At 45.6% G+C, this 118,833-nt stretch overlaps 2 protein-coding genes across 3 annotated transcripts; one reads left to right on the forward strand and one right to left on the reverse strand.

Annotated features, from left to right (window-relative positions):
* Positions 1-20,623: 20,623 nt before the first annotated feature.
* On the reverse strand, positions 20,624-49,083 carry NSUN2 (NOP2/Sun RNA methyltransferase 2). Its single transcript, XM_076007925.1, has 19 exons — positions 48,895-49,083; positions 48,627-48,784; positions 47,949-48,053; positions 42,661-42,766; positions 40,156-40,227; positions 38,887-38,971; positions 38,090-38,282; positions 35,872-35,946; positions 34,645-34,775; positions 32,169-32,242; positions 31,413-31,543; positions 30,938-31,034; positions 28,989-29,173; positions 28,568-28,660; positions 27,608-27,743; positions 26,357-26,437; positions 25,978-26,116; positions 24,681-24,720; positions 20,624-21,720 (listed from the first exon to the last, which is right to left on the reverse strand). Exons 1-19 carry the CDS (start codon positions 48,988-48,990, stop codon positions 21,288-21,290), a joined length of 2,430 nt encoding a protein of 809 aa, XP_075864040.1. The 5' UTR covers positions 48,991-49,083; the 3' UTR covers positions 20,624-21,287.
* Positions 49,084-49,399: 316 nt separating this feature from the next.
* Positions 49,400-86,268, forward strand: SRD5A1 (steroid 5 alpha-reductase 1). 2 transcript variants are annotated; one of them, XM_076007926.1, is made up of 5 exons: positions 49,400-49,848; positions 66,118-66,284; positions 69,400-69,501; positions 75,234-75,384; positions 82,755-86,268. In XM_076007926.1, exons 1-5 carry the CDS (start codon positions 49,562-49,564, stop codon positions 82,819-82,821), a joined length of 774 nt encoding a protein of 257 aa, XP_075864041.1. In that variant the 5' UTR covers positions 49,400-49,561; the 3' UTR covers positions 82,822-86,268. The 2 variants fall into 2 exon arrangements, with proteins under 2 accessions (XP_075864041.1, XP_012599685.1); XM_012744231.3 differs by having other exon boundaries at positions 81,331-82,854.
* The last annotated feature ends 32,565 nt before the right edge of the window (positions 86,269-118,833 follow it).

The raw sequence follows: 118,833 nt of genomic DNA on the forward strand, positions 1-118,833 counted from the left end.
AGGTGCCAGATCACCATTGTTTCTTAAAGCTGAATAGTAAGTACTCCATGGTACACATATACCACATTTTATTAATCCACTCATGAATTGATGGGCACTTGGGTTGTTTCCACAGCTTTGCAATTGTGAATTGTGCGAGCAGGGGTTTTTATATGGAACTTTCATGGACATCAAAAATTTTCAAAGTCAAGTTGGTGTAGAATGGGGAACCAGAAATTCAGCTGTAGCCTCTCTGAGCTTCTCTCTTGGAGAGCCTGCTCCTCCCCAGTCTCCCGCTCAAGACTGTAACTCACCGGGGAGTGATTCAGACTTGCACCATGATCTTCTGAATACAGTGCCCATCCCTTTAGACGAATTGCTAAATCTCCCCAGCCTTAGTCAGGTATAAATAGGGACATAATAGAACAACCTCAGATATAGGTTTGAGGGTGAAATTTACAGCAAAGTACGTGCTTAGTTAAAAACTTTCAAGAAATGTTCACTATGAAATGTTTGTGTCCTACTTATTGGAGATGTGCAGCTAAACCCCAGGGTATGAGCAGCGTGGAGCGGCGGGCTCCTTGGACGTCAGATGCGGGAGTTGGGGCTGGATGCGGGGAGACCAGGACCCGCCAGCGCATGAGCAATGCCGGTGAGCTTGCAGAGTCGGTCTGGTGTTGAGGGCAGGATGGCTGGAGCAGGCCCCAGACTGTAGGCGGGGGGCTGTCCCGGCTCCAGCCTGGGGGCTGAAGGCCACCCCTTGTGGCACTGGCACCAGAGGTTTCAGGGAGGTCCTCTTACCAAGAGCCTCACCAAGGCCTGTGGTTATTTTCTACAACATCATTGTTACTTATTTTAATTTTTAAAATGGGAATGGGGAATGAATGCAAACCCTCAATTGCAATAGCTTAGCTTGAAATCAAATTCCTCATTCTAACCCCTCCTGTGACCATGCCAGCTCCCTGCCCACGAATGGGCTTAGTTCACTGAACCCAAGTTCTCCCCACCTCTCCGTGATAGACATAGTGTGCCCATGCCACATAGCATGACTCAGATGGCATCTCTGGCCTGGCCCAGCCCCCCTCTGCACCTCACCTTGGTCCTGTCCCACATTCAGAATTCTATCCAAGCCACTATTACGAGCACCCTAAACTCCAACCCTGTAGAGAGCTGACTTGGTGTGTACCCATCCTTGGTCTGTCCAGGCTCACAGCCTGAGTGGGCTCCAGCTGATTTTTAGTTGGCCAATTAATTTCTTTCTATTTTTAGTAGAGACCAGGTCTCGCTCTTTCTCAGGCTGATTTCAAACTCCTGAGCTCAAATCCCCCGTGCATGGCCAGGGCAAACACCCAATACCTTGTAAGCTACTCCGATTCAACAGCGCTCGAGAGAGACTTTGTCTAATGCGAAATCAATATTCATGCCTTCTACCCTTGCCCTTATTTTGGTCTGGGCAGCAATTTCATAAACAAAACCATGCAATTAAAAATGTCTCCATTCTCATGGATTTGAACTCCATAGAATGATCTTTAGCCTAAGCTAAAACGCACGGATACACCCAAATTCATTCTGAAAACAATGCCTGCTCTCAGAGCCACTGTCCTGCATGTTGGGCATGCACTGTGGAAATATTTCCTAGGTGCAAGCTCTCCGTTTGATTTTAAAATACATGCTATGTTTATCCTCGGCTATTTCCAAGTGGTTCAGAAGAACAATTTTCAAAAATGTGTGATCACAATCACTCTGAGAAATGAAGGACCAGTGCTTTCACGTCCATGTTTTGTTTTGGGTTTTTTTCATTCTTTATTTTTTTTTTTTTTTTGAGACAGAGTCTCACTCTGTTACCTGGGCTAGAGTGTCGTGGCATCAGCCCAGCTCACAGCAACCTCAAACTCCTGGGCTCAAGCGATCCTCCTGCCTCAGCCTCCTGAGTATCTGGGACTACAGGCATGTGCCACCATGCCCGGCTAATTTTTTCTATATATTTTTAGTTGGCCAATTAATTTCTTTCTATTTTTAGTAGAGACAGGGTCTCCCTCTTGCTCAGGCTGGTTTCAAACTCCTGAGCTCAAATGATCTGCCCACCTCGGCCTCCCAGAGTGCTGGGATGACAGGCGTGAGCCACCACACCCGGCCTCATGTCCATGTTTATGATCAGAACATTCCCCCAAAGAGGGAGACAGCCATCACCAGTCACCTCCAGGTCTCCTGGGCCCACCCTGGGGAGCGCACGACCCTTTCACGGCAGCTTCCTGCTAACACTGGAGCCCACTCAGGCCGTGAGCCTGGACAGACCAAGGATGGGGACACACCAAGTCAGGCTGTCCCCAGCGTGAGACTCTGGGTGTGGGGGTCTGGAGGAGGCTGGAGGAAGGGGAACTGGGGTGCCCTTTGTGTGAGGTCCCTTCTGAAGTTCTGTTTGTCAGAACGGGCACTGGCCACTTTAGTTCTGTCGTCCTCACCCTGGGCTACTGTGACAGTAGCAAGACAAATGCATGAAAGCACTACGATCTGCAAAGGTTATACAGCACATTAAATGAAGACTTCCTTTTGGACTGTGGTTTCCCTACGTTAGTTTTCCGTTGCTGCATAACAAAGTTACAGAAAAACTTAGCAGCTTAGGGACTTGACAGATACTGCACCGATCGTTCATAGCAGCATTATTGACAATAGTCGAAAGGTGGAAACAACCCAGTAGATAAATGGATAAACGACATGTGGTATAGCCGTACAATAGAATATTGTTCAGCCATTAAACAATGAAATTCTTATGAATGACTTCTCTTCTAGCTAACTGGAAAAGAAAAAAAAATGATAAAAATTAATAAAATAAAGTAAAAAAATTTAAAAAAAGAAAAAAAAAATGAAATCCTGACACACTCGACAACATGAATGAACCTTGAGCACATTATGCTAAGTGGAATAAACCACTCACACACACAAAGAAACAAATACCGGATGATTCCACTTACACGAGACACCTAGAATAGGCAGACTCACAGAGACAGAAAGTAGAATAAAGGGCACCAGGGCTGGGGAGAGGGAGGGGTGGGGGGTTGTTGCTTAATAGGCAGAAAGTTTCAATCTATGATGATAAAAAGTTTCTGGAAATAGATACTAATGGTAGTTGCACAACATCATGAATGCATTTAATGTCCCTGAATTGTTCCCTTAAAAATGATTGACATGATAAATCTTATATCACATATATTTTACTACAATAAAAAAAAAAAAACTAAACAAACCCAAAAGCCCACAGATCTTTTTAACCTCAGTTTCCATAGAGCGGGACGCAGGGCTCCCCAGCTGAAATCAGGGTGTCAGTAAACCCTGTTTCCTCATCAGCAAGCCTCACTCGGGAGGACCCTTCCACTCGCCTTCAGTTGCCGGTGGAGTTTGGTGGGACAGAGGCCCCCGTCGCCTTGCTGGCTGCCAGCAGGGGACCACGCTCAGCTCCCAGAGGCCGCCCTCGGGTCCTGGCCCCGCACATTTCCACTCTCACTCCCCGTGAGGACCCACCTGATTAGGTCAGGCCCACCAGGACGCTCTCCTGTCCTTTTGATGAACTCAAAGTCAAGTGACAAGTAGCCTCATCATGGGAGTGATGCCCATCACATCCCAAGGTTCTGCCCACCATCCAGGGCAGGGGGTTGCACAGGACACACAGGAACGAGAACGCCGGGGCCGCCTGAGAACTCTGCCCTCACGCCTTTCCACGCACGTGGGGAACCCCACTGAACCCGATTCGCCCTAGAGCAACCAGGCAGGGACGAGCGCACAGCGAAGCTCTCCCCTTGGCTTGCGGAGCCCTGTGGGGAAGAAAACTTTACTGTGGGATGTAGACGGAATAAAAAACGAGCCTTGAGTTTGCTGAAGGGCCCGCCTGTTCCTGGGGCGTCGTTTACAGGCCGCAGGCGTTTGGAAGGGCCAGTGCGGCCTCTCAGCTCTCTGGAACCTGGGGCCCTTGTGGTTTTCCACGAGGCTGTGCCTACTGGCTTGCTGGTCGGGCTGCAGCTGTCGGCTGGGCTTGAAATAAAAAGAACAGGATGAGTGTGCCCATCAGCCTGTCTGTCCTCAGCAGGGTGGGCTGAGCCGGGCTTTCTCCAGCGTGGCCGCCCGGCAGGACACTGGGGACCCAGCCACCCAGACCCAGCACCAGCTTCTCCAGGTGGGCTCAGGGGTGTCTCAGAGCTTCTCGGTGGTTCTAACGGGCAGCCGGGGTGGAGAACCACCAGGTTGGATAATCATTGGGGAAACAACTTCTAATGAGATAAAAATTAAAACACAAGGTGGCTTCATTAAAGGGTATTCAGTATATTAGAGTGAGAAGTGGAGCCCTGCAGGGAGTGGAAATGCATTTGGGAAAGAAATTGGTTTACTGCAAAAGATCGAGGCGGGGGGAGGGGATGGCTTGTTTCGGGACACCCAGATTCGCTCTGTATTTACTGATGCTTCTGAGTGCAGGGCGCTGAGATACAGCCTAGTGCTCGCAAGATCAATGGGCGCCCTGCCTCCCGGAGCTCGTGTCTCCTGGACACATACAGCAGCAGCATAATGTGTGCTTAAAGCTGTTTTTTTTTCTTTTGAGACAGAGTCTCACTCTGTTGCCCGGGCTAGAGTACCGTGGCGTCAGCCTAGCTCACACCATCCTCAAACTCCTAGGCTCAAGCGATCCTCCTGCGTCAGCCTCCCGAGTAGCTGGGACTACAGGCATGCGCCACCATGCCCGGCTAATTTTTTCTATACATTTTTTAGTTGGCCAATTAATTTTTTTCTATTTTTAGTAGAAACGGGGTCTTGTTCTTGCTCAGGCTGGTTTCAAACTCCTGACCTTGAGCTATCCGCCCGCCTCAGCCTCCTAGAGAACTAGGATTACAGGCGTGAGCCACCGCGCCCAGCCTTGATTTTTTTCTTTTTAACTGAATTCAACTCTGCTGTCTTTCACTTTGTTTTAGGTGAGAAAATTGTATCACGCTTGTGTTAAGAGAAAACACATCCTGATCTCTTTTTCTCCTGAAAATCTATGAATGAAATGATAGTCTCCTGTGTGCGTGTGTGTGTGTGTGTGTGTGTGTGTGTGTGTGTGTGTGCTGGGTGTCGGGGGACCAGTCTGCATAGACATAACAAGATTAGACCAAAGGTTGCTGCTTATTGGAGCTGGGGAGCAGCTACATGAGGAAACCTCATTGCACCATTCTCCCCACTTTTGTATGTTTCAAGGTTTCCATAACAAAAACTTAACAAAATTAAATTAAATTGATGAATCAAGAAATTCAAGATGAATTAAAAACTTAAATGTAAGACATGAAACCATAAGCATTCTAGAATAAAATGTAGGAAAAAACTCTTTTGGACATCAGCCTAGGCAGAGAATTTATGACTAAGACCCCCAAAGGCAAATATAGCAACAACAAAAATAAATAAATAGGACTTAATTAAATTAAAATGCTTCTGCACAGCAAAGGAAATAATCCATAGAGTGAACAGACAACCTACAGAATGGGAGAAAATATTCACCTATACATCCAATAAAGGACTGATATCTAGATCTACACAGAACTTAAACAAATCATCAGGGGAATAAAACAAAAACAAAAAGCAAGCAAATGACTTAAACAGAAGTTTTTCAAAAGAAGATAGACAAATAGCCAACAAACATATGGAAAAATGCTCAACATCACTAATCATTAAGGAAATGAAAATTAAAACTACAATGAGATACCATCTTACCCCTGTCATAGTAGCTATTATTAAAAAGTCAGAAAAACAATAGACGCTGGCATGGATGAAGAGAGAAAGGAGTGCTTATACACTGTTGATGAGACTGCAAATTAGCGCAACCTCTATGGAAAACAGTATGGAGTTTCCTCAAAGAAATAAATGTAAACCTCTCCTTTGATCCAGCAAGCCCACTGCTGGGTATCTTCCCAAAGGAAATGAAGCCATTTAATGCTCAAAGAGCACCTGCAGTCAAATGTTTATCGCAGCATAAATCACGATTGCAAAGATGTGCTTAAGACTCACATCATCACACAAGGCTCATGAATCAGATGCTCATAACTATATTGTGTGGCCACAGTGTCCCATGTTTCACTTGGGGAAACTGAGGTGGCACAGCAGGGCAGGCCCCATGCTCTTGCCACATTGTCTGTTTGGTTCTCCCCTGTGTGGCAGACTGAGGGAATCACAGACAGCAAACACTCTCCCCTCCCGTCCTGATGCGGCAAGGGCTGCTTGCTGAGAAGGCGTGAAGCAGGGGGGACCTGCCGAGAAGAACGACTAGAAGCTTGGACATGCCGGAGCATCATTCAACACACCTGCCAAAGGTGGCCTTTTGTGCTCGGGGAATGCTTTGATTTGAGTACAGCCCACATTCTGCGATGCCAGCTATTAACTTGATAAACTGCAAATGACATTTGTCCAGTAGAGAGGATGACCCCAGAGACCATGTCATTACTGCCCTGCAGGTGATGGCCCAATTTCACTCCTCCATGACAAACACGGTCCGGCATCTCTTTTCCAGCCTGCTGTACGGACCTGTTCCTCAAGCGCCCATTCCAGCAGCTTCGCCAGCCTGCTTCCCCCTCCTCGCTGAGTTAAGTGAATCCTCAACGGCTCACTGACCTGCACTCACCATGTGCTCACGCTCGCTCCTGTCCGAGCGTCAGGTTTGAATTTTTTAAATTATCCTCGGGTCCCGCGACGGCATGCTTGTGTGTACCAAGTTTCATAAACACTGCAGAGCACGCCATGTTTAACAACAACAGCCACATTCAGCCAAGGTCTGACATTATGATTCATCTATAGACTAATATTTGTCTTGCCCTCAAATACCAACAGTGGTTTTTTTTTCTTTAAAGAAAAGACAAGGCCTGTTGCAGCGGACGCCTTGGCGCTGGCACTCCAGCAGAGGGTGGTCGTGCACTTGGGCTTCCAGCGGCGTCAGCGGCGGGCTGATGAGGGGTCTGCCCATCTGGTGACCTGCCATTCCCATATCTATCTCACTCAGGGGAGTCAGGGCTATTCCGGGGAGTGGTCACCGCAGAAGGTCCGCTCAGGTAACCGAATGTGAAAGGGGACAGATGTGGCCCCCAGGAGCGTCTCCAGCAAGGACCCATTGTGGGGGGAAGCGAGGTGGCTGCCTGCAGTGACAGGGAACGTGCAGAAGCAGTGGACTCAGGAGACCCGGCTCAGGCCCCACCCGGACCTCCCGAACAGCTCAGCAGGCCGACAGGGGAGCTCCAAGACCAGCTGTGAAGGAGAGTCTATTGCAAAATCCCTCGGAGGAAACTTATCCCTCAAATCTACTAGAGCCCAACAGCCTTCCACGAAAGCCCTGGTTTGTCCCAGATCTTAGCCGCTCGACATTAAAAGTATAGTTTCTTCTCGAAGCTTCGCCATCCCTCCATCGCTTCAACCCCTGGCTTCCTTCAAAGGCCGGGACATTCCCTGAGATGTTTCTCTGTCCGTCTCTCCAGTCACCTCCACCTCGAGCAAATTTTTTCTGAGTCACCTCAAGAAAAAAAGGAAAACACCTTTCCCTTTCCTGTACCTCTCTCCTCCTAAGTGATTCCAAGCACTGCGTAGAGTGGAAAATCATATCAGAAATAAATAGGGGCCTGGTGCGGCGGCTCGCTCCTGTAATCCTAGCACTCTGGGAGGCCGAGGCAGGAGGATTGCTTCAGCTCAGGAGTTTGAGACCAGCTTGAGTAAGAGCAAGACCCCGTCTCTACCAAAAATAGAAAAACTTAGCCCAGCATGGTGCTGCACACCTGTAGTCCCAGCTACTCAGGAGGCTGAGGCAGGAGGATTGCTTGAGCCCAGGAGTTGAGGTTGCTGTGAGCTACGATGATGCCACTGCACTCTAGCCCAGAGTGACAGAGTGAGATTTTGTCTCAGAAAAAAAGGAAAGAAAGAAAGAAATAGGATGAACCTTGACTTACAGGTGAAAACTGAAGGCTCACTCATTAGGGAGCACTCTATGCCCCAGGGTTCCAGCAGAGGAACAGAAGAGGGAGCCTGCAGGATACACACAGAAAGAGAGAGGCAGAGAGACAGAGCAAGGCACCTAGATTTTTATTTAAAGGCTTATCAATTATCAAGGCTGGCAAGTTCCAAATCCGTGGTCAGACTATCCAGAAGGCAGGCTGGAAACTCTGGGGAAGGAGCTGATGCCACGGTCTTGAGGAAGAATCTCTTCTTTCTCAAGGAAACCTCAGTTTTGCTCTTAACGTCTTCGACTGATTAGACAAGGCCCACCTGCACTATGGAGGGTAACCACCTCGACTTAAAGTCGCCTGATTGTAGGTGTTGACCACAACTACAAAACACCTGCACAGCAGCACCTGGACTTGTGATGGATCAAATCACTGCAAATGACAGCTTAGCCAAAGCAACACCTACAAATGACAGTCACAAACGCTATAGAATTAGCCTCCCAACTGCTTGAGCCCTGGAGTTTGAGATTGCAGTGAGCTATTATGACACCACTGCACTCTAGCTTGGGCAACAGAGCAAGATCTTGTCTCAAAAAAAAATAAAATAAAATCCAAAAAAATAAAAAAAAAATTAACCTCCTGAGTTGAGTGGCTGCCCAGGCTGGTGATGTTAACTGGCACCTGGAGAGGCACAGGACGCTGCTGTTCAAGTTGTCCCCAGACAGCAGGAAACACAGTGTCAGCCACCCACAGGGCCCCTCTGAGTGTGCAGCTCTTCTAGTCCCCTGCCCCCGCCGTGCCCAACCCCATGCGTAGTGGAGAGATGGCGGCAGAGGGAGCCATGACTCTGCCAGGCGGTGGCCGATGCAGGACTAGCTATTGGCCCACGTGACGCCTTTTATTGGAAACACTGGGGCGTATACTACTACATACACAGCATGTACCAAGCCATCAGTTCCTCTTTATCCTGGTTAAATTTGAAGATATTCGGATTATCCAAATAATTCTCCAAGTCCTTCTGCCTCAAAACCCCTCCACACCCAAATGCAAGCAAAACGATCAATTAAAGTGATAGTGTCAACAAAAAAATCCCGAGGTTCATAAATTTGGAGAGGAGACTGCTTCTTATAAAGAGTTGCAGGCCGCACGGTGGCCGTCCTGCAGGCCGGGAAGCAGAGCCTCTGGCAGGGCCGGAGCAGGCTCTTCAAAGGAGGAAAGATGAGGCAGGAATTTACGCTGATCAGGTTGGCCAAGCATACATATTCAACAGGTTACGGGGAGAAGCTACGAATATTCATGAAGGGGAGCCGTGCACATGCATACCAAGCAAACATGCATGTTACATGCATCCCATGTTCACTTGAGGGTGAAAGCTGAACATTTAAATGCATTAAAATTAGGTCCTGTACATCAAAAGGTGAAGCAGGGACACTGAGGCACTCAGTGCCCAGCCTCGGTCAGCTGGCCAGAACTAGTCCATGGTCGGTGGTGGTCAGCTGGCCAGAACTAGTCCATGGTCGGTGGTCCCTCTTCTCAGGAGAAAGTTACTGAACTCACACTCACGTCCCATCAAAGCCGCAGTTACGGCTTGCGGGATGCGGGGTCAGTAGTCAGTGCCTGGCGGTTGGTGGGTTCCAGTTGTTTCCACCGTGCTCATCCCGAGGCCAGTGCTGGTTTAGCTGCTGGAGGAAAAGAAAAAACCCTGTGGCACTCAGAACATCGTTTATTCGTTAAGCATAGAGGTGTGTGACCTCCCCCTTGCCTGGCACGGCCTTCGGTTTCGTTTATAACTTGGTATCTTACCGCCACATAGAGTGCCTTCCGTCAGTCCCATGCTCCCCGCCTTAGCAAGGGCACGGATTTCAGGCAAGTGGGGCTTCGTGATGCTCAGGAGCCGCGTTGCCGTGGGCGCGTGCAGGCGCGCAGGGGCAGGCCACGCGGCCCACTGCCCTTCCGTGCCCTCCCCGGTCCCTCGGAAGCCTCTCGTCTCGGGAGGAGCAGCCCCGCACGCTGGCTCCCGCCTGCAGCCCAGCTCTGTGACTCGGGACGGGCGCCGTCCTCTACCCGGAATGCCGTTCCCCACCTCCAGCGTGAGCAGGGGCGGCCAGCTGAGCCCTAAAATCCTCTGTCTTCGTGGATAACGGCATCGCCTCCTGTGATCGCGGGAGTTTACGGCTGCTGTATTTTCCTTTCCGTGGCATCTCTTTGGTTTTGGCCGTGACTTATTTGCTGCCGCGTCCTCCGTGCGGCCGGCCGGCCCCAGTCATTCCGACCATCTCTTGTTCCCGTCGTTCCTCTGGGAGAGTGCTGCCTGCTTTCCAAAGCAGTTTCTAGGAAGGCATTACAGCAGAGCGCCTGTGGTGTCTGTGCCCCCACCTGTCCTTGTCACCTGGGCAAGAGAGCTTCTGCCACCGTCAGGAGGGCCCGTCCGTGAGTGCCCTGCCGCCCGGGCTCCCCGCGGCAACGTTCTGCAGGTGCAGAGGGGAGAAGGGCTGGAGGAAGAAAGGCCTCAGAGTCACTCCCCCTCCAAGTCACCTCTGTCACCACAGTCACGATCCAGAGGTGGGGTGACCGAGGGCAGCGTTCCAAAGGCTTGCAGGCACTTCTCAATGCCACCCCCACACACGTCCGAAGAAATCGGCCCTCTGGGGAGTCCGCACGGGCCTGGGAAGCTTGTGGAATGTCAGCGTCTCTACATCCCTAGAAGGAGCACAGATCTCAGCAAAACCCGAATGGAGGTCCCTTGTGCGTGCTGGCACAAGTATGTGCGAGAGCTGGTGGCGATAGCCGCCGTGAGGTCTGCGGGCACTGCTGAAGCAGGAGGGGCCCGGCGGGCGGGCGGGGAGAGTGTGACCTGGGGCCTGGGGTCCGCAGCTTCCGGCGCCTCCAAGCATGTTCTGCTCTCCCGGGCTGTCTGTTACCAGTCTGCAGTCTCCGCGGGCAGGGGCCACCTCTGCTTTAGTGGGACAACACCTCCAGCTGGGGCTGTGTGGGGGCCACAGACGGGCCCCGAGCGAGGCCTGAGGTTGCCCAGGCAACCCCGCTGCAGGCCCGGCCCGGCGGCTGGGACGCGCACTCCTCAGGCAAGCTTGGTGAGGCGCAGATGGCATCACAGGTGCGTGGGACACAGATCTGCCGTGAACGCGCAATGTCCCTCCGACAAGCACAGAGAGCAGGCGGGCAGGGCAGGCAACTTGGCCCGTCACAGGACTTGTGAGCAGGCGTGGCGTGGCGTGGGCTGCAGCCGCGGGCAGTCTCGGTTCCCACCGAGAGTTTGGAGACGCGTTTCCTTAACCGCAAGCCGCCCCTTCCCCTGAGCTCGGGTGGAAACGCGAGATCTGCTCCCGGGCGGGCGCTGAAGCCCTGGCCGTCGTTTTGGCCGCACGGTGCGTTTTGCCGTGAGTTAGCTTTATTGTCCCTTAAATGTCCTATGATGCTTGATACAGGATTTCTGGTACATATGCTTCATGAGGCTAAATAACTGTCCTTCTGTCCTTAGCTTGTTTTTTTTTAAATAAGGAATTCGTCTTGAATCTTAAATCAATAATTTAAGATTTAATAATTTAATAATTCGTCTTAAATCAATAATTATATTTTAGTCTTTCTTCTTTAACCTCCTAATATTCCTCATATAATATATAATTCCTTATGTCATTAAACATATAAATTCATATGTAATTTATTTTATTATGTAAATATAAATTATTCATAAATTTATGAATATATTACTATAGTTATATAAAGAATATAATTCCCTGTATTTTATGAATACGTCGTGATGGGTTCAAGTTTTAACCAGTGCTCAATCTGCGTCCCTGTGTTTTATGGGGTCCGTCTGCATCGGTGACGGGAATCCTGTCAGTGTTCCCCTCGTGTGCATCCTCATCCAGTTTGAGTCCCCTGGGTACACCAGCCTTGTACAACGATCGGGGAGACTCTCCAACTTTTTTTATAAAATGGGTTTAGCATAGGAAAAGATGTTTCCTGAAAATTTGGTGAAACTTGGCTGCAAACCTCCCTGGGCCTACTGGTTCCCTTTTCCTTCCTCCCTACGGTTGTTACTCCTACTCAGGTTTTCCTCTTCCTGGAATAACTCTGGTACCTTGCACCTACCTGGGTACTTTCATTTCTCCTATGCCTTCAAATCCATTTGTGTGAGAGTAGGCTTAGCATACTCTTGCAAGCTTAAGAGTCTCTTCAGTGGGTAACAACCTTCCTTCGTTCTCTCTTTTCCTTGAGCAGTTACCGATGATTGGTCTATTTTATTGGTCTTTTCAAAAGAATAAGCTTTTGAATTACTGATCACCCCTACTGAGTATGTGTTCCATCTCCCTACTGTGCGTTTGCTCAAGCTAGTTAGCTGATGCTCAGATCCCTGTATTCTATAGTACTTGTCAATTTCTGTTAGAGGCTATTATTGCAATTTCTCAATATAATCACATATTTGTCCGTTTCTTCTTATATTGGTAATGTTTTTTTTTTCTTTTTAAAGCATTCTGTGTAAGACGCTTTAAGGTTAAAGGCTGCTACGTGTTCTTGGTGGGTTATTCCTTTTATAAATATAAAACGTGTAGGGTTTCTCTATTTTTCTCGGTTTACCGTGTCTTGTCATGAATTCCGCTTTATGTGATATTGATATCAAAACACCTAATACCTATCATAATTGAAAATGCACGTACTCCTTGACCAATACATCTTATGTATGGAATTTATTCTGGCGGCATGTGCGAAGGTTTGAAACGGAAGGCACGACACTGTTCAGGGGGCCTCTGGGCGGCGGCGAGGGGTGGAGGCGGCCCAGACGTCTGCCCGCTCGCCGGGTCTGGTCCAGAAAGAACGACACTCTCCTGTCACCAACAGGAAATGATCGCTGAGACCTGTTATTAAACAAAAGCAAATTCTAGGAACAGAACGACCCGTGTGGACGTCAATATTTGCATAGCAGGGGACTCGTATCTCCCGGTCCTGTGTCTGCGTGGAGCGTCTCCGGAAGGGCAGACAGGAAATTGTTCCCGCGCCCGCCGCCGCCGCCGTGGACCGTGGTGTCTGGGGCCAAGGGCGGGAGTGAGGCGTTTCACTGATTCGAATCTTTCAAATATTGAACTCCTTGAGTGTTTGTTCAAAACACAATTAAAATGGAATATCCACACCTGCATCTTGTATTAGCATTTGCCTATTATCAGTCTTGTTTCCAGTTTTTGAAGCTGGTTTACATTTTCTATTTGCTATGTTTTCTAGCTTTTTCTTTCTTTCTTTTTTTTTTTTTGTTTTCCTTTCTTGCTCTCCTTAGATTGAGGCCATTGTGTGACAGTTTTTCCTCTAGTGGCTTGGAGGTTATACTTCCTATTTCTCTCTATCTGATCGTCATTCTGCCAGGCGAACAGACATCACGCAGTGGTGGCGCGCATGCAGAGGCGCCCGGGTCTGACGCCGTCCTGTCCCCCCAGCAGCAGCGGCGGGGAGTCCTGCAGCTGCTGTCTGTCAGCTGATGCGCTCTGGGGGGGGCTGCCCCGGCTGGAGAACGTCTCCTTGCCCGCGGCCCCACTCCGTCTGCAGGGCAGCCCACGCGTGGCCTCTAACGACTGCGTGAAGAGTGGCGGTGTGTGAAGGCCGGGCCCCCGCACCCCAGCTCTGCCAAGCCGTCCAGCTCCAGAGCCCCTGAGGGTGCCTTCTCATGCCTTGGACACAGCCCACGCCTCCCCGCGTCCTCCCCGCGACCTTCACGTCCTGCGTGCACGTCTCCAGCGCAGAGTCTGTCCCCCACCCAGGAACGTGGCTTCCAAAGACCGATGCATGTGACGAGGTCTCACACGCACCGCAGTGTGCAAGCGGACGGTCCGATCGCGAAAGGGCATCAGTCGTGAAGACGCATCTCCGCGTGCTGGTCTAGACGGCCGCACCCTCCCAGTACCCTCTCCGGTCCCTTCGCATTGCTTGTATAACAGTTGTCGTTCTTTAAAACGGGTGGAAATTTTTGGAGACCTTGATTTTGGGAAATGATATTTGTCACGACCCAAACCCACCTGGATAAACAAACGACAGATTATTTGCTTTTATTGTGAAAAGCAAAGTCGTTCCCCTAACGCCAGCAACGACCTTATAAATAACCTCATTGGAACATACAAATTCGTGTCAGTTCCCAGGTACTTGGACGGTTTTAATGCAGGGCCGATGCTGTCCAGTTTTTATTAGTTTTCCGTTCACTAGTTTAGAATAATCTCCCACACTAAAGTTTGACTTTTTGAGGAGGGGAGAGGCAGGCGGCAAAAAATTAGTGTTTGAAATGGAAGAGGGGTCCGGGACACAGTTCTACGTTCCCCGCCGCGACTGTCCCCGGGCCCCCGTGCGGCTGCCAGCCCAGCAGAGGTGCAGGAGTCCTCTCCTTCCCAGACCCACACAAAGAAAGCAGAGCGAGAATGCATGAGCCCTGTGACGCTGCTTCTTTCTCGGGGCTTCGATTCGATGGCGGGCTGCACCAGTCCCTGCGGCGTCACAGACTTGGCAGCAGCGGAGCACGTGAGCAATGACGACGACTAAGTCTCCAGGCACTTCACCCACTTCCTCTTCGGTTTCCCCCGATCAAAAGGTTTTATTCACTAGCAAAAGGAGAAAGCAGTGCTTATCAGTAAATGTACGGTCTTGGCACTCCCTGCCCACAATCAGCCGTGGCCGTGAAACCCTGGCTCCGAGACGCTGTTCTCGGTGCGGTGATACATTCGCTGACGCAGCCCTCGGCACAGCCTGTCATCAGGAGGCTGCCACCGCTGTGCCCATTCTGCAGATGAGGAAAGGGAGGCCCAGAGATGTTAAGAAACTTGCCCAGGGTCGCACAGTCAGGAAGTAAGCAACGGTGTCAGTTATCGATGGCTCTGTGACAAATTACCCCAGATTTGGGGGCTTGAAACAGCATCTAACATCTCGGTTTCTGAAGGTCAGGAGTGCTGGCCTGGCGTAGCTGGGTCTTCTGCTTCACGGTCTTTCAAGAGGGTCGTCGTCTCAAGCTCAGCCAGGGAAGGATCCGCTTCCAAGCCCACTCTCAGGGCTGTGGGCAGGACTCAGTGCCAAGTGAGTCGCTGGCCTCAGGGCCCCACTTCCTTGCTTCTGCGAGTGTCCCCTCGGGGAGGCAGGCAGGCGTGCAGGAGTGCGTGCACAGCAGGCCCGATGCAGGGCTCCCTTGGCTGGCGTCTGGACGCTTGGGTCTCGGGAGTGCTGCCAGCACCCCAACCGATGCGAGCGGTTCGCTGTGCCTAAGTTGTTTATGCGAACGACGTGCTGCACACCTGCTTCCCCGTGGGAATGTTGGGCGTGCCAGACACAGGTGCCGCGTGACCCCAGCAGGAGCCCTGGGCACTGAGTCTCCCGTGAGCTGCCCTAGTAGACGACACTGTGCGCGGGCTGTCATGACCCACCGGATGGACTATGTCCTGTGTGCCTCCCCTGGGGGAGGACTCTTGGAAGCCCCCGCCTGGTTTCTTCTGGGTGTCACCCGTGTGCCTTTTCCCTCTGCTGCGTTTACGAGCCTCTCCCTATAACAGATCACGGCCGCCGCTGAGTCCTGGGAGCCCTCCTAGTAGACCATCTGACCTAGAGGTGGTCTTGGGGACCCCAGCACTGCACGAGAGAGAGTGCCACCAGCAAGATGGAAGTCACAGTCTCCTCTCGCCTCATTTGGAAGCGACACCCCATCACTGTTGTCATCCTGTGCATTAGAAGCAAGCCGCTGGGTGCAGCCCACACCCCTAGAGAAATGCACAAGGGCAGAGTCCTGGAGGCGGGGGACTCGGGGCCACCCCAGAGGCACACAGGCCACCAGAGCAGGGCAGGAGTCGAGGCTCTGGCCCTCCACGCCAGGCCGATCAGCGCTCGCCAAAGTGAGTGACACACACAGCCCGGTGTCCTGTTTCCTGAGAAGTGCTCTGAGAATGGAGTTCCATCTGCTAATGTGAAACACATATATAAACACATATAGGCCGGGCACAGTGGCTCACGCCTGTAACCCTAGCACTCTGGGAGGCCGAGGTGGGCAGATTGCTCAAAGTCAGGAGTTCAAAACCAGCCTGAGCAAGAGCAAGATCCCATCTCTACTATAAATAGAAAGAAATTAATTGGCCAACTAATATATATATATATATATATATATATATATATAAAATTAGCCAGGCATGGTGGCACATGCCTGTTGTCCCAGCTACTCGGGAGGCTGAGACAGGAGGATCACTGGAGCCCAGGAGTTTGAGGTTGCTGTGAGCTAGGCTGACGCCACGGCACTCTAGCCCAGGCAACAAAGTGAGACTATGTCTCAAAAACAAAAACAAAACACATATAAATGTTTTATTAATGTGAAAATATATATATATAAATATATATAGAGAGAGGCCATGGATGTCCACTAAGAACTCTGCCCTCTGGACTCACATATGCACAAATATCTCTTACATCACTTATTCATTTATTCATCATTCACTTATTTATTACATAGGTCTAAGATTCCCATGGTTCAACATAAATGGTCCCCAACTTATGATGGTTTGACTTATGATTTTTCAACTTTGTGATGGTCCAAAAGCGTGTGCATTCAATAGAAACTGACTTGGAATTTTGATCTTTTCTTGGGCTAATGATGCGCTGTAGATACTCTCTCGTGACACTGGCAGCAGCCACGAGCTGCAGCCCCTGGTCATCCATGTGACCACAAGGCTACAGCAGACTGAGTTGCCAGGTATTTTCCCAACGGCAGGCTGATGAAAGTGTTCTGAGCACGTTTAAGCTAGGACAGGCTAGCTATGACGTCCGGTAGGTGAGGTGTATTAAATCCATTTTCAACTCAGGACATAACCGGTCATTAGGTTGAGGAGCATCTGTATTTAAAATCTCTTTCCTAACCTGGGCCTGGGGCCACAGTGGATCCCCTGCCCAGAGCCAAACAATATTGTCAACTTCTGTATCTTTCATTTTATGAAACTTCAGAAGTCTGATTGTCTGTCTAGAAGCCTGTGTATCTCTGCCTTTTACCCCAATGGCAACAGAGTAAACACTCTTGACTGCACTTGCCTTCCTCTTTCTCGGTGGTTATTAGACTCCAGGACACAGAAAGCCGCTTCAACCCCCTTGGTGGCTGCAGCATTCCAGCAGGTGGCGCTGTACCACTTATGTCCCAGGGCCCTGGTCACCAGGGGGCTTCCTGGTCTTCTGCTGTAAATCACCTTGCATCGAATGACACTGCAGACACACTTACACATCTGTAGGTGTGTGAAGCTAGCTCGTTGGGTCAATGTCACGTTTGTCATTCTTTTTTAGGAAATTTATTTTATTCACCTTCTTAATAAGTATTTCAAAGTTCAGAGGTTCGGAACAAAGGGTTTTAAGTAGAAAGTTTGTCTCCCGTTTATACTCCACCCACCAGATCCATGGGGTGACTTCAGAGACCCTGGTCACAGACAAGCCTGTCTAGGTAGGGCTGAGAAATCCTGCTTCAGCCAGTGTCTTTTCTTCTGCAATGCACTCTTTGTGGATCGGCACCCTGCCAAAGTGTTGATTAAAATCAGAGAAAGAGCCCAGCATGGTGGCTCACACCTGTAATCCTAGCACTCAGGGAGGCTGAGGTGGGAGGATCACTTGAGCCCAGGAGTTCGAGGCTGCAGTGAGCTACGATGACACCACTGCACTCCGGCCTAGGCAACAGAGGAGACCTTGTCTTCAAAAAAAGAAAAAAGAAAGAAAACACTTCCGTGTAACCATTCGTGTTAGGAATATCCTTTCCTTGTTCTTTAAATAGTCTCATCAGGCTTAGCCATGCCCCGTCATCACTGTCCACTTTACCGATGAACAGGATTTTAAGCAAGTATTTTTCACCCTGTGTAGTCTGTGCTTCTTGCTGGTGGCTTCTCTGTTTGCTTCGATCCCTATATTCAAAGCTGGAGGCTGTTCTCAGATGTCCGGTGACCCCGGGTTGTCTGCTCTCAATTAAGCGAGGGGCTCACGGCACTTTGGCAGCAACGAGCCTTGGAACCACCGCATCTCTGAGTGTCGCCACAGGGTGACAGGAGTGGGCCATTCCTTGGGAGCCCTGAAGCCACTATCTTTAGGGCTTCTCTGGAGCTGGACAGGTTCACCAGAGAAGCGTTCTGCAGTAACCCCCTTCTGGAGAACAAGGTCTGGCTGCCCCAAACATTCTGGGAGCTGAGGTGGGGGATGCAGTCACTAAACCCCTCCGCACCTGTGGGCAACCAGGCCCCCTCCCCTCCCTGCCCAGCACCTCCAGTCCAGGGACTGGGACAGCGAGTGTCACTAGACAGGGCGTGGAGGAAGGGTGCTGAAGTTTTTTTGGCCCTGGCACAGCCGGTGAGTTTTTGGAGAGCCATGGTCTGATGGTCCAGCCCCAGCAAAAAACAGGTAATTAGTATATGCAAGGGTCAAACAATGTTGTAAATGCAGTGAGGAAATCGGGGCATGCAGCCTGCCACCAGAGAGGGAGCTGTAAGCACAGAAGAGGCACCAGCAGGAAAACCCAGCGTGCTGTGCTGGGATCGGACGCACTGGCGTGACGTGGCTTTTAACAACGTAGGTAGACCAGGTGTATGAACAGCCGGCCCTCCGCATCCAAGGTTTCTGCTTTCATGGATTCAACCAGTCGCAGATCAAAATCACATATACATCTAAACATGGATGGCTGCGTCTGCATTGAACATGTAGACGTTTTTCTTTGTCATTATTCCCTAAACAATACACTGTACCTACTGTTTACATAGCACTCACACTGTATTAGGCATTTTAAGTAATCTAGAGATGATCTAAAACATACAAGATGTGCATACATTATATGCAAATACTGTTATCATTTTATATCAGGGATTTGAACATCTATGGATTTGGGTATTCACAGGGGGTCATGGATATCAAGGGACAACTATATATACACGTGTGTGTGTGTGTGTACACACAGATATATTTGTTTCCTAGTTAATGTCTGCTGAGGGTGAGAAATGATACCCCAGTAGCAATGAACACACCTACCGCCAGATCTTGGGGGTCTAACTAACAAGCCTCACAAAAGGAGCCAGGGATCTCCCATTGTGCCAAAAGAGATGATAGGGCCATGCAGGACACTGGAAGCAACTAGAAGCAGCTCCCACTGGCCATTCAGGAGCACTTTGAGCATCAAAATAAATGACAGTTAACAGATTAGAACTGACTGAATAAAGTGGAATCCTTGAATCCATACTAATATCAATAAATGAATAAACAAACAAATAGGGGATAGAGCACTTAGTATAGAATGAAAAGTAATAATGGAGAAGGGATTCTATGCCTTAGGTGTAAGCTACTCAGGAAAATAAAAATAAAAAAGAAATTTAAAATTAAAAAAAAAGAGAAGGGATAATAAAGCAGAAAATCATCATTTTACAGCTACCATGGTAAAAATCAGTTAAGAGAAAAATTATCAAGAGATGCTAAAGTTGACAGTTAAAAGTGTGAATATATAGCCTTGAAATATCTCCCTGCAAAATACTAACTCTCCATGTGGAGAGACATGGCGGGCAGACACCACCCTAAGTGAAACTTAACATCAATACGAGGAGAAAAACCAACATCGTGAGCCTCCTGACAGGCTGCCGTGCAAAGAACTGTGCTACTCTTGCCAAAAATGCATCGACTGTGGGGACACATTAGACCAAAAGACATTCTACAGAGAACTGACCTGGACCCCGCAAGCTGTCTGGATCGCAGCCGTGAGGCTGGGAATTATTCCGGATGGGAGTGGACTCGGGAGACAAGATGGCAAAGACAAGTCGCGGAGACACTGCTGGGCCCACGGCACTTTTAGCGAGCTCGCAGGTCAGCTGGCGACTTGCATCAAGCGCTCCTGCTGATGCTCGTGCTGGGAGCAGTGAAGAGGGCCTTCTCCTTAGGGAAGACACGCTAAGTAGCAAGGCGCACTGGAACATGTGTGCAACTGGCTGTCAAATGGCTCAGAAAAAACTGAGTTATGTACACACAGAGATGCTCGTGCACATGTGGAAAATGTTAACTAGAGAATTCAAGTGAGGGGCAAACAGGAGCTCCACATACCAGTGAGTTACAGTTTTTCAAAACACACTCAGGAGACGAATCGACCCCACGCAATGTGCGGTCTGGGTTTGCGCAGCCCGACGCCCTAACGCTGTGCTGGCGACCGCTGAGGCCAGGCGCCGGCCTGAGGCCCACCCACCGCCCTGCTGCAGGGTGGCGAAGGTTTGAAATTGTCTGGATAAGGTGTCACCGGCCCCAGAACCCGTCAGTGAGTGTGACGGACTGAGGTGCCAGGCAGTTCCTGCCCATGAGCCTCACGGACAGGTCCGCCAGCCCGGGCATGAGGGAACCACCCCGGGCCTGGATCCCACCCCCCCCACCCCGGGCCTGGAGCCCATCCCCCCCCACCCGGGGCCCCCAGTCTGCACCCTCCAGGCAGGAGAGGCCTGGAGCCCATCCCCCCCACACCCGGGGCCCCCAGTCTGCACCCTCCAGGCAGGAGAGGCCGACCACGGGAAAGCGCCTCAGTGCGGTGCTTCTCGCGGGACAGCCGACTTCACTCGGGACCAGCCTTTGAGGTGCAGCTGCTCTCACTAGATAAAGAAAGAGGGCTGCAATTCTAACATTTCCATTTAGCCAAAAAGGAAGAAACTTGTTCTTTCTGCCTCAGGAGAACAAAAACAAGAATCATATGAATATACACATTATCATTAATAATTTTATTTAAATATTCCAAGGATCCCAAGCCCCATTTAAAAATAAAAATTGCAAAGCACTTCATTCCATAAAAGCACATAAAATTCCCCCATAATTAGTATCACAATTCACGATACAGCTCTTACTTTGAGAAACATCTTATTTTATCCTTTATTACAAAAGGCACGGAAGTCATCTGAGGCCTCAGATATTAACCCCACTGCATAATAAGGTCACACTGCTAATGTGAAACTCAATTATTAAAGCTTATAGTACAGTTTCCCAACAATTCATAGAGTTGTAGGTTCTTTCTATAAATAATAATTAAAAAAATACTGGACCTTAAGACCAATATAGGCTTCACGAAAGGGACCTCAAATTCTGCAAGGGTAGTTTTATTTCTCGACAGAAGTACGACTTTAACAGCGAAAGTCTAAGACCAGCAGCAGAGCAGCACACACACTAGACCCAGCTCGGGCAAAGAAACAAAGCAAAGCGAGCAACTCCGGGATGCCCCAAGAATAGCTTTTGTAAGAACAGGAAAGCAGAGCTGATCACTCGGACCTCGCCTATCACCGTCAGCCTGCATCTTTAGAAATGGTCGGAATCAGTTCTGGATTTGGTTTCAGATGACCATGACCAAGGCGGGGGCTGGCCTGGGGCTGCTCACCGGGCCGGCTCGGCCCCGGCCGGGTCACAGCCTGCTGCCACGTTGGAGTCGCAGCCCGCATCTGTTTCCGGGTCACAGCCTGTTGCCACGTTGGAGTCGCAGCCCGCATCTGTGTCCGGGTCAGAGCCTGCTGCCGCGTTGGAGTTGCAGCCCGCGTCTGTGTCCGGGTGACAGCCTGCTGCCGCGTTGCAGTCACAGCCGTCCTCCTCTGCTCTCCGCTCCTCGCTCGCCTGGTCCTCCGGCTGCCCGGCACCGCCTGCACTCTCCTCGCCTGCTAGCACAGCCCCCTCGCTCTTCTTCTCTGCCGACACCTCCAGCCCCATCATCCTGAGATAATGAAGCCGTTCGTTCTTGGGCACGAACGTTCGGATGGAGGCCTTGCCCCGCCACCCGCACATCACGATGGGACACTGCAGGGCATCTGGGTTCCTACGAATAAAAATGGCTTCGTGTAAATGTTAAACCTTCTCACAATTGCGTCTAAAGAGATATTAATATGCAGCCTCTCAAAAAACAAAACAAAAAGAATACCCACAAAACCGCCAAAACTACTAGAAGGACATCTTAACCTGTGACCCTAGGATCCTTCTTCATGTCCCAAATAAGATCAACACCCTTGGGCTGGCCTTTCCTTCTGAGAGTTCACAATGGAACAGCCCCCAAATCTGCAGACTTCACACATGCTTTCAATGCCAGAATTTCTACCTACTTCAAGTTTGAAGTCCTGTGCATGCTACCCACCCACCCAACGAATGAGAGGCACGTCTCCCGGTGCTCCTCACAGCTGCCCTCACATATCCAACCGAATGAACCGAGGCTCCTTAGGATCTGGGTGACTTTGCCCAAAGTAACGAGAAGCACGTGTGGGACTGAGGACCATCTTTTCGACACTCAGTGCGTTGCCTAACACTGTGTCTAGTGACCCCGTCGCAAACTGAGCCCTGCCGGGCACGTGCCACTTTGCTCCCAGCGTGCAGCACTCTGTGCTGAGGCGTTGTCTCTAGCTCTCCAGCCCCGAGGCTGCTCAGCGCGCCCTTAGCAGAGCCACGGTGGGCGTGCACCACGAGGCCGCCCCTTCCCAAGTGCTTTGTGCACTGTTATTCAACTTGCTTCATACCGCCTCTGCTCTAGTTTTTAGGCGCCTAAAAGCCCTACTTAATTATCTTTCCACTTTCCTAGGGTAAAGCATGGGCACTGAGTGAGAGGAAAATACGAAAAATTCCCAAACTGCCACCTTTTAAAAAAAATAAAATCTAATAATTATTTCTGAAGCTGTCTTTTCACCTGTGTATTTCAACTAGTAAAAACTGGTGTTTACATGTGGAAAAGTGAGTCCATATCTTAAGATAGCCCTGTATTTTCTATATGGGCCGCATGGTTTGAAAAACCATTTCTGGGCCCTTATTCAAACTGCTTTGTAAAAGCACCGTGCATTTGTGATACAGCAGACAAGCGACCCCCTCCCCCCGTCTCCTCCTGAAACCTTCTCGTCACCCACTGCCCTCACCCCACAAAGCCCCGCCAATGGCACTCACAGCCAACCCTCGGGAGCCCGCCACGCCAGCTCCACACTGCTCTGCCCTCTCCCATCGGCTCCCACTCCACACGCTGCCCACGCCACCCGCCTTCACCACCTCTGCGTGGGGCACTGCCCCTATCCCCAGCACCCGTTTCCCCCCAGCTTCTGCACGTCCACGCGTTGTTCTGCTCCAGCCTCCCCGGCCACTCCCGCTTCTACCGCCTTTGCCCCTTCTAATGACGGCATACCCCAGGCAGACCGACACCTGTGTCCCCGACACCGTCTTCCTAAGTTATCTCATGAGCCTCATAGCTTCACACTGGATCTAGATGCTCATAAATCCCAAATGTCCACAGCTGGGCCTTTCTTTCCTCTGAATTCCTAATACTTCTATCAGCTGCCCACCCTAATGTCTACTTTCATGTCTACTCAAGCATTTCAAACTTAGTGTGTTGGTTCTTTCCTATTCTTCACATTTTGGGAGATGACATTTGCTCAACTCAAACCCAGAAGCCTATGTCGGGTGCTCCTCCGTCACCACCCACAACCCACCTGGGACACATCCTCACGGCCTTGCTCGACCCCACCAAGCCGCCCCCCAACTGGTCTGTTTATCATTCTCACCTGCCTCTCACCCTCCCCTGCCCACCCACTCTCTACAGTCCACTCCTGAGGACACACGAGACCCTTGGCCATGCAGGGGTGCAGGTCTTACCCCTCCGTTCTCCCCCCTCCTAGGCTGAGCCTTAGCCCCACCCCAGCGCCCTCTGGCCCACCCCTGCCTCAGGATGTGTCCCGGGCAGTTCCTTCTCTTCCCTCAGACCGGGGTCAAATGCTAACTTCCCAAAGAAACATACACTGTGGCTCTACCTAACCACCCTGCAAATCCCACTCAGCCCTGCACCCCGTTTTATTTCCTCCTCTTCAAAATGGTGCTTTAGGCTGGGCACGGTGGCTCATGCCTGTAATCCTAGCACTCTGGGAGGCCTAGGCAGGGTGATCACCTCAAGGTCAGGAGTTCAAAACCAGCCTGAGCAAGAGCAAGACCCCGTCTCTACTAAAAATAGAAAGAAATTAATTGGCCAACTAAAAATATAGAAAAAAATTAGCTAGGCATGGTGGCACATGCCTGTAGTCCCAGCTATTTTGGAGGCTGGGGCAGAAGGATCACTTGAGCCCAGGAGTTTGAGGTTGCTGTGAGCTAGGCTGACGCCACGGCACTCTAGCCCGGCAACAGAGTGAGACTATATCTCAAAGAAAAAGACAAAAATTGGTGCTTTACTTTACAAAGAGGCAGCTGTCATAGGTGAGACTCTGATCCTGCCACTCGAGCTGAGACACTCAGGCAAGCCACCTAACTCTGCGTCCTGCTGTCCTCATCTGACAAGTGCTGCCGACACCAGGGCCTGCTGCTCCGAGGGCTCCATGAGGCTCGGGGGACACCAGGCCTGTGACAGGAGCACCACGCACCCCACGCCCCACCCCTGCTGCATACAGTGACCAACACTCATCGTCTGAGCCAACGATGAAGACGCAGGAACTCAACCTCATCTACCTGTTACATTTATTCTGCATTAGACATAAAATTGACTCAATTTCTAATGCTTGAAGAGTAAGTACTACATATTTTATTCTCTATAAATAAAAATGCATTTATTTGGCCTGAGTGCTCTATAAAAAAGAATCCTCCTGATGACTTAACAAGAATATTTCAGTTCTGAAGTTCTCACGATACTACCTTTAGGGGAACAATCATAAAAGGCTTCTGAGTCATGAAGGTCCCACCCTCCCGTAACGCTTCCCTCACCACCGGGATCACTACACAGCTACGAGGCGAGTGCATCTACTGACAAGGTGTGGACCCACTTACGCAGAATCTGGCTCGTACTTCAGCACGATGCTTCCCTTTGCTGCAAGAGAAACAGACACATGTTTGCCAAGTTTTCCAGGTAGTGTGCACATGCAACAAGCATGTTTAGGTGCCTAGTGCTGTGGGAACAATTTCGAAGAAAGTGAACAAACATTAATTATACACACTCTTGGTCTCAAAGATCTAGGTGAAAAAAGAGGCCTCCAAACCTGAAGCCAAGTTCGAGCAAGGCAGTAAGGACAATCCGGACGAGGATTGAAGCAAAGGATTTAAAGTAAGGTAACTTGACCAGTCACTCAAAGAAGCAGGGAGGCTGGAGAGTAACTACTGGTTAATCCTCAAAATCCAAGATTAAATAAATTATAGCACCAACTCCTAGAAACAGCATGAAATACACCAAGAATTGCAAAAAATGATACTGCAATCACCTAAACATAGGATTAAAAGAAAAAAGAAACAAGTATAAACAGTTCTCTTATTCTTTAAAATAATCTCTACTTTATATCGAGGTTTTCACCTGAGGAGACAACAGCAGGAACAGACTCCACACAGCTTGGCTGTGTTGTGTAGGAACACGTGAGCAGGTTTTAACAGGTAAGAACTGTAGTAGCTGATTTGTGTGGTTTTCATCAAATCGAGTCAGAAATATTGAACAGGTTATAAAAAATAAGAATGAAAACAAAAGAAGGACAAAATTAGAATGGCTTGGTGAAATTATTTTCATGCTTAGGGGAAAATGTCACTAGAGTGATTTGAAGTGGAAGTTTATGAAATATGAAAACAATAATGCCACCAATAATCTATCCTGCCTGGCCAGCATAACAGTAGGAACTGCTGGCGAGACTGTATTATTCTGCTTTAACAAGGGCAGTTAAAACATCAAACAAACCAGATGCCTCATGTTAACTGGTCTCGTCTACCTGTGTTCCTTGCATTAGGAACAGATGAACCCAAGCACCAGGAACCTGCCGACAGGCAGCTGGGCAGGAGCTCTGGCTGGGGCTACTCACACAGGCTCACTGTGGGCTTCTGGGCAACACCAGGGGCTCTCCCAGGGCCGGGGAAGTAGAGCAACCCCCAAGAGATGCCTTTGATCCATGTCAATTAGGCTTCCACAAAAAAAAAAAAAAAAAAAAACCTCTGAAAATTGATATAATCAGTAAAAAGAAAGCTATGATGTATGATTATCCCAGAAAATATATATCCCAGATATCCCAGAAAAACAGAAACACTTGTATTTTCACTGCCCTTATAAAGATAATACAAATTAAGCCTCCATGCAATTCAAACTGCTTACCCAGGTCCTTGGCTTGACTGTATGTGTCACAGCTGAGTCTTTTAAAAAATGGATTTTCCTGGGTCAATAGTGTCTTGACATCTTCCATTGACACAGTAATAATTCTTGAATTAATAAATGGATACAATGTATATATTCCCTGTGGAAATAAGACAGAGCACCATAATGCCATTCCTGAACGACAGCAATCACGGGCTCTGAGGGACGTTCTGTGCCCAGTGTCCAGGACTCACTATGGCCCCACCTCCCAGAGGGGGGAGCTGAATGACCTGCAGGAGTGGCCACGCCCAGCGTCCTGCCGACTGGAAAGCCTAGTGTCCCCCCAGCTGCTTCCCAGGGATTCAGGACTCTTGTTAGTCAAGTCTTGTTCTAAAATTACCTCCTGTGCCAGCCGGAAAGCACAACCAAACTCTTCACCACTGTTATTTCGACACCAGACTTTTATGCCTGTGTTAATAACCTATAAGTAAAAAAAAAATTGGCTGAAATACACACATAGATAAAGTCAGAATAATCAATTCAACATCCCCTCTGCTGAAAGGAGGCAAGGCTGTATAGAAGCAGCTGCTGAAGGGGAGAGGGAAGGAGAAACAGAAAACCACGGAGAAGCCACCTGCCTCTAACACAGTTCTCACTCAAGAACCAGCTAACGACTTCTGTGTACGTGGGCTCAAGGGCACAAATAACTGCCACCGTAGAAATTAAAACTGGAGGCCAGGCACGGTGGCTCACGCCTGTAATCCTAGCACTCTGGGAGGCCGAAGCAGGCAGACTGCTCAAAGTCAGGAGTTCAAAACCAGCCTGAGTAAGAGCGAGACCCCATCTCTACTATAAATAGAAATTAATTGGCCAACTAATATATATATATGTGTATATATATATATATATAAAATTAGCTGGGCATGGTGACGCATGCCTGTAGTCCCAGCTACTTGGGAGGCTGAGGCAGGAGGATTGCTTGAGCCCAGGAGTCTGAGGTTGCTGTGAGTTAGGCTGACGACACAGCACTCTAACCCAGGCAACAAAGTGAGACTCTGTCTCAAAAAAAAAAAAAAAAAAAAATTAAAACTGGGAAACTTTGAAAACATAAGAATATGTCAACACACATTTCAGTGGCCACTAAGAGCAAGAATGCTGTCAGAGGCCACCTGGCCTAGCAACCCGAGACAGGAGTGAAAAAGCAGATCTTGTGTCCGTATTGTTACGGAAATAGTTCAATCTTTCTGACTCCGTGGATGCCCTCAGAGAGTAGTAATGCAAGTGAAAGGGGGACCTAAAACTGGCAAAGTTCCAAGGAAAATGTCTGTAAGGACAAATCAAAGGGCCACAGGAGCAGCAACAGTCGCAGCCCCCAAAACCTCTGTGCTCTATCTCCCAGGAGGCCAAGCCATGAGGCCCACACCAAGGCTTGTCCAGGTACAAGGACAGTGGCACAGAAGGACACAGGCCACAGAGTCAGGGACCACTCAGCCCTGTGCTGGCCAACAGCTCTGAAACCACAGGGCAGGCTCAGGGCCCCTCAGCCAACGCTGCAGGCAGAGAAGGCAGGTGCCGGGATTTGCTCCCCCCATCAAACCTGCCCTCAGAAAGGAAGTGGAAAGCCACACCCTTCTGCGCCCGGCGGTGATACCTTCATCCTCTCGCTGTTATTCAGCAGCACGTTTCGCAGCTCCTTGGAAACCATGTAGAGCTGCCTTTTCTTCCCTTCTGTGGTCCGAGTTAACAAGTTCATCTTGGGGAAGGAAGGATCCAAAGCATAAAATTTCCTGGAAACAAAAAAGTGCTGTTTTTTACAAGTTTAGATCAAGTTCCGGTAGACTGTCTCTGAACACCTCTCTCTTCTGCCACAGACTTGAATTTCTAAAGCTGCAGTGTGGGGTGAGGGCACCGGGCTCTGCTCTGCACCCCACCGTCTCGGCTCCGTCGCCTTCCACCTGAAACCTCCAGGCAGTGTTTATGTGGGGCACAACTGAATCAGAGACCTGCATTAACAAGAGCAGCTTCCCGTCAGCTGCTACTCCAGTGACAAGGACCTGAGAACACTACTTCTGAAACTTAATTTCGAAGAAAGATTTTTACAAATGTATGCAAAGGACCAGTTATAAAGAAAACAAGTGCCCACTCTAGCACACATACACTAAAATTTAATGAGTAAGAAACACATGAGTCTGAGATTGTTGTCCTAAGCGCTTTTCCTCCACGCTCTGCCTACACTGCCAGTTAGCACCCACGCCACCCTCTTCCTCCTTTCTGCAGCAGGAACTGATTGTGCAGCCTCGGCCACGGGACTCCCAACTGAACTGAGTAGTGCGCGCTCAGGATCACGACTGAGCAATTCGCTTTCAGAATCACGGTCCAGTTTTCTCATCCATCATCTTTATACACTCTTAGTGCACAAGGCTTTCTCTTTTGACTTAAATTGAAAAGCTGAGTAAACAACCTCTAAAGTGTCATCCCGCTCTAACACGCAGTTAAAAAAAACCATACAGAACTAAATACAAAACAATGGCTAAGTGTGGTTAGTGTGCATTTACTACTCTATAATAAATTTCCTTAAATGAAGAATTAAAAAATTAAAATTAACCCTTACTCAATAGGGGGAAGGAGCGGGTCATCCTCAGGAATAAACACAAATGGATCTTCTTTAAATCCAAATAACTTCATTTTCTTTGAAGGAGGAGGACTAGAAAAGGAATTAGGATGAGACGAATAAATCTGTGGTCTTCGAGATGAGTGAAGCACCTAAAGCACATCCTTTCTCTCCCACCAGCACGCACCCGGCTCTGTGCAGCATGGGGTTTTCTGCACGTGTCCCGTATTAGGCAGCAGATGCCACCTTCTAACCTCCACCTGTGGAGCGCAGCACCCACACGCGTGTGTCAATACCATGCATGTGCTGTGTTCTCAAACCCACCCATGCGACCCCCAACAGGTGCAGCTGTGGGATCCCATTCAATCCAAGAGGGCTGAGAAATGCTAGATCAATATCAAGACAGAACCCTTTCTCTTACCCACACACGCCATCTTTCTTATTGCCATTATTCTCTGAATTCTCAGTTGTTTGAATTATTTCTGTGTCACCAGTTCCTGTGACGGACTGGCTCTCCAGCTTGGCAAGGTCGGCGGGTTTCCCTTCTGTGGGATCTGCTGGGCTCAACTGTGTGGTTTCTCTGCTCGCTGCAGACTTACCCTGCAGCTGTCCAAGGGGAAAAGTTCATTTACACACAAAGAGCAGCATACTCAGCAATGCTACGAGAAAACTAAAAATATCAAGTTCACTAAATCAATTACATTTTTGTATAGCATTATATGCAGAAAAACAGAGAATTTTATTAAACCGTCATTTTAAATGTTTGCTATCATAAATGAAATTCATGGACATCATTTCTTTGGTGTTAAAGCTGACTGACTACACCTTACTCCCACAAAGAGCATACCCAGCCTTTCCCTTAGGAGAGGCCCATCGCACCAGCTTGTTTCCATCTAAAAATGCTTACCATGCATCTGCTCTGTGTAAGCCACAATGAAGGACACAAAGAATGAGTAAACATGACTCCTAAAATATCAGGCAAGGACATAAAGTACATGTATAACAATAAGAAAAAAAAGTGAGAACTGTTCCAGGGCATATGGACAAACCGCTGTGGAAATCAGGAAAAAGGGGACATCTCCTGGCACTAAGGAAATACGTGCTTGAAAATAAACTTATGAATTAGAGCAATAATATAATTTACATTTGGCTTTGAGGATGAGCAAAATGTTTTACTTGTATCAAAAAATCTTTTAAAAATACATGTAGTGTTCTAACAAATCATAAGACTGGTAAAAGTAGGAATTCCTAGTCCCAATGAAGTTTACAAATTAAGATGCTTCTAAATAGGCAAGTTCCACATTTTCTCCAAGGTCACAAAGGTATTCAGTGTAGGAGCTGGAGTCTGAGATTCTGTGCTCTTAACATGATACAACACTGCCTCCCAGAGTGCCTCTTATTTTCATGTAGAAAACAAACAGACAAACTCCAAGCCTCGGAACAAGGTGAATGACAGTGCTCTGTCCCTGCTGGCAATGGCGCCTTGCTTAGAGGCTGGCTTAAATGGCCCCTTCTCCACCACACCCTCTGTTCTACCTCCACGACCGAATGCCGTGGCCTGTGTCCCGGCTGTGTTCACACGCCCCATCACCTCAACTGGACTAGGGCATGCTGCCCACTGACGCTCTGCAGGCGCCGCCCGCAGCCCCCCGGCAGCGCACGCTATGCGAGCATACAGGGCAGACAACCAAATCACATGAGTTGAACTAAATGAATAAGAAACCGACATAACAGAAAGGGGAGAAGTATTAATATGTAAATGAGCAAATCACACCAAGTTGCTCTAAAAAATAAGACGATGTATCAGAGGCAAAATGAAGGAAGACTCCAAACCCGTTTACATGGGTAGCAACATGACAAAAAAACCAATACACACCAACAACGCGTGGAGCGCTGTGCCAAGACAAGGCAGGCCATGTTTTCCTCACCTCTCGGCTTCCTGACCTGCCTCAGAAAGGGACCAGCAGGTCGGTTTAGATTCATCACAACAGGTCAGGCCGTACGTTTTTTTAGCCAGGCCTAGACCAAGTCTTTCATCATTCCATATAGCCATGCTGAAGCTGGCCTGCCTGAGGTCAGCCTGAGGTCAGCAGGGGCTCTGCACCCACCTGGCCCGGAACAGAAGCTGGGAGGCTTCCAACTCGAGCCACAGAGCATTATACTCTCTTTCCACTTACCTATTCCCTAAGAGATGTCTGTATCAGAAAACTTGAGATTTAAATGAATCTCCCCTGGTTCATGCTCCGCCCTCTGCCCCAGCCCATCCAACTCCTCTTTGTCTCTGCACGTCTTCCACTAAACTCCTAGGAGGTTTTGTTTTAAAAGCACTTGATAAAATATTATTATTTTGGGAAAAGAAAAAAAAATTACCTTTTGTTGACGTTTATTCCATGGCATTGAGGATTTTTTCACTAACACTGCCACAAAGAACCCTCCAGTATTCTGATGATGTGGTAATATCCTAAGGCTAAAAATAAAGGTAATTCATGCTTTTTAACGGATCCAAAATGTGTTGTGTTAAGACAAATACTATAAAGATGATGTGAGAGAAGTCATGTCTTACTGCAGATACTGAGGCAGCCCTCACTCATAGAATGGCCAATACATAATGTGTAAAGGTTCAGGAAGTATTCAAAATATTACCGTCTAGGTTCTAACCAATTTCACTATTTATAAATGCCTACTGCCAGTAACTGAGTCATTGAGAATGTCCTACCTGCTGGGAAGTTCACACCTGTGAGGTTGTCACCCTGCTGCCTCTAACTCATCCCAACAAAGCCTATCAGTCCCCGGAGGACTGGACCTTCCTCACCCTCCCCAAACCTGGAGGGCCTCGCACACTTACCACCGCTCCAGGTGCATTGCTTGTAACTTTTCTGGGTCCTTTGGTGGGAACATGGTGGGTCGAATCTGGGTATGTCTGCTGTGAGGGACGTCATCCCAATCTGTAAACCACTGCCCATCTTTTGTCATTACCTGCAACACGGGAAGGCACATTTCTGGATTATTGGCACTATGTAAGACAATAAGAAAAATCACAGAGTAACAGAGTAAATGCTCTCAAACATGACAAATGGTGGATCTCACTGTCTCCAAGATAGGAAGACTATCTGCCAAGATAAAAAACAAACCAATCTTTACAGAAAATCCCCAAATTACATAAAATCTATTAAAAACAAAGATGAAACACTTTCATTCCAAAAAACCAGGGCAATCATAATAAGAGAACATTTTCCATGTAGTTTTTTGGTGGTGGTTGTTGTTTAAAGCCCCAAAATTGATTCTGGCCTAAAACTGTAAAGTGAATTGTTTCATGTTGGAAGCCAAGCTTGAATCCCAGACCATTAAAAAAGCAAAGTTGCCTCATGGGGAGAAGAGCAACAAAGCTGATTCCTACACATGAAATAAGGGCAAGAAAGCTTTTCCACATTTGTATAATCATAACATTTGTCACTAAATATAATTTTGACATCAATAAACTGCATAACTTGACGTAGTATTTATTCAAGTTACCTAAAAACACATACTTGAAACTTTTATAACTCTAAGTCTGTTAAGCTGAACCTACTCTTTTGAACTGAAGTCTTTAAAGAAAGATTACCTTCCACTGCGTGATTCCAGGCATCCACTTCAGCCCTGGTAATTCAGAATACACATCAGCCAGCTCCAAAGCCCCTAGGTAGCAAAAAATAATATATATATATATATGTATCTTTTAGAAAGGCATGGTACATTATGCCCAGTGAAAGAAACCAGACACACAAGAAACCCACACTGTATGACTCCACTTATAGGAAATGTCCAGGAAAGGCCATTCCATTGATGAACAGTAGATCAGTGGCTGCCCGAGCTAGGGTAGGAATGGGAAGTGAGTGCTAATGGCATGAGAGATCTTTTGGGGGTGAAAGAAATGTCTAAAACTGGACTCTGGTATCAGGTATTGAACTCAGTAAAATTATTACAAATCGTTGAACTGTACACTTAAAATGAATGTTACAATATATAAATTATAGTGCAATAAAGCTGTTCAAACGAAAAGGCATCACAGAGCCCCACCATGAATGCAAGACTAACTCTGCTTAGAAGGCAGCCTGGCATGTGATACGAGGCTGGGATTCGGAGTGCCTGGTCCATCTCTCTGTTCTGGATACACACCAGTTAGAAGATTTGGGTTTTCACGGCTTTATGTCTAACAAACATCCCAGAACCGAAAAGCAACATTTAAAATGAACTGTGGAAATTTTTAAACATTCAGTTTTATGCCACCCACCACGAGGGAAGGCCAGCTTAACAAAGACAAGGGCCTGTTCTCTCCTAAATCAGCAAGAGACCTGGCTTCTGGTCCCAGCTACAAGTTTAAAACAGGAAAAGGAGCTAAAAGAAATACATGGAGTTCTTAATCAGGCAACAGAGATTCAGCAGAGGTAATCGGATGAACACTTAGCGATCTGCAAAAACCTTACCATGCAGCACAAGATGGGGCTACGACTACTGCTCCAAGTCAAGAAAACCCCTCACAAAGAAACCAGAGGAAGTCAGTTTTAAGAAAGCAGTTTGAGAACCCACAAATACTGGAACTTTCCTTCAGGTTTGAACAATAAATAGCAACTGGACATGCAAATAATAAATGTCGATTTTCTGCTTCTCCAAGATCTAAGACCAGACTGTGGCAAGGGGCATATACGAGGCGTTTGTGTTGTTCAAGCTACATGGAATAATATTTTTCTAAAATTCCTAGCTAATGCAGACACATCTGAGCAGGACTCAACAGTTCTCACAACTGACTCAAAGTCATACTTGTAAGTATGATTTTACTACGGTTAAACTAACTAGGAAATTATATCTGCCACTGTCCTCCTTACACACCTTCTGAAATAAAGTACCACCAAAATCACAGAGATTATGACCGTGCAAGAAGGATCACTCAGAAATCACATTTCTATGTAGGTCTATGTAAGTACAGGAAAACAAAATAAACACATTAAATTCTAGTATAAAGGTCTCTAACGGCATCACCGCCCAGCCCGGTCACTGATAAGAACCCAGCTAAAAGGACACATGGGCACAGTGAATTCAATAGTGTTCTACTCTGGAAACATGGTATAAGTTTGAAATTTCTCATTATTTGCTTTAAGGAGAATATGATAGGAAAAGTTAAGATTTCAGCAAAACAAAAACAGAAATATTTTAGATCAAAACATTAAGAAAACTGCTTTTTCAGAATGTTTTACACTACACGTCTATAGTAGAAAATGGTGTGATAACATCTCACACCCATTAGGATTGGCTGCTATCAACAATAAAAACCCCAAAAAGAAAGAAGTGTTGGTAAAGATGTACAGAAACTGGAACCCCTGTGCAGTATGGGCAGGTATATAAAATGATGCAGCTGATATAGAAAACAGTACGGGGAGGATCCTCAAAAAGCTAAAAACAGAATTACCGTACGATCCAGCAATTCCACTTTCAGGTATGTATTTAAAAGAATTACAAGTAGGGTCTTGAAGATTTTTGTACACTACGTTCACAGCAGCACTATTCACAACAGCCAAAAGATGGAAGAAACCCTACTGTCCATTGAAAGATTAATGCATAAACAAAAATGTGTTTTACATGTACAATGGAATATTATTTAGCCTTAAAAAAGAATCACTCCGACACATGCTACAACTTGATGAACTTTGAGGACACAATACTAAGTAAAATAAACCAACCACAGAAAGACAAATACTATATGATTTCACTTACATGAGGTACCTAGAGTAGTCAAAATCAGGGAACAGTGGTTACTGAGAAAGGGGGACATGGGAAGCTACTGTTTATAGATCCAAGAGTTTCAGTTTTGCAAGATGAAGAGTTCTAGAGACAGATGTTGGTGGAGGTGGTTGCACAACAATGTGAATATACCAAATACTGCCAAACTGCAGACTTAAAAATGATTAAGAAGGTAAACTTTATATTATATATCTTATAAGCACATGCTCAGGAAAAGGCCCATAGGAATATACACCATTCCTTAGCAAAAAAATTTTTTTAAAGCATACACTTTTCCTAAAAGATGCATCCAGTGTGCTCACCTTCACTCTTTTCCAGCAAAGACGCTATGACTGCTTCGTCCTCAATGGGGTTTAGTGAACACGTGGAATACACCATCCTCCCACCTTCTGCCAGCTGTTCAGCACCTCGAGTTGCAATACGTAGCTGTAAGCTAAGGGTTGGCGTTAGGTCACAGAAGACTGAACTAGTCCATAAAGCACACATGTTAGAAGCACCTGTTTACTAATTATGTCACTCATTTATTTCAAGTTTTTATGATACTTATCACAAAAAAGCTTAAGGCTCTAAGTGAAATTAGAGTAAACTTTATATTATAAAGTGTTTTGTGTTAATAAAAAAGCATCTATTTAAACAACTGTCTTTACTATTCGGTTAACCTTTCCCAATATGTCACAGAGCAAAGCAGAAAGTTGATTAACAGATTAACTGCTGAATTCAACGTATTAGATGAATTTCACTATTAAAAAAATCTCCATACTTGTACAAATATGTGATTTTTCTATGAAAAATTTGTATCCCTTCATATATTCTAATCCTATCTTTTGCCTCTGTTTCACAAAAACGGGATTTTTGTTATAAAAAAGCCAAATCCCCTGCTGGTGCTATTTGTGGTGGATGTCCATCAACACACTTTATATCACTCACGGTCCTGCTGCAAGAACAGGCAACTTTTCATGTCAAATGAAAGCAAGAATACAAAACTCTACAGACAGAACAATCAAATCTATTTGAAACAAGTATTTTAAAAATCCCTATACACAGAAAAACACCACAATACACCAAACATTAATAGAAGTTATCACCACTTTGAGATTTTCATTTAAGAATTTTCCAAAATTTATTGCAAAGTTTTCCCCATCATAAAAAAAAAAATCAAAAAATATTTATAAGAGACTAAAATGTTAAGCAAAATAATAAAAGGACAAAAACGGAGAGGAAAAAGAATAAGACATTAAGAGGAGTTATTTCATGAAAAAACATTTGAAATGTTATAAGAAATTTTCACGAAAAGTATTTTTAATAAATGTGTTTCTGAAGTAAATAAAATTTGCAGTTACTACACTCATGAAAAGTTTTAAAAACAACTTCCCATATATAAGCAAATTCTTGAAGGTGGCCATTTACTATCATTCTCTGATATTCACAGCCTTACAATTAAAGATCTGGATGCTCATTACATAATTTAACAATAAATCTTTACTAATCTACTTATCATGCAGTGTTACCAGTCACAAAGTTCTACTCACCCATGGAGCTGCAAGCTATTTAAGGTGGTCCACTTCTTCCAAACATCAATGTTTTTTCTCATAGTGCCATCTCCACTAGAAAGTAAGTATTCAAGAACTTAAAATTCTATACAGGTAGACAATTAAATTTTAATAGATGTGTCATATTCAAGCTAAATTACAAAATAGATATTATAAATATCAATTAGAAAACAATCTAAATTTTCACAAACCACAATCAACTTTCTATTTTAGGAACAATCTAACACCTTATACTTTTTAATTACATTTCAATTTTCAGTCAAAAAGAAAACAATGGCTTTGAACAGGAAACCTCATTCAACACCTAAAGAGATATTAATCTGCTTCCACTTGGGAAAAATACTTACAAAACTTATTTGCAGATTTAGGGCACAGAACCTTGAATACTATTTAGAAATTCAGATCATCACCAAAGACATTTTAATCAGAACTATGTGAATAATGATAAATTTACACTCAAAGAATTTTCCACAGCAAATTCAGTTAAGCTCATTTAATTTCTTTACTAAAGTTTTCCTATAATCATACATTTCTGACTCTCTACTTTTATTTAATGAAAGTTATTCTCATGTTTTTATTTTTTATTTTTTTTTTCCTGTCCTGAAATAATGCAATTCTCATGTTTTTATTAATGGAAACTATTTCCTTATACATTTTATAATAAAGATTAAACTTGTTAATCTTCTGTCCTTGTCTAATTTTATCTTCCTAGTTTTTCCAGGGGTAACGCCTGTCTTTCTCTATATTTTAATTTTCTTTGGTGGTCTAGTCACCTCTGCTTAAGGTACAAGCTCAGCAATATGGAAATGTTCTGAGATGTGATACCTGCTTTTAAATGATGTCCCTGGCTGTATGCCACAGGCTTATATGGTGGGAAATTACACCATAATTTCAGAAATTTCCTCAGCTTGCAACCAACTGCTCACAAGGTCATTTTGTTCTCAGGCGTGAGAAATGAGTTATCTTTCTGATCACAAGAAAACAGGAGTGGAAAAACATGGGTCCTTAGGGAAAATTAGAAAATTGCAACCTACAGCCTGAGCCTGAGCCTGAGCACAAGAGAGATCCTATCTCTACAAAAAATAGAAAAATTAGCTGGCAGCAGCGGCTCAAGTCTGTAGTTCCAGCAATTTGGAAGGCTAAGGCAGGAGGATCACTTGAGCCCAGGATTTTGAGGTTGCAGCAAACTATGATGATGCCACTGAAGACTAGCCCTGGCCCTGGGCAATAGAGAGAGACCCCACCTCAAAAGAGAAAAGGAAATTGCAACCTAAGGGGAAAAAATAACTTAGTTCCCTGGCCTATTTTAAATTTTACTTTAAAGAGGAATTCTTGCAGGTATTTTAAACAAAGACATATTCAGTGCAACCAGCTGAAATTTTCAACCTGAGCCCTGTCACAAGCAGTAAATCTGCCTGCCACTTGTTTTTAAAAAATGGAATTCTTCCATGATGAGGTATCACATTTAAACCTTGTGTTTATTGCTACCAAGTTTTGTGGCAGTTTTTGAACTCTGGTCTCAACAAACTTACACAATTCAAAAAGTATTAACACCTGAGATCATCATCATCCACATGATGCCTTTAGTTACGTTTTTTTTCTTTTCTAGTTGGAAAAACTGTTACTCAGTTATATCATGGAATTCTTTCATATATAAATATCTAAAACTTCAAATGTAAAATTTGAAGAAAGGTATAAAAATACAGGTAAAGTAAGTTTCTCAAAGGTCTGAACTCTGAATTTCATTCATTGTACTATAAACAATGTGAAGCCCAACGTGTTTATGTATTATACTATGACAAAGTCTTTTACATACTGTACTTATTAGAAGAACAAATAGAAATTCTTGGGATGCACATATTGTTCCAACCAATGATATCCTGAAATACACCACAATGGGAGGAGTTTATCATTCTATCTTCCTCTCAGGAGGAATCTTATCTTTCTTATCTTATCTTTCATAAGGCTATCAAAACCATCCATTTTTTAAAATCTTTGTTCTGTATCCAAGGTCTGCTGATCTGTTTATTACTAAAACTTTGAGCATGTATCCTGTGGTTTAGGCTTCAGTACCTTTCTCCATCAGACTCATATGTACAATTGCATGTGTTTTCATAGGCAGTTCCATTTTAGTCTATGTTTGATTTGATTTCCTTAGTGGATTTTGGGCTTTCTGGACCCTTAAAAATATAAATACCTGCAAGGGACATCACATAAAATTCGATCATAGAAGAGAATCTCTTTCCTTCCGTCCACATCTATCAGGAGTCTAGGTATACTGGATGCGTCATGGTTTACTACCATGATGCAGGGACTGCTTAACCGTTTGGCTTGATGAACGAGCAGGTAACAGCGCTTGTTGTCCACATCATTAGCGATAACAAATCCCTCTGGGAACATAAAATCGGACTGTCAGGTGAAATGTAGCATAAGTAGAATCATTTCCTGAAATACAACCTCTAAGTCAGCAGGTGAGAAACAGAAACCCTCTAAAGTTAAGACCCAACGTTGAGATTTGCTAGAAATACATTAAGTGGTTCAAAAAAGGAACTAGGTAGCTCTTCATAGATTTTATGGACACTTAAATTTCAAAACCTCAAAATTCATTTGTTCAACAATTATTCATATTGTGCCAAAAATGTCTTCTATTATTAGTAACTCTTCATTACAAAGGAGGGCAAGGAGAGAAAGGCAAGGAGAGAAATCTATCTTCTGTAAGCATGCTTGATAAAGAAACACTATTTGCCTTTATAGAAAATATAAAATACCGCTTTCACCCCCCCTCCCCCCACAAGTATGAATGTGTTGGTTTGAGAATTATTGATGATGGTGTACAAAAATGTCCAGTTCTACTAGTGGTAGATAGAAAAGCCATCTGCTTGTCATAGGAGACTTCGGGGCCCAATTAGCAGGCAATGTTAGGATCTTCCCCTTGTCCACAACCCACCAAAGTAGTAATATTCCTACCCTTCTAAAAACAAGTCCAATGCATACCTGGAAAAGGGACATTCATGTCGGCATGTAGCATTTCAATTAACTGTGTGGTCTTTGAGCCAGGTGCTGCACACATATCTAGGATCTATTCATAAAGCAAGAAAATGTTTAATGTTGTTTTAAAATCTAATATTCTACATTTAAACATTTTATGAGTCATTCTAATCTTTTGATTTCTAGTCTAAGACCTAAATACATTTCTTTATAGAATACATCCATACTGTATGACATATTTTACTTTTAGGGATTCCATAATATAATGCCCCTGAAATCACAGAATGATAAAAGTACAGTCTCCAAAGAAGATGGGAACAGAATAGCACTAGAAGCCAGTGAAAACAATAAACTTAGAGATGAATAAGAATTGTTATAATGCTATGGGACAGAGCTATCTGGGCCAAAACCTCAGCCCCTTCTTAGCTCTGAAACCTTGGGCCAGTTACTTCACTTCTCTTTGCTCCCTTTTCCTCATCTGGAGAAATGGAGACAGTGACAGTATCTCCCCTAAGGGGGGGGGGGGTTGGTAAAATGAATTAATTCACATAAAGGACACAGAACAATGCTTGGAATACAATAAGCTCTCAGCAGATGTTCACTATGATTATCATGCTAATTTAGCCAATCAAGACCATCTAAAATAATCTGTAAAGCAAATAAATAGCCTTTAAGAAGGGACAAAATAGGCCTGGCACTGTGGCTCACACCTGTCATCCTAATACTCTGGGAGGTTGAGGTGGATCATTTGAGCTCAGGAGTTCAAGACCAGCCTGAGCAGAAGCGAGACACTGACTCTACCAAAAATAGTAAGAAGTTAACTGGACAGCTAAAATTATATAGAAAAAAATTAGCCGGGTATGGTGGCACATGCCTGTAGTCCTAGCTACTCGGGAGGCTGAGGCAGAAGGATCATTTGAGCCCAGGAGTTTAAGGTTGATGTGAGATAGGCTGACGCCACGGCACTCTAGCCCAGGCAACAAAGTGAGACTCTGTCTCAAAAAATAGGAAGGGACAAAGTATTGCAGACAGTGGAAGTATGACCAAAAAAAAGGGACAAAATAGTTATCTAAACTAAAAATTAAGTAGAACAAAAATGCAAAGAACCTAAAACATAAATCATTCTTCATCCAAAGTTAAAAAGGAAAAAAAGGATTAACTATATTAAGAAAAAATGGTTTCAACAAAAATTGATTAACAATCTATCCACCCCCATGTTTCTTTTTCTTGTGGACCCTGCTTGATGTACCCCATGTTTCTAGTTAAGTTTGCTACCTTGTGATGAGGCTGGACATTGAGCAGCAGCGGTGGGATCATGCTAACCGCTTCTTGACGGCTGATATTTCCCTTGGGGGAAAAAAATTAACAATTAAAAAAATAGAAAATTTTAATAGTGGGCATTGTTTCAAATGCAACAGAAAAAGATCATATAATCTTACACAGAACGAAAGAATCCCTACTATATTAAATGAGGATAGATTCTGTACTGATGGATAAAGTAGTCTAAAGGCTAAATAGGCATAACCATTAATACCAAAACTTACTGCAGGCACTGACTTTTATAAAAGAAAAGGGATTGTACACGTGCACTGTCCCAGGTCCCCATCGTGAGAGCACAGACGCTTGGTGAGCACCTCTCCGAGGCAGACTGCTGTGTAAATACCTTCAGCAACAGGGAGCATCAGCTTAGCACAGGACAGAAAGTTACTGCCAGGTGGTTTTTCCCTCCTTACTAAAATTCTAGCATCTATTTCTTAATCATCCTCTGTTTTCAGAAACAGCCCACGTCCACTTTCTATTCCTTATAACTGCCTCTTCAAAAAGACAAAGACATCAACGAATGCCCCCATCTTTCCTTCTTCGGATCATCATTGTCTAGAATTCCTCACCAATCAAGCATCCTCTACATCTTCTCTAGCGGGCCAGGGCATCAGTTAAAAGGTACAACTGTTCAGAGGTAGACAAAATTCTCCTGCTGTGGCCCAGCACTTGCCAGGATCACAGCTCTATTCTAACAGCCTCACGGCCTGAGGCTTCTGCTCCATTAGGACCCTACAACCCTGGCCTTTTGTACTTGAGCAGCTGTCACTCACCTTAAACTTAGGCAACTAACGGTCAGACTTTTACATTTATCCCTGCTAATTCTCACCTCACGGGTTTCTGGCCAGCAATGAGTCTACAGTGACATCTGAATCTTGAGTCACTCACCAGGCACACTGACTCTAAGCTTTTGCATTATAATGTGATTCTGACATGCTTGCCTTCTGTTTCCATGCAAGTTTTCAATTAAAGCATTAAGCAGGATGGGAAGTCAGGCCCTAGACATCCCAGCAATTAGTCACTTGATTATAAACACTCTCGAAGAGAATTTGCAGCCAGCTTTGAATAATCCAGAGGGTGTCACCATTAATCTTGAGAGCTCTCAGCATGCTGACTCCTAACCAAAAATCTAGATTGGTTTCCTACAACAGATGCTATCCACACTAAACTCCCATCACCTCCACCTTTCCAAGGTGCCAAACCTGGCTCTTCAAACCTATCCAACTGTGTATCACACTATTCCTCATAAACCCTCTACTCTATTCAAAGTGCAAACCTGAACTGTTCTCTAACGGCTTGCTTATCCTTACTTGACCTTCCATTTAGATTAAAAGCTGAGGGAGAGAATCTCTGCCTGTACTGGCCACAAGTACAGAGTATGTGGCAGCACTTAGTTTGTGGTTCTTATTACTGTTCAGGGAGGAAAAGCTAGGCAAAGAGAAGCCCAGTTTAAAAGGCTACTGAAACACACAGAAAGCCACAGCGATAAGAAATAGCTATAGGTTGGGAAGAGATCAGAAATGAGGTGAAGGGCTTCCAAATTGGTTAAAGGCTTCAGTGAAAAAACATGGGAAGTACAATATTTCTGTAAGTTCAGAGTGAAAAGGAAAAAAAACCATAAACTGGTGACACAGAGGTTTACTTGCCTAGAAAGTATTAATAGATAAGAAAGTAGGAAGGAGGAAACCTCTGATTTAAATGTGAGGTTAAGAACTCCAAAGAAAAAGCTTACAATATCTAAACTTTATGGGCATTCATTTAAATATTCATTACATGAGCAAACAGTTATTTTGTTAGAGATGACTTGATGTTAAAGGTAAGAAGTTCAGCACCTGAACTGCCTGAAGAAATGTGGGGTGACAAAGAAACCGAGAGGGTGACAACAGATGTCTTATGAGACTCAAGTTGTGCCTGGGAGTTTTGTTTTTTTGGCAAAGTACAGGTCCAACACATGGCAAGAAAAAAATAGAGATGATAAAAAGTAAAATCACAAGTCTCACTTTTAAAAAAAATATTAAGAAAAAACAAACAAAAATCCCATACCCCACCAACATGGCCTTAAAAACATAAATACTTTATCTGCGGGGCAGGCACCTGGGAGGTGCACCTGAGGAGGAAATGAAAGTGGACTAAGCAGCTGTCCTGAAAGACATCCCGTCAACAAAGTGCAGTGCTCACCCCACTTTACAGCCACCCAAATCCACGGGTAGGAGAAAACAATAGATCAGACAGACAACTGTGACTGATACCCTTAATAAATTGCATGATTGGACAAGCCAAACAAGACAGCAGATACATAATACAAATGATCAAAAATTACAGGTGGTGCACACACTCATCTTTTCTATGTGTCCTGTCTACCTATCACTTCCAGTGACAAGTAGGATAAAAAGACAACCACGATACATCTGTGCCTAAAAAGCTTTAAGGAAATCAACAAATCCAAAGAAATCTACTTACAGATTCAGTTTCGCTCACTAGAAACTGATGAAACTTTTCCAACTGTGGAGATTTTCTTAAGATTTTTCGACTTAAATTTGTGTGCCAGGCAAGTTCTTCAGGATACCTGACCAATAAGAAAGTAAAACATGTATGGATTATATACAAAGTGATCTCTTGACAATTTCTTGCATATGCAGGTCATACACCAAATGAGACACTCAATTTTATTCTCCTCACTCATATTCACAATCCTCAAGTATAGTCAGCAACACTCGGTGATGTCCTTGGGGAAAAATAAGCTTGGTTCTAACTGCACTGGGGCCCGGGCAGAGACAGGAGAGCCACAGCGGTTATAAGAGACACATGCACACAGTATTACTGCAGAATTATAATGATTCAAGATGAAATGAAATAGTAGAGACCCTGCTACTCTTCACTATGGTAAGTTAACAGTGGTATAGAGGTCATCACACACACACAAAAAAAGATATAAAATAATGAGTTATTTAAATGTTAAGGAAATGTAGATTGCACAGAATCAACATAATGCAGGAGAACAGTTGTCAGGGTGCTTGACAAACATTTGATTAGTTTTTAAAGACATATTTTTCACTATTGTTAAAAACACACCAGTTCAATAATGTACTAAAAGGTTTTATATACCAAAACAAATAAACAAACAAAAAAACAACCTTGGAAACCACTAACTCATTAATTTGAGCTCCTAGGATAATTGTTACCTACATATACCTAAGAATGAAGTATCTCCTGCCATTTCTGTGAATATATTAATATTTGAACTTTCTATAAATGATGATGTCATTGATTGGGAAGAATGTGTTTTCAAACTTAGCCTGCATTATCAACTAATCTGCACCTGCACAAGTGAATACAGTGACGAGACACACAGCACCATGCTCAATTAACTCAATGACAAGCTAAGTATAACACATCACTTGGCCATAAACCTTACTGCAGTTTTAGCACTTACTAAGTCTGAGGTATAAAAATAAGCTCAATTTAACAAAGCAAGGTTACAATGTTTCCATGTACTAAATTGTAGCTAGAGTGGGACAGATGAAAATTAAACTGGAATGTTTGGGAAATACAAACACATTTGACTGCTCTGAAACTTTGATTACTTGACAGAAACAAACTCAGGGCTTAAGAACTGAAGACACTGCTCAAGAGTCATAATACTGTAAGATACATTTCAAAAGTATTTTCTACCAAATAATGGAGATTAAACTGGCTGAATCTGTTCATGGTCACTCTTCAAATGTCCCAGTTTTTTGATGCTATTTCCTACTCCTGGTTCTCTCTTCAGTGTTTAACTTGTTTGAAAAATATAAAGCCAAAAGAAAATCGTATAAAAAAGAATTTAGTTTTAAATACCCTTTTGGCCTCACTGGGGCCAAATAGTAGGATGTACTCAAATTTGGCTTTCACTATAGTATTGAGCAAAATCTGCTGTGCCACTGCAACCTCTATTTGTGAATAGCCAAATGCTTGCTCTTACTTCTCTGTGATCAATGACAGTAGGATGTCACATAAGTTACCAACTTATCCTATCACCAAAAACATTATCAATATGAACATGCCATATAGACTTATTGTGAATTTTCATAAGCAGTCCAGATATAACAAATATCTCTGTATGTGCCTTACAGACTGAATTTCTAATAGTTAAAATGTAAATTCACTACTATGGGATTAAAATGCTACTGTATTTATAATTGTGACAGATGTTAATCTTATGAATAAAAACACTTAATAACTTTCAAGTAGTTAACTACAGAGACTAACAGTTAAAATAAAGTATGTTCCTTATATAGCTTTAGGAACAGCTTCATCTTTTTTGAGCCAATAAATGTTTAGTAAAATCTTCATAGATTTTAACAACAAATAAAGCAATCTTCAAGAATTGTATTTAATTTTTTGGTATTTAATTCAAATTTAGCTCATGAGTCTTAAGAAAAAGTCCTATGTGGAGTTTCTTGATGATAAATTAAAAGCACCACTGTCACCTTTGCATATCAAAAATTCTCAAGGGGATAAAAACTTTGTAAACATATACAAGATCTATGAAAAATCATCTTCAACCAAGACATTAAAAAACACATGAACAGAATGACAGTTAGATGTGTTCTGACCAACTGATTTGTCAAATCAATAAAAGTACTTTAGGATAATAGCTTGCTGTTCTGAGTAGATGGAAAGTAAGAAAAAATTACATCGGCCCAAGCTATAGTCCTACACTATAACATTCCTTCTAACATGCAGTTCCAAAACACACTTTCCCAAATTATGTTCTACTATATACAAAAGGATTAGGAAGAATGTTACATGATTTATTTGTGTATTGTGAACAATACAGAAAACCACTAGAAGTCTTGGAAAGTTTCTGCTTTCCTTGCTTGCTGAGAGATTTATGAGTATCCCACAACTGACAAGTGAATTTGAATGAATCAATGTTTACAGAATAAAGCTGTCAAGAAACTGTCATTGATAACAGTAAAAGCTGAGTATCAGCACCCAAATCACACATTTTTGTTCATACCCTTCAGCTGTGTGTTCAGAAAATTAAAGCAAAAAAATAGCATAAAAGTTGCCGGCTGCTGGCAGAGAATGATTCACTTTCATTCTTCAATTCAGACAACCTGCAGAGCCTTTCTAAGAGGCTTAAGAATTTCGCCTCCTCATGTACCATACATAATGTTCAACAAACAAGATGGAAAAAGCAGCTGTTAAATGTTAAAAAGGGCTAACCAAATAAAAGTTTAACCATGGTATGCAGAACAAAAAAATAGCAAGACTTATTAACAACCCATGGTTTCTCACAGTTTGCTGGAACATGCAGAAGAAAATGATCTCAATGACAGGCCTTGAGAGTACACCTCCGCCCTACAGGTGTGTGCTAAAATGCTCCTACTGGCTGAGACCAGAGGAAAAAGACATCCTCATTTTGAAAGTCTTTCTTATTTCTTACCCCATCACTGCACAGACACAAGGTTTTAGGAAAAAATGTTTTCAGGTGATTGTGTGAAGCAGCAAATACATGCAAAACTACAAAATGGAAGTTGCCCAAGGACAACTACAACCCTGTTGTGGGCAATGCCAGACGGCCTCTACTCTAAGCAGCACACAAGCATCAGCACAATCAACAAAATCTCCAAAGTCTATAATCTAGTTACTATTCAGAAGAAAAGCTTGATCCTGTGAAGGTCACTTCACCTCAGCAACGCCATAGCCAAAGGCTGAACATCTTCCTTTCCCACTGACCTCACTACCGCAGACACACAATTAGTAACCACCAACAGCAACCCAGCACCTGAATCACTTTCCTGTACTGTACCCTTCAAGCTTTTAAAATCTGACGAAAATATATCATTAAAAAACCACCACTGAATTTTTTGGAAGAAAATTGCAAATTTAACCTAGAAACACATTCAACAATGGTACATTTGACTATGATAATGGCTGAATATCAATTTAGTTTGGCCAGTCAGCACTCATTCAAATGTGTATGCTGTGCCTGTCTGTGACATGGAAACTGAAGTCCATACGTCAATGAAAGAAAAGCAAGCAAATCTGTAACCCATGATTAATGAAAATCTGACCTTGGTTTGTAATCACTAAAGGCTACCTAAAAAGGTAATACAACAGGCTAGGTGTCATGGCTCACGCCTGTAATTGTAGCACCCCAGGAGGCTGAGGCAGGAGGATAGCTTGAGCCCAGGAGCTTGAGACCAGCCTGAGCAAGAGTGTGACCCCCATCTCTACTAAAAATAGCAAAATTAGCTGGGCATGGTGGCCAGTGCCTGTAGTCCCAGCTGCTCAGGAGGGCTTGAGCTTGAGTATTTTGAGGTTGCAGAAAGAAATTAGAAAGAATTTAATAGAAAATAGAAAGAAATTAATTGGACAACTAAAAATATATATAAAAAAAAAATTAGCCAGCCGTGGTGGTGCATGCCTGTAATCCCAGCTACTCTGGAGGCTGAGACAGGAGGACTGCTCGTGCCCAGGAGTTTGAGGTTGCTGTGAGCTAGGCTAACACCATGGCACTCTAGCCGGGGCAACAAGAGTGAGACTCTGTCTCCAAAAAAAAAAACAAACCTCAAGGGTTGACATAAAATGCTTAATTGATCTTTTTATAAAAATTATTTAAAACATTTCTTTTTTACTCTGAAAACTCAATAATTTGAAATATGAAACCATAACATTTTTCCTTTAATAACTTCTACATGTATAAATTAACCAGGGCTTGGCACCTCCAGAGTATTCCAGGCACTTTACAAGACACCTGTGCTGCCAGCACAAGGGATCACCTTCACACAACCCAGATGTGAACTGGGCCAGGAGGAACAGGTAGTCCAGATCCTCCAGGACAAGTAAGGAAAGGGCAACACTGAAAGCAGCAATGTGCTTGGATGCTGAGGCGGTGGGAGACTGCATGGACCAGCCCCAGTCTACACTGAGAACTACCAGGAGACTACCTGACAGCAGACTGTGGTGACCTTTCCTCAGGTTACATCTGTCCTTTTTCTGAAGGTAGAGAACATACTCTGCAAAAGTTTTGAGGTGAGAAAACAAAGGCCGTAACATGGAGATGGTAGAAGTGGTAATATCAAGGAAAGAAAGAGGCTGGATCTACTAAGAAGAGTTAACTGAACTTAGTGTCTCAAATAGACAGCTGTAAAATATCTATGAAAATCTGCATAACATCATAATGTCAATGAAAGCATTGGGTAAAAGAACATTAGGATATCTGGAAATACATTCAGGTTATTTTGTGTTAATAGCAAATGCAGTACCAAGACATACATTCAAGTGACAGACATTAACATCCCAAAGAAATACCCAACATGTCTGTCAGCATCTACTCACGAAATAAATTAAAAAATTAAAAAAAATAAATTTTAAAAAACGGAAAGGCCAGGCACGGTGTTTCACGCCTGTTATCTAGCACTCTGAGAGGCCGAGGTGGGAAGATTGCTTGAGCTCAGGAGTTTGAGACCAGCCTTAACGAGAGCAAGACCCTGTCTCTACTATAAATAGAAAGAAAATTAAGCCAAACAACTAAAACAGAAAAAAATTAGCCCAGCACAGCAGCCTGTAGTCCCAGCTACTCAGGAGGCTGAGGCAGGAGGATCGCTTAAGCCCAAGAGTTTGAGGTTGCTGTGAGCTAGACTGACGCCACAGCACTCTCTAGCCTAGGCAAGAAAGTGAGACTCTGTCAATTCTGTCTCAAAAAAAAAGGAAAAAAGGAAATACTCAACAACATGATTAAGTGTGACGATACCTACCAACTCAGTGGCTGTGGAACTTCAACTTTCTGACCATCCACCTCCAAGTCCTCCAATTCCTTGAAATACTTGTTTTTTAAGCAATGGAGAATCTCTTTTGCATGGCTATTAAAACATAACAAAGTTTCAAATTAGTCTAAAAAGCTAATTTAATACATTGTATCTTTTTAAAACTGCAGGTGTTTTAAAACTAGATCCAACTTTGCATAGAGGGAAGACATTCTTTAGTCATCGTCTTTTTCCTGTATCCTATCCCTTCAAAATTTAAAGAATCTTCATTGTTTGATCCCGAAAAACAAAACTGTGTTTATTCCAAATATACCTATGGTTTCATTCTCACTTGCAACTTATTTGCAGAAATTTAACTATAAAGACTGAAAAAAAAGACCAGATGATTTCATCCATATTTGATGTCATAAATTCTCTTGTAGGATCCTCAGTTCACCAATAATCAGAATCCAAACCTTTCTCTGATTATATTTCCATTTCTTATTCTAACCATTCACCTGCAATACGTCTCTATGTCATCAGACCCTTGTGCTCCCTCTTCAATGATCCCCGAGTCTACATGGCTGATATGCAACGTTCGCTGGCACTATAAAATTTGGGAGAAAACCGCCTCGCTTTTAACATCGGGCATCCTAGCCCCAATTCCCAAGAAAATGAACAGCCCCTCACCTTTTGTAACCGGTAATTCTTAAAGTGGCCGGGAGAGGCTCCCGGAGCGCGCCCATGAACTGGTCCCACTCGCCCTCGGGCACGATCTTGAGCTCCTGGTAGTAGTGCTCGAACAGCTTGTTCTCCTTGACGATCTCGGGGTACCCGCCTTCCCAGCCCTGCGGAAGGAAAAGGCGTCGTACCCCGAGGCCCGAGGAGCCGCCCCGCAGGCCCGGGGTCCGGGAGGCACACGCGGGGCCCCAGCCCGCCCGCCGCCCCCGGCTCCTACCGCCTCGCCGCGCTTCCCGCCGCCCTCGGCGCCATCCTCCGCGCCCTCGGGCCGCTGCTGCTGCTGGAGCCGCCGGGCCCGCGACCGCCGCCCCATGGCCCACGCGGCCGCGCAGGCCGCTCGCAGACACCTGCCCGCCACTGCCCCGGCTGCGCGCCGCACTTCCGGTCCGAACGCGAGGACCCCACGCGTCTGGGCCCGGTCCCTTCCGGAGCCTGCAGGGACCCTCGAGAACTGAGCCCAAAGCGGCGCAGTCCGCCCTCCCGGAAGACAACGTGCGACAGAAAATTGCAGACAGCCGTGAGGGGGAGAAAGGCTCCGGGGAACAGCCCCAAGGGCGTCCCCGCGCGGAACGGCCGGGTCTCGCACGCGGGCTCAGGCAGCTCCGCGGGCAGCCCGAGGGCGGCGCGTGCGCAGAGCGGCGTGGGGGCGGGGCTCCGGCGGCCGGGCGGGGGCGGGCCCGCGGCAGGCCCCGCCCACGCAGGTGCCAGTCCCCGCCCCGCCCGGCGCGACAGCGGGGCCGGCCGGCGGGGTCTGGGCGCGGCCCCGGTGCGAGGGCGTCGCAGGCTCGCGGGCATCAGAGAGCCGCGCCTCCGCCCCTCGCCGGCGCCCTATATGTGGGCCGCCGCGGGCGCCGGGGCATGGGGCGAGCCGTTCCTCCGCGGCGATGGCGCTGGCGCTGGCGCAGGAGCCCCCGCTGGACGCGCTCGCCTACCTGGAGTGCCTGCTGGCGCTGCTGGGCTTCGCGGCGCTCTCGCTCGTGGGCCCGCCCTACGGCCGCTACTCCTCGGCCAGCTCCGGGCCCCGGGTGCCGGCCAGGGCCGCCTGGGCCGTGCAGGAGCTGCCCTCGCTGGCCGTGCCGCTGTACCAGTGCGCCCGCGCGTCGCCCGAGCGCCTCCGCTGCGCGCCCAACCGCGTCCTGCTGGCCATGTTCCTCGCCCACTACACGCAGCGGTAACGTCGCGGGCCCCGGCCTGCGCCTCCCCCGGGCTCTCCTCCTGCCCTGCGCCCCTGCCCGCCCCCCCCCCGGGCGTCCTCTCCGCGCTGGTCCCTTCCCCCGCCGGCCGCGGGTGCTGTCCCGTGCCCCTGGCTCCGGAATCCAGTTGAGACACAAGTAGGGATTAGTCTGGGGAAAGCGGGAGACGGTTAGAAAGGATTGAAAGGTGAAAGGGAGTGATAGAAAAGTTGTGCAGCTTTGATCTGGAAAGTGTTAGCTGTACAATAATCCTTGGTTTTGTTCCCTCAGATCCAGACTTCGGGGCCCAAAGTATTAGGGGTCCAAAGTAGAGTGCTGGTGGTCTCACGTCGCCTTGTCCGTCGTGTATTATTGCTCTTTTTCTGCCGTTGCTCCTTTCGGCATCTTTGGTGGTGAAACTGGTGGTGGAGCTGTTTTCTCCTAGCCGAATGATCCAGCTGCAGCTTGGAAGCCTGGTCTCCTAAACTCACTTTGTGATTTCCCCACTGCAAGCTTGGTCTCTTTCAGGGTCCTTCACCTCCACAAAATGCAGGGGGCCCCAGGGCTTGCATAATGGCTTTCCATGCAGCAACCTCAAACCTTAACAGGTGGAGTCCTAAAGATGACTTCTAAATCTTTTGTTTTCTGTTTTCGAAAGGATCTCTCTGCAGCAGAGAAAGTTGAACCACCTTAAAATACCCACTTCCTGGAGATAGAGGAAGAATTCATTAGGTGTTTATAAGCCTCTCTACTTTCTCCTTGTATCTTACATTCCAGTAAGGAGGAAGGCCAGGCTTCCCAGCTCCAATGCTAGAACAAGTGTCTGACACCTACTACCGTTCTCAGTACATAAGTTAACCCGGATACGGGCACCTTATACCTACCTGATGTAGTCGGTGTCCCCATTCTGCTTTTATGTGGGCACTTTACAAAGGCTTAGTGAATGCTGTGTACCTGAAGCTCTTTACCATTAAGGAATAGTCAGGCTGCTGGATTTTTTTTTTTTTTTGGTAAGATGATCAAACATTGCTGAAATTCAAATATTCAGACTTTCCTATCTGTGTATACTTTTCCATAAATACTCCAGAAGCGGTGTCTGTCTGTTTTTCTAATGGCTAGAAGCAAGCTCTGGGGTCAGACTGTTAGGTGCCATCCCAACCCCATCACTGTCAACCTCAGTGATCACTGCTGCTCTGCACCAGCTGTTGCCCACCTGTAAAATGGGCATGGTGATGGTACCACCCTGTGGGGCTGGCATGCATTTTAAGCAAAGGCAGCTCCCTAAAATGCTTGCATGGTGCCGGCACATCTGCAGGCTCAATAAATAACGCACTGTTTTGCATTGCTGTGCATGCATATCTATGCCTGTACTTTGTGGGTCATTCCTGCACACTGTGGCCAGCCTTCCTTGCCAATGAACATGTGGCATTGGAAACAATGTTGCATCTGAAAGCCTGAGTTGAAACTTTCAGACTTAACACATCATGTTTAATTGTACCCGGGCTCACTTGTGGGAGAACGAATGCAGCCTCCCACGGGGCAAAGGCACCACAGAACTTGAGTAGATCATTCCGCAAAGGTGAGAGCACTGAGACACAGCTGGCGAGTGTTCTACCCGAGGCTGTTGGCCGGGGCATTGCTGGGCCTAGACTGATTCCCAGACTAGTGGTCTCAAAAACTGCTCCAGAATGCTTTGCCAGGTCAGGCATAGTTTTTAAAACTGGTGGTCTTTTTATTTTTTTTTATTTTTATTTTTTTTGAGACAGAGTCTCACTTTGTTGTCCAGGCTAGAGTGAGTGCCGTGGCGTCAGCCTAGCTCACAGCAACCTCAATCTCCTGGGCTTGAGTGATCCTTCTGCCTCAGCCTCCCGAGTAGCTGGGACTACAGGCATGCGCCACCATGCCCGGCTAATTTTTTTATATATATATCAGTTAGCCAATTAATTTCTTTCTATTTATAGTAGAGACGGGGTCTCGCTCTTGCTCAGGCTGGTTTTGAACTCCTGACCTTGAGCAATCCACCCGCCTCGGCCTCCCAAGAGCTAGGATTACAGGCGTGAGCCACAGCGCCCGGCCTGGTGGTCTTTTTAAATTGTACATTTTCCTGTCTACATAGTCTGTGTGGTTTGGGGACATTTAGGTTTTCTAAATAGAAAAGATAAACATTTTCCATTCTACTCAAGCAACTTATTTATTAAACAGTCATTTGACCTAAGTCGGTGAGCACTTGGAGGAGAAGCAGGGTGGAAACAGCATTTAGCACTGGCGATAGACCATCCCAGCGGGGCCGGTGACCGGTGTGGGGAACTGCAGATGATACGAGACCCAGCGAGAGACGAGGCTGCAGGAACACAAGCCCGAGCTGTGCTGTGCGGAGGCGGGAGAAAGCTGAGCCTGGGGAGGTGCTTCGGCCAACTGGGCAGCACCTTGCAGAACTTGAGAGGAGTCCACAGGGCCCCTGCCGCGTGGGGAGGGATGGGGTTGAGGAGGAGTTAGGCGGGGCCTGCCCTGAGGAGTGTGAGCCCCTCCTGGCAGCAGTGAGGGCCTGGCCAGGCCCAGGGGCTTGCCAGAGACAGTGAGGCCCAAAGGCAGCAGGACTGCAGCTATTCCCAGAGCGACTGACAGTTCAGGGGACGATGAGGATGGAACAGTCAGCTCAGGGAGGAAGGAAAAGGAAAGGAAGGCTGTGTTTACCTGTGAGATAGAGGCGACCTCACGTTTCTGTGTATTTGTCCAGCAGACGTTCACTGAGGACTGATGTTTGGCCCTGCTGTAGTACCGGGCAGGCAGAGACACGATATTCCCTATCAGGCGAGGAGCACAAGGCTATGGGGGCTCTGCAGGACTTTTTGGGCAAAAGTGCCAGGGAGGGGAGGGCAGCCTCACCGCGAGGGGAACGGGGCAAAGCTGTGATACAGAGCAAGCTCCCGCCTGGCCTGTTTCCCCCAAGGACATCTTCAAGAATGTCTTCAGGGCCCAGAGTAGGGACAGGAGTTGCCTGCCTTCTTTCTGCGCTGAAGCCTCTTGCTTTTAGCCCCGGGTGTGTGGGGTCTTGAGGGCAGAGGCAGTGTCTTCTCACTCAGTTCCTAGCCTTCCTGAGCGTGGAGAGCGTCTGGCTTGGTGCCAGCTACCTGAGGCAGGTGCGTTCTCCTGCCTCTTACCAGGCCTCCTGCCTTCTCACCCAAGGGCCCTCCCAAACCTGTGCTTTACTCTGTCCTACGACCTTCACCCTCTGCTCTCCTTGTTACCCAGGTCTGACACTCTGTGGTCACAGTGCTGCTCCCTCCTCTGCCTCCCCCGTTCTCATCCTGTTCCCTGGCCCTCCGTTCCATCTCCCTGGGCTGGTGCCCTAATCCAGGTCCTAGTCACCAGTTTGGGTTCTTGCTGAGCTTCCTCACCCTTCCCCCGCCCCCTACGCTCTTTCCCTACCCTCAACTTTAGATCTTGCTTTGCTAGATGGCAGCAGGCTCCTGTTGTCACCAGCATCAGCTCAGGACAGCATATGTATGCCAGAGGCCACCAGAGCCAGGTGCCATCCATCTGCCCTCATGCCCTGCTTTCTCTGTGGCCAAGCAGGCTTGTCCAGTATTTCCTGGACTGCCTCTGCTCACAGATCATCCCTTCCTGCTCACAGCAGTGACTTCCTTAGTCAGGGGGTTATTTCTTCATCACTCGTCCATTAACGCTGTAGTCCTCAACCCCTGGGCTGCAGACTGGTGCCAGTCCATGGCTGGCCTGTTAGGAACCGGACCGCACAGCAGGAGGTGAGTGGCAGAGCGAAGCTTCATCTGTATTTACAGCCAGTCCCCTTCGCTGGCATTGCCGCCTGTCTCCGCCTCCTGTCAGATCAGTGGTGGCATTAGATTCTCATAGGAGCGCAACTCCTGCTGTAAACTGCCCAAGTGAGGGGTCTAGGCTGCGTGCTCCCTATGGGAATCTAATGCCCGATGGTCTGAGAGGGGGCTGAGGTGGTGATGCTAGCGCTGGGGAGCAGCTGCAAAAACAGATGACCATTAGCATAGAGGTTAACAATGTAATAATAATAGAAATAAAGTGCACAGTAAATGCAATGCGTTTGAATCATCCCGAAACCACCACACCCCTCAGTCTGGAAAAATTACCTTCCATGAAGCCAGTCCCTGGTGCCAAAAAGGTTGGGACCACTGATTTAACAGACAAAGGGCCAGAGCCCCAGGCGCTGCTTGCCCTGGGAGCCTTCAGTGGTCGTTTTGTCATGTCCAGTTGCCAGGTGGCCCCAGAGTGCTGCCACCAGATGCCTGCAAGGCCCCCTCTTCCTAACACCTGCCCTGAGGTGTGTGCTCAGCCAGAGCCGTGGCCTGCGCGCTTTTGCTTCTGTGGTGAACTCAGATTCTGAGGCCTCGGAGAACCTCACCTACTTCTGATTCATCATTCCTCTTGCATAATTCTATCAATGGGCTCTTGGGGGAGGCCTGGCCCAGCCTCACTTTTAAATGAGTCATGTGACATGTTAAAACAGTAGCGGGGAACTGAGAGGATGAAGGATGTTAAAAGATAAAATTAGCCACATTAAAATTTTAGGGAGTTTACTTAAGCAAACAGATTCATGAATCAGTGCCAAACCACAAAGGTTTAGGCTCCCTCAAGGGGGCTGCTTATTTTGTAAGGTGTTTGCACAAGCAAGACACATTTGATTGGTTAGAGTAGAAGTCCCCAGATGGAGGTTAATTCATGGCTTCTGATTGGTAAGTGTCTAGTTGGAGGTTAGTTGGCAGTTTCTGATTGGTAACGTCTCCAGTTGGAGGTGAATTGGTGGTTTCTGATTGATCACGCCTAAGTTTCCTTTTACTATTTATACTGAGTTGGGTTTTGTTTTCCTTATGTAGGACCCAAAGCACCATCTCAACCTAATGGCCTTCCAATTAATTTGTTTTCAAGGAGAGTGCACTGTATCTTTGGCCCTTGCTGAGTGGATTTGAATAATCTGAGAAGAGAAAAACTATGCAAAAGTATAGAATGATGAAAAGTGAAATATTCATTGTGACCATAGTGTTGCTTTGAAAAAGCAAGGTATTTATTTAAGCATGCAGCTTTGTTGGCATCTGTGTGATTAAGTCATCATTGCAAAAGAGTCTTCTACAGAAGGAAAGACAAGCAAGAGGAACAGATCCAAATCTAAGAAGTGCTATAGATTTCAGTGGTCTCAAATTGTTGAGAAAAAGTAATAAAGTTAATTATTTAAATTAACTACTCTCCAGGCTGGTCGCAGTGGCTCATATCTGTAATCCTAGCACTTTGAGAGGCCAAGGCAGGAAGATCACTTGAGTCCAGGAGTTCAAGACAAGCCTGGGCAACATAGTGATACCCCATCTCTACAAAAAATAAAAATATTAGCCAGGCCTAGTCACACATGCCTGCAGTCTCAGCTACTTGGGAGGCTAAGGCAGGAGGATCACTTGAGCTCCAGGAGTTAGAGGTTGCAGTGAGTTATGATGACAACACTGCACTCCAGCCTGGGCTGGAGTGAGACCTCAAAACAAAAAAAGACAAAACTCTCAGTTTTAAGCATTTAATAGTAATTAAGTCTCCCATGGCCTAAATTACTCCCAAATTACCAAATTAGATATTTAATTGTTCCCTAACTTAGGGGTGCACCACTGCAGATGGTCCTGAGAGATGACATCCAATTGCTTGTATTTTCAAGTCAAGTCATTTGCTGAATGATCGCCTTATTTGCCATGGCAAGAAAACCGAGGCATTATTATTCCAGTTTGTTGGTAAGGTATTTCAAGAGATAATTTTTTAGTTTACTATATGAATTAAATCTTGCCTCCAAAATCATAAAACCCAAAAATCTTACTTTAAATGTTTAAAAAGTGGTCATTTCGGTATATGTATACCATGGAGTGCTATTCAGCTCTAAGAAACAATGGTGATATAGCACATCTTATATTTTCCTGGTTAGAGCTGGAACCCATACTACTAAGTGAAGTATCCCAAGAATGGAAAAACAAGCACCAGATATATTCTCCAGCAAACTGGTATTAACCGAGTAGCACCTAAGTGGACACATAGGTGCTACAGTAATAGGGTATTGGGGAGGAGGGAGGGGGGAGGGGGGCGGATATATACATACATAATGAGTGAGATGTGCACCATCTGGGGGATGGTCATGATGGAGACTCAGACTTTTGGGGGGAGGGGGGGAAATGGGCATTTATTGAAACCTTAAAATCTGTACCCCCATAATATGCCAAAATAAAAAAAGGAGAAAAAAAAAAAAGTGGTCATTCCAAGTGATTGCATTTTGATTCTCTGTGATGAACACTTTACCTCGAGTCTTTCCTCTTCTGAGCAGATCACATCCAGCAGATGGACATGAGCAGTAATTCACCAATTAATTGTGTTTAGTACTGTGTCAGCAGTTGTCCTGCTGGTTTGAAATCACAAGTGCTGCCTAGGAGTCTGGAAAGCTCAGAGCTCCACGTGGCTTTCTGCTGGTGCCGCCCCAAAGCCTTCATGGAAAGTGACAGCAGACGTGTAGGCTAGCGCTGGTGATTTTGTTCTTCTTGGTAATCCATCTCTCTTTTTTCAGGGGGGCAGGGATTAAGTGGTTATGATTTAATGCATTACAAGGTCAATAACATGCGTTTAGTTCAGATTTCTTTCTTTTTATGACATGCTTTTTTTTTTAATTTCAGAATATTACCGAGGTACAAATGTTTCGGTTACATAAGTTGCTTTTGTACCATTTGAGTCAAAGTTATAAGTGTGTCTATCACTCAGATGGTGTGCATTGTACCCATTAGGTGTGAATTTGCCCATCCCCCTTCCCCGTCCCACCTGCTGGATTTCCGATGAATGTTACTTCCACGTGTGCGCGTTAAGTGTTGATTGATTAGTTCCAATTTAATGGTAAATACATGTGGTGCCAGTTTTTCGTTCTTGTGATCCTTCACTTAGAAGAATGGTCTCCAGTTCCATCCAGGTTAATACAAGAGGTGCTAGTTCACCATTTTTTTTTAATGGCTGAGTAGTAATTCATGGTATACATATACCACATTTTATCAATCCATTCATGTATTGATGGGCACTTGGGTTGTTTCCACAGCCTTGCAATTGTGAATTGTGCTGCTATAAACATTCACGTGCAGATGTCTTTTTTATAGAATGTCTTTTGTTCCTTTGGGTAAATACTAAGTAGTGGGATTGCTGGGTCAAATGGTAGATCTACCTGTAGCTCTTTGAGGTATCTCCATACTACTATCACAGAGGTTGTACTAGTTTGCAGTCCCACCAGCAGTGTAGGAGTGTTCCTATCTCTCCGTATCCATGCCAGCATTTGTCGTTTTGGGACTTTTTGATAAAAGCCATTGTCACTGGAGTTAAGTGATATCTCATTGTGGTTTTTATTTGCATTTCCCTGATGATTAGAGATGTTGAGCATTTTTTCATGTTTGTTGGCCATTCTTCTGTCTTTTTTTGAAAAGTTTCTGCTGTACATGTCTTTTGCCCACGTTTTAATGAGGGACCAGCCTGCTTACCTCCCAGGCCCTGGGGATGGGCCCAGTGGCCAGATCCTATACCCCCAGGTCTCAATTGCATTGCCCGGAAGCACACAGGGAATATTTGTGCATTAGTCTGGGGAGGTATGTGTGCCTTCAGGGGCCGATCAGTGTGGCTCCCAGCTGTCGTGTGCTCTAGGACACCCCTCCTCCCACGGGAGAGCAGCACTCCCCTCTCAGGAAGGAATCCTGGCAGGGAACCTTTGGCCTGTATCACAGTGGGGGTGGGAGGGGCCCAGTTGGCTTGAGGTCCTGACTGCCTAGCAAAGGCCCAGGAGAAACCTAGGCATAGGGGAGGGTGGAAAGGACCGAGGCCTGCTCCAGACTGCCAGACTGTAGTCTCAGGCAGCCATACCTCCACACTGCAGACTTTCTGGTTGAGTGGGGCCACTTCAGCCCTTCTCTGGCAGCTTTGCCCGGAGGTGGAGAACAGACCTTTGACCCCTGCTAGAGCTAGGAGTTTGGGGACAGGCTCACCCAACCCTGCCGCACCCACTGCCCCACCCACCCCTGCTGAGGTGGAGCATAAGGACGCACCTGGAAGTTCCAGGGTGCCACCCGCCACCTGGGGCACTGGAGTGCTTCTTCCGAGGAACTGGAGCTGGTCACAGGACCCAAAACCAACGTCGTTGCAGCTCGTTCCTTCCCGGCAAGAACCACCTACTGACTGGGAGGTCAGTACCCACACCCTTTTACTGCATTTACTGACTCATCACACAGGGTGTGGCCAAGCCCCACCCACAGGTACCACCTACTGTCCCAGAGATTAAACTGGCCTGTCATTATCTAAACAAAAGAAAATCCCCAAATCCGAAGCAACAGCTCCTCCAGTAACCCATTTTTCTTCCTGTGTGCTTCAGGGTGCTTTCTTTTTCCTTAGAGGGATGACCTGTGTTTGCCTGTTTATTAATTTTGCCCGGTTGTCTCTGAGCCTTTTTGATCAGCAGTGACAGGTCATCAACCCAGGAACTCTGATTCCTCCATGTCACTCTTCCAGTCTGCTGTGAATATGTTAGCTGCCAAGACTTAAGATCCATGTCAGAATGGCATGCAAACGAACTTAGGTCTGAAATGCATGCTCATGCTCCTTGTAGAAAATTTGGAAAACACAGAGGAACTCAAGGAAGAAAATAAAAATTGCCTGTAATTCCATCACTTAGAGATAATGTTGAAACTATTTTGGTATATCTTTTCCCCATCTCTTTCATTGTTTTTAATAAGTTTTTGATAACTTTTTCTAGGCGTAAAGATACACAAAAGCACAATATCTTGTAACTTACTTTGGCACTTAGCATGATAGCATGAGTATGTTTCTGATTTAATAGAAACACCTAATAAAAATGACTTCCAACAATGATTTAATATGCCATGGACCAGGCCTTCCCACTTCTCCCTGGGTCCCTGTGGTGTGGCGGGTGGAGCACCTAGGAAGGTGGCATTGACTCCCTGCCACTGCCTCATCTGTGCTCTCTCCACCTGCCACGTCACGCCCTGAGCCTCCATGCTCTGATCTGTAAAATAGGGATAATGGCAACAGTTTTGAAGTATAAAAAAAGGCATTTAGCATAGGACTATGAGAAACACTTTTATCAGGCACTATATCAGAAGCACTTTTCTTTCTTTTTTTTTTTTTTTTTTTTCCCCTGAGACAGGCTCTCCCTTTGTTGCCTGGACCAGAGTGCCATGGTGTCAGCCTAGCTCACAGTAACCTCCAACTCCTAGGCTCAAGCAATCCTTCTGCTTCAGGCTCCCTAGTAGCTGGGACTCCAGGCATGCACCACCATGCCCAGCTTATTTTTTCTATATATTTTTAGCTGTCCAAGTAATTTCTTTCTATTTTTAGTAGAGATGGGGTCTCACTCTTGCTCAGGCTGATCTTGAACTCCAGAGCTCAAACGATCTGCCTGCCTCGGCCTCCCAGAGTGCTAGGATTACAGGCGAGAGCCACCACGCCCAGCCCAGAAGCACTTTTATGTTATGTCTGTGCTTGTAAGCTCAACCAGAAGGAGATAGCCAACTGCCTTGGCTGTCTAAGGACCAAAGAAACTGGCTCCTTAACACTCTTGGTTCAGCTCCGTCATCAAACAGGTCCCACATTCCAGGTTACCTTACAGACACCAAGGTTTGCAGTTTCAATGGACAGTAAAAACAACTTGATGAAATTCAAGTCTTGTTTCTTTACATGGAATGGAAAGAAGATAGGAAAATTGTAACGCAACAGAACAAAGTGCCAATTTCAGTTTTACACTTCGTCTGATTAGTTGGCAACTAGAATTCCCGTGTAGCTAGCTCCCTGGGCCCCAACTGTTTTGTGTCCCTTAGCTCATTATCAGAACAGAAATAGATTTTGTGACACATTACCTGGTAAAGTACTGTTTGGTCCCAGTGTTTCCTAGTTTCTCTTAAAAATGGTTTCCTTCTTGAGCAATTTTCAACTTCTGGTCCTATACCTTTTGTCAAAGAGGGTTAATAGTCATTTCCAACAGTTGCCATATGGAAGGGTGACTTTGAGTGTGACTGAGACAATGTAGGAGAAAAGGCTTGTGCACACCGTGTCCGTAAGTGAGGTGGCGAGGGCCCTGGGCTGTGTAGCCTTGAGTGGTCTGTGTCCAGGCAGGTGTGCCCACCTCCTTTTCTGTTGAGACTGTCCCCGTGTCCTGAGTGAGACCCCATTGGTTTGCTCTCATAAACTGCCTGGGCTCCACTGTGGTCTGTAAAGTGCTGTTGTCCCTCTAGAGTCTTGAAAGAACCATCTCCCTAAGGGGCTAACAAAAAAATAAATTTATAGCTGGCAGCCACTTAGAGTAGCATAAATCCTGCCTCTAAGGTCAGTAACATAAATATCTCTCCTGCAGAGATGTCATTTAATTGCTACAAAGACAGCAATTAAAAGAAAGCCGAACAGGCAAAAGAAGATATGAATCTTCATTAACATTCCAAAAGGAAAGAAAGTTTCTGGAAGAGGGGAGGAAAGGATAGACTATCTGATGGACCATCATCAGAAATTCCTTGCATATAAAAAGGTTTTTTGAGTATTGTTTAAGCAGCCTTCAGAAAGTTCTGAGCGGACTGTAGGAGTGCGAACTTCCCCTGCCTCCCCAGGAAGAGACAGTACCGGATGCCTCCCGCTATCAAGAAGAAAGAAGAAACTAATTTCTGCTGTGAATCTGCTCCGTGAGAAACAGAGAAACCCAACCCAGCGGCTTCACGGCCGCTTCCTCCGTCCTTGGTCTGCTGGAGCAGAGGGAAAAAGCCATTTCTTACCCTTTGAAAGCACCAAGCACCTTCCCTCCCTCTGCGTCGTGGCCTCTCTTTCTCTCTCTTTCTCAGGAAAATAAATAAACATTTACTCCCAAATATCCTCATTCCTGAGACTTCTTTCTGGGCTTCACACCCTAACAAGTCTAGACGAAAACTCCAACAAAAGCCATTCCTAGAAACTGCCCTCACCACCCGCATTCTGGTTCTAGTTGGCCCGAGACAAAGGAAAGCCTGTGCTGACCACAGTTACCTGGATTTCCAAGGAAGGAGAAGAATTGACGCTAGAGGGAATGACCCAGAAGAAGAAAGACGATCTGAAAGGTGCCAAAAGGGAGCAGAGCACCCGCCACTGGGAGGCCAGTGTGTCCTGAGAGCCCATGGCAGGCTAGGTCCAAGTCGGAGCCCTCAGGAAGGAGGGAGGCGGAGGAGGATCTTATTGTCCCCCTGAGGTCTGCCAGCACAGGCAGCACCACTGTGTTCTCCTGCTGACTTCAGTGGTTTTACAGCGGGCCTGTGGGCATTGGGTCACTGCTGCCCGCGTCAAGGCAGGGATCAGTCTTGGTAAGGCCCAGCTTCCAGCCTCGCCACTTTGCTAGCATTCACGTGAGACCCCAGACAGGGACCAGACCTTCTCCCAGGGTCCTTTGGGAACACCTTCCAGTTTCCCCCGTGGCTTGTGCAGAAGCAGGCGTGGTCCTGTAACTGGACACACAGAAGCACGTCCTTCACCCCAAAGCACAGCCAAGCCCCGTCTGCGGCAGCTGCCCGCCATCGAGTGCCAGCGCCTTACGCAAGAACACGCTCCGAGGAAGTCAGAGAGATGCCTCCAGAATCAACATGCCTGTCTGAACCCAGACCAGACGTCAGCAAACCTTTCCCGGAAAGAGCCAGATAGTGCATGTCTTAAGCTTTGTGAGCCAAGACACACTGTGTAGGTATTTATAAGGAGAGAACACATTTTCACAAAAATTTCAGTCACTAAATTCAAAATATAATTGTTAGTGCAAGTTTGTAATACAGGTCTAATGAGAATAGAATTTTTTTTTTTTTTTTTTGGTGAGGAATAATAACACTTTACTCATTGGGATTCAAAGTTAGTGTTCTCTATTATCAAAATCTGTTGTAAATGCTCATCTGTTAGTGCTTCTCTGTAATGAGATTTTATGTATTTTTTACTTTGAAAATGCAAATGTTGATATCAGTGCACAAGTATATGGTTTTCATTGAGCACATGCACCCCTCACACAGAAGGCAACCTTGGGATTCTGTGAGATTCTTCTCTGGGTATTTGCTTTCCAGTATGTCATTACATTGCAGATTAACATATTTCTGTTACTCTTAGGTGACAACTTCTCAATTACACAGTTAAATGGATTTTGAAGTATGGAAATCCAGGTTCACCAACACTATTAGGGCTTTAGTTTGAGCTTAGAAATTGTGTCCACTGCAAATGTATGGTGAGAATGGAGAGCTCATTTTTAAAAAATTTTAACAGCATGGAAAGTGCTTAAAGCAATTTAACATGACTTGTGATTCAAACAGTGTTGTCATTGAAATGACTTTAACACAGAAGTTTTGCACATAAGTGGTGTTTTGCCTTCTAATTTTAGGTTGAATTTATTAGGCTGCATTATCAAGTCTGTGACAAAAGCTATATTCCAAAGCCCTTCAGAACTCAGTAGTAGTGGTTGAGGGCAGGTCTTGTTCAGAAGAGTTTAAATCTCAGCTCTGAGCTCAAAATAATGCAAGAAGACTTTACCAGGCCATCAAACTGCTGTGTGGTAGGACAAATCAGGACAGTCAGCTTATTTCTGACAAAAAGTTGCAGAACTGATAATAGTTAAGTCCATGAGAGGGATTGTCACATTCACTGTTGATACCGCTGGCCCAATCACACACGGTAGATTTTCTAGAAAGGACTTTCTGATGCAAGAATTAGCTTTTAACACCTTACAATTCCACAAGTCTTGTAAAGTTGTAATTTTTTGGTTTTTCTGTTCCATCCATTTTTACCACTATCAATTGTAACATCTTAGTAGGTTCCACTTTGGAAGTCTACTAAATTAGTGTTTTCTCAACTTCTTTGAAAACATTCTCACCAGTAGTTGTTCCACACAGACTATTGAGAGAGCCTAATTTCTTCAGTCACTTCATCCTTACACTGACTGCTTGAATAAACAACAACCAACGTGCCTACACTTGTGGAGGAGGACTGGTTTGCAAGGCAAAATTTGCCTTGTTTCGTAATTGACTGTTGATATTGCTCCCAGCACCTTTAACTCCTCAAGCACCTGTTATCGCGGAAAGGCTAATCATCTTAATTTTATATCCTCTGGACATGCCTCTTAGGCTGCTGCAATTAATTAACTCACTATTAATACACAACTTTCCTTACTTGATCACTTACTTGGATTGCAGCCTCATTTTCATTTCTTTTGTGAAGGAATGCTGCCATGATAAGCTTCTGTTTTAAATTTTCTACTTTTTCTTACCATCACTTTCCTGTGAGTTGGGAGTATTGTGATAGGCGCTGAGTCTCTTGTCAGGAGACTAGGTCCACTTGTTTTGATGTGATGGGTATGCACCGATAATAAAATTAAGACGTGTGGTACAGTGATGCATATGGCACGTGACACTCACAACTCTGTCAAGTTAAAACTGTGTCCCAGATCTGCAGCCTGCTGAGCAGCAGGGCACAGTCACCAGATTGCCCCGTGCAAACTCCACTGTCAGAACACGAGAGCAGCTGCAGACAATACGTAAAGAAATGGCCTCCGCTGTGTTCCAATAAGACTTTATTTGTGCCTGGCACTCTGGGAGGCCGAGGCGGGAGGATTGCTCAAGGTCAGGGTTTCAAAACCAGCCTGAGCAAGAAGAGCAAGACCCCATCTCTACTAAAAATAGAAATTAATTGGCCAACTGAAAATATACAAAAAAATTAGCCGGGCATGGTAGCGCATGCCTATAGTCCCAGCTACTCGGGAGGCTGAGGCAGGAGGATCGCTTGAGCCCAGGAGTTTGAGGTTGCTGTGAGCTAGGCTGACACCACAGCACTCTAGCCTGGGCAACAGAGCGAGACTCTGTCTCAGAAAAAAAAAAAAAGACTTTATTTGTGGACACTGAAATTTGATTTCATATTCTTTTCATGTGTCATAATGTATATTATTTTGTTTGTTTTTCAAATATTTAAAAATGTAAAAACTATTCTTAGCTCACCTAAAAACAGGTGGTAAACTGGGTTTGGCCCATGGGCCATAGTTTGCCAACAGGCGATCTAGATTCACATTGCCATCGCAGACCCAGAACATTAGTGACAGACAAGGAAAAGGAATGTGAAGACAAAGTGAGAGGCCGGGCGCGGTGGCTCATGCCTGTAATCCTAGCACTCTAGGAGGCTGAGGCAGGAGAATTGCCTGAGCTCAGGTATTGGAGACCAGCTAGCAAAAGGGCAAGACCCTGTCTCTACTAAAAATAGAAAAAATTAGCTGGACATGGTATATGCCTATAGTCCCAGCTATTTGGAAGGCTGAGGCAGGAGGATCACTTGAGCCCAGGAGTTTGAGGTTGCTGTGAGCTAGACTGCTTTGCTCTACACCTGTACAAAGTAATCTTTGGGGACCTGGCTTGAATGCAATGAGAACCTTGAAGACTTCTTTTGATTCGTGTGAATGTTTTCCAAGGAGTTGAGTGATACTATTGATGAGAAAATACATTGAGGATATATAGCCAACATTGTATTACTATTATCATGCTATTATTATTACTGTTACAGTAATAACTAATGACTGATATGGTTTGAACCTGGAGTAGATGACTAGAATGAAAACAAATAAGCTTTTAAATTTTTTCTGTGGTATTGAAGTATAATTTACAAATAATAAAATTAACTCATTTTAAGTCTGTGGTTTGATGAATTTTGGTGGTTACATACAGTAGTTGTGTAATCATTGCCAGACTCAAGATATAGAGCAGTTAGTTGTATTACTCTAAAAAGTTCTCTTGTGGCTCTTTGTGGCTAGTCCCCTCTCCTGACTCTACTTTTGCTTTTTTTTGGATTTCATAAGTCTAAGTCCAGTTTTGGTTTTTTGCTTTTGTTTTTGTTTGTTTGTTTGTTTTTTGGAGACAAGGTCTTGCTCTGTTGCCTGAGCTGGAGTGCAGTGGTGTCATCATAGCTCACTGCAACCTCAAACTCCTGTGCTCCAGGGATCCTCTTGCCTCAGCCTCCTGAATGGCTGGGACTATAGGTGTGTACCACTGTACCCGGCTAATCTTCTTCAGTGTTTTATAGACATGAAATCTTGTTATGTTGCTCAGTCTGGTCTCAAACTCTTGGCTTTAAGCATTCCTCCTACCTCAACTTCCGAAAGTGCTAGGATTACAGGTGTGAGCCACCATGCCTGGCCTTCAACTTTGCAAACAAAATATAGAATAGTAATATTCCACTAAAAGGTTCCTTCTTGCCTCTCTGCAGTTAATCCCCTCCTCTGAGTCTAGTTTTGCCTTTTCTAGATTTTGTAAGTCTGAATTCAATTTCTTTCATTGATATGGTGCTACTCAAGTTGTCTGTTTCTTCTTGGGTCAGTTTTGTTCATCTGTATCTTTCAAGGACTTTGCCTATTTCATCAGGTTGTCAAATTTATTGGCATAAAGTTATTCATAATGGTTCCCTATTATCCTCTTATGGGTTGTAGAATTTATAGTCTCTTTCAATGTATTTCACATGGAAATTTAAAAAAAAATTCAAATAAAATAAAATTTTGCATTCCTTTTTCTTTATAAGTTTCTAATTTCTTTTTTTTATTTTTTATTCCCAGTAATCCAGTGCATATAAGTTTCTAATTTCTTGTCCTTTTATTTCCTCTCTTTAGGCCTTTTGTAGGGCACATCTAAGCCAGTGGGGAATAAGGAAAGAACATGGTCTTTGTATGACCCAGAGTTACGTTTAAACTCAGCCCTGTGAGCTGGAGTGGCTTACTCAACCACTCGGATGGAGCCTTAATTTCATCCTCTGTCTGACTTGGGCGGCAGGGCCTCCTGCCCAGGCAGCGGGGAGGCCTCGCAGGTGACGAGTGCTCAGGGAGTGGGAGCCGTTGCCGTGGTGACGGATGGTGCGATGGTGTGCCCCGAATCCCAGTGCTCCGACTGGGACGAGTTCCTGGTTTTAGGGCAGTAGAAGCTGTGAGAGCCTCCTGAAGCCCCCAGCTCCCTGCAGCTCAGTGTGCTGTTTCATACTCTGCGTGAATAGAACCGCGAGTCTGTGCGGCGCGGTGTGAGTTACAGAGACGTGGTTAGTTCTTCATCTAGAAATCCGCGTTTAGCATAGATACAGTAAATCAGCGTGAGTGTTACTGAGGACAGCGTCTGTATAAGAAAGCAAGACTAAGAACCCAAGGCATTTAAAATAGAATTACAGAAATGATAGTCTTTTTCTTTGAAATTCGTTTCTGTTTCTTGTTTCCCAAGGTCGTTGATTTTCCCATTTCTGATTCGGGGAGGAAAACCGACGCCGCTGTACTCCTGTGTGATAGCATTTTTTTTCTGCACCTACAACGGCTACTTGCAAAGCAGATACTTGAGCCAATATGCAGTGTACACCGATGACTGGGTGTCAGACCCCCGTTTTCTAATAGGTGAGTGTCCACGGCTACAAACGCCACCACATTCAAGTGATCGCTTTTGTCTTCACGTCCCAGGAGTTTCTAGGTGGATAGCTCAAACTTCTGGAGAAAACAGTCTGCGTGATATGGTCCACGAGCTCTCCCCAGAGGAGAGAGCAGCAGGAGGCTGGAGCCAACCCGAGGGACAGTCAGGCTGTCCCCGCCCCACGGCAGGGCACGGCCCGGGGCAGGGAGGTGATGCAGGTGCAGGACACCTTCGCCCACTCTGGCCTGAAGCACAGATGCCTATTCAGACTAAAAGCCTAAAAATAGCAACAAGCTGCAGTGACTCTTAATAAAACCAAGGAGACCTGGGCCTCATTGGCCACATGACCTAAGACTGGCCCTAAACCTCCTGCAGCTTCTTCTGTGACATGAGAAAAAGCCAGACTGGGTGATCTTCCAACAATGCAATTAGATTTCTGTACTTATATGAACTTGAATAGACTTTTCTGAAGATTTTCAATTCTTTTACTTGCATCAGTTAACGTGAATTAATGTACATTTTCAACTAGTAATTATAACCGTATAAGTTCTGAGCAAAATTGAAAATATTGTCATCGAAAATATTTGCAAGAGTGTTAAAAATTCATAACCCGAGGAAATCTTATACAGAAGGTAGGCTCGTCTGTATCTATTTAGTCCTTCCAGCATTTAGAAATGAGCGTATTCAGGTGGCGCTCATGCCCATGGTAGTAGCATTTCTAAGAGTCTGAAATTGGTCTGTCAAATTTTCAAACTAACCTGCAATGCTTCACCTTAAGCTACATACATTTTTTTTTTGAGACAGAGTCTCACTTTGTTGCCCAGGCTAGAGTGCCTTGGCGTCAGCCTAGCTCACAGCAACCTCAATCTCCTGGGCTCAAGCAATCCTCCTGCCTCAGCCTCCCAAGTAGCTGGGACTACAGGCACGTGCCACCATGCCTGGCTAATTCTTTTATATATTTTTAGTTGTTCAATTAATTTCTTTCTATTTTTAGTAGAGACATGGTCTCACTCTTGCTCAGGCTGGTCTCACACTCCTGACCTTGAGCGATCCACCTGCCTCTGTAATCCCAGAGTGCTGGGATTACAGGCGTGAGCCACCTCGCCCGGCCCTTAAGCTATGTAAATTGACCTTACATTTCATTTTGCTTTTTCTCTATGTGTACGAATTTATAAGCTTTCACATTTCTCAGTCATAATTTTTTCAGTGAATTAAAATTTTATTCCAGGCGGGGCGCAGTGGCTCACGCCTGTAATCCTAGCACTCTGGGAGGCTGAGGCAGGAGGATCGCTCAAGGTCAGGAGTTCGAAACTAGCCTGAGCAAGAGCGACCCCATCTCTACTATAAATAGAAAGAAATTAATTGGCCAACTAATATATATAGAAAAAATTATCCGGGCATGGTGGCACATGCCTGTAGTCCCAGCTACTCGGGAGGCTGAGGCAGGAGGATTGTTTGAGCCCAGAGTTTGAGGTTGATGTGAGCTAGACTGACGCTACGGCATTCACTTTAGCCTGGGTAAAAAAGTGAGACCCTGTCTCAAAAAAAAAAGAAACTGGTCTAAAATTTAAGACACCAACAAATTTTATACCCACCTCTTGGCTTCTCTGCAATTAAACAGGAGGATTCGAAAATGAAAAATATGCCAATCGGGAAATAAACTAGGTTACCTTTTGTGTTAAATTTATTTCGTAGAGTTTATTGTTTTTGTGACAAACATGCAATCACATGAGTAATTAATTTATATTTACATAGTTACCACGAAGAGCTAAGCAAATAATAATAAAATTCTAACAAAAGATTTTTATAATAGTAAAAGTGGTTAATCTGAAAGATTTTATATAAGTATTTTAAGATCCCTACAAATGGAATTAAATGTTTAGCTTAGATAAACACAAATACTGATTTTCCTCCAATCCAATCAATAAAGGGAACTTGTCTCCTAGAAGAAAAATAAAGTAAGCACGTTGTTTAGACATGATTCTTTCTAGACCTACATATTGGAAACAAAATCACCTAAAGGCGACATACTGAAATCCAAAAAAGGTAGCAAATTGATGATAAATTTATGGACACAATAAATGACTTATGAAATTTGATATGAACTGCTTAGCAAAAAAAAGCTGCTTACAGTGATGAAATCAGGAAAACAAAAAATCTTGAAACCCTGTCTGCAGAAGGCTTTCCATGTCCTTGTCCCTTGTTCTAACTGAAAAATTATTCAATGTCACTGAGATAAGTGATGAATAATTAATAATAATGATACCCCAAAAGTACATTTCTTTGATATTGAATCGAATGCCACCATTAAGCACCATCTGCCTTTCACGAACGATCAAATCAACCTCTTTTATAAAACACTGTGTTGGCATTTTGCCTTCTCTTGTTGGAATTAATTGATGTAATACCTAGAAGTCTCCTTTAAGCGATGAAAAGCCCCTGAATATTCGTGAGGGTGGGAGAGAAACCACTGGGGCACTGTGGGGCTGGGAGAGGCCTGCAGCCGGCAGTGGAAGATTCTTGTCAGGAGCTGGGAAGGAAGAACTGACCGAGGAATGCTGATCGGTGAAATCCCAGGAGATCCGTCGTGGGGAAGGCATGGACATGCATTAATTTGTTCAGGCGCGCTTGGAATGAAAGAAGGGGACCAGCTCAAGGGGCCTGTGTGCAGCTAGTACTAGTACCTCGCCTCTCCTTGCCTGGAAGGTGGAGATGGTAGCACTGCCTCGAGCAGCTGTTGTGAGATGGCCCTGCCTGGTGGGCTGACTCCCGGAGGCTGCCGACACCTCTCCCGGAAAGGAGCCCTGTGCCAGTCGTCAGTCACATTTCTGTTCATACCTGTCATCCTAAAAACATAGACTGTGGCTATCAAGTTAAAGTATTTTGAATGGATTAGATACTTTGTTAGTATTATTAGAAAAACAAAGCCCTATTTGGCACACCTGACAATAGTGCTTAATGATTTTTACTACCAGTCATGGCTAATATGTGGTACTAATAATTAGAATGTGAAGGATTACAATAATACTGTTCCATCAGCCTTGGGCTCTTAAAATTTTGTAACTCATTAAGCATAACATTCTTGTATTTTTTTTTCTTTAGGTTTTGTCTTGTGGTTAATAGGCATGCTGATAAACATCCATTCAGATCATATCCTAAGGAATCTCAGAAAACCAGGGGAGACTGGATACAAAATACCCAAGGGTATGTACTGAAATCAAACAATTTATTTTGAAGTTGCATTGCATGGTGCCTTGCTGTTTTAGTTTTGCCACCTCTAATAAATAGCATTATAGTATTGGTTTATTGCCAATTTTAAATATGAGTCACTGTTATTTTTTCAACTTTTAATTTTTTAATGTACTCATAATAGTTGTATATATTTATGGGGTACATGTTATGTTTTGATACAGGTATACAATGTATAATAATCAAGTCAGGATAATTGAGGTATCTATCACTTCCAGTATTTATCATTCCTCTGTGTTAGGAACATTCGCATTCTACTCTTTTATTTATTTTAAGGTATACCATAACTTATTATAGTTGTGCTATCAAATACTAGATCTTAATCTATCTAACTATATCTTTGCACCCATTACCCATCCCCTTCTTATCCCCCCTCCCCAATACCCTTCCCAGCCCCTGAAAACCATCATTCTACTCTCTGTCTCCATGACATCAATTGTTTTAATTTTTAGTGCCCACATTTGAGTGAGAACATGCCAAATTTGTCATTCTGTTCTTAACTTATTTCATTCTTTTTTATGTGTATATGTATCACAATTTCATCATCTGTTCATCCATTAATGGATACTTAAGTTGATTCCAAGTCTTGGCTATTGTGAATAGTGCTGCAAATAAATATGGGAGTACAGATATTTGTTCGATATACTGATTTCCTTTCTTTTGGATATATGCCTAGCGGCAGGATTGGTCTATCACATGGTAGTTCTATTTTTAGTTTTCTGAGGACCCTCCATACCGTGGTCCATAGTGACTGTACCAATCTACATTCCCACCAACAGTGTAGGAGGGTTCCCCTTTCTCCACATCCTCACCAGCATTCATTATTACCAGTCTTTTGGATAAAAGCCATTTTAGGTAGGATGAAATGATATCTCATTGTAGTTTTGATTTGCATTTCTCTGGTGATTGATGGTGTTGGACATTTTTCCATGTATGTATTGGCCATTTGTGCGTCTTCTTTTGTGAAATATCTGTTCAGATCTTTTGCCCATTTTTAAATCAGATTATTTGACTTTTTCCTATTGAGTTGTTTGAGCTCCTTATACATTCTAGTTATGAATCTCTTGTCAGATGGATGGTTTGCAAATATTTTCTCCCATTCTGTGGGATGTCTCTTCAGTTTGTTTCATTGCTGTGCAGAAGCTTTTTAGCTTGATGTGGTCCCTTTTGTCCATCTTTGCTTTGGCTGCCTGTGCTGTGTAGATATTACTCAAGAAATCTTTGCCCAGACCAATGTCCTGAAGCATTTTCTCAATGTTTTCTTTTCATAGTTTCATACTTAGATTTAAATATTTAATCCATTTTGATTTGATTTTTATACAGTGAGAGAGAAGGGTCGGGTTTCATTCTTTTTGCATGTGGATATCCAGTTTTCCCAGCACCATTTATTGAGGAGACTGTCCTTTTCCCAGTGTGTGTTCTTGGCACCAGTGTTGAAAATGAGTGTACTCTAGATATGTGGATTTATTTCTGGGGTCTATATCCTATTCCATTGGTCTGTGTGTCTGTTTTTTATGCCAGTAACATCCTGTTTGGTTCCTACAGCTCTGTTGTATAATTTAAAGTCATATAATGTGATTCTTCCATTTTATTCTTTTTGCTCAAGACAGCTTTGGCTATTCTGGGTCTTTTGTGGTTCTGAATAAATTTTAGGATTATTTTTTTCTATTTCTGTGAAGAATATCATTGATATTTTGTTGAGGATTGCATAGAATCTGTAGATTGCTTTGGGTAGTATGGACATTTTAACAGTATTAATTTCTTCCAATCCATGAGTATGGAATAGCTTTCCATTTCTTTGGTGTCCTCTTCTATTTCTTTCAGCAATGTTTTATAGTTTTCATCATAGAGATCTTTCACTTCTTTTATTAAGTTTATTCCTAGGTATTTTATTTGTAGCTATTTAAGTGGGATTACGTTCTTGGTTTCTTTTTCATGTTGTTCACTGTTGGCATATAGAAGATTTTTGTATGTTGGATTTGTATCCTGCAACCTTACTGAGTTTAATCCATTCTATTATTTTTTTTGGTGGAGTCTTTAGGTTTCTCCAAATACACGATCATATCACCTGCAAACAAAGATAATTTGACTTCTTCCTTTCCAATTTGGATGCCCTTTTTTTCCTTCTCATGTCTGATTGCTCTAGCTAGCACTTCCAGTACCATGTTGAATAACAATGATGAACGTGGACATCTTTGTCTTATTCTACATCTTAGAGGAAAGGCTTTCCATTTTTCTCCATTCAGTATGATACTAGCTGTGGGTCTGTTGTATATGGCTGTTACCATGTTGAAGCATATTCCTTCTATATCCAGTTGTTTGAGTTTTTCTCATGAAGCAATATTGAATTTTATTGAATGCTTTTTCAGCATCAGTTGAAATGATCATTCTGTTGATATGATCTATCACACTGATTCACATATCATGACTCATCGTTGCATCCCTGGGATGAATCCCACTTGATCATAATGAATTATCTTTTTAATGTATTGTTCAGTTCAATTTGCTGTATTTTGTTGAGGATTTCTGCATATATGTTCATCAGAGATATTGGCTTGTAGCTTTCTATCCCTTTATTTTTAGTCTATGTGTCTCTTTATAGGTGAAATGAATTTCTTGTGGGCAGCATATAATTAGGTCTGGGTTTTTTATCCACTGAGCCACTCTGTATCTTTTTACTGGAGAGTTTAGTTCATTTACATTCAATGTCATTGGCAATAGGCAAGGACTTATGACTGCCCTGTTGTTACTTGATTGGGCAAGGAGTGACACAAGTTCCATGGTCCCCACCGCTGGGACTTCTCCAGGTCACACCTAAAGACGGCACAATCCTAGGTCTTGCCCAAAGCTAGTGGCAACCAGTACCTGGCTACTGCTGGTGTTTATTCAGGGCCCAAGGGCTCTTCACTCAGCACGTGGTTAATCCAGGACTGGGTCCTTCCCTTCAGGACAGCAGGTTCCCTTCTGGCCCAGCGTGGGTCTAGAAATGTCATCCGGGAGCTAAGGCCTGCAATCAGGGGCTTCTGGAGTCTGCTTGGTCCTTTATTTTACTGTGGTTGAGCTGGTACCCCAGTTGCAAGACAGTATTCTCTATATTCTTCCCTTTCGTTTCCCCAAGCGGGAGGAGTCTCTCCCCAAGCCATACTGCCTGGACTTGGGGGAACAGTGACACCGGCACTCACTTGGCTGCCACAGCTGGTGTCTCACTATGGTTGCACCCCAAATCCACTGGCCCCCAGCCCAGCACAGCAGTAGGACTTGCCTAGGACTTCAGTCCTTGTGGCCTAACTATCTTTCAGATTTATTCTGGGCCCCTGGCCACTTCAGTCAGCCAGTGTTAGAGCTAGCGGGAACTCAGATTCCTACCACTAGGGTGGAAGATTCCCCTCTGGCCAGAGATGGGCAGTTAAGATGCCCGATTGTCAGGACACACAGGCAGAACTAGGGTACAGGACAAGTGCCGAGGGCTGTGTATGGCAACTATGCCTTATTGTTTTGTAACATGCTGTCCTTAAACCAACTATGCATTAAGGGGACATCTTTTAGCAGATTGGCATCTACCGTGTTTCCCCTGAAAACAAGACCTACCCATAAAAGAAGCCCTAGCAGGATTTCTAAGCATTTGCAAAATAGAAGCCCCACCCTGAAAATCAGACCTAGTGACGGGCGTGGCTGTGCAGCGCATCTGCACAACCCATGCATTCCGTCCCGGAACAGTAAAGAAGACGAGCAGCCCTTCTCATCTGCCCCATGAGAGCTCTATTGCTCGACATGACAGTTTGGGGGCCAATGGTTCTAGAGGAAATAGAGTCGCAAAAAATTCAGGATGGAGTTCAGGGTTTGGAGAGTTATGATGATGTTCCAGAAGAAGACAACTTAACTGTATTTGAATCAATGTAGATTAAAAAAAATAACACATCCCCTGAAAATAAGCCCTAGGGTGTCGTCTTGAGTAAAAATAAATATAAGACCCTGTCTTATTTTCTGGGAAACACGGTACAGGTTTTCTTAACTAATTACTCATTCCCCAGACCACCCATGTGGTTCCACCAAATAGCGTGCTTTCCATGCTGGGCACCCGGAGGGCAGGGTCACTGTTCATGATGCAGCCAGGCATCGCTGTCCCAACCCCGCCCCCAGCCGTCTGTCTTTGGGGTAAGGTGACATTTGCATGGCAGAGTGCAAAGGTCTTCCCACTTCTGGGATTCAGCTGCCCAGGGCCCTGATGAGATGCAGATGACGAAGACATAATTCTGTAGAATATTGAGACAGGTACAGAAACGAGTAAATCACAAAGTGCGACTGATTAAATCCCACACTCAGAAGGAACGCTGGGTTACCTGCTCTGGGGCACGTCCTGGTGGATGTTTCTGCAGCTGCACGTGAGCCCACACCTTCTACATGAATGGTGTTATCTTTATTTGGCATTAAGTTTTATATTTTTACATTTTATTTTATCATAAAAAAAGTTTACTTACCAGTGAATGCTGGCATTATTTCACAACTATGAATCACTTCAAGCTTACATAAAAGTAGAGAACTCGATTATCACAAACATCCACGCACCGTACCTTCCTCAAACGAAAAAAAAAAAAGTACTTTGCTGTCTTGGGCTCGGCAAAACCATTTTCTCTGTTTCTAAGAAGGAGACCAGCTCAGCCGCAGCCGGAGCCCTCCGGCACATCGTGCTGTGTGTTTAGAGATGCAGTCTCCATGCTGTGCTGCAGTATTTGTTGAAATTGGTTTTGTGTAATCAGTTTTAAAAAAAATGTTCTGCCCTTATATGCCTACGGAATATTCTCAGCTTGGCTAACAGAGAGGCACACTAGGACCCAGAGCAGGTCACGCCAGGCTTCTCTAGAACACCCTTGAGCAGTCCCCTTCACCAGCAAAGCCGCAGCCTGAGTGCGACCCCCAAGGAGGGGCCTCCTGTCCCCTCCCTCTCTGCCAGCGGCCCCCTCCCCGCCCCTCCTCTGGTCCTTGGAGTGTCCTGGCCTTTGCTGCAGCCCTTCCCCTGCCTGGAGCGCCCCTGCCCCCAACACCTGCTGGCCTTGGATCCTCCCTCACCTCACCTGCCCAGTGAGGCCCGTTCCCAGCCTCTCTGTCTGTGACAGTGACCCCTCCACCCCCACCCCGCCCTTCCCTCCCCCTTGTTCATGGCGCTGGAGTTGCTGGTTCTAGATGTGGGGAGGGGTCTGTCCAGGTGCCTAGCCTATAATGCAGACTCAGTGCATTTGTGAAGATTTAATGAATGAACAAGTGAATCTGTGCTTGCAAATTAGCATTTTCTTAAGTCGTTGCTCTAGGGTTCTACGTAGCTCCGTTTTATCGAGCTGGCTCCTCGTTAGTTGTGGTTCTGTGTTCTGCGTGCTCGCTTAGGTTTTGTCAGCACGATCTGTTAACTGGTGAAGTGGCGTGTTAAAGCCCTCCCCTGTAACTGCAGGGTTGCATATTCAGATAAATAGGCAGCAACATAAATATATAATGGGCTGTCGGAAGTTTTCATGTGGAGTAGTAAAACTCGTAATGTTGAATATGTCTCCTTGACCAATACTCTATACAGGCTATGTTTTTCCATAGCTGAATTTATGTTCTCCAAGTAAGTGTTCACTAGCATCTGTTAAGTCATTGTCTCACTAGGTATCATTTTGTAGTGATGCACCACTTTGGTCTATGTTTCCTTCCAGGGGGATTATTTGAATACGTAACTGCAGCCAACTATTTTGGAGAAATCGTGGAGTGGGGCGGCTACGCGCTCGCCAGCTGGTCTCTGCCCGGGGGGGCCTTCGCTCTGTTCACATTCTGCATTTTACTGCCCATAGCAAAGCAGCATCACCGGTAAGTTTTAAAAATACTTTTGATGTTTTTCATCTGTTCTTTGACTTTGTGATAACAATTGCCAGGTTGGATGTTTGAAATGTCAATATTAATTTAAACTTCTGAGTCCCGCTCAGAGGTGGGAAACCTGTGGCCTCGGGGTCACACATGGCCCCCTCAACCGAATCCAAACTTCACAGAGCCAATCCCTCTGTTCAAAGGATTTGTTCCGTGGAATTTGAACCTGGTCAAAAGGCCACCCTCGGGGATCCGGGAGGCCACCTGCGGCCCCAAGGCTGCAGGTTCCCCACCCCACACCCCCAACAAGGACGACACCCAGCAAATGTCTGCAGAATAACCCAGCCGTAGGGAACCTTCCGATCCACATCAGCGCAGGCGTTTTTCTCCGCCACATCCTCAACCTCTCTGAATTTATGCTGCTGGAGCCAGTGGTCAAGTTAAATACCACGTGGGGGATCTGGGTTGGAAATCGCCGGCTAAAACTGAGAACACAGAGCGAGCGAGCCGGGATCGTGCGTGCTGCGGCTAGAGGAGTCCCGCAGCGGGAGGCAGGTCCCAGCGCCAGGTGGCCCGCGCCACTCACGCGTGCAAGAGATCCTGGCCGTGTGGCGGCCTGGGCACAGCTCTGGAGCTGGGGTCTCTGGTGGGCTACAGAGGCTTTCTGTACCCCCCAAAATAACACAGTTTTCTAGAAAGGGGGTACTCAGCTTTTTCATATGATCCCCAAAAGAGCTTGTGATCCATTTGACCAGTAAACTCATAAAATAAATCAAGGCATGCCGGGGCTGGACTAGATGTACAGAACATCTTTCCAATCCAGTCGATGAGGAAACTGAGGCGTGGGAACAGAGTGAGACCACTCGGGAGGCACATCCTATGGAGAAGGGAGAGAGCTCGGTCCCTCAGCCGCCCTGACGCTGGCACGTGCCTGTGATGCCGAACGGTGGAAGTTTGACTTAGCAAGCGGGTTGACCTCAGGTGCTCTCTTTTTTTTTTTTTTGAGACAGAGTCTCTCGCTTTGTTGCCCAGGCTAGAGTGAGTGCCGTGGCGTCAGCCTAGCTCACAGCAACCTCAAACTCCTGGGCTCAAGCGATCTTCCTGCCTCAGCCTCCCGAGTAGCTGGGACTACAGGCATGAGCCACCATGCCCGGCTAATTTTTTCTATATATATTAGTCGGCCAATTAATTTCTTTCTATTTATAGTAGAGACGGGGTCTCGCTCTTGCTCAGGCTGGTTTTGAACTCCTGACCTCGAGCAATCCACCCGCCTCGGCCTCCCGGAGTGCTAGGATGACAGGCGTGAGCCACCGCACCCGGCCTGGAGTGCACACTTTTCACTTCTGTCCTCTGAACCGGAGGGCACCGCACCGCTTCCTGGGATCGTCCACTCCAGGCGCTTCGCCGCACTCTCCAATGCCGCTGGCGCCGGAGCTGTGGGTAAACGTGCAGCACTGTCCTACTTATGGAGTTTATCGTCCCCTCGGGGAGCAAGGACAGAGACAAAAAGCCAAAAGAATAGATTGATGCCATGGCAGAGTGGGAAAAGCACAGGCCTTTTCAAGTCAGAATACCTATAGGGGTGCCTCCCCGCCTCACTGCGTGTGTGCAGATGCGAAGGGCCACTGCGGAGATGACGGAGGAGGAAGGCCAGACCTAGAATGTCTGTTTGGCCAGTATTTGAAGACATTATGGCGTAAGTGTGAGAGCTGACGAGATCCCTAAGAGAAACGCCCTGCGCTTTTCCGAGAAACTCCGTTGTGCCAGGGAGCTCGGTATTTTCACACGTCGGCAGTGAGGACATTGCTAGACCTGAGAGCCGCCACCTATTTAAATCCCAAAGCTGCCGAAAAAGACAGTCTAAAGGCAAAGAGGGTTTCAGAAAAGGTGTTATGACCCCAGGAGACGCGGGAAGGACTTTGCCGTTCTGGGTGGAACCGTGCCCACCAAGAGGACGTGTTGAAGTCCTACCCCAGGTACCTGTGCGTGTGGCCTTACGAGATCACGGGGCTATTGCAGAGCCTATTAGTTAATCTGAGGTCGCTCTGGCGTAGGGTGGACCTACTGCAACGTGACCGGGGTCTTCATAAGAAGGGGAAATTCGGACACAGACATGCACAGGGGAGAAGGCCACGTGAAGACACAGAGGGAAGAAGGCCACGTGAAGATGGAGGCCGAGAATGGAGTGATGTTGCCACAAGCCAAGGGATACCTGGAGCCACCAGAGCTGGAAGAGACCGAAGTGTAACGTCCTTCAGGGGGAGCGTGGTCCCGGTGCCATCTGGATTTCAGACTTACACCCTCCAGCACCGTGAGAGGATAAAGTGCTCTGGTTTGAAGCCAGCCTACTGGTGGTGCTTTGTTCCCACAGCAGCAGGAAACTGAGGCACCAGCTTCCAGCCATTCCAAATGGGGTCTTAGGAAATAAAGGCGCAGCGCGTGAGATTTCTGAAGCCTTCCACTGTTTCCTCTGCTAGATGACAGTGTCACGGGCTTGGCTGAAATAACATGCTATCACTTTAAACTGAATATACATTTTAAAAAGGCTTAGAAAATATTAAGGTTGGGGCAAAAGTAATTGTGGTTTAGGCATTGTTGGAATTTGCTGTTTGACATTAGAATATATCCCTAAATACATGTGGCTCTGTTGTATATCATTTTAGCGCACATTTCTCACTGTGTGGTTTTTTGCTAGTGACTTATTACTTGCTGTTTATTTTATGGTTATTTTAGACTGAGGAAATCATTTTAGACACAAGGTAAATCTGAGCCATTTTCTTATTCAAGTTCAAAATGGGTCGTAAAGCAGCAGAGACAACTCGCAACCTCAACAGCGCATTTCGCCCGGGAACTGCTAACAAACGTACAGTGCAGTGGTGGTCCAATAAGTTTTGCAGAGGAGGCCGGGCGCGGTGGCTCGCGCCTATAAGCCTAGCACTCCGGTGGCCGAGGCGGGCAGATCATTTGAGCTCAGGAGTTCAAGACCAGCCTGAGCAAGAGCAGGACTCTGTCTTTACCAAAAATAGAAAAAATTAGCTGGGCTTGGTGGTGCATGCCTGTAGTTCCAGCTACTTGGGAGGCTGGGGCAAAAGGCTCGCTTGAGCCCAGGAGTTTGAAGTTGCTGTGAGTGAGGCTGATGCCACGGCACTCTAGCCGGGGCAAAGAGTGAGACTCTGTCTCAAAAAAAAAAAGTTTTGCAAAGGAGACAAGAGCCTTGATGAGGAGTGCAGTGGGTGGCCATTGGAAGTGAACAACAATGAATTGAGAGCAATCTTCGAAGCTGATCCTCTTACAACTACACGAGAAGCTGCTGAAGAACTCAAGGTCGACAGCTTTACAGTCATTCAGCATTTGAAGCAAATTGGAAAGGTGAAAAAGCTCAACAAGTGGGTGCCTCATGAGCTGATCGAAAATCAAAAAAGTCGTCATTTAAGTGCCGTCTTCTTATATGCAGCAACAACGGACCATTTCTCGATCGGGTTGGGATGTGATGCAAAGTGGATTTTATACAACAACCAGCAATGACCACCTCAGTGGTTGGACCGAGAAGCAGCTCCAAAGCACTTCCCACAGCCAAACTTGCACCAAAAAACATCATGGTCACTGTTTGATGGTCTGCTGCCGGTCTGATCCACTACAGCTTTCTAAAGCTCAGCAAAACCATTCCTTCTGAGAAGTCTGCTCACAGATCAATGAGATGCACTGAAAACGGCAACACCTGCAGCAGCCGGCATGGGTCACCAGAAAGGCCCCAATTCTTCTCCATGACATCGCCGGACCGCACGTCACACAACCAACACTGCAAAAGTTGAACCAATTGGGCTGTGAGGTTTCACCTCATCCACCACATTCACCTGACCTCTCGCCACCGACCACCACTTCTTCAAGCATCTCGACAACTTTTTGCAGGGAAAACGCTTCCACAACCAGCAGGATGCAGAAAATGTTTTCCAAGAGTTCGTCAAATCCCAAAGCACAGATTTTTACGCTACAGGATTAAACAAACTTATTTGTCATTGGCAAAAATGTGTTGGTTGTAGTGGCTCCTATTTCGATTAATAAAGATGTGTTTGAGCCTAGTTATGATGATTTAAAAATTCACGGTCTGAAACCGCAATTCCTTTTGTATCCACCTAATAATTCAAACAGAAGTAGATTTCGTGCCATAACAATGACTGCAGGAACCAGCTGATCTCAGCCCCACCTGTGTCCTGTGTGCCTAGACGGCCTTCCTCTTCTTCCTCCTCCTCCCCGCACTGTGCCAGCCCTAGGCAGCCCAGTGCGCAAGGCCCCAGGGCCACCTTCGTGTTCCTGTCTTCATCTCCAGGGGAAAATATTGTTCATTTACATTGTTAATATTTGATGTGAAGAAGCAAATAAAGGCTCATTTCCAGTAATAAAAACAAATAACACTGACACATTTAAAAATTGCATCAGAGTAAGATGGAAAAGAGCACATTAAGTCAGTTGTGAAGATGTTTTCTCAAATAAAACAGGAAACAGGGAAGTTCTCCTCAGTATTTGATTATGAAACGTATAGGAATGGAAAATAAATAACCGCATTTTCTAAATGAAAGTCTCTGTTGATGAAAACCCAAAGGTGTTCTTTGTAGAAGAATTCATAAGTTGAAAGGGCTCTTTGTCAGGCATCTGCTGTTTAAATTGGAAACAATTTTAAATCCCAAAGAATTAATCAATTTCGTTTCGTAGAAGTGTGTGTTCAGAAATGTTGGACTTACACGTTGAGGGCAAAATAAAAACTACCCTTTTTTAAAAAATAATTCCGTGAACCCAACTAATTAAACCATCAAATAAATTGATTGTGAAAGAAAACACTCCACAGAGCTATTCCTTGCACTGTATTCGACTTATTGTAATGTCCTAAAACCAATATTGTACTACAGTGAACTTCTTTCTAGAATAGCTAGTATTTAAGTTCCTAAATGATTGTATTGGCAGTTTAAGCTCTAGCTGGGGAACATTGGATCAGAGGTGCAAGGTTGCTAACAGATGTTCTCTTTCAAGGGCGGGATTTAAAGGAATTCTAAGAGGGAGTGTTTTCACACTGTCTTCTTCCTCGCCAGCTTCCCGTGGCCACGCTCAGTTAACAGAACCATGCGCTGACGGCACAGGCCTTGTGAAATCATAGTCTGGGTACAGATGTGTGCTTGTACACGCCTGAGCACCTGAACTTGGAGGCCAACTATGAGGGGACAGCATTCAAAGAAATCATTGCAGCGCCTACCTGTTAAGTTTATGTCACTTTAGAAACGAATTCAGTGTGTCTTCAAGACATGACCGACGGTGTAATGATTTAGAAAAATAAGGGCATGCAAGAATATTTATGGAACGCTGCCTTGTTCTCACGGCCCTCCACTCACCAGACTTAAACACGAAAGCGCGAGTCGTCAGTGCCCGTCCGGCGGCACCGGTGGCGGGCGCGCCCAGGGAAGACTTGCGTTAGCGGGCGGGGCAGCGCCAAGCCGCCCGTGCGTCACGAAAGCCGTAGCCCATGGGAGCAACACTTGGGGCGGCTCCCTCCACCGGCGTGACCCGGGTGCCGTGGAGTGCGGTCCCGTGGGTGGGGGCCACGTGGCTTTCCACACGAAGGCCAGGGGACTTCAGCTCAGGCTCGGAAGTAACACAGTCAAGGCAGAACCATCAACGCCCAGCCTCGTTCAGGGTCACGCAGGTGACAGCTTTCCTTCTAGGTATAGAAAAACAAATGAGACAAACAACAGAATTCATGCTGTTTGCCCTTTAAAAATATATATATATATACACACACACATATTTATAAATTATAAAATATAATTTCTTGGGGTGAATCTGTGACCTCAGCGATCAAATAAGAAAATTTTACTCCAGTCATTTAATGTGTATTTTATTCCCATATAACGGTTTCTGTGAAATGAATTTAACCTCTTTGGTGACTGTGCCTTTATGCAGTGAGAACGCTCCGGCCTAGCAAATGTTCTTCCTGACACGATGCGGGGCCCGGCCCTGCCGCCCGGCACTTTGGGAGGAGCGGTCCCATTGTCCCCGACCCGTCCTGTCTCACGTCTCTGCCTGCCGTCCTGTCTGTGCCGGTCCTAAGCTCTCCTGCTGTCGTTTGCTCCGGCCTGGCTTCCTCGGGGCCAGCGCGTCCGTCTTCCCTGGGCAGTTTCAGGGACAGAGCAGCTCACCTCCCAACTCCTTCGGGGGTGCCCAGCGCCGCCAGCTCACGGGGAAGCTCTCGGGAACTTGCAGGTGATGGATGGGCCAGGCCCCCAGCAGGCCGTGAACACTTCCAGTGACTAACAGGCAAAAACGTCTGTGACGCACCTTCACGCCAGTCACTTGGGCTGTGAGCCGTCAGTCCCTGGTCATCTCCATGCGTATCACTGAGCCACGGGGCTGTCACTGGGCCTTGGGCCAGGGGAGGTGACGCCTGACCCAGAGGTCCTGAATTGTTACTGCTTGCCTTTTGGGGTCCACAGAGCCGCATGTGAAAGCGAACCTGGCACTCCAGTATTTTCTGATTTTCTACCTGAGGATTACGGTGTTAAACGTGCCTGAGAACAGCAGGGTTTTGCTGACTCACCTTCAGTTTGTTGTCTTCATGCATTTCTGCCATATTAACAAGCCACTAATTGCTTTCTGTCACGATTTTTAGCCTGTTTAACATTTTTTATGCTTATAGAAACCCCATTTTTCTATTTCTCCATCTCTTCAAATTGGTTTTCATTTTTACTTCATCCACTTAGCTGCCCCCCTTCCCAGGTGGCTGTTGCCCCAAAGCGAGAGAGAGTGCCTCCGTTGATGGAATTTGTGTCAAAACTGGAGATCCTGTTTGTTGTGAGCTCAGGGCTAAATCACAGATGACGCCATACTGCATTTTTCCGGGTTTGCCTGAATCCTTATTAATCCCTGTTTGAGAGCCCTGGACACGTGGCCGGGGGCCCCCTCTGCAGACCCTGGGTGGGGCCGGCTCTCCACTGGGGCCTGGGGAAAATTGTTGGCCACCAGAAGATACGCAAGAAACAGCGGGTGGTCCTGCCCTCCCTCGGGTCCGCACGCCCACCAGGGTCAGGGGAAGGTCGCTCCAAAGTGTGGGCATCAGCGTTTCACAGATGTCTGTGATTTCCCTTCCCGACAGAAAGATGGGTTGCATGGGGGACTTCTTCTGAATCATACTTTAGGATGAGATATATTTAACTGTTTATGATATAGATAAAATTAAACTATAGGAAGCGCCAAAGTTTTTAATTACTACTTTTTAAAAGAACTCGGTACTCTCTAATTATGAAAGATATTGTCACTTCCGTTAGCATTTGTTAAATGGCTAAGTAACGAAACTATTCCTTTTTTAAATTTTTTTTTTCTTATTTCAGGTGGTACCTTAAGAAGTTTGAAGATTACCCAAAGTTCAGAAAAATTTTAATTCCATTTTTGTTTTAAGTGCATTGTCAATGAAACTATCTTCAACTTGAAGCTCTCCAGTGATGTTTCTCCGGGGATTCTATAAATTGTATCTCTGTAATTTTCCTGCTACTTCATTGTTTTCAAGATGTGCCCTAGGACACATCTTGATGTGTCCTAGGACACATCTTTTTTCCTAGTAAATGTGTAAGCTACTTAATAAGCTAATCAGACTGGAATCAGGCTGAACAGGTCAGGGATCTGTAGCTGTGGGTGATTACTGCTGATGACTTTTCTAACTTCAAATTTACCTCTTTTGGCTACATATTGCTAAGTATGCACAAGACCGGAATTTACAACTGTCTTTGATGGCCTCTATGGAAAAACAAATGTCACTGTCCCTTTTTACAGCCCCTACAACAATTTCTTCAAGGTGCTGCCTCCCCCCGACCTAGGGGGTGATCTGTTGGGGAGGCCAGAGAGGCCTGGGGCACCCACTGTGGCAGTCGCAGCCTGGAGACACATGCCAGACCGCACTGTCACCCACTGAGAACTTGGACATAGGGAAGGAAGCCCCAAGAAGCCTGTCCGAGGCTGGGCAGAGGCATCTGGCACTTGTTCCAGCCAGCCAGGTGATGTCACCGGGCAGGGCGAGTGCCGGTGGCAGTTCGCAAGTAAGCTGCTCTGTCCTGTGCGGGGACTCTCGGACCCACAGGTGGCAGTGAGGAGGCGCAGCAGGCAGCCTTCCTGTCGAGGGCCACTCACCATGAGCCATCAGTGTTCTCTGATCTAACATGGCTTTTCTTCTTCCTCTAAGTGGAACTAGAGTTTTCTAAGGTTCTGTTTTTTTGAAGTCCCTCTCAAATATTGCAAAACAGTGTCCTGAAACAGACTTTTTACTTTAGTGACACTTCAAGCATCCGAGGCATGAACAAATGTGAAGCTGAAAGAGCCAGTTCTTCAAGATGGATCCCTCGTGGCTAACTGGGCCTGAATTTAAAATAGAGCAAAGCGGTGGGTTGCTAACTAGCTAGCAGTCACACATGTGCTCTGAATTCCCCCAAAACTCTCACCTTTGTTCAACTTTGGAACTTCCAGAACTCAGCTGTATGGACCAGTTAGAGCTCAGTTTCAGCTGTATCTACCAACCAGGGTTCAGCTGTGTCGACCAATCAGAGCTAAGCAAGTTTGAGCCCTTCCTTCACAGTAGTGGACTTGATTGGGCACCTGGACGGGAGGTTTCTCTACAAAAGCCAAACTCTCTGCTCGTTCCCCGGAACGCACCTTTATTTTGCACCGAAGGCTACACGTCCCCGCTTTGCAAACTGGCCGCTGGAATAGTCTTTCCTCCAAATTCCTTTCCGACTTTCGTTTACGTGCTTGGTGTCAGAAGCAGGATTCGAAGCAACGCCTGACCTTCCTCCCAGCACCCCCTGGACCAACGCATGAGTGCATACAAAAGGCGCTTGAGCTCAGCTGAGTGCTCAGCAGGGCGGGGGCGGGGGCGCAGCTAGAGTAAGTTCTCTCCAGTTCAGACTCTTCCTACACTTTGGTTGAGGTCTCAGAGACTCTATTCCCTCCTCATAGGCCCCCTCCACCCAGAAACCCCCCCGCACCTTCCTTTCGGCCCCAGGCTTGGGGTGTGGGGGCCTTCCCAGCTGGACTCGGCCGTCTGTAGGGTTTTGGGGTGCTGCTCCCGCGCAGGGCACCGACCTCAGCTGGTCAGCGCGGCGCGCGTTGAGTTCGCTCCAGCTGGGCTTTGTGAGCAAAACCATGGGCCCAGGAGTTGTAACTGGCTCGGTCTCTGCACAGAAATTACCAGGGTCGTCTTAAAACTTGTTGGCCAAACTGGGGTCTCTGTTTTTTTTTTTTTTTTTTTTTTTTTTGCCAGTCTGCAAGCACAATTAAAACAGAAAATAACCTCCCAGAGACTGTGGGAAGCCTGTTTCAGTTGGCACTTTGGAAGTTCTCAACAGAATCAAGAAGCCACCAGCGCCACTCTTAGGGAAAACAACTGCAGTGTCAGTGAGTGCCTTTAGCCAAGTAGAGCGCGACTGAAACCAAAGCGCACATGCCCCTCAGGAAGACTCTTGTCGGCGCCCCGCCTGCCTTCTGCACCCTTTCGGTCACTTCTGCTTTGTCCTTTGCTCTCTCCTTCCCCTTTCACTCTTTCACCTGGTTATTTGAAAAGGTTTCTAAGTTGTCTCTGGACTCATCTGTGTATTTTCTCCAGGCATCTTGTGACGAACTCCTGTGATTTTGTGTCGTTGGGGCATCCTGTGGAGAGAAGTGGCAGGGATAAAATTTGCCACTTGCGTAACTAAAGATGCTGAGGAGAGGGCCGGGCCCGGTGGCTCACGCCTGTAATCCTAGCACTCTGGGAGGCCGAGGCGGGCAGATTGCTCGAGGTTTGGCCAACTAACATATATAGAAAAAACTAGCCGGGCATGGTGGTGCATGCCTGCAGTCCCAGCTACTCGGGAGGCTGAGGCAGGAGGATCGCTTGAGCCCAGGAGTCTGAGGTTGCTGTGAGCTAGGCTGACGCCATGGCACTCACTCTAGCCTGGACAACAAAGTGAGACTCTGTCTCAAAAAAAAAAAAAAGATACTGAGGAGAAACCTCCATCATACAGAACACTGACTCTCGTGGCCACTGTGAATATCTAACAAACACATTGGCAGGGCCCCCTCCCGCCTGGGCCAGCTGCCCGGGTGCTGTCTCTGTTCCTGCCACTCTCCAGCGGGGGCTGGAAACAAAGAAGAGAGGACTCGGGGAGCCCCAGCGTGCCTGGTGACCTGCGGGTGGTGCTGAGCGCACCCTTCAGAGCTCGCCTCAGGTCTCCCGCCCTCCCTGACCCCGCCCGGGCTCAGCTCCCCAAACAGAGCCCTCGGGAACCCCCCTCCTCCCCTCGGTGGTTTTCGTACAGAAACTGTGTTGTCTGTATTTGCGGTTTTTGGAGTCTGTTACGGTTGTAGAATTGGCACAGAGAGCCTCTTGTGATGCGGCTGCATGTCACTTTAATGACGAACGACGCTTTTGCAGAGGAATTTTGTTCTTAGAATGAACTTTGGCCCTTTTTCTGACCAAATAATTGCTTGTGACGCCAAGGCAATAAATAGTTTGGGTCACCTCAGAAAACCTCAAAAGTTACAGCCAATGTTGATGGATTTGGGACCCTGGAAGGCACACCTGGCCAGGAGGAAGGTGGGGGCCCTCCTCTCGGCCCCAGAGATGCTCGCTGTGAATCTGACCTCTGCCGATGCCCCGTTTTTTGCCGAGACAGCTCACGTGTGCACAAGTCCAGGTTCACTCCAGCCTGGGTGCACCCCTGCCGCTTCGCCAGAATGCAACGGCTGAGTGACTAACACAGAAGGAAATAAATCGTGGTCTGTCTATCGCCTCACTGCCCTCTGCTTCCTAAAAGCTGTAACGCATTGTGTTAACTAGCATAATTAAGGAGATTAATAACATTACAGTGAAAAGTTCGGTCGTGTTGTGTATCATTGGCATTAATGTACTGCATCAACACTTCTCTCTCAAATCCTGCACGGTCACATTGTCTGCAGCCCTCAGATCTGCTTCTCTGTAGCGTACGGTCTCACGTGCTCTTTCAGACCGCTTCACCTGTCTTTATGTAAATCCTGTGCATTTTTGTTAAGGTGATTTTTAAACATTTGATGTCTTGTTTTTTTGTGAATGAGTATTTGTTCCCTGATACATTTTTTTTTTAACTAGGATAGACCAAACCTGTTCATGTTTGTATATTTGTTATTTCCAGCTATGCTCTAAAATTATTTTATGAATTCCTACTTCTTTTTTTTGTTGTTCTTAGGATTTCTAACTTTGCAGTCATTAATTATTTGCAAATGTCCTAAATTTGTTTTGCAACATTGAAGCAGTTACTGTTGTTTTGCTATTGTTTGCTTCTTATCTTAGCAAACACTTTGAGAACAATATTGAATAATAGAGGTGATTAAATCTTACTGTGCCTAATTTATGAACATAGACTATATAGGGTTTGATACTATCTGCTTTTCAGACATTCACTGAGGGTTTTGGAATGATTCTCCTTCAGATAAGGGGCGACTACTGTAATGTCCTTTGTATTTCCTAATATTTTAATTCCTGCTTTTATCTTATTTATCCTAATTTGGGGTAGAAATTTTTGTGCTGTTCATAACCATTTAGAAGGAGTACTGCGTTTGTTTATTTTCTTAGCAAGCACAGTTTTAGGATTTTTTTCTTTTTCTCTTTTTTCCTTTTCTGTTCTTTTTATATTATTTTATTTTGAGATGGGGGTCTCACTGTTTTGTCCAGGCTGGGCTTGAACTTGAGATTCTCTTGCCTCAGCCTCCCAAGTAGCTAGGACTGCAGGCATGCACCACCTCACCTACAGTTCTTAGGTTTTGAGGCTGCATATTTCTTCTAAGTAAGACTGACCACATTTCCTTGTGCTTAATAATGTTCCTATAGTTGTTATTCCAAATAATTTCCAGTTGTACTTCATAGATTTTCTTTGATCTAAACATTTGTAAGAAAATAATTTCATTTAGGATGATGCTTTTTACTTTTCACCCATTTGGAGGGTTTCATTTACATTTTTTTGTTCTTTTTCCCATGTATCGAGATAGTAAAGACTATTTTTCGTGATGTTGCTCCTTTGTGAATTTTGAGTTTCCTTTGTAGCCTGAAGAAAGATTGATCGCCTTTTGTGACAGTAACACAGCCACCTTTTAAGGTTTATCCTGTTCGTTCTTTGGTAATTCAAACATATTAATTATGTTGTTCAAATTCTCTGCAATCTTATTTTTCTTCCATAGCTAACTTTCCTCTTAATAGTGTTTGCTTTATGTTTTGCTGTTGCTTTGCAAAACTTTCCATCGCGTAGTCTATACCTGTTATCAAGATAAAATAATCTTCCTGATTCATGCTTCATGACTTGAACTCTACTTTGATAAGAAGATTGCCATACTGCTTTTTTTTTTTTTCCTGCTAAATTCATCTGCTATTTTCTTGCCTATCTCCTGTTTGAAGTTTTTAAATGTCATTTGCTTTGGTTGTCTTTAAGGACATAACAAATGGACTGCCCCTGAGGAACCTTCCGTTCCCCAGGCCGGCTGGAGCCTGGAGGCTGGGGCGGAGGACTGGGCGGAGCACGAGTGCGCAGGCAGCGAGCGGGCACAGTTGCACAGGCAGCAAGTCCAGATGCCAGGCGGCCTGCCTGGCACAGGTCTTGTTTCTGCCGGACGGCACCGCCCTAGGCTGCCACCCTAAGACCTGGTAGAGAGCCTGGGAAGCAGGGCTCGAAACACATTTGCTGAAAAAAAAAAAATGACTTTGAGGTTGCTTCTCTCTCAAGGGAGAAAACCAAGATAGAAAGGGGCCTGTGCCTTAGTGCGGGCTCTGAAAGGGAAATGCAGCCGGGTCCAGATCCTCAGCGAGGTGTCCTGCAGGGAGAAAAGTCTGGAAGAGCACAGGCCGGTCACGTCTCTGGCTCAAGGACATTCAAGTCTGCGTCCCCAGACACTACTGGCCTGTGCGTTTTCAGATCCAGCGCGGTCTTGTAACCCCGTCTCCTTAGAAGCAAATTAGTGGATGCCCAAGGGGGCTACCCCTGGGCAGAAGCAACTTCCCAAGCTGAAGCCCCTGGGGCTTTTCTTCTGTAGGGCCCCCACACCTGCCTCTCCACTCTGTCGTTGATCTCATTCTCAAAGTGCTGACTCGTTCCTGACCAGCATCACCAGTGGTGAGACAGGGTTATCTCCGGGTTCTGAGGAAGTCCCAGATTGCAAATAAATCAAGACTCTAGAACGTGCAGCTGAAACCTGATCCAGCACCCTGGGTCCCTCCAGCCTCCTAGTGATGCCCCCTGGTGAGGGAGGGCCTGTCTGAGTCTATGTAGGCTGCTGGAAAAATACCTGGGTGGCTTCTCAACAACAGAAATGTGTCCCTCACAGTTCTTCAGGCTGGCAAGTCCAAGGTCAAAGTTCCGTCTCTGGTGAGGGCCTACTTTCTGGTTCATAGACGGTATCCTCACCTGGCAGAGGGGACTGCCTCTCTGGGGTCTCCTTTGCACTAAGCACATTTACGAGGGCTCCACCCTCGTGATCTGATCACACCCCAAAGGCCCCACCTCCTGACACCATCGCACTGGGGTGAGGTTTCAGCATATGAATTTGGGGCACACAAAACACTCAGGCACAGCAGGCCCACTGTCTTTATTTTTCCCATCGGAACACGTGTCCCCCACCCTCTGCCATGGCCAGCTCTAGGGAATTCAACTTGGGGACCCGGGCACCATCCACCGTCACACGCCAGGCCAGGGCAGCAGGCTGCTCCACATGGAAAGGCTCTGAGGACGGGGCTGGAGGCTGTTCTTCAGGGAACTGGGGTCTGGCCTCTCTCTAACTGGTCAGGGCCGGTGGCCCCTGGCCTGCTGTGCCCTCTACAGCCCCCGCTCGTGGCCTGGGGTTCTCTGGGAGCTCATTGAACCCGGGGTCCCAGCCCACAGTCCCTGGCCTGGCGTGGTGAGCCGCTGGCCTCCTTACCACAATCCGGCTTCCCTCTGAGGTATCCCCAGGCATCTGCGAGTCCCTGTGGGCCTGCTGCTTCCCCACACCCTGGGCCCCTCCTGCCTGTGCCTGCCGGGGAGGGAGGTGGCTGCCCCAGGCTGCGATGGAGGCGAAAGCCCTGCCCCACTGTGCCCCCTGGCCCGTCTGAGCCTCTTCCCTGCCCAGCTCCTTCCTTCTCCCCACTGTACCCCAGGGCTCCCAGGGCAGGCGTCTCTGTGGGGCCTTTCTTGGCTAGCTGGGACTTCTTTCTGATGTCCAGCCTCAACCTGTGGTTAAGCCTAGATGGTGGGTTGAACCTGGCAGTTTTTCAGAAACAGTAATCATGCTACAATCAACAGCTGCCTTACTTGTTTTAAACTAAGCACGTTCCCATCAGCCCTGGTGGTCTTTTTACTTTATTGGCTCAAAATCCCTCTCAACAACCCCCAGGACCAATTCTAAAGCCTCTTGGGGTTTGACTTGGTTGCAATCAGCCTCTTCCTGGCCATGACTACAGGGATGCCAAGCTTAGCTTCTCTTCTTACGTTTGACCTACTTTCCACTCACTCCACCTCCTTGTCAGACTCCTCCCTCAAAGAAGCAACTCTGCACACCCTCAGCTACCTGACACCTACAGCGCTTAGAAGCCAACAGCCCATTTCTCTCCTTCCTTCCAGCCCCATCTTCTGGTACCTGCAGGAAGATCCTGGCCAGCAGCCAAAGCCAAAACCCAGCAAGGCAAAGAGCTCACTGTTGTACTGGTCTCCTCCTCAGGAGGAGATCTCTCATGGCCCATGGTGCAAGATCCCCCATGGCCCATGGCACATACATGTGTTCATTCCACAACATTACCATGCACTTATGTGCCAGGCACAGTCCTGGGTGCTGGGGGCAGATGGGAGGACAAAACTGGCTCAGCCCAGGTACAGTGACAGGTAAGAAACAAGTCAGTAACTTAAACAATGTCAGGAAGGAAGAAAATGACAAAAACAAGGCAAAGGGAAGGGACTGTGTCCCCACTGGCGTCTGACAAAGCCATAACCACCACCATGGGCCATCATAATGACCAAAGCTTCTGCCCTGGATCTAGGGACTGCGGGTTGGATCACTCTACCCCACTGAACCCATCTCTAGGACCTCCTGTGCTGCTGGGTAGGACTCTCTCAACATTACAGATCAGAGAAGAGAAATGCTAAGGGCTAGGTGGGAAGGGTCTCAGTCCCCTGCCCAGCCTTGCGGTGGAAGGGGGGTTCCTACTGATCAAGCCCACCCCTGGTGCCCATGTGCAACCTGTGCTCTGAGATTTGCAGTCACCATTGTGAGCCTGTAAAAGGACTTTCAGCTCCAAACAACTCACTTGTACCAAGCCTTTACACAATTCAGATTCCAAAAGCAATCAAATCCAGTAGTATAGAAACCCAAGTATATTTGAGAACAACTGGGTGAGGGAGGGGAGAAGATATCAAATATGATGCAAATAAGAAGGTGAATTCATAAGAGCTAAACGCACATCTTGCTATTTTTCTGAAGACCCTTGGGGGTTGTTTTGAAAGACCCTGGTGAGCTAGCCCTCTGAGACCAATTTGCCTTTAGCCAAATTCATCCCAAGAAAATGTGCCATGCCATCTTACCCTGGGCATCTGGCTGAAGTTCTCATGATTAAGCACTCTGATAACTGGCCCCTCTGTCCCGTGGATAGCACAGACCTCTCATTCTAATGGAGCCACTGTCTCCAGGTGTCCGGGAACCTGGTACGCTGCCTGCACATCTTCACACTGTTCCTTGTTGCAGCTCAACAGTCTCTCAGCCCTGATAGAACGTTTCCCCTGCCACGAGATCACTGCCTTGTTCTTCCCTCATGTCCCAGTGATTCTGAGTTTCAGGGGACATGAATTCACCATTAATTAGAGAAGACTTCTCCCCCACCTCTCACACTCCTAGCCTGAGCCCCCAACTTAATGTAGGATGACAGAACATGGATGCAGAGCAGTTAAAAGCACTGGCCCGAACCCTGCCTTCACCATTTCATATCTGTGCATCCTTGAACAAGTCACCTAAATGTTCTGTGTTTCAGTTTCCTCATTTGCAAAACAAGAATAATAATAGTATTGACCACCTGGGGCAGTGGTGAGCATTAAGTGAATAACATTTGCAAAGTTCTCAGATGCTGTCTGGTGCATGGATATACTTAACAAATGTTTTTGTGGAGACAGAATCTCACTCTGTTACCCAGGCTAGAGTGCTGTGGTGTCAGCCTAGCTCACAGCAACCTCAAAACCCTCGGCTTAAGTGATCCTTCTGCCTTAGCCTTCCGAGTAGCTGGGACTACAGGCATGTGCTACCATGCCCAGCTAATTTTTTCTATGTATTTTTAGTTGTCCAGCTAATTTCTTTCTATTTTTAGTACAGACAAGGTCTTGCTCTTGCTCAGGCTGGTCTTGAACTCCTGACCTCGAGTTATCCTCCCACCTCGGCCTCCCAGAGTGTTAACAAATGTTAAAAAATAATATTTGCACTATGGATGCATTCGACCCTCATATTGAATGTACCAATATTGTGCATTCAACTCTACTCACATACTACTAAAATCACCCACTTAAGAGAAAGACACTCTGCTTTGGTCTTAGCTCACTGATTTCACTTTTAGTCCATGAGCACCTTCATCTACTTATCTTGGGCTCTTCTAGTGACATTTTTCTACATATAGGTAAAAGATATGGTAAATTTATAAGCTGTATTATTGCAGCAGAATGAATCTATGGTGACTCCTGTGGTCCCCTCCCACCCCCCCCAATCTGGTATTCGTAATCTTGCGATTCCCTCCTCCTGGCAAAGGTGGCAGGATGTATGTGATTACTATACATATGACTGTGACACCTGCCTTGAGAGGGGATGCTCCTTAGAAGCCGGCTGCCATGCTGTGAGCTTCCCTGTGGAGAGGGCCATGCAGCAAGGAGCTGAGGGTGGTCTCCAGGGGACACTCAGTAAGAAACTGAGGCCCCCACTCCTACAGCCACAGGAGCTGAAGGCTGCCAAGGGCCACATGAGTGAGGAAGCAGCCCCTTCCCCAGTCGAACCCTGATGAGAGCACAGCCCAGCTTACAACTTGACTGAAGCCTACTTAGACCCTGAGCAGAGGACTCAACTGAGCTGTACCAGACTCCTGACCTACAGAGATGTGAGACAACAAATTTATGCTGCTTTACAGCTCTACATTTGTGGTACTGGTGTTATGCAGCCACGGATAACTGATGCCATGATAAAGAGTATAATGCATTGCTCTGTTTGAAAACCACAATTGACTAGGGACAGAGAACTTTTCAAAACAGCCAAGAGAAATATCCATGTGTCAGGACATCAATTTTCCCTCACAAAGAGCCAGACCACTTTTATTACAAGGCTGCCTTTTGTCTGTTTATTCTAAACCCCATGGCGATAGAGTGCTCTGGTCACATTATCCTAGCTGCTTTAGGTCATTTCAAAATCCAACTTGTCAGAAGAAAATTAATGAGACTGCTAAGTCAGCAAAATAGTTTTTCTGAACTTCTAGAGCCATTTCCATAGGGTGATGGAAGCTAATCAACACCATCAATCAACTGAGAACAAGTTTAGAAACTGTTGAAAATAGACCACTTTTCCAGGTTTTTCATTAATGACATTCTCCACCTCTCCCTGAAGAAAATAGAGCTGGAATGTCATATTTATGTCACTGGTGATTAAAGGAGTTCAAGAGTAATGTTTCAGAATGTTCACCTTTCACCTTTATAAAAACCTCATCTCTGTCAAATACAGTACAGGTGAAATATTATATTATTACTTCTTCAATTCCTGGTTCTCCTAAAGCAGTTTTTTTTTGCTGTTGTTTTTTTGTTTTTTTTTCACACAGGTTAATACAGGAATCCTAAAGCAGTTTTTACATAAAAGCACTATATATCTAATTCACAATGTGTACAATATAAACATTTCTCAGCATTTCATGGTCTGTCTAGACAATTCCCATCAAAATATCAACATCTTATTTCATAGATCTAGAAAAAATAATCCTAAGCTTCATTTGGAACCAAAAAATAGTCTGAATATCCAAAACAATCTTAAGTGAAAAGAACAAACCTGGAGGCATCACATTACCTGACTTCGAATTATATTACAAGGCAATAGTAACCCAAACAGCATCATGCTGCTATAAAAGTAGAGACATAGACCAGTGGAACAGAATAGAGAACTCAAAAATAAAACCATCTACCTATGACTAACTGATCTTTGACACAGCAAACAAAAACAAACACTGGGGAAAGGAAGCCCTATTCAATAAATGGTGCTGGGAAAATTGGATGGCCACCGGCAGAATAATGAAACAGTACCTCTATCTCTTGCTATATACAAAAATTAAGCCAAGATGGATTAAAGACTTACATGTAAGGCATCAAACCATAAAACTTCTAGAAGAAAACACAGGAAAAACTGCTTTAGGCATCAGCCCAGGCAAAGAATTTATGACTATGACCCCAAAGGCAAATATAGCAACAACAAAATAAATGCATGGGACTTAATTAAGTCAAAAAGTTTCTGCACAGAAAAAAGTGAACAGACAACCTATAGAATGGGAGAAAATATTCACAAACTATGCAACCAACAAAGGACTGCTATCCAGAATCTACAAAGAACTCAAACAAATCAGCACCAAAAAACCAAACAACCCCATCAAAAACAAACAAAAATCATGAACAGAATCTTTTCAAAAGAGGACAGGTAAATGGCCAACAAACATATGAAAAAATGCTCAATGTCACTAATCATCAGGGAAATGCAAATGAAAACCACAATGAGGTATCACTCCAGTCAGAATGGCCATTACTAAAAAAATAAAAAAAAACACATGCTGATGTGGCTGCAAAGAAAAAGGTATGCTTGTATCTGTTGGTGGAACTGCAAGGTAGCACAAACTCTATGGAAAACAGTATGGATATTCCTCGAAAAACTAAAAGTAGACCTACCATTTGATCAAGCAATCCCACTGCTGGATATTGATCCAAAGGAAAATAAATCATTTTATCAAAAAAAAAAAAACCTGCATGCAAATGCCTATCACAGCACAATTCACAATTGCAAAGATATGGAATCAACCTACATGCCCATCAACTGATGAGTGTATTAAAAACTGTGATGTGTATATATATATATATATATATATATATATATATATATATACCATAGAATACCAGTCATTAAAAAAAAGAATAAAATAATGTCTCTTGCACTAATTTGGGTGGAACTGGAGACCATTATCCTAAGCGAAGTATCTCAGGAATGGAAAAACAAACACCATATGTTCTTACTGATAAGTGGAAGCTAAATGATGGGTACACAGAGATGCAAAAAGACTTAAGGGTCATTGGACATTTATTTCTAATGAAAGAATGTCCAATGTCCAAGAAATTTCTTTTTTGGAAACTAAGAAGCAGGGAGGGTGGGGGAGGAGGAATAAAAAATTACCTATTGGGTACAATAAACACTATTCTGGTGACAGACACACCAATAACCCTGACTTAAGAATCATACAAGGAGGGAAATGCAAATCAAAACCACAATGAGATATCACTTAACCCCAGTTAGAATGGCCTTTATCAAAAAATCTCCAAACAATAAATGCTGGCGTGGTTGCGGAGAGAGAGGAACACTCCTACACTGCTGGTGGGACTGCAAACTAGTTCAACCTCTGTGGAAAGCAATATGGGGATACCTTAAAGCGATACAAGTGAATCTACCATTTGATCCAGCAATCCCATTGCTGGGCATCTACCCAAATGATCCAGTGACACTCTACAAAAAAGACACCTGCACTCGAATGTTTATAGCAGCACAATTCATAATTGCAAGGCTGTGGAAACAGCCCAAGTGCCCATCAATCCAAGAATGGATTAATAAAATGTGGTATATGTATACCATGGAGTACTATTCAGCTCTAAGAAACAATGGTGATATAGCACATCTTATATTTTCCTGGTTAGATCTGGAACCCATACTACTAAGTGAAGTATCCCAAGAATGGAAAAACAAGCACCAGATATATTCTCCAGCAAACTGGTATTAACTGAGTAGTACCTAAGTGGACACATAGGTACTACAGTAATAGGGTATTGGGCAGGTGGGAGGGGGGAGGGGGGCGGGTATATACATACATAATGAGTGAGATGTGCACCATCTGGGGGATGGTCATGATGGAGACTCAGACTTTTGGGGGGAGGGGGGGAAATGGGCATTTTCTGAAACCTTAAAATCTGTACCCCCATAATATGCCAAAATAAAAAAATAAAAAATAAATATGGAACTTAAAAAAAAGTCAAATACACAGTGATAGAGAAAAGATTAGTGGCTACCAGAGGTGTGATGGTAGGAGAAGGAAATGGAGAGATGCAGCTCAAAGGATACAAAGAAGTAGATGATGTAGCATCAACAAGTTTAGAGATATAATACACAATATGAGGATTACAGTCAATAAAATTTTATTGTATGAAGGAAAAAAAAAAAAGAATCATACAAGGTATCCATGTAACAGAAACACTTGTACCCCCTTAATGTTTTGAAATAAAAACGTCTTAAAAATAATTATTTTATTAGATTGATTTATTTTACTTTATTTTAATTAGTACTTAAAATTTTACTTAACTTCAGTGAGAATGGCCTTTATCAAAAAGTATCCAAACAATAAATGCTGGCGTGGTTGCGGAGAGAAAGGAACACTCCTACACTGTTGGTGGGACTGCAAACTAGTTCAACCTCTGTGGAAAACAATATGGAGATACCTTAAAGTGATACAAGTGAATCTACCATTTGATCCAGCAATCCCATTGCTGGGCATCTACCCAAATGATCCAATGACACTCTACAAAAAAGACACCTGCACTCGAATGTTTATAGCAGCACAATTCATAATTGCAAGGCTGTGGAAACAGCCCAAGTGCCCATCAATCCAAGAATGGATTAATAAAATGTGGTATATGTATACCATGGAGTACTATTCAGCTCTAAGAAACAATGGTGATATAGCACATCTTATATTTTCCTGGTTAGATCTGGAACCCATACTACTAAGTGAAGTATCCCAAGAATGGAAAACCAAGCACCACATATACTCACCAGCAAACTGGTATTAACTGAGCAGCACCTAAGTGGACACATAGGAGCTACAGTAATGGGGTATCGAGCAGGTGGCAGGGGGGAGGGGGGCGGGTATATACATACATAATGAGTGAGATGTGCACCATCTGGGGGATGGTCATGATGGAGACTCAGACTTGTGGGGGGAGGGGGGAAAGGGCATTTTCTGAAACCTTAAAATTTGTACCCCCATAATATGCCAAAATGAAAAAAAAAAGACTGGAAAAAAATTTTACTTAATTATTAAACGTAAATGTTAGTTAATTTTTACTTTAATTATTACGATGATGTTATTACTATCACAAATTGTAACAATGTGTAACACTGACGTTAAGATGTTAAGAGTAGGGAGAAACCAATGGGGAGAGAAAGGTGTGTGGGAACTCTGTCCTTTCTGCTCAATTTTTCTGTAAACCTAAAACTGCTCTAAAAATTAGAGAACAGATAGGTGAGTGGAAAGAGAGAGCCTCTTGCTCGTTTGCCAGGCGTTGTACCCATCGGTGTGACGGACTGAGCCCGCAGCGCACAAACCTGGGGAAGGAGGGGGAAGGCTCCGCCGGGCTCGCTGCTGAGGTCTTCCCCCTCCAACGCTCTGCGTTTCCTGCTTGTGCTCAGCGGCCTCCTGGTAAAGGTGCCAATAGCTCAGGGAGCTGCCACTCGGTCCCTCTGTGCGGGATGGAATCCTCAGAGGCAGGTGTGTCAACTGCAACCAGGGCTCAATCTCCCAGGAGGCAGGTTTCAGTCCATGGGAACCACCCCTCCTCAGGATTTAATCCCCCTCCCAATCCGGTCCCCGCCAGAGGGGAGAGTGAGGACTGGTGGGAGGGGCCTGCCCCCACAGCTGCCTCCAGCCCAGGTGGCACCTGGGGACAAACCATGAAAAGGTATCCTGCTTCAAGACGCTTTACATCTACCTATCAGAAAATTGTCACCACATTCTGATTTTTCAGACAAGTCACTTTCCTATGCTGGAAAACCGTCTAGCTAAATACAAACCTCTGTCTTTACCTCTGATGGCACCTCCAGATGTGGCACGTCCCCCTCCACCTGTCAGCAGGTGGCACATCTGGCCCCCTGGTGGCCGATTCCCTCAGTTCTCTGGGACAGGCCCAGGACACTAAGAAGCCTTCTCCACAGCCACATGCACCGTCCTTAGGAGCCAGGGGCCATCTCAGATGATGTTCAGAATCCTGTAGTGCAGTCTCCTCAGGAGCCCTTTGTTTCTTAGAGTAATAGCAAACAAACGGGCCATTGTTCCTCATTTCTATATATTTCCATCCGTTAATTGGAAATAGTTCTGCCTGAATAGGAAGGCTTTCTATCTTGGGCTCCTTGAATAGAGGAACTTTGGAGCACAACCCTAAATCTTCAGGAGACAGACACCCCACACGTCACCCTCCCAGGACTGAATGGCGACTTGGGCCCTGAGAATTTCCAATGCCCATACTTTAGGGGCTTTTTGTTCCTACTAAAAGTAACAATTTCATTCAGGACAAGAGATGTTATTCAAAGACATATAAATAATAGCCTCTACTGAGAACTTTCATTGTGTTGCAAATAGTGCATTGGGAAGTGCTAAACTACCAAGCGAATGCCAAGTATGTGGGCTGGAAGGAGGAACGTTTCCCGTTTGAATAAATGAAAAAGAGAGTAATGGTGCTTTCATTTTTATTAGAAAACATGTCATATAAAAAACCCTAATCTTTCCCTTGCTAATTAAGAAACCTCATCCTACTCTGCGAGGAAGACAATCTCTCTAGATCCACGCTAAGCTCGGCCTTTCTCCCACCTCAACATTCACTCTATGTGCACTCACTCAGCACTCAGCACTCGCTGAGCACTCAGCACTCAGCACTCGCTGAGCACTCAGCACTCAGCACGGGGCCTGGCACCGGTGCCACAGCGTTGAAGACAGGACAGTTCCTAACCTTCATGGACTCATTGCCTCATGGGTTCATAGACAATAAAATAATTATTAACACAACATGGTAGGTGCTATGATACAAATTATGTGGAAGACACGTGTAAGGGGAGAGGGGTATGCCTGATTCTACATGGGAATTTCCAAGAAATCAAGTGACACTTCAGATAGATCACTGTGGCAGAAATAATTCAGAAATAATTCTAATTATTGTCAACCAGTTAGTTCTCTCCCTTGGCTCCCAGGAGGATGACATTAATCAGCCCTCTGAAGCCGACTGAGGTACGGGACACTAACTCTGACCGAGATGGAATGCAGGCGGATGTGATGTATGATACTTCCAGACTAGCACGTAAAATCTCTCTCACACCTAAGCCTTTCCCCTCCTGTGGCAAATGCAGAGCCACAGGGCATGGATGGCAGTAAGACAGAAGGAGCCTGGGTCTCTGCGTCACCACCTGGAAGAGGTACCCTAACTGGAACATCCTCACTGGACACCAGATGGGTGAGAAATAAACTTCTGTTGAATCACCAGACTGTGAGGGTTATTTGCAACGAACTGGCATGATTTATTTAATAATGTGGAAACTGGTATTCTGAAGCAGGTTGCTGCTGTAACAAAAATATGTGCTCATCTTCTTAGCAGTTGGGCAAGAATCATAGCGTGCTGGGTGACTCAGCATCTATGTCATATAGTGAGAAAACTTTGGCAAAATAGTCACCTGCAGAGACTTGGAAGGCCGGTTGAATCACAATAGGATCATGGTGGGGTTGTCGGAAAATGGAATGTTACAAGTGTGTTTTCATTGGATTTTTTTTTTTTTAGACTGAGTCTCCCTCTTTTGCCTCAGGTAGAGTTCAGTGGCATCATCGTAGCTCACTACAACCTCACTCCTAGGCTCAAGCAATCCTCCTGCCTCAGCCTCCCAAGTAGCTGGGACTACAGGCATGCACCACCACGGCCAGCTAATTTGTCTATTTTTAGTAGAGATGAAGTCTCACTGCTGCTCAGGCTGATCTCAAACTCCTGAGCTCAAGCAATCCTTCCACTTCAGCCTCCCAGAGTGCTAAGATTACAGGCGTGAGCCACAGCACCTGGCCTTAACTGGAAACTGATTCTGTTTGGAAAGGCAAGAAATATAAGAAAGAGACGAGCTCAGAAATAATTGGCTATTTTGTAAACAGAAAACCAAAGGTAGTAGAGAATCCAGAAATTTAAAGGCCTTACAGGATTGCAAGAGGTAACTGCTTCTAGTTCCCAGACAGTAAAATATGGGAATAAAAAATTATTTGAACTGACAAAGATCTAGTGAATTTTCTCAGCTAATATGGGCCTGGACTTCTTCTTCAAGCCTGATGACTTTAAAGAGGCCACCAGTATGTTTTGAGAGAAGAACACAGTGGTGGGGAGACAGGGACTCAAACGAGATTAGATATCAATGTCCAGGAAAGGTCTTTGGATGTGGTTACTGATACATGGAATTGACTAGAAGCCAATCAATCAGAAGTCACTAAATTTCTGAGACAACTGCACTGCCCAAAATACCATGAGTCTGGGCCAAAAAATCCTTTGATTGTTTGGGACTTAAAAATAATCTTTGAGTACCTAGTCTTTCCTAAACAGGAAGTGTGTTCCAAAAGCTTCACTGCCCCAAGGAGAACACATTACCCCATGTCTATTCTTATGTGACCAGGGATAATAATAAAGAAGAAAAAGGCCCCAGAGGGTGAAGTATGGGGCCTCAAGAACAGGGTCCCACATAGCAGGCGAAGGGTAACGGGGTCCTACGGAGATAGGGGTCTCGCAGAGTGTCAGAGACGACCTCTCCGAGGTGACATTACGGCAAAGGCAGGACAGGCGAGACACCTGGATCCACCCCTGGTGGGGCTTCCAGAAAGGATAGCAGGTGCTCCAGGCAGGAGGACCCTGGCCCTCTGGAGTGGACGGCTGGTGAGGGGCCGGGCCAGACCTGCGGGACCCCACTGAGGGGTTTGGGTTAAGCTTGATGGAACAGAAGGGAAGATCAGTACAGTTTTGACCCAGAAGTTTTTCTTGCTTTCCTGGTAGATACTCACCATCATGGCCAGGGTTGGACACCTGGGACGTTTTCACGGTCAAGCAATTGTGATGGGAGTTCCTTTCTGTCCTCAAGTTCAGCCAGCTGTGTCCCTCCTCCCGTTATCTCCAAGGCCCGGTCAGCAGACGGGTGCACTCAATGGCCTGGGCCCGACTTTCCCCCGACGTCAAATTTCTAGTCTGGGAAGGCCACGCTGTCTTTCTGGTGCTTCTATTTCTTGCTCTCAGCCAGGGGTACAGCCAGGCCCGTGTCTTGACAGAGGCAGGAAAACCTCTGTTCTGGGGCTTGCAGTTCCTAACGCTGGCTCTGCAGCAAAATCATTGTGGATGCTGAAATGTCTCCAAACCTTCCCCTCCGGGCTGTCCTAGCCCCATCTGCCTTGCTCAGACCACTGGTGTCCAAAGAGTCAAGGTCAGCCAACATTTATGCCAACAAATGACCAGATTTCTTCTGGTCAGGCATTTTCTTTTCTGTGACTCCCACGTTGTAAGCTCAAAGGTGTTTTAACACCATGGACAGCGCCACTGGGCCCTCCACCAGTGTAGGCTCCCTAATGAAACAGCATTACAGATTCTGCAAAGCATCTCAGCAAGACAGGCACAGAAACACCAAATTCAAGAGAACTGCTATCATATGTGAATGCTTTTAAAAATAGATCACACAGTCTAACAACTGAAATTTAGAGAAGAGATAAAAAGGTGTCTGTTAGAGTTTTGCGTGCCCGTCTCCGTGGCTAGCTTTCATCTGCGCGCGCGGCACAGCTGAGCAGCTGACCTTGAGCCTGGCGCGGGGCGAACGCCCAGCACGGAGGGGGCTGCAGAGTGGCAGGAGGCTGGCTTTGGGCTCACACCGCCCACATCTGAAATCTTGGGAAGAGTTTTAATCCCCTGAGCCTCGCCATTCTTGCCTGTGAAATGCGGAGGCTGCTTCCATCCGGAGTCACCGAGGGGCACGGTGTGTAAAGGCCTCCACAGAGGCTGCCCGCTGTTTCCGGACCACTTACTTGTGCGATCATGGTCCCCCCATCACTTCCGCCTTAGGTTTTTGAAAAATAAGGTGCTTTTAAATGGAGCTATCTCCTCCTCTTCTTCCACACAATCCCCACCCCCGCCAACATACACACGCAAACTCACACCCACACAGCCACGTTCACACACGCTCACACTCGACCACATCCACACTCACATTCACATTCACACACATGCTCACACGTTCACTCACACACCCTCACGCGCGCACAGCGTGCCTAGGTGACCAACAACTGTTCCTCCAGCTCTTCTGCCTCTCAGCGACCCAAGAGCTGTCTGCACTGACATTTGGAAAATTTGAGACCTCTGCCTCTGGGATACGTTACTGTTTCCTATTCCTTTTGTGTGTTTGAGTTTTATATTTTGTATTAGAGAAATGATGTGTGCTCATTGGGGGAGGGGAGAGAGAGACAGAGAGGGAAGCTGACAAGAGGGTTGAAAGCACCTCCCCACCCATCTTCAAACCTCTCACCTCTGAGATAGCCACTGGTTTGTTTACGCAGTTCTTCCCAACCGTGGTCAGCTGAGTAATGTCCTCAGACGCGTCTTTTCCCCATCTCTGGAACCTGTGAATGTCACCTTACGTGACCAAAGGGATTCTGCAGATGCGATTATGTTAAGGACCTTGAGATAGGATGGTTCTGGATTATCTAAGTGGACCTAATGTCATCACAACAGTCCTGTAAGGGAGGCAGGCAGGTCAGACTCAGAGAAGGCCACGTGAGGGAACAGGTGGGAGAGGGACTGACACTCTTTGAAGGTGGAGGAAAGGGCCACAGGCCCACGAGTGTGGACCACTAGGAGCTGAAAAAGACAAAGGGATTCTCTCTGCAGAGCCTCCAGGACAAAGCAGGCTTCCTGACACTTTGACTGCAGCCCTGTGAAACTAACTATGGACTTGTGGCCTCCGAAACTGTAAGATAATCATTTTATGTGGTTTTAAATCACTACGGCTTTATGGTAATTTGTTACAGTAGCAATGGAATAGCAATATACCCAATATTTTCTATACCACATGTGTGTATGTTTCTTTTATACCCAAATGGGAACAAAGTATGTATTTGTACAAAACATACAAAGTATTATTTTTCTGTATCTTCTGAATATCATTGATATTAATTCTTCTAGCATTATTTTCTTTTTAAAGGGCTTTATGGTATTTTTTTGTATGGGTGAACATATTATATTTAGTCTACTCTCAGCACATGCATACTTATTCTCTTTCCATTTCCACTGTTAGAAATGATGTTGCAAGGAATACCTGCATCCGTACCGCTGTGCCCACTTGCGGTCTCTCTTACTTGTCTGTAGGAGAGACCACCAGCCTAGGTTTGGTAGAAGCTGTCGAATGTACTCCATGCTCTCTGCAGCACAAGAGGGCAAAGCCTTCCACACACCTCACCAACAATGATAGCATCATTCTCTGCCCATTTTTTTCTACTGGAAATGTTCATCCTTCTTTCTTATTGATGTAGATCTTTATATATTAAGTATATTACTTTTATGTCAGATAAGTTGCAAATATTTTCCCTCTTTGTGTTTGTCTTTTAACATTTTCCTAGTATCTTTGGCCAAAAACATGTGCTCAGTTTTTATGTCTTAGCGATAGGAAAGGCTTTTTAAAACCAAGAAGTCAATCAGAAAAAGATTGCCTAATAAATATCCTGTAATTACATCTAAACCTTATAGTTTCATTTAATGATATTTTAATCTCTAATACATTTGAAATTTTTGTATGTGTTGAGAAATAGGGATATAAATTATTTTTCCTTAAAGAAGAGCCAATACTTTGTCTTTTCTCAAGGTATTTTAAATAGTATCCCTTTTCATCTACTAGATTCCACATCTGCCTGGGTCTGTTTTAGTTCTTTATCTGCTTATTAATTCACTAAATACAAGATTTTTTTTCTGCCTCTCTCTAGATGATCGTACAATTTTCTACTTTTAATGTTATAGAGATTGACTTTCAAATATTAAACCAATCTTGTAATAAACTCAAATTAGACCAAAAGTATTATCATCTTTATGTATTGCTAGATTTAGCTTGTGTCTTATCTAGGATTTTTGCATATACATTCATAAGAGAGATTGGCACCTAATTTTCCTGTCTTGTAACATTTCTGATGGATTTTGGTAACAAGGTTATGTTGACCTCAAAAGTGACCAGGCACCTCTCCCATCTTCCCCATTCTCTAAAAGAGTTTGTGTAAGATTGACAGCTGTAAGTTGTATAGTATTTTCCCTTTTTCCATTCCTGATATTGGTTATATATATCCTTCTTTTCCTTTTTTCTCATCTATTCTATTGTTTTAAAAAAATGAGCATTTTGCTTTGCTGATTATCTCTATTGTACATTTGTTTTCTATTTCATTGATTTCTGCTCTTATTTTTGTTGCATTCTTCTATTTTTTAGATTTGATATTCTTTTTCCAGTTTCTTGAGATTATGAAAAAAACAGATTAACTTTCAGCTTTTCTTTCTTTGTAATATATGAATTTCATATTTAGGAAATTTTCTTTTAAGCATGACTTAAAATCTTTATCAGATTTAGATATGTCATATGGTTGTTATAATTTAGTTCCAAATATTCTCTAATGCCAATTCTGGCATTCCCAATCATTTTCTTGGAGTATTTAGATCATTTATCTTTAATGTAAATACTTATAAATCTGTGTTTGTAGCTACCATGTTACTGTTAGGTTTCTATTTGATCTACCTGCTGTGTGTTCCTCTTTTGTCTTTTTATGACTTCTTATAGATTAGTCAAATATTTCTATCATTTTATATTTTCTAAATTAATATGCTGGTTGTACATTCTTTTATTAGTGGTTATCTAGAGAACTTATTATTTTAAAACCAGAAGAAATCTATTAAGCAGTATCAAAATATGTTTCAAGGCATATTGGGAAAACATATCAAAATGAAAGTAGCAATTACAAATTGATATCAGACAAAATATGACTCAATGTGTATTTGGCATGAGATAGAATATGACTCAATGTGGTTTGTTTTATATTGGTGAAGACTGAGAACTACACCATTTTCCCAGAACCCCCTTCCCTGTATGGTGCTGGCTATAGTGGACCAAAGGGGAAGTGTTACATACTTTGGAAGGTGGAAGTCATTAGCCTTAGAAGAAGTCACTATCTTAGGTTGTTCTGGTCAGATATAATGATAGACAAATGCAGAGAAAATTGGCAGGCCCTAGCTTGTGTCCATCTGCCCCTCTCTGGATCCAGCTCATCTTACTTACTGCTGGCCCTGCTGACCAACTGTGTCCCTAGGCCACCACCAGACATGTGGCTGTGGACATGCACAGGTGGCAGTTACTCGGAGGCAACATCTCCCAGAGGCATCAGTTTCCCTGGACCCCACCATGTGCTTGCCCTTTGGGCCCCACTCTTCTGGCAGATGTGCAAACTCCCCCTGGTTCACCTGCTCTCCTGCTTGAGGCCAGCAGGTGAGTGACTGTCTATCTGACCCCCACCTCCCTTTCCAGACCTTCCCTCCGTTAGCTCCTCCCACACCTGTGAGCTGGACTTCCTAGAATAAGTCCTATATGTGCATAATTCTAATAATGGTTCTGTGTTTCCGACAGAACTCTGACTGGCACATAAGGCAAAGAGAGCAAATAGAGGAGAGAAGAACATTTTATATTGTTTAATTGTGCGGTTCATAATTAATACATAATTGTAATGAGTCTTCAGTTACCAAAAAAAGATTGCTTCAAAACAAAAGCTGTTTAGAAATACAAATAAAATTGACAGAAATAGAACTTTATGCTATATAAACTTGAAAACCCCGATGAAATGGATGTTTTGTTAGACAGATGCAAATAACATAAATGGAACCGATAAGAAAAGAAACACCAGGGAAGAGCTCTTGAAAATTTCAAATTCATCAAAAATCTATCTTCAGAGTTTTGGGGGTTGGCAGTTGTCAGAAAATTTTATAAATCATTATCATGCAATCTTTAAGGAACAAATGACACTATTTAAACTTCATAAGAGTATCATTTATAGATGTGAAAGCTTTAATAAAATATTAATGTGTATTGTCGTGTAGTATATTGTAGTAATAATATACCATGCCTAAGCAGATTTTATTGCTTAAATGTGAAGGTCATTTAACATAAATGTAGCTGTTCTATAATTCTTGAATAAATAAATAAGTCAAGGGAGAAAGGCTATAGTATATATTGATAAACATAAAAAAAGTATTTGATAATATTCATTTCTGAATTTTAAAAAGCTTCTAGAACTAGGAATAGAATGTCATCTTCTTAACAATCTAAGCTGCTGGAAACCAACAACTAAAGTATATTTAACAATAAAAAATGTGGGTACTCCCATTAAAATCAAGAATAAGAGAAAATACCTACTGTCCCCAGTATAGTTCCTCACTGATTTGCATTTGCATTGTCTAATGATTTTAGACAATGAAATAGGATGAGAAAAATATGAAGCTGCATATTACAAAGTAGGAGACAGGTGATTTGATTATCTACATGAAAAACCCAAGGGAATCAATTGATTAAAACTACTTTAATGAATAATAAATTCGAATTGGATGGTTGGTTAGCAATCCAATACACAGAAATCAATATCTTTCCAGCACAGCCACAATAACTAGCTAAAATATCTATACGTTTTCAATAAAAATATAAAGATACTAACAATAAACTTAAAAAATGTGCAGTCACTGTGAAGTAATTAACACTTTACTTCAAGACATAACATTTTTGAATAAGTGACGATAGCATTCTTCTAGATAGGAGACTTGTATTAATTCTTATATATATTTAATACATTTTGATTAGATCAATTTATAGAATCTAAGAAATAATATAATACAATATATTTAAATTTAAAGAACTCTACTGTATTTTTGTTACCGGAGTTAGTCTAAGATCAATCTGGAACAATGCACTTGTTGGAATATACAAGATGATTTTTTTTTGGTAGAATAACATTTAATTTGGGGGGAGGGGCACCCCCCTTGCTAGATAGTAAACATACCAATTTATAATCTAATAATTAAAACAATATTTTTCTTGTCAAGGAGTAGACAGACAAATCACTAGAACGGAATAGAAACTTTAGAAACATACTCAAGTGTTTCTAGTAATTTCTTATGTTATAATCCAAATAATGGGAGAAATAGTATACTGGAATGATTAATTATTTAGAAAAAATACATTAGATTTCCTATCTCATGTTTTATACAAAAAATAAATTCAAATGCATAAAAGTTGTAAATGTAAAATATAAACACATCGCATAGAAATGAATATATGTATTTGATCGGGTGAGGAAATTCTAACCATGACTCACAGTCAGATAAAGCATTCTATGAATAGCTCTTCCCTTCACTTTGGTTGATCATTATTCTTAAAATATCATACTAACCAATTGAACCATTGTCTTATGTTTCATGAGCCACTAGTTGAAAACAGTATACACATTTTACTTTCAAATTATTCTCTCATAAAAAACATATGAATTTAAAAGATTTTTCTAGTAATGGTCTTAAATTTACCATAAATATAATATTTCTCTTCTATGAAATTACAAGTCACAGTTTAGATATCAGGAGACTTTAGGTCCTAAGAGGTTGCAATTTGAATTTAAACTTGTGTAGTTTTAAAACACTTTAGCAGAATATAAATAATGTGCTAGTGTTGGCAATAATTGTTTAGAGCTATTTTTAAAATCTGAATTCTGGAAGTGCCTTTCCCTGGGCAGTATGTTTTGTTTGCTTTAGGCATTTTGCAAATATAATACTATTGGAACAGAGTTTTCTATCTCCCCCGAAATAATTTGATAACCACCCCCATGGTTTGTCATTTTATTGTTTAGCCCACTAACTGCCATGTGAGTTGTATTTAACTCATGTTAGTTTTGAGCCCAGGGCCTCGTGAAGCATACGTAACTCATTCATCTCTTTACCTTGAGACTCACATGCACTAGTGTTCAAGCTGCATATAACTGACACACAGAAAAAAAAAAATAACAAGTTTTCATTAAATTAGACAGGGTCATTTTGTTTTCAAAGTTTTTATTCTATTTTTGTAATAAAACACTGTGGCCTCAAGGAAAAAAAATTGTTTTTTCTAGTGTGGCAGTCAATGTGTTAGACTTGAAATTGATTCATCTGTCACTAAATGAGCCTTTATTAACAATATAATTACAGCATTTATGCACATTATCTCCTATGACACTCCAGACTTCTCTATCTCCTCCCTAGAAATTAGTGGGAAAAGAAAGAGGTGAGAGTTTCTGTCACCACCCTCCGATAGCTGTGTGCCTTCTGGAAAACACATGCTATGATCTGTGTCTCTGAAATATGCTGAGTGCATCGCCTTGAAAAAAGTAAACTTCTTTGGAAAAAAACTGAGCCAAGACATTCTCTTCTAACTTTACGATGAAAAGTATGATTCCAGTAGAAAAGCACATGTTCCATTTCAAAAGGAATGGCAGTGAATTTTGGAAAAGCTATGCGATTGAGCTGAAGACGAAAACAAAGTAAATGGGGCCGAGCATGGTGGCTCATGCCTGTAATCCTAGCACTCTGGGAGGCCAAAGTGGGTGGATCACTCGAGGTCAGGAGTTCGAAACCAGCCCTGAGCAAGAGCCAGACCCCATCTCTACTAAAAATAGAAAGAAATTAATTGGCCAACTAAAAATATATAGAAAAAAATTAGCCGGGCATGGTGGCGCATGCCTGTAGTCCCAGCTACCCGGGAGGCTGAGGCAGCAGGATCGCTTGAGCCCAGGAGTTTGAGGTTCCTGTGAGCTAGGCTGACGCCACAGAACTCTAGCCCTGGCAACAAAGTGAGACTCTGTCTCAAAAAAAAAAAGAAAAAAAAGTAAATGGAACATATTTTATATATTACATGAGTTTCTTTGGAAGTTTTAAGCTCATGAGTATGGCTTTCCTACATAAGCAGCCCATTTCAATCTTTTGCTTTTTATTTAATAATGCTTACATTTCAAAGGCATGGAAAACCTATGTCTCCTGTGCTCTGAGTTGATCTCTTCCTGAAAGTGGGCTGGCCCAGAGCAGGCATTGAGTGATTGCTCCTTAAATATTTACGGTCTTGAAAGCTTTTCTTATCCTCAGCCTCATCTTTTTGTTGTCTGGAGTATTTGGAAGTGAATAACATCTCTCTCATTTAGTTGGGGACTAACTAGTTCTCACAGTTTTTTTTTTAAGACCCAATCGCTGCTGGGAACGTTTATCCCAGTGGGGCCAGGGAAGCCTGCTGGAAGCCCCAAGGACTTCCGCCACACCTGCGAATTCTGAGCAGTGGAGAGGCATGTAGGCAAACCTGAGCCCCACCAACCATGTTAATTGGGTGCCTCCTGCCAGGCAGGACACAGAGCTGGAGCCAGCTGAGGGCTTCGATTCTGGGAGGCGAGCTCCTGCGGTGATGAAGCCTATACTTCATTTGGGACATGGAGCAAAACAATGAAAAATTTTAAATGTAAGAGCTAACATAATTCCAAGCAATAAGACAAGCCCTATCATTCATTTTCAAGATCACCTCAGTGATTTCCACAATGACTATAAATCTCTACCTCCTAATTCCATCCCTGTGGGTTCAGGAGGCCAGGGAAGCTTTACAGGGGCTTTGGTCGGACCTGGGTCTGGAAGGCTTGGGCTGCCCCGGAGTGGCGCACCTTTGTCCCAGGTCAGAAAGCCCGTGGCTCTTGGAGGGGCCGTGAGCAGACAGACCCTGGTGGGTCACAGGCTTCCACATATGGTGAGTGGCTGAACAGAAGGCTGGTCTGGAGCTGAGGTCCGGCTGGGGAGGATCTCAAGTGTCAGCTTAATCACTATGTATGGGCTCCCTGCTGAGCTCTGCCATACAAAAGTGGCCAGGCGTTGGCATTGTGCCTGTCCCCAGGGATGGGTAGCTAATGCAGGAACATAAGTGAGTAAATCCACAGTGACCTGACCACGTTTCAAAGGACCAGGGACAGAAGAGAGGCTTTCCAGAGGATGGCTGAGCCAGATCCCAGGGGTGACTAGGATTGAGGTTGCTGAGTGGCTCATGGACAGCTTTCCTGGGGCAGACAGGACAGGGCTCAGCCCTGCAGCATGGGAGAAGGTGCAGCCAAGGCTCTGAAGGGGCTCAGGGTGGCCTCGGGTACAGTGCCAGTGACATGGGGGCAAAACCAGGACCTGGAGAGGAAGGCAGAGAAGGAGAGAGTGGAATCCTGACAGAACCCTGAAAGAGACCGACAGAGGTCTGCAGTCAGGGGCTGCACTGCAGGTGGTGAGGAAGGAGCCGTGGAGAACACATCTCGGATGACAAACTGTCGCTCGCACAGTGGGAGTGGTGATCTGTGCCAATGGTGCATCTCTCTGCTGTCCCTACTCTTTAGGAACTCTTTTACCCGAGAACAACTGATGACAGATGCAAAGTCCGTATCCCTGCCGTAGCCTCACTCTCTAGACATGGCATGCACTGTTGCTAATGCTGAAAGGTTTTACACAGAACATTTACCACCTGCTCCGCACAACTTGCCTTTGTACCTGCTCATAGATACAAGAACGATGTCAGGAACTGGGGTGAGTATCTGACCCCAAGTCCTCATTCAGGAGGGGAGGCACACACAGGTGGGTTTCTGTTCATCACCGTCCATCCTGCACCCAACACGTGGGAAGAACTCCATGTAGATTTGTGGAATAACTGAATAGTAAATACACGAGTGGATGAAGGTATCCATCTAAGAACTAAGACATGGTCAGGCACAAAGAACCAGCTGGCAAAATTTTGACAGTTTTGAAATGTCTTTTTTCTTGTTTCCAGATATCTTGATGTCGGAATATCCACTTCTCTCTCTTTCTTTCTTTCTCTCCCTCCCTCCCTCCCTCCCATATAATAGCTCACTGCAACTTCAAACTCCTGGGCTCAAATGATCCTCCTGCCTCAGCCTCCAGAGTAGCTGGGTATGTGCCACTATGCCCAGCTAATTTTTCTATTTTCAGTAGAGATGGGGTCTCGCTCTTGCTCAGGCTGGACTCAGACTCCTGACCTCAAGCGATCCTCCCGCTCCAGCCTCCCAGAGTGCTAGGATTACAGGCACAAGCCCAGCCTATTCTTAAACATTTTACGATAAAAAGAAATGGACTTGTGAGTGGCTGTGTTGAAAGTTAGCCAGACGGAGGCAGCAGGCAGCACTGCATTTGTTAGTTGGGGACAGAGTTGCAGGGACAGGCACATGGGAGGGGCATCCTTTATCCAAAGGAATTCTGGACGATGATATGAGAGCCCCCAGTTACTCCCGTTTGTTCTGTGTCTGACCCGTCAGGGGACCACACAGCCCACCCTCCGCAGGGCAGCTCCTGGCATTGCTTCGGCTGCTGAGACACACTTTGAGACATCGCCACATCCCCGCAGAGTCTTGAGGGCCACCGCATGGCTCACCCTGCCTCTCTTCCCCTTGCCACGGGACTGCGATGGGCTGCTGCTCCAGCCTGGGTCCCCGAATGAAGACAACAGGATGTGGAGCAGTGCCGGGGAGATGGGCCACTGAGGATGTGTACCAGGTCATTCCTATAGGACACTGAGATCTGGGGGCTGTTTGTCCCTGCAGCATGAATGAGCAAGAGCTGACTGATAAAAGGTCTCGTATTTAACATTTTTAAACAACATGGTGTGGGCCAAACAAAGCATGCTTTGGGCCCGGGGTGTCCTTTCAAATGTGTCCTCCCACCTTCCAGAAAGGCTAATGGGGCCAACTGTGATGCTAGATGGGCGGCCACAATCCCACCCCAAAGGCACTGTTCTCCTTCCGCACGTGCAAGGACAAAGGAGTACAAGGCAGAGAGTCCCAAGCAGTAAGAAACCTCCTGCAGGCCCCTCTGTGTAGGATTTGTTTTCCTGGCCCCTCTCCTTTGAATACCAAGATCCTGAAACACAATCGTAAACCAGAGTCTGCACCCACAGTGGAGGCCCGCGAACTCCCACGGAATAAACCGCAGTCTCTCAACTGCGTGGAGACATTTCACAGCTACAATTAAACACTCCCTCAACTCAAGGAAACACATGAATGGACGACAGCAGTGAACAATGTCCTCGCCTATATTTTCTTCCTAAACACGGGTACTCGGGACCGTTTCTCTGCTGGTGCTGGAGCTCCCTTTCCACAAGCAGCGATTGGGGAGGGACAGACGGACGGAGGCGTCCTTCACAGGACTCAAAACCTCAGGACAGGATCCCCCTGGCTACACACTCACTTTCCGGGCTGGCCCCTGGGTCTAGGATGTGGCTGTCCCGTGCCTCTCGCACCTGCCCCTCTGTTTGTACCCTTGTGCTCTCTGTGATGGGTGGCTCCAGCCATTGTTGGTATAACAGCTGAAATTCAGAAGGAAAGTGAAATCCCCAGGAGCACTTTTTCCAACAGACAGCCCGTTGGCGGACCAGTGAGAGCACCAGTCATCACCTACGTCCGTCCTCCTGGCAGAACAGAATTCACTGGAAAGGTCTCGGCCAGCTAGGCCCCGCATCCAGCCTCCGTCTGTGTCTCTAAGTGGGGGGGGGGGGGACTGAGCCTCCCGGGCTGCCGGGCGGGTGTGCTAGGCCTTGCTGTCATGAGAAAAGAATCCGCAGGTCTGTAAACTTGCTATTTTTAGGCCCTGGTGGACTTGCGCCAGTTTCCCGAGTGTGGTAATTACCCAAATATTTTATTGAATAGGGCCTTGAAAAAGTACAACACACGCCTCAGACCTACTCAGAAATTTAAACAGGTTTAAATTGTCACACAGCTAATTCACAGAGACAAATGACAAGCCCTCCCCTACCCCCTGCCCTGGCCACACCCGCCCCGCCCCTGCAAGCTCAGCCAGTGCTGCCCTGCTAAATGCCAGCCACACACCAGCTGCGCAGGGCTTGCTCCCCGACGGGCCATTCCAGACCAGCTCTTCTCCCAAATGCAAGCCTCTGTGTCCAGACGTCTCCTGGACATCTCCCCAGGGACACGCGACGGACGCCTCCAACCCAACATTCCCTAAAGAGATGCTTCCTGCTCCTCCACCTCAGGCCACTGACCCAGGTGGACACTCTGCCCGCTCCTTGCATGGTCCCGATGGCTCTACTTCAAAATCTGGGCTGGACCTGACTCCTGCTGCCCACCCGAGCCCCAGCTCCCATCTCCTCCTAACCCAGTCCCCACCCTGACCCGGCCCCCACCCGGTGACCTTTCCACACGAACACAGAGGAATCTTGATCACCAGACCCACAAATCTCCAGGTCTTCCCCTTCCTACTGTGGGAAAGGGAGGCCCGGCCAGGGGTGCAGACGCACACGTCTGTGGTGGTTTCCCTCCTGCGTCCCGGGAGGCTGCTGTTGTCTCTGGCGGTGAGACATCATGCACGGATGCTAAAGCCTCGAGTGTGTGCTTCAGCAATTTGGGGAGTAGAGATGCCTCCAGCCTACCTCTCAAAGTCCCAGCTTGAACAAATGAACAAAACAGATACCCACAGGGCTTGGCAGGGAAGAGAGAACAGTTAGAGAAATAGAAAAATTAATTAGTTCATTAGAGCTCGGGAGCTGGAGAGCTGTTCTCCTCCATTAGTGGGGAAGCTGGGGTCGGAGGCGAGAGCAGAAGCCAGGAGCAGATGCCACCGACTGCTCTTCTCCTCGGTCAGAAGCAGCAACAAGGAGAAGGCAAGAAGACTGAAGAAAACTCCGGCTTCTTAAAGAACCATAGAGAAATAACAAAAGAGAAATAACCAAAGAGAAATAACAGCTGCTAACACACACACAGGACTGGCACGACATGCCGGTCACTCTTGCAAGCACGTCATGGATGTGAATTCTTTCCCTGCCTACTGTCCCCACCCATTCTGCAGATGGGGGACTGAGGCCAGCAAGATTAATCAGCTTGCCCAAGGCCACACCAGGAAATGGCAGAATGACTGCGAAGCCAGGCAAGTTGGCTCCATAGCTCCAGTTCCTAAAAAAAAAAAAAAAAAAAATCTAAATTTGAGAATGGGCTGCATGCCCTATTTAAAGGCTCTTAAAACAGAGAGAAAATTCGGCAAACTTTCCCTGAGCCGGACATTCTGGGTTTATTTACCTGGGACTGCTTCCCTGTACGGAGGCCCAGCTTATTAACGCCTTGTGCTGGTGGCAGCAAGGTTTGGTACCGGGCTGCCAACGACTTGAGCTGCAGGGAGTGTCCCGGGGTGGCGATGCCCGCAGTCTGCTGTGCCACAGAAACGCTCGGCAACCGCTGCTGCTCGTTGCTTCCCGCCAAAGCCGCAGAGCAAGGGGAACTAAAGAAGGGGGACGAGAAAGGAATATTGAAAACTCACTTGGTGAGAAAGAAATACTGAAAAAGGAAGATTTTTCTGTTTCGCTTTCATGTTATCTGCCCTTTTATAAATAACATGACACATATCAGATACGATATGTATGTATGTACAAATGGACACGGTTGTAAATTGTATCCAGTTAAAAAATACATGTTAATAAAAGGAGACATTTCTCTGATAAATGGAACTTAGGTCACATAGTCGAACAGGTGGTAAATGTTAAGTGTTCCCTGTGCTTTTAAAATAAACCCGTCATCTTACTCGCTAAGACGGCGGCTCCTGTGTTTGCCATCTAAGGCATCCTGTCCCGGCCTCCTTGTCGGAAACCTGGAAGCCCTGCAGTCTCTCCTCGCTCCTTCCTCCACGTTGAATCAATTATAGGGCCCCGATGATTTTACCTCCTAAACATTCTGTGGCGCAGTCGGCGCTGCGTGTTTGCCAGGCCCGGCTCCATTTTGTTCTGTGAGGTCAGCTGGACCACACTTTCCAGCCTCCCTCAGGGTAGGTGGGGCCTGTGCGCCTGAGTTCTGGCCACCGGCAGACGTGGGCACAGGCAATGTATTGACCGTCCCCAGGCCTGGCTCCTAAACCTCTGCAGGATCTTCCATCCCACCCCCCTCTGCCCCCACCCCCAGTCTCTCTGCAGAGAATTCCACTGCCCTGGGGCATGGCCGGGCTTCTGCAGGAAAAGCAGGACCCCTGGATGAGTGTGTGGAGCAGAGCCCTCCCTCCCCCATGCCCCAGGCCCCCTCGCAGACTCATTCTGGGCTGGCATGTGAATAAGAAAACTCTTAATGTGTCACACCACTCTGATTTCAGATTGTTTCTTATAGCACTGACAGCTACTGATCCTAATTTATCTTCTCCTGAATAATCTTTTCCACACCTACTGCTGTGCCCATTACTGACTTTCTCTCAACAGGCCGAGTCCCCCCAACCTTTATCTCTGCCTTCAATCTTGCCCTCACAAGTCCATCTGTTAAGACAAAATGAGCTTCTTAAAACACAAGTCAGACTGTGCCACTCCTTGGTGTCCACAACAGTGGCCCCAAAGTGCTGTAAGATGGATGGATACTCTTCCTGTGCCTGGCCTTGGCTGACAACCTCACAGCCAATTTCTGCTGCCATTCGAGGTCCTGGCCACTGAGAACTCTGAGCATTTCTGTCCTCAGGGTTGCCTCTCTTACCACTTCACCCTGGAGTGCCTGTCCTTGTTTAGGCTAATTCTCCGCATCTTCTAGGATCAGTCTGGCAACACCTCCTCCAGGTGCCCTTCCCCTAGTATCCCGCACCCTGCCTACATCACATGGGTGCTTTCTACCTGTGAGCATCTCTGGACGGTCACACAGACACTGTGTGTGTTTGACACATAGCAGCGGCCCCAGCAATTGCCCCCAGTTGTGACAATCAAAAATGTCTGCCATGTATCCCCTAGGAGACAAAACCAGTTCCAGTTGATATTTCTTGCTCTAGAGTGATGTGGGAGAAGTGGTTATCTAGTCACCCTGAGAAGAAAACAGAGGGCCACACTGTCGTGGTGGGGGTCACCCTATTCGAGCTTGACCTGAAAAGTGGATTTTGTCAGAACAGACTCTCAGAAACGGACTCGTATGAAGCATATTCAGAAGAGGTATGGGTGGCAGACACAGGATCTATGTGGTACTCACCACCTGCTTCTTCTCTGCTAACAGACCCTAGTGTTTTTCAACATGGCCCTATGTCCAGCGCAGGCAACGACTCATGGTTGGTTTAGGCCATTCATGACCATGCTGTGCCTCAATTTCCCAGCCTGTCTTGCAGATGGGGTGGCAGTTTTAGTTGACGAGATTTAAGGGAAAATCTAGTGTGAGGGTTTCTTGGAAATATTTTGCTTTTCTGATAAAAAGGGACCATATAGCAGACACTGCCCTCCCTCCCCTGACCTCCTTCCTGCCTTGACTGTAGAGTTGAGGGCTGGGGCTGGGCAGCATGAGCCGCAGGCCAGGGGAATTTCAGACAGATCAGTATGGACACCATGGTTCCACACTGAACCAGCATGCCAGTGTCCTTCAACTTTGGGATTTCTTGTTATGAGAACAAAATGACTCTCTGGTTTTGTGTAAGCCTCAGTAGTAGGCTGAATAGTGTCATCTCCTTCAGAACATGAGCCTATTTGGAAATGAGGTCTTTACCAACGTAGTCAGTTCAGGATCTTGAGATGAAATCATTTTGGTTTTAGAGTGGGCCCCAAATCCAATGACTGGTGTCCTTATCAGACAGGGAGAAGATGCAGAGGGATGCACAGGACGTCATGTGTAGGCAGAAGCAGAGTGTGGATGCTGCAGCCCTGGTTCCTCCCCTCCCAGTACCCCACACCCCTGCGGTGTGATGCTGCTCCTTCCCTGAGACATGGAGGCTATTTCCTCACAACTTGACCTGTCGAGGCCTTGCCACTTGCTTTGGCCCACAGAATGATGAGGAAGTGAAGACATTCCAGTTCTGAGCCTTGTGCATGTTGGGCTTGCTTTCTTGAAACTCTGCTCAGCCCCCACTGAGAACAAGCTGGGGCGGGCCTGCTGGATACCGTGAGACTCACGGGCAGGTCAACCCCGCTGCCCTAGCTGCCAGTCAGCCAACTGCCAGGTTGCCAGTCAGCCAACTGCCTGTGGCTTAGGCAAAAGTTTTCAAACCTCACCAGGTATCTGCATTTTGACCAGCATTGCTGAATCTGGCATGGCTAGTCCATGGAATACACTTTGTAAACCATTTTTTTTATGAGACCAAATCTAAAATCATAGTGTAATCTCTAATATTATCTTCCTTCCAATACTAGGTGAGAAAGAGGAGTGAGTTTGGCCCAGGAGAATAGCCTGGCTTATCTGTGGAAATAGATAAGCAAAGAGAAGGCTCTCCCTTGCTGAGGGTCTCAAGAACTACATTTTGCTTTCAGTATTGTTAAGAAAAATACTGCTCCTAAGTTACATAAAGAGATGATCAAATACATAAATAACAAAATCTTGGCTTTAATTACAAAAAGTTGTCCAGTGGCTGATGAATCAAATTAAAGGGGATTATCTAAAGGCAAACTGCAAAGACAGAGCACGATGTGATAAAGACAAACTTAAAATGCTGAAAGCAGTAAACAATGACACCCTGTGTAACAGACCCTGGCAGCTGGACAAGAGCACCTGCCTGAGCTCATTCCCGCTAGGGCAAGTGGTCGCTGTCAGTTATTCTGCCACTCTTCACTGAGGACCTAGCATGTGCCAGGCAGTCCTTGAGTTGACACAGGGCAGGGACAGGACAGATAAACATTCGTCTCCTCATGGAGTTTGCATTCTAATGGGGTGGGGACACAGATGATAAACAAGATCAAATATACACTAGATGGTGTAGTGGGTACCATTGTGTCCCTCCAAAAGATATGTAAGTCTTAATGCTGGGTGACTGTCAATGGGACCTTATTTGGAAACAGGGTCTTTGCAGATGTACTCAGGTTAACATGAAGTCATTAGGGTGGGCCCTAATCCAATACAACTGGTGTCCTTAAACAAAGAGAAGACACACAGATACAGGGAAAACACCATGGGATGAGGGTGCCAGACATTGGAGTGAAGTATCTACAGGCCAACGGTGCCCAGGGAGGCCAGCAACACCAGAAGCTGAGAGAAAAGCATGGAGCAGATTCTCCCTGAGATCCTTCCTAGAGACAGTGACCTTGCTGACAACTTGATTTTGGACTTTCAGCCTGAAAGAGTACTGGAACCCTGAGAGAGTAACATTGCTGTCTTAATCCACTCAGACGGTAGTATTTTGATATGCAGCCCTAGGAGACTTAATGGAGATAAACTCTTAGAGAAAAATGAAGCAGTGAAGGGGAACAGGATATGTGGAGGATTAAGTTTGTCCTTAGAGCCACTTGGAAGTCTTTACTAAGATGTGAGAGTGGGGAGGGAGGGTGCTGTGTGGACACCTGAGGGAAGATGGAATAGAAAGTGCAAAGGCCGGGAGCCAGGGGCTGGGGGTGTGGCTGCTGCTGGTTGGGTTAGGGCAAGAGCTGGGAGGCGAGGTGGGTGGGACAGGGAGGAGGACAGACAGCAAGGGACTCACAGCAAGGCTATTATAGTTTGCTAAATCAGAAAGCAAGCCCCTGGAGGGTTTTGAGCCCAAGAGTGGCATGAGTTGACTTTAAAAAGAGTAACACTTTTTTTTTTCTTAAAAGGATCACTCAAGCAAAAATGCTGAAAGAGACAAGAATGAGAATGGAAAGTGAGAGACCAGCTAGGAGGCACCACTTTAAAATGGGCTAGAAATAGTGATGGCTGGAAAGGGGGGAAGGATACTGCTGGCAGTGAAGCCAAGAGGATGTGCTGCTTACAGCGCGAGAGAGAAGCGCCAGGTAGGACTTCAAGGATTTTGGAATGAGCCGCTGCAAGCAAAGAGCTCCAGAATAACGACTGTTAGTTTGGCTTGCTTGTGTGTTTGCTACTTTGTAGTTTACTCACTGCACATGTTCTAATGCCATAATTTCCACCTGGACCACATACAGGCACTTAGAAACCTATGAACTGATTCTTATCATTAAATACCACCGCTTGCCCGAAAGCCTTACTACGCAACGCCCGGACCCTGCCCGTGGCACTCAGTGGTGTCCACCCATCCGTGATGCAGATGAGCAGGCGAGCTTTTAAAACGTGCCCTTAAAGAGGCCGGGTCGCGCCCCGCCGCCAGGTCAGGGCGCCGCGGCGGACTTTCGGGCCGGGCCGGGCCTGCGCGCCACGGACACGGACGCCGGCGCCGGCTTCCGACCGCACCACGCCGTCCACACGAAGCCACCGCCGAGCCGGCTTCCCTCGCGTTCGGGACACCGGGCCCCAGGCGGGCAGCGGGCGACCTCGCCCCGAGCCTGCGCCCTCGAGCCGCCCCCGGGGCGACCCTGCCCGAGTGACCCGGGCAGCCACACCGGGCGCTGACTGACTCGGAAGTTTTCATTCCCTGAGGTGACCCG

The sequence above is a fragment of the Microcebus murinus genome, chromosome 11 (assembly GCF_040939455.1).
Source record: "Microcebus murinus isolate Inina chromosome 11, M.murinus_Inina_mat1.0, whole genome shotgun sequence".
Classification (NCBI taxonomy): domain Eukaryota; kingdom Metazoa; phylum Chordata; class Mammalia; order Primates; family Cheirogaleidae; genus Microcebus; species Microcebus murinus.

Bases quoted from the DNA above. Each gene is read 5' to 3' on its own strand.
- NSUN2 (XM_076007925.1), bottom strand. From the start codon at position 48,990: ATGGGGCGGCGGTCGCGGGCCCGGCGGCTCCAGCAGCAGCAGCGGCCC. The intron at 38,972-40,155 runs GTAGCAAACTTA...CTTTATGAATAG, and splicing joins ATGTCCAGCCTCATCACAAG to ATCCTAGATATGTGTGCAGC. The intron at 29,174-30,937 runs GTAATTTTTTTT...CCCCTTGGACAG, and splicing joins GGAATAAACGTCAACAAAAG to CTGCAGGGTAAGTCTGCAGC.
- SRD5A1 (XM_076007926.1), top strand. From the start codon at position 49,562: ATGGCGCTGGCGCTGGCGCAGGAGCCCCCGCTGGACGCGCTCGCCTAC. The intron at 66,285-69,399 runs GTGAGTGTCCAC...TTTTTTCTTTAG, and splicing joins AGACCCCCGTTTTCTAATAG to GTTTTGTCTTGTGGTTAATA. The intron at 69,502-75,233 runs GTATGTACTGAA...GTTTCCTTCCAG, and splicing joins TGGATACAAAATACCCAAGG to GGGGATTATTTGAATACGTA.